The sequence below is a fragment of the Carex rostrata genome, chromosome 16 (assembly GCF_964058835.1).
Source record: "Carex rostrata chromosome 16, lpCarRost1.2, whole genome shotgun sequence".
Lineage (NCBI taxonomy): Eukaryota > Viridiplantae > Streptophyta > Magnoliopsida > Poales > Cyperaceae > Carex > Carex rostrata.
The window spans coordinates 7,703,144-7,830,810 of record NC_135933.1 but is presented as its reverse complement, the minus strand read 5'-3'; the positions used below and the strand labels follow the sequence as shown (position 1 = coordinate 7,830,810).

The 127,667-nt window shown below is 34.1% G+C and overlaps 9 protein-coding genes, 2 long non-coding RNA genes and 2 pseudogenes across 16 annotated transcripts; 10 read left to right on the top strand and 3 right to left on the bottom strand.

The window, feature by feature from the left end:
* The first annotated feature begins 17,680 nt into the window (after positions 1-17,680).
* LOC144567056 (transducin family protein / WD-40 repeat family protein) lies at positions 17,681-24,025 on the top strand. 2 transcript variants are annotated; one of them, XM_078317094.1, is made up of 12 exons: positions 17,681-18,034; positions 18,543-18,758; positions 19,135-20,220; positions 20,631-20,756; positions 21,351-21,532; positions 21,926-22,157; positions 22,717-22,923; positions 23,044-23,172; positions 23,263-23,331; positions 23,440-23,559; positions 23,652-23,702; positions 23,787-24,025. In XM_078317094.1, exons 1-12 carry the CDS (start codon positions 17,795-17,797, stop codon positions 23,922-23,924), a joined length of 2,796 nt encoding a protein of 931 aa, XP_078173220.1. In that variant the 5' UTR covers positions 17,681-17,794; the 3' UTR covers positions 23,925-24,025. The 2 variants fall into 2 exon arrangements, with proteins under 2 accessions (XP_078173220.1, XP_078173221.1); XM_078317095.1 differs by having other exon boundaries at positions 21,926-22,161; positions 22,721-22,923.
* A 1,073-nt stretch (positions 24,026-25,098) lies between these two features.
* Positions 25,099-25,995, top strand: LOC144567670 (GCN5-related N-acetyltransferase 8-like). The gene has a single exon (XM_078317836.1). It carries the CDS (start codon positions 25,207-25,209, stop codon positions 25,849-25,851), a length of 645 nt encoding a protein of 214 aa, XP_078173962.1. The 5' UTR covers positions 25,099-25,206; the 3' UTR covers positions 25,852-25,995.
* Positions 25,996-29,741: 3,746 nt separating this feature from the next.
* LOC144566979 (uncharacterized) lies at positions 29,742-31,256 on the top strand. The gene is made up of 2 exons (XR_013515329.1): positions 29,742-30,335; positions 30,869-31,256. It is a non-coding gene; the product is annotated as an uncharacterized LOC144566979 (long non-coding RNA).
* Positions 31,257-31,456: 200 nt separating this feature from the next.
* On the bottom strand, positions 31,457-33,490 carry LOC144566977 (protein FAR1-RELATED SEQUENCE 5-like; annotated as a pseudogene). Its single transcript, XR_013515328.1, has 3 exons — positions 33,412-33,490; positions 32,403-33,322; positions 31,457-32,310 (listed from the first exon to the last, which is right to left on the bottom strand). The product of XR_013515328.1 is annotated as a protein FAR1-RELATED SEQUENCE 5-like (transcript).
* A 1,968-nt stretch (positions 33,491-35,458) lies between these two features.
* On the bottom strand, positions 35,459-40,962 carry ELF6 (Zinc finger (C2H2 type) family protein / transcription factor jumonji (jmj) family protein). Of its 2 annotated transcripts, none has more exons than XM_078317203.1 (8): positions 40,158-40,962; positions 39,568-39,820; positions 39,255-39,333; positions 39,084-39,151; positions 38,807-38,957; positions 37,990-38,471; positions 36,943-37,269; positions 35,459-36,730 (listed from the first exon to the last, which is right to left on the bottom strand). In XM_078317203.1, exons 1-8 carry the CDS (start codon positions 40,728-40,730, stop codon positions 35,805-35,807), a joined length of 2,859 nt encoding a protein of 952 aa, XP_078173329.1. In that variant the 5' UTR covers positions 40,731-40,962; the 3' UTR covers positions 35,459-35,804. The 2 variants fall into 2 exon arrangements, with proteins under 2 accessions (XP_078173329.1, XP_078173331.1); XM_078317205.1 differs by having other exon boundaries at positions 36,943-37,263; positions 40,158-40,961.
* Positions 40,963-46,668: 5,706 nt separating this feature from the next.
* LOC144566976 (appr-1-p processing enzyme family protein) lies at positions 46,669-52,951 on the top strand. The gene is made up of 14 exons (XM_078316985.1): positions 46,669-47,032; positions 47,618-47,695; positions 47,798-47,853; positions 47,941-48,060; positions 48,164-48,234; positions 48,345-48,438; positions 48,576-48,791; positions 49,439-49,690; positions 50,562-50,670; positions 51,002-51,069; positions 51,359-51,428; positions 51,513-51,587; positions 52,355-52,446; positions 52,537-52,951. Exons 1-14 carry the CDS (start codon positions 46,772-46,774, stop codon positions 52,616-52,618), a joined length of 1,644 nt encoding a protein of 547 aa, XP_078173111.1. The 5' UTR covers positions 46,669-46,771; the 3' UTR covers positions 52,619-52,951.
* Positions 52,952-54,760: 1,809 nt separating this feature from the next.
* On the top strand, positions 54,761-55,724 carry LOC144567669 (uncharacterized). The gene is made up of 2 exons (XR_013515479.1): positions 54,761-54,852; positions 55,290-55,724. It is a non-coding gene; the product is annotated as an uncharacterized LOC144567669 (long non-coding RNA).
* Positions 55,725-60,893: 5,169 nt separating this feature from the next.
* LOC144567839 (putative inorganic phosphate transporter 1-3) lies at positions 60,894-62,902 on the bottom strand. Its single transcript, XM_078318019.1, is given in 3 exon segments — positions 60,894-61,650; positions 61,652-61,968; positions 62,328-62,902. Coding segments are annotated over 3 exon segments (1,587 nt in total). The 5' UTR covers positions 62,844-62,902; the 3' UTR covers positions 60,894-60,896.
* Positions 62,903-72,061: 9,159 nt separating this feature from the next.
* LOC144567627 (inorganic phosphate transporter 1-2-like) lies at positions 72,062-74,147 on the top strand. The gene is made up of 2 exons (XM_078317805.1): positions 72,062-72,638; positions 73,004-74,147. Exons 1-2 carry the CDS (start codon positions 72,123-72,125, stop codon positions 74,066-74,068), a joined length of 1,581 nt encoding a protein of 526 aa, XP_078173931.1. The 5' UTR covers positions 72,062-72,122; the 3' UTR covers positions 74,069-74,147.
* A 19,405-nt stretch (positions 74,148-93,552) lies between these two features.
* Positions 93,553-95,846, top strand: LOC144567504 (uncharacterized). Of its 2 annotated transcripts, none has more exons than XM_078317650.1 (2): positions 93,553-95,196; positions 95,556-95,846. In XM_078317650.1, the coding sequence occupies exons 1-2, from the start codon at positions 94,710-94,712 to the stop codon at positions 95,591-95,593; spliced, it is 525 nt and encodes a 174-aa protein (XP_078173776.1). In that variant the 5' UTR covers positions 93,553-94,709; the 3' UTR covers positions 95,594-95,846. The 2 variants fall into 2 exon arrangements, 1 of the variants encoding a protein (XP_078173776.1); XR_013515428.1 differs by having other exon boundaries at positions 95,127-95,232.
* Positions 94,035-94,709, top strand: LOC144567101 (uncharacterized). The gene has a single exon (XM_078317155.1). It carries the CDS (start codon positions 94,035-94,037, stop codon positions 94,707-94,709), a length of 675 nt encoding a protein of 224 aa, XP_078173281.1.
* Positions 95,847-102,488: 6,642 nt separating the features above from the next.
* On the top strand, positions 102,489-105,513 carry LOC144567441 (inorganic phosphate transporter 1-2-like). The gene is made up of 3 exons (XM_078317577.1): positions 102,489-102,566; positions 103,315-103,871; positions 104,237-105,513. Exons 2-3 carry the CDS (start codon positions 103,356-103,358, stop codon positions 105,299-105,301), a joined length of 1,581 nt encoding a protein of 526 aa, XP_078173703.1. The 5' UTR covers positions 102,489-102,566; positions 103,315-103,355; the 3' UTR covers positions 105,302-105,513.
* On the top strand, positions 102,503-121,216 carry LOC144567442 (inorganic phosphate transporter 1-2-like; annotated as a pseudogene). The gene is made up of 4 exons (XR_013515411.1): positions 102,503-102,559; positions 118,216-118,485; positions 119,659-120,004; positions 120,104-121,216. The product of XR_013515411.1 is annotated as an inorganic phosphate transporter 1-2-like (transcript).
* The last annotated feature ends 6,451 nt before the right edge of the window (positions 121,217-127,667 follow it).

Below are 127,667 nucleotides of genomic sequence, written 5' to 3'. Positions count from 1 at the left end.
CGCGCGCTGTCTCTCTGTTTTTTTTTTTTTTTCTGCTCTTTGGTACAATTTTTTAAAATATGAAAAATTTGGTCTGTCCAAGGTGGCAAGGTGCCCAAGTTATCTATATTGTTTCTCTAATCCACCGGAGAAATGTTGTTTTGGACTTCTAAAAAGAAACAAAATGCTCAGAAAGGATACCATAATATCATTTATCATCATAAGATTATGAATCCATTGTTAATGTACTTTCTGTGTTTACAGAGATGATATTTCTCCATGAGCAATAGACATGGCTATTTTAATAGTGTATAAGAATAATATTTTTGTCTGTTTCTCGGAACACGGTGTTAAAATTTCTAATTATTTATGTTTTGGTTGCAATACAGAGCATAGTTTCTCCAGAGGGCAACATGCTACAGACTGGTATGCAGGAGAGCTTAGTCCAGTGGTGGGGCCCAGAAGTTAGTGAGCCAAGCATAGCTGAGAGCAACTATGTTGAGACTCAAAAGTTGCTTTAAAAGAACTTCCACTTTTCGGCTTTGATGACAAGAATTAGAAAAAAAAATGAAAACAGTGTTTGATTATAGCTTTGGCAGCGTACTGTATGGAATTGGGTTTTTATTTTTCTAGTATTAACAGTGCATGTGGGCTTTTGTGAAAAGGATGCACAAGTACAGTATGGAATTAGGTTTCTTTTAGTATGGATTAACAGTGCATGTGGGCTTTTGTGAAAAAGATGCACAAGTGTTTGTAAAGATATGACTGTGTTGAAACATTGTTACAGGTTTTGTAGTGTTCCGGACCGGGATACAGGATACAAGTTCCGCTTTATAATTGTCTACTGGGCCACACTTGGTGGTCTCTGTGACAGTCTGATTATGTGATGTATACTAAAGAGCAGAGAAATTGAACAGCTGCTGGCATCGTCAGAGATTGGTTGCAAAGAAACGACTTCTAACATTACTAGTGATTCACTGATTCGTATATATATACAACTAATAACTAGAATTACTGGCGTAGGCAGGATAATCAGCAGTGTGGAATCAAAATGTTGATTCTTGTAATTCGCATCCTTAATCAAAATTTTGCGGGTCCAATCTGGTTAAAAATTCGCATCTCTTCTTTTTATTTCAAAGTTGAAATTGCATCCTTTCGTACCTACGTCAAAAAAAAAAGTGATGGGCCGCAGGTTAGGGTATTAATACAAGGGTGGGTACGGGTACCCCGGGTATATTCGGGACGGGTACGTCTCGGGTACGGGTAGGACGGGTACAAGGGTATACGGGTACGGGTATGACGGGTATATTTTTCAAAAACCATACCCTACCAGTTCTATACCCGTACCCGTGTACCCTTGACGGGTAAGGCGGGTACGGGTATTTTTTTTTTTTCTGGTTTTTTTGTTGGTTTTTTTTTTTGCTGTTTATTTTTTCTGGTTTTTTTTTGGTTTTTTTTGTTGGTTTTTTTTTTTTTTTGTTGGTTTTTTTTTTTCTGATTTTTTTGTTTTTGTTTTTTTGTTGGTTTTTTTTTTGCTTTTTTTTTTTAACAGTGTCGTATAAATGTTATTACGTGTTTATAATTCGACTTTTAAAATATGAATAATTCAATATCAAATAGTGTGTATATATATACATAAAATTATCAAGTCACATCTTTATAATTCCTAAATAATTAAAATTTGTAACTTATATATATTAATTATTCTTGCCAAAATTTGTTTGTTTAGTCGCCTAAGTACAAATGTATTTATTTATTTCTTTACACGAGTCATTTTATTTTATTTTTAAATTCTCGTTCTAATTATATAGTTTCATAATTTATTTATATCTCGAAATTTTTAAAACAATAGAAGTTACCCTCCTCCTTTATTCCGGGCTTGGGACCGGCTATGTAAAATAACATAGGCGGAGTTCTAACTTTTTTTTTGTTAGTAATTCTTCTTTAAAATAAATAATTTAAAAACTAATTGAAATATTTAGAAATTTATAATTTAAAAAATAACGATAAAGACTAAAAGAGGTTAGAAATTTATACCGACACTACCTATCTAGAAGTTCTCATTCCTATACCATTCTTCGCTCTCTTCCGCACCATCTGAATTCGAATTAGCCTGGTGCCGCGCCTCGGTACCGCTTTCTTCAGTGTCGACTTCGGATGATGATACTTCAGGCACATGTTGCCTGCGCTCTTCAGCTTGAATCCAATCTTTCAAGCACACAAGTCTTTCAAAGACATGTGGACCCAACTTACTGCGTTTATCGGAGAGGATCCTATTCGCCGAACTGAAACAACTTTCGAAAGGGACGGTTGACACGGGCACGGCAAATACATCGCGGGCCATCATCGCCAGTGTTGGAAAGGCCCTTTGATGCCTCCTCCACCATGCCATGACGTCAAGTCCATGTTCATTTTCGTTCATCATCGATACATAGGTCACTAGCTCGCTTGTTGTTTGTGGTTCGATCTCCGACTGAAAATCTGCTAACAAACCACCACTGCTAGTGCTCCTGGAAGTGAAACTATTAAAAAATTTAAAAAAGTTAGTGGACAAATAATGTATATATTATAAATAATAAATATTAAAAAATACATGTATATTTATATTCATACCTAGGGATGGCACGGGACGAAGACGGGTTTTGGTTGGTACTCATTCTTGAGTTGTATATGTTAAACATCTCTTCGAATTTCAAATCCACGTATGTCTCCACCCTGGTACTGTCTAAACGTAGATTATCTTTGTACCTTTGAACTACTTTGATCGTGTAAAACTTCTTGTATGCCGGGTTGAGGCAGTTCGCGATAATCGCGACGAGCGGTACATCTTCCCAATATTTGAGAAACTTTTGTTTCATGGCATCTACGATTGGTGTGAGAGATTTATCGTGGATTTCAGCTTGTTCCAATTGACAATACACCTTGGAGATGTCATAGAGATGTCTGAGCAACTGAAATGACATCGGTGAGTATGAGCATGATAGTTGTACGGTTGTTGTAAAAAAGATTTGAAGGAAATTGCATAGCCTTTGTAGTTGCTCTCATTCTCCATCGGTGAGTTCCAATTGTAGTGCCTCGGGGGTGGAGCTTCTCAAAAACTCCCCTATGACAGCTTTGTAAGGAATGCATCGGTTCAACAACCTATAGGTAGAGTTCCAACGGGTATCTATATCCCAAGGTACTTTCAACTTGTCCAATCCATATTTGACACACAGACCCCCAAACTTTTGTTTTCTTTCTTGGTTTGAAACAACGTGGTCGAGAGCATTTTTAAATTTAATTATCAATAGTTTTACGGCTTCTGTTTTAAGACCCGCCTTCACGACGAGGTTAAGTATGTGGCACGCACACTTTTGGTGAAACATTTCACCATTCATGATCGGGTTTAGTGACCGTTTAAAAATCTCAATGGAAGCTATGTTGTTGCTCGCATTATCGAATGAGATAGAAAAAACCTTGTTAGCCATATCCCTCTTAAGGTTATATTTTTCTAAAACGGAAATAATGTATTTGAAAATTACATTTGTAGTGTGCGGGAAATCTAGCACTCCAAAACTTAATATCCTTTTTTGTAATAACCAATGATCATCGATCCAATGCCCGGTAACACAAGAGTACCCAAGTCCATGTTTACCGGCAGTCCATATATCAGATGTAATCGAGACCTTATTATTTTGGTATGCAAATAGAGCTTTAAGGTCATCTTTTTTAGAGAGAAACTATTTTTTTATGTCACCAACCATCTTTTTATGATGCATCCTCTTGTACATTGGTTGGCTTAACCCCCGAATGCATAACCGGGAAAAACTCATGCAACTACCCATACTTATTGGTTGTTCTTTGTGGGTAATGTACCGAGCCAATTCACTAAGCATTTTTGATTCATCGAATTTTGGGTTGGTTCTGGTACCATGATAAGCCTCAATTATATATACTTTTGGTTAGGGTTTTACCTCTAAAACTGCACCAAATCCCTTGTATTTTAGCTTAATTTAATATAGAATACACCAAAGAACCAAGTTACTGCCTTTGCCTTGTTTAAATTGTAGAAATCGAGCAAAAGGAGCAATTCTGTGGGTGTTTGTGTGGCCTGTAGGAATTCTGTGCGGGCCACACAAAATAAATTCAAGCCGAAAATAAAATTCAGAATTTATCAAGTTTTCTCCTTTCAAAACAGAGATTTGTGTGGGCCTTTGTGTGACCTTAAGGAATTTTGTGTGGGCCACACAAAATCCAGCATGATCTCCAGCCAATTCTCCATTCTATGCTGGCCGCAGGAAATTCGTGTGGGCCGCAGAGAATTTGTGAAGGCCGCACAAGAGACCGCACGAATGCCAGTCTGGCCTGATTTCACCATATCTCTTCAGATTTCCTTCCAGATTTCGGGGGATTGTTTCCCAAGGCACAAAAATAGCTATATATTGGCAGGGAGACACCAGGGGAAGAGATCTTTTCAACTTAGCTTTTATTCTACACATCTTTCCACATCTTTTCTATCTTCCCCAAGTGATTGAAGGCGATTGAAGAGAAGGATTGAAGGTTTTCTCGAGCGAGCAAAGGTGAAGACAAGGGGCAGCGAGCGAAGAGATTGGTGTTTTCTATTCTCTTTCTTGTTTTTCTTAGTTTTAATCATGTTTACTCTTGTATTTCTCTTGGATGTTAACACACCCATGAGAGGCTAGATTTCCTCTCTAGGGGCTTAGGCTTAAAACATGAACTTGTGTTAAAATCTACCTTAGTTGGATATTTTTCTCTATGATGATTGTTTGCTTGCATGTTTGTTCTTGTTGATTTTATAATTCATGTGCTTGTATGATTTGTGTGCTCGTTAATTAGCGTCCCGTTTAGGTCTAACAAACTTAAAGTGCTCGGATCAAAGAATTGATGGTACCAAATTGTATACATGAATAACCTTAGGATTAAGATTAGAAATGACCAAATCTATTTCTTAGTCCGGAACCACAAGAAACAAAGGTTGAATTGAGGTGAAGGACTTAACCGTGAAGCCTCATATTTGATTGGGACCCCTAGAATTGAACCAAATATTGGTATGAAGAACTTAATCGTGAAGTATTGATATTTAGGGATAAACTAGGCTAACCTGTGCTTATGGTCTAGATAGCTAGGGTGAAGGACTTAATCGTGAAATCCGAATTATCTAGGCACGTCATTAATTCACGAAAGTGACCCTTTTTGATATTTAAGGCTTAGAAACCCCATAATTGCAAACATGAATTTAGAAACCAACTAAGTGTTGATTTGACCAAGTGATTGTATGCCGAAAGCCCCTAGACTTCCATCTCATTAAATCACAGAACTCCTTTTATTTGTTTGTTTAAATTGCTTTGTTTACTTTTAGACTCTCAATCGGGTATTGAACCCACAAAACCAATTTTCAAACAAACCCCCAATTTACTTTTATTGCACTGTTTTAGAATTAATTAATTTAGTAAAAAGTAATATTTTCCGTTGTCTTTGGATCGATACCTAAACTACTACAAGAATAGGTTGTATGCTTGCAACTGACCTATTATTGTGTACTAAGGTTTTATAAATTTAAAAGTGAAAAAATGTATTAAATTGACCCATTATTCGATACCTAAATACACAACATACCATCCGCGTTAATAAGGGTTTGGATTATTTTCGGTGCAGCATCTTCACTTGGTTCCTCATGCTTTTTTTCATGCATTTCGGCATGTCTTTTAAAGCTGCTCATACCACTACCTAGTTTATACTCAAAATGTCTATTGCAATTTTTTACCTTACAATCTAGAAATTGCATAATACCTCTGTTATTTTTGGTAATCTCATAAAATCTCGCCCACGGTTGATTGTAATCGGGAGGAGCTCTTTCTCTTTTAGTCTTCTTTTCTGTTGGTGCTTCTGGGGGTCTACTTGTCGAAGGAGCGACAATTTCTTCTTGAATTTCAGGTTCAGCTGTCGAAGGGGCACAGTGTCAGTAAATTGACTCGATGCTACAGAAGAGCCCATGCCTCCATATGTATACGATGGTGTTACATTCCGAAATTTTAAAACTTGATTAAATTGATAAATCGATCAATTGGCTTAAATAAAAAGTTTAATTAACTTAACGATCGTTCAGAAATTTTCTGACCGACTAAAACGAAACTAAAATTTCGTAATATAAATAATGTATGAAATTATGTATAATAAAATTTAGAGATTTAGAAATAAAATAAAATATACCACTAGGAATAAAATTATAATTATTTGGTAAATCAGAAACTTAGAAAATCCGTTAAAATTCCTTTTAATTGTTAGGAAAGAAGAAATTGATTTAATTAGATTCGTGTGAATAAATAAGTAATTGAATTTCAAATAAGAGTATAATTATAAGAAATTATTCGTACGAGATAAATTATATAAAAGTTACCGATTTCGTTTATTTGAGAATTTTAAGAATTTGATTTGAGATGTATATATATAGACATAGATACTATCCGATATCGATTTATTCGAATTCTAAAATTGAATATATAATTATATAAAAAGAGATCGAATTATTCGAATCTTAAATTGAGAGATAAATACACAATTTATATGTACAAATATAGTTACAAAGATATTATGAACTTTCGATTTGAATTTATGAAAGAAACGTAATTTAAACCAATTAAAATGAGACCATAATGAAATACTGAATTATTGGGACCATCCGATTAAATCTAACACGGATCTTAAACAAATTGATTGAGGCAAATTATATCTCTGAATTAATTGAACCATTGATTTTCCCTTCTACACGAATCTTAAAGCAATGAATTTAATTACCCCTCCCCACTCTCCTTTCTCTCTTTCCCTCTCTGTTGGCGAACCCCCCCCCCCAACAGAACCCCCATCCCGCCCCCCTTTTCCTCTCTGTTGCGCCAAAGAAAGAAAAGGGACAGGGGCTCCGCCCCCTCCCGTCGCCGGCGAGCCGCGCCGCGCCCCAGCCCCATCTCCCTCTCCTCCTCTTCTCGGTCCGACCCACCTGACCCGCCATAATTTCTACGCCCAAAAACAGAGGCTCCGCCTCTCCCCTTGCGTCGCTGCCACGACCACCACCCCACCCTCTCCTCTCTCTCTCTGACCCGGGGCACTAATCTCTTGGATTCTTCGCAATTGCCGCTGATTTTTGCGAGCTTTCGAGAAACCCTAGAAATTAGGGTTATGGTGCTGAGCCGTGCTGGTGTTGATTGGTGCTGCCTCGGTTCGATTGGTGCTGTCCCGGTACTTGGAAGTGCCCATTGCATGAGGTGCTCGCTGATTTTAGACGACCGCAAGGCGAGGCGAAACCCTCGGAACCGATCACTTTCTTCCGATATTTTCTCTTTCGGTTAATTTCTAAAATTCGTGATTTGTGTGTCATGATGAATCGATTAATGTCGTAGAACTTGAATTGGCTAATTATCGAGTTTGGTTGTTGATTTTCCCGACTCGATCGAATTGCTTGAATTATTTTCTTTGAGACCCCTCTGTCGTAGGTTGTGTAATGCTATGTTGACTTGTAATGCTTTAGTACTTCTCTGTTTTGATACTAGTAAATGCAAAATTGAAGATAGAGGGGTTGTGGCAAATTTTAATAAATTTAGGGGGTGTTGATTAAAGTAAGTAAATGTGACTAGGATCGAATTGCAAATGTTTAAAGAAAAATGGTATAATTGCAAAAGTAAGAAATTGTTAAGGTATGGAATTAGGCCTAACTCAATGAATCTGAATAGGTGAATTATTATTATTGAGCCCTTTGTGTGGGGCTCGGCTGTGAATTTGAATAAATGGATATGGGACTTGGGTCAAATGAAATGATAATTAGAACATGCCAAAACTCTTGACTATAGAAACGAGATATAATAATTTATTTAAAGTGAATATTAACCTTTTATTTCTGAGCTGATAATTTGTAAAAATAGAGATTTAGTTTAAAAATCTGATTTGAGTTTTAGTTGTAATACTAATTTTAATTAAACGAAGGTTGTAAATAGAATGTGCCTGTTCTGATCTGACCTGGTGCTGATTTTGTGTGTGTACCAGCCCTTGACTTGACAGGGACCAAAAATGTAAATAAATTAAATTGAGTGTTGTTTTGTGCAAAATACAAGCCTTGGGAATTTTTATAAAAATAAGGGGTACGAATTGTAAAATATAAGGCCTGATGTGGAATAGTATAAATTAATAGCCTAAATGTGAAAATGTGAGGTTTTGAATTAACGACCGGCCTATGCATTAGAAATGTTATAAATGGACTTGGAGTAACTTGTGAATTGTTAATTAGAGGCTTAAACCTTTACTAAATTATGGGTCTTTAATTAAATTAAAGTGGAATAAAATAATTGATACGTCCAATAGACCAAAGTGTAATAAGGTGAAAGTTTATATAAGGGGACCATATATATATAATTTTGGAATTTGACTTGAATTAAAATGATTATAAATGAGCCGAAAGGTATAAAAGAATTGACGAATTGAAAGACGGCTTTTGGAATTTAAGTTTTGAGAATGTAACCGAACTAAACCAAGTCATCGTATAATATAGGTGTAGGCTCAGTCGAGAAAGAATTAGCGAGGCAATTCGAGACGCCTGATCCGTAACTAAGCGGTACGCTCGTCATAATAAGGTGCGGGATTCTTGGACTTGTTTGATACTTTATTTTCAGGAATTAAACTGTGTATTCGTTTGTCATGTTGAATATCATTGATTGCATCATTGAATTGTGTATAGCATTTGCATAGCCCAATCAAATTAAACTCGAATTGATGTGACTTGAGTGATTTGCATGCTGGTATGGTTGTAGGTTGTGTCGATCTATTATGATCTGATTTGATTGAAAGTCACCACGATTTGATTTGATTTGATTTGATATGTATGTGAATGGATTTACGAAGTTGAGCACTTAGATCCAATGAATTTGCCAAGTCGGGCTGTATGCTGACTTGGATTCCCAGGATCCTAAATGGCCTTAGGTGAATGGCCCTCGATATTCCCAGTATCGGTTGGGACGAGGGAGGGTGATTATGTTATGAGATGTGATTGGAAATCGTGGGTGACATGTGTAACGTCTATGGCTCTGTGGCATTCTCCTACGTGTTAATGCATTTGAAAGGTCAATTGAATATTACGACTATTGGAATGATTCCAGAGAGGATTTTCTTTATATGATTCAAACCAGACCTTAATAAACTGTTAAGCCAAGCGATTGCAGATGGGTGTCAGATAAAGGATCCAGCGGTTGGCCATCTGTAGGTGTCAGTAACCCTACAGATGTGGGTTTGATAATGGTTCAACTCGAAAGAACATCTGTAATTGCTACAAGCCCTATTGAATTGAGTTAAGCCAAAATATATGTTGTGTTTGAAATTCATCTTGGAAATTCCGTAAACTGTGTTTCAGGTTGATTAAATTGTTGTCGAGCATTGGCATTCTGTTATTTATGATTATATATATATCTGTTTGAACTGTTATTGTTTGGGTTTCATTTTTGAATATAGAGTTTGATTGCAAGTCCAATAATCTAAACTGTGGCAAATTTCGCACTGAGAATTTATTCTCACCCCCTCTCCCCGATTATTTTCAGGTTCATTACACGGACACAGCAAGTGAGGATATTGGTAATGCATATAAAAGATCCACTGCCTTGCGTGTATATGTGACGCTTGATTTATACACGCGGCAGGCTGTCAGACCCGCGGGATTTGGGGTGTGAAAGATGGTGTCGGTTGAAGTGATTCTTGTGGAATGAATATGTTTGGATCGTTTGAAGTATAATACGATGGCAGTGCACTCATTTGTGGGGGTTGTTGATAATTTAAATCTAGCATTTGGTCCCTTCTTTGATAATTTTGTGGATAATTTAGTGGATAATTAGGTGGTGGCATTTGGGAGGAAGAACTATCAAGATAATTAGGCGGATAATTTTGTGGATAATGAGATCGTGGCATATCGGGGCCAAAAAGTGAGGCCGACAATCTCGAGGCAAAATCTTCATTCCCGTCGCGAGGAGGAGTTGTCATATTTTAAACCTATTCAAAAACCAGAAATTAAAAAACAGAAACAAAAAAACAGAAATTAAAAAACAGAAATTAAAAAACAGAAATAAAAAAAACAGAAATAGAAAAACAGAAATAAAAAAACAGAAACAAAAAAACAGAAATTAAATCTAACCTATTCAAAATAAATCTAACATTTTCAAAAATAAATCTAACCTATTCAAAATAAATCTAACATTTACAAAAATAAATCTAAAAAGCAGAAATAAAAAAACAGAAATAAAAAAACAGAAACAAAAAAACAGAAATTAAATCTAACCTATTCTAAATAAATCTAACATTTTAAAAAATAAATCTAACCTACTCAAAATAATTCTAACATTTTTAAAAATAAATCTAACCTATTCAAAATAATTCTAACATGTTTAAAAATAAATCTAACCTATTCAAAATAAATCTAACATTTACAAAAATGAATCTAAAAAACAGAAATTAAATCTAACCTATTCAAAATAAATCTAACATTTTCAAAAATAATTCTAACCTATTCAAAATAAATCTAACATTTACAAAAATAAATCTAAAAAACAGAAATAAAAAAACAGAAACAAAAAAACAGAAATTAAATCTAACCTATTCAAAATAAATCTAACATTTTCAAAAAAAAATCTAACCTATTCAAAATAAATCTAACATTTACAAAAATAAATCTAAAAAACAGAAATAAAAAAACAGAAACAAAAAAACAGAAATTAAAAAATAGAAATTAAAAAACAGAAACAAAAAAACAGAAATTAAAAAACAGAAATTAAATCTAACCTATTCAAAATAAATCTAACATTTTCAAAAAAAAATCTAACCTATTAAAAAAAAAATCTAACATTTACAAAAATAAATCTAAAAAGCAGAAATAAAAAAACAGAAACAAAAAAACAGAAATTAAAAAACAGAAATTAAAAAACAGAAATTAAAAAAACAGAAACAAAAAAACAGAAATTAAATCTAACCTATTCAAAATAAATCTAATTACTTCACATATTTTCAAAAATAAATATAACCTATTTTTTAAACCTATGAAAAATAAATCCGAATTTCAAAAATAAAATCTAGCATCAAAACAAATTTAATTACTTTACATCTAACAAATCTAACATAAACTAAATAAATCTAACATATTCAATAAATCTAATAAATCTAATTACTTAACAAATTTAACATAAAATAAATTTAACAAATCTAAATATCTAATTACTTAACATCCAATAAATCTACATAAACTAAATTTACTCTACAAAAATAAATTAATCTAACATGAAATAAATATAACCTTTAAATCTCGTGGAAAAATCTTGCGGAAGGTCCCGAACTTCGTAATTCCGTTTGCGTATTTGTAGAAGGAATTAAATGTACAACTATATATTTTTTTAACAATAAATTTAAAATTTGAGAATAATAGAAATTTAGATTAAGAGAATAAGAGAATGAGAATTGAGATGGAGATGTGAAAATGAAGGGAGGAAGAGGGGTATTTAAAGAAATTTTGGTTGGAGGGATAAAATTTAAATTTTTAATTTTTAATTTTTAAAGAATAACAGCAGAAAAAAAAAAAAAACCGTCCCACCCGGTCGGTCCGGTCCGGTCCGGATGGGTCCGGCCGGTCGGGTCCGGATGGGATGGCACCGGGTGGGGGGGGGGGGAAAACACAAATTTTGAATTTTGAAGGGGCAATGTACAGTGGTCGGGTATACGGGTACGGGTACTCGGGTACGGGTATAGTCGGGTACGGGTTTAGTCGGGTAGGGTATGGTCGGGTATTGGTCCAAAAAAACGGGTCCGGTCCGGTTTTTGCACGTACCCGAGTACCCGATCCATACCCGGGCGGCGGGCACGGGCAGGTATGGTCGGGTATACCCGACCCGGGTTTTATTAAACCTCTACCGCAGGTGCAGATTTCAATTTGAGACTGTATCAGTATAATGCGGACCTCAACATTTGAATCAGCATTGGTATTCTGTGTCTATGGTAAATTTTGAATTTCTTCCTGCGAGAATTTTTTAGTTTATTCTTTTTAGAAAAATGTTAAAAATAAAAATTTTGAGGTCTGCCACTAACTAGAATCATTTTCCTTATTCATTAGCCCTTAGTCGCCTCTGTTCTGTTCCTCAAAAGAAAAAGAAAAAAAACCTAAATCAAGCAGTTCCTCCAATAGAGGTGTGAACGAAACCCTTTTAAACGTTTCATACCTAAGATGCGTAAGAAACTTTTTTCGTTAACTTAACAGTATGAGTATAGACATGAATATAGGTAAGAAAAAAAAAATCGTAACCAATTGGATAAGAGCTATTTGTACATATTACTCTAAATAAGGGTATGTTTGGTGGCACTCATTTTTATGGGTTTTAAGGGGAAAAAAATAAAGGTAATAGTGTTTTGCAGCCCGTTAAGAAATCCATTATCGTACTAATTTTGGAATCCGTTATGCTCTCTACACTATCTTTTGTTGGAAAAAATAAAATTCACTCGGACTTCCGTTTTTTTCCTAAAAGTTGAACGTGGAATAATGAAAGATATTACTCTCCTCCTATTTCACTTTCATTGATTTTCTTAGACTTGAATTAATAGTACCGAACTCATAGAGCAGGTTATCATTCTTTTCTTTATGTTTTTATTTTATTTTATTTTCTTTCCAGTGTTCTCAAATATAATAGGTTATCATATTCTTTATGTGAGTTCTCAACAGCACCGAACTCATATATCATTTTCTTTCTATTTCTCCTTTTTTGTCTCTTTTATTAGTATGAAATATTTTAATTTTAGTGTATTCATGACCGGAGGAGGTGATCAAGATTCTCAATGTCTTGATACATGTCTTTGACTATTTATTTAGTTATTGTACAAAATTGGTGAACTGTACACTTCGTTTGTGGATATTTCGTTGTATTATATTTAGAGCACACAAGGTGTTTGATGAAATGTCTGATAGTGATTTTCTGATTTCTTTGAGCTCTTGATGCCATAAGAAGTCATAAGTGGTCCAAAACAAAATTGAGCTCGTATTATACTTCCTTCGGTTATTGACATGTCTGATGCCATAAGAGGTCCAAAAAAATTGAGTGAATCTTCATTTGTTTATCTGACATCTGATACTTCCTTTATTATTATGTACGGTCCAAAAAAATTGAGTGAATCTTCCTTTGTTTATCTGACATCTGATACTTCCTTTATTATTATGTACTGCTGAAAGCTATGAACTTGTTGCTTTTTCTCTTGTATTAGGACTATGTATATTAGGGTTAATTGTAGTAAGTTGTCTTGTATAAGAGCCCGATTTTTTTATTTTTATTCAAAAATATTATTATTTTAATTAAAATACCCAGCTTTTCGCCGGAATTTTAAAAATACCCAACCCGTGGAATTTTTCCACGGGTTGAAATTTGAATTCCCACCGTGGAAAAATTCCACGGGCCAGACCCATTTTTTTTTTTTTTTTTTTTTTTTAAAGAAATTTGTATTTATTTTTTATTTTTTGTATTGAAATATTAGAAATATTGGATATATTTCTTTGAAAATAGATGGAATACAATATAATTTGATTTATTAGAAAGACTGCAACAAATAACCCGGATCAATATTTTTCAGATCAGATTTTTCGCGGCTGTAAGAAAAATTAATATATTTCTTTATGTGTTATTGGAAAAAAATAAAAATGCTTAGATTCCGAGTTATTGATCCCGGTTCAAAAGTCACTTCTATGTAATTTAGAAAATATTATGATCTTTCTAGTACATTTAATTTATTAAAAGTTTTATCTATTTTGAGAATTATTTTTGATTAATAATCATTAAATAAATTAAAGTTTTTGTTTTTTTTTCAAAATAGATATAACTTTTAATAAATTAAATGTACTAGAAAGATCATAATATTTTCTAGATTACATAGAAGTGACTTTTGAACCGAGATCAATAACTCGGAATCTAAGCATTTTTATTTTTTTCCAATAACACATAAAGAAATATATTAATTTTTCTTACAGCCGCGAAAAATCCGATCTGAAAAATATTGATCCGGGTTATTTGTTGCAGTCTTTCTAATAAATCAAATTATATTGTATTCCATCTATTTTCAAAGAAATATATCCAATATTTCTAATATTTCAATACAAAAAATAAAAAATAAATACAAATTTCTGTTTTAAAAAAAAAAAAAAATGGATCTGGCCCGTGGATATAACTTTTGAATAATAATAATTAAATAAATTAAAGTTTTTTTTTTTTTCAAAATAGATATAACTTTTAATAAATTAAATGTACTAGAAAGATCATAATATTTTCTAGATTACATAGAAGTGACTTTTGAACCGGGATCAATAACTCGGAATCTAAGCATTTTTATTTTTTTCCAATAACACATAAAGAAATATATTAATTTTTCTTACAGCCGCGAAAAATCCGATCTGAAAAATATTGATCCGGGTTATTTGTTGCAGTCATTCTAATAAATCAAATTATATTGTATTCCATCTATTTTCAAAGAAATATATCCAATATTTCTAATATTTCAATACAAAAAAAAAAAAAATACAAATTTCTGTTTTAAAAAAAAAAAAAAAAAAAAAAAAAATGGGTCTGGCCCGTGGAATTTTTCCACGGTGGGAATTCAAATTTCAACCCGTGGAAAAATTCCACGGGTTGGGTATTTTTAAAATTCCGGCGAAAAGCTGGGTTTTTTAATTAAAATAATAATATTTTTGGGTAAAAATAAAAAAATCGGTATAAGAGCTAAGTGAATTGGGGTTAATAAGTTGTATTCTATTTTGAAATTTTTTTTTGAATAACAATTATTAAATAACTTAAATTTTTTTTTTTTTCAAAAATATATAAAACTTTTTAGAAATTAAATGTACTAAAAGGATGACGATATTTTCTGTATTTACTTAGAAGTGACTTTTGAACCGGAATCAATAACTCAGAATCCAAGCATTTTTTTTCCAATAACACATAAAGAAATCAATTAATTTTTCTTTCAGTCGCGAAAAATATGGTATGAAAAATATTGATCCGAGTTACTTGTCATAGTCTTTCTAATAAATCAAATTATATTATATTCCATATATTTTCAAAAATAATATATTAAACATTTCTAGTATTTCAATACAAAAAATAAATAAATTATAAAATTTTATGTTTTGTAAAAAAAAAAAAGAACAACAATAACCGGTGAGGTTTTATCTGGGTGTAAAGGTAATGAAGCGGTGCATTTTTAACCGGAAAGATAATTCAATACTGGCAATATTTTGACCGATTTGGTCATTTCTGAAAATCCTACCAAACAGTGGGTATAATTTGAAATTAATTAAATATTTTGGATATTAATAAAAATTTCGGCTGATTTATACTCATTATTAGGAGTCTCGAGTTAAGAATGTCTATGTAAATTATTTTAAGTTAAACCAGTTTAAATTCTTTTATTTAGTTGGACCTATAATATAGGTTATGATTTAAATGATTCCTGTTTGATTAAAACTTGTTACTTAAGTAACAATTTTTGTTAATTTAATTTAATACGAATATTCTCTCAAGAAAATTTAGTACTAGTGAATAGTAATATGATTTCTTATCAACACACACGAGCTTTCCTATTAATATAAAGTCATCCGATTTACTCAGTTAAAAACTATAAAAATAATAATATAGGAAAAGGATTAGAAAAATAATATATATATATATATATATATATAATAAAGATGAGGGTTCAAATGCCTTCATTTTTTGTGCCTCTACCATGTTTCTATTTTTTAAAACATTAATAACTCAAAATTTAAAACTCAAAAGTTAAAATAAAGCCATTAGATGTGATCTATGTTATTTTCTCTATGTGCTCATAAAAAATTATGACATTTCAATTTTGTTTTTATGTGAATCAATAAGTTCAAAAATCAACGTCTAGAAATGATCCACATTAGTAAGTTTTTAACAAGCTCTTGATGACAACCCAAATAAAATTGAAATGTCATAATTTTTTACACGTGCATAGATAAAATGATGTAGATCATATCCAACGGTTTTATTTTGACTTTTAAGTTTTAAATTTTGAATTATTAAAGTTTTAAAAAATGGAGGCATGGTGGAGGCACATAAAATGGAGGCATTCGAACCCTCCTCATATATAAATGTGCTAAGCTCAAAATGTTATTTCCTAGCTTCCGGATCAAACAACTCGGTTTTTCAATTTTCAAAGTCCAATAGTCGATCCAAACCGTTAAATTCTCCATTGAAAAACAACGATTTTCAAACCATCTCAATAAATAGTAAAAAAAATTCAAAAAAATGTAAAAGTTGGTCGCCAAGCACAATTTAAAATAAATTGAACATCTAACGGTTTGGATCGACTGTTTGAACTTTTAAAATCGAAAAACTGAATCATTTGTTTTGAGAGCTAGGAAAAAATGTTTTGAGCTTAGCCATTCTCTCTCTTTCTCTCTCTATATATATATCTATATATATCTATATATATTTATATATATCTATATATATCTATATATATATGAGGAGGGATCAAGTTACAGTAATTTTTGAGTTACAATAAGTTACCATAACTATTTTCTACATTTTCAAAGTCCAAATCGTCGATCCAAACTGTTAGATGTGATCTCTACAATAAAATGTGCTTGGAGACCAAATTTTACATTTTTTTGAATTTTTTTTTACTATTTATTAAGATGGATACAAAAACTAGTCAAATTCAGACCATTGAATTTTGTACCCATCTTAATAAATAGTAAAAATTTGGTCTCCAAGCACATTTTATTGTAGAGATCACATCTAACGGTTTGGATCAATAATTTGGACTTTAAAAATGTAAAAAATAGTTGCAGTAATTTGTTGTAACTCAAAAATTATTGTAACTTGATTCCTCCTCTATATATATATATATCTATATCTATATATATATATAGGAGGGGATCGGATGACACTGTTTTTTGGTGACATCGGATGACAATGTCCATTTTCGAAGTTTCAAAGTCCAAATAGTTGATCCAAACCATTCAATATGATGGATATATTAAAATCTACTTGCATATCAAATTTTACATTTTTTTTATTTTTTTTACTATTTATTAAGTATTTAACAAAATTGCTATATTAGGACCATTGAATTTTTGTACTCATCTGAATAAATCCAAAAAAAATTCAGAAAAATGTAAAATTTAATCTGCAAGCACATTTTAACATATCCATCAAGTTGAACGGTTTGGATCGACTGTTTGGACTTTGCAAATGGACGGTGTCATCTGATGTCACCAAAAAACGGTGTCATCCGATCCCTCCTCATATATATATATATATTTCTTAACCTTACACTTAGATTGATTTCTAGACTACCTACCCTGGTAATTTCATTAATTCTCTCTCCTAGAATCAGGAACAACATGACACCAGAACCATTTTTAAGCTCAAATTTTGATCCTCTCTCTCAAATTTTGCATCAAAGCAAAGAAAATCAAAACAAATTTGAAAGTTACCAAATTTAATTTGCGATGTCAACAAAAATAAATAACAGGGTTGCGCCCCCGTAGTAAAATTTTGTCGAGATAAAATGGATGTGCAAAAATTTCTTAATGGGCCTGTCGTCCGTCCAGAACTCCAGATGAGTCGAATAAACTCGTCGTAATCTGTACCCGCCAAAACCTTTTTAGCTGGGTCCCAGTTGTCAGATACCAAACGGGCCGAGTAAACCCTAAACCCCAAGTATCAACAGCACCGTCCCCTCTCCGCCTCCTCCCCACAAAAGGAGAAACAAAAAAACGTAGAAAACTTCGTCGGAGAAAATGGTGAAGGCATACCTCCGATACGAACCGGCGGTTGCTTTCGGTGTTATCGCATCGCCGGACGGTAACATCACGTACGACCCAACGGGGCGCCACCTCCTTGCACCGGCGTTGGAGAAGATCTCTCTTTGGGACCTAAAGAAGGGCCTCTCTATTAAGACCTTCGCCCCTTCCGCGGCGCGCGCGTCGCACACGCTAGGTGTTACCTCAGTCGCCTCCTCTTCCTCTCCTTCCACTTCGGTAACCTTTTTGTTCTTTTACTAAAATTTAAAGCTGCCAGAGTTTGAAGCACAGTAGGACAAGAAATTTTTTTTTTTTTTACTGGTACAATATATTTAGCTAATATGTACTTAAAGAATGCACTGGCTCTTTGAAGAAAATCTGTGTTACTGGCATTCCAGTACTAACATCCTCTGCACCAAGGGTTGCAATCTTGCTAGATCCAGAGTTGTTATTTATCTTTGCCAGCAATTATAGAATCCGATCAAGCTGAAATGACGGTTGAAATTCAAAGTTTCCATTTTCCTCTTTTGCTTGTTGGTTCTGGTGCTTATTTGCTATTTGGTTATCTCCTTGGGGATTAAATGAGTCTTAACAGTGTGATCAAATAGAAGAATAGTTAATACAATTAAATGGCATATGACAATTATAAGTTGCTTGCTATTAAACATTTTGTGGGATTTTGTTGAGCAGTCATCATCATGTTTTTTATATTATTCCTTTTGTAAATTAATTTCTGTGCTGGCAGATAGCGAGTGGGCATGCCGATGGGAGCATCAGGCTATGGGATTGTGAGAGGGGCACATGCGAAGCAACATTGAATGGTCACAAATCAGCCGTGACAGTGCTTCGGTACAACTCATCAGGATCTCTCCTTGCTTCTGGGAGCAAAGATTGTGACATCATTCTCTGGGATGTCATTGGTGAAGCTGGGGTGTTTCGCCTCCGCGGCCACCGTGACCAGGTATCTCTCTCTTTCTTTCACCAACAAAATGTAAATAAGAAAAATAGAGAATAGTTTTTGTTATCACGCTAAAATCAAACTTGAAGGATCTTTTACTAAAGTAAAATCATGACCAGCATCTTACCTGATTTGATGCACCAAAGGGTTAAATTTTTTTGAACCCGAAATTTCATTTATAACTGATTGTCTCCAAGGTCTCAGTTGACCTGGTACTTGTCAGTCAATTTGTGCATAATCAGACCAAGCAAATAGAAACAAGTTAATTCTAGTTACCCATGGGAAAATATTAATAATATTAAAGAAAATCAATATCAGACACAGGAATATGAAAATTTTGTTCTCTGTTTGTAGTTATTATAATTTTTTATTTCTGCAGGTGACAGATCTTACCTTCATTGATTCGGGGAAGAAGCTCGTGACCTGCTCAAAAGACAAATTCTTGCGTGTCTGGGACCTTGAAACACAGCATTGCCTTCAAATAGTTGGTGGTCACCGAAGCGAGATCTGGTCCCTAGATGTTGATCCGAATGAGCGGTTTCTTGTCTCCGGTTCTGCCGACACAGAGTTGCGGTTCTACCGTATAAGGCATGAAGCCGGTGAAGAGGCGGAGAATTGGAGAAAGTGGGATGTGTTGAAGCCTTTTGGTGAAATTCAACAGCAGGGAAAGGATCGTGTTGCGACTGTGCGGTTCAACAGCTCAGGCAGTCTCTTGGCATGCCAGGTGGCAGGACGAACGGTTGAGATCTACAGGGTTCTGGATGAGACTGAAGCTCTGCGCAAAGCCAAAAGGAGGGTTAATAGAAAGAAGAAGGATAAGAGTTCGGCCAAAGAGTCGACTGAAGGAGACCCAAATGGTACCAGTGTTGACCCGGTTCCCAGGATAGAGGTTACGGTTTCTGATGTGTTCAAGGTCCTTCACGTGCTACGGGCTACTAAGAAGATCGTTTCTATTGCATTCTCTCCATTACCTCCTCCTAGAGGCTCCTTCGCATCTCTATCCTTGTCTCTAAGCAACAACATGCTTGAGACCTATTCAATCGATGCTGACAAGGCTTCTAAGCTCTACTCCATTGAGCTACCAGGTCACCGTTCAGTGATTCGCAGTGTAACCCTAAATCCTGAGGGGAACCTCTTACTGTCGACCAGCCATAATGCGGTGAAAATATGGAACCCTAGCACGGGAGCGTGCCTTCGAACTATTGAATCAGGGTATGGGTTATGTAGTGCATTTGTGCCAGGAAACCGGTACGCAGTGATTGGTACGAGGACTGGCAGTTTAGAGATTCTTGATGTCGGGAGTGGGACTACAATTGAAGTTGTGGAGGCACACTCAGGGCAGATTAAATCCATCGTGCCGATTCCAGATGAGGATGGGAGTTTTTCGGGAAATGGGTTTGTCACCGGTGCCGATGATAATGATGTAAAGTTTTGGGAATACCAACTGTCTCAGAGATCTAGTAATGTAAGTTTCTTTTTGACATGATATCATTTCCTTTCTAATGTTTTGTTTCTGATGTCTGAATAAAAGATACAAGGCAGGGTTACAAGCACGAGTTTTTCCTCGTTTTTTTACTTAAGACCTGCTTTTCACACTTAAAAAATTGCTTGTGCATGTTTATTATCTCACACTTGCATCCATACTAATTTCACTTTCCATTAATTTTAATGGCAATTAGGTCTATTTTATCATTATTATGCTTTAACCTTACTTTATTATCAGTTATACCATTAATTACCAAACAGGCCAACAGGAACAAAAAGATGGGTAAATTGTTCTTTGTTGATCTTTGCTAAATTTTCATATGAATTCATTCTTGTAATATACTTGAAAGAAATAATACCATGATGTAAACTTGCACTCTCTCTCTGCAGGACCCTAAGCAGCTAAGTGTAACAAATGTGAGAACATTGAAGATGGATGATTCTGTCATTTCTGTATGTGTTAGTCCTGATGGCAAGTATGTTGCTGTTGCTCTTCTAGGGGACAACAAAGTCAAGGTTTATTCATAAATCTACTGTTATGCTCTTCTTCTATTCTTCACACTGCATTGAATTTCTTTTCATGAAATCATGAATTAGAGGGCCATATGAGGATTACAATTCAGGACTGTAAGGTCCTCAAGCCCCCATTTTTAAGCCCTTCCAAATTAGCTACACTTGTGCAAATGTCCCACCTGTGCGCACTGACAGGCATACTGATAGACAGAGAGACAAAATATCTCTATACCACTTATTTTTACTTTATTTCCTTCTGTGCAACACAGGGCATAGAGTAGCCAAATTATTAGTGGTCACACCAGAAACAACCATGACAAAGCACTTGGATTTTGTGAGGAAGAATTAATCCAGAAGTACCTAATGATGAACCTCAGCATACCTTTTTTTTTTTTTTTTTGATAAAATGACCAAGTATACTTAAAAAACATTGTTTAAATTCTCTCCTCTATCCAAGCTGCATGACGTGCAATGCTACAGAGGATCTGGACTTGTATGCTTTGGATTACTCCTGTGTTAATGTCCAGCAAGGTCTTTTGTTAGGAAGAACATTTATGCAGACTTATTAACTTATCATAGACTTGATAAAACTTTCAGGTTTTCTACCAGGATACCTTGAAATTATTTCTTTCCCTCCATGGGCACAGCCTCCCTGTGTTTTGCATGGATATATCATCTGATGGGGATCTAATTGTCACTGGCTCAGCTGACAAAACTTTGAAGATTTGGGGCTTGGATTTTGGTGACATCCACAAAACTATTTTTGCCCACGCTGACAGGTTCCCTTTTGTTCCCTATTTTAATTAGCTCTGAATTTTTAAGTGTGTTTGGAGATTAGTTTAGCCTGAGCCTCTTTCATTCTTAATATGTTGCTGCATTTAATTTGAAAGTTTGAGTTACAATTCTGTACAGTGCTGCTGGGACTTGTGGTAGGCTGGTAGCATTAAACTGTTATTTATGGGGTTTTTAGCTGGATCTTGATGTTTAAATTTTTTATAAATTCTGTAATACTTATATAAGAAACAGAAATCAGGATTTAATTTGAGCTCAAATAAGTACCTGACTGGTGGTCTGCTGTCATACATTTCATACTGATAGGAATTAATTACTTGTATAGTTATATGTCTATCTATTTTTTTTTTCTTTTGAAATTTCCTTTTGTTGCTGTGCAGTGTGATGGATGTAAAATTTGTGAAGAACACACACTACATGTTTAGTGTTGGAAAAGATCGGCTCATAAAATACTGGGATGCAGATAAATTTGAGCTCTTGCTAACTTTAGAGGGGCATCATGCTGAGATATGGTGCCTTTCCGTCAGTAGCCGTGGTGATTTCATTGTTACTGGTTCTCATGACCGTTCTATCCGCCGCTGGGATCGCACTGAGGAGCCCTTTTTCCTCGAGGCAAGTACAACATACCTTTCATGTGTTATTAATATTTTTTATGGAGTGAGGCTATAATACTATGCATAGTGCATAATGGTCCGTACTATGGATCAATATCTCCATTTTCAAAGTCCAAACAACCCAGCTGAACTGTTCAACATGATTTCCATATAAAAATGTACTTGTTGATCAAAATCTTACATTTTTCAGAATATTTTTACTATTTTCTTAGATAGGTAGAAAATCACTTGATCTAGAATTCTAGACCATTCAAAAGTAGTGTTTTTCTACCTATCTAAGAAAATAGTAAAAAAATTCTAAAAATTATAAAATTTAGTCTGCAAGTACATTTTCATATTGAGATCATGTTGAAAACCGACTATTTGGACTTTACAAACGAAAATGTTGTCCGTATTATGGACCAATCTGTGCTATGCATAGTACCATAGCCCCATTCTTGTTTATGTGCTTGGTTTCAGCTTGGTATTACTGTATTAGTACCATATTGGTCTTGATCTGTGATAGTACCCTCTTATATCGAGGCACTGTTGACAAGTTGCTTTATGTTGTGGATCAGGAAGAGAAAGAGAAGAGGTTGGAGGAGATGTTTGACTCAGATCTTGATAATGCTGATAATAGATATGCGCCCCCAGAAAGTGTACCAGAGGAAGGCTCTGTTGGTGTCCCTGGTAAGAAGACCAAAGAGACCATCACTGCAACTGATGCGATTATTGATGCACTTGACACTGCTGAGGAGGAAACAAAGCGAATTGAGCAACAAAAGGTTCAATATGAAGAACCCCTTTATTTGTATATAAAAATAAGTACAAAAAGGGAAAAATGAACTGCAGAATTGGTGAAATGGGTACATTGGCACCTTATGATTTGCTTTTTTAACTAACAGGAGGAAGAGAGAAATGGGAAAGGAGGTGTTTTCCAGCCAAATGTGCTGATGAGAGGGATGTCGCCGTCTGATTATGTTTTACATTCAATGTCAAGTGTCCCGACCAATGATTTGGAGCAGACACTTTTGGTACTTATTATCACCATCTGTACATTTTGTTACCGTGCCGGCCACATCATTTACATTTATATAATTTTTTATAATATTTGTTTTGTACAGGCATTGCCATTCTCAGATGCATTGAAGCTTATGTCTTACCTGAAGGAGTGGGCTTGGATTCCCAACCAGGCATGCTATTTTTTTATACACGTGTATTGGTAGTGTGAATTGTCTTTTTATCTGTACTCAATCTGTTTTATTTTACCTTAATGTAAACCATACCATATCATATCATAGGTTGAGCTTGTCACTAGGGTGTTCACTTTGCTCCTTCAGATACACCTTAACCAGTTAAGTGCAACACCATCGACACGATCCCTTTTGAGTAATCTAAAAGACATACCTCAAAGTGTGAAGGTATGCATGTTTCAATCTCAATTCACATTAAGGGATTCTTTACCACTAAGCTCATCTTAGAACTCCAATCGTTTTTTATTTTTTATTTTCAGGAGTTCAAAGACACGCTCGGTTTCAACATTGCTGGACTGGACCATATTAAGGTTAACAAAAGAACACTATAATTTCTTCTCTTTATAATTTTTCTTGAATTTTTTATTTTAAAATTATTAAGTTTTTACTTGTAGGAATTGATTTCGATGACATCGGATGCACCTTTCAGAGAAGCAAAAGCGAAGGTAATGGAGATACGCATGCAACACTCAAAGCGAGCCAATCCGACACAAGTTAGTGAGGGGAAGAAAAAGAAACGGCGAAAAGCTTAGGCCGATACAAATTAGATTACAGTTTATATATAATTTTGTTCTACCATACATGTTACACTGTTTGCTTTAAAATTCAAGCAAGGAAAATTTTGACATGACTGTATACTTTTTTTTTGAGATGAGACATGACTGTATACTAGTTTGTAGTGTATGTAGGCTTTCTATTCTTTTTCATATTTATCTGCTTTGGATTATTATTTCACGTTTGATAAACATGGGAGTAAGGATGCTTCAGGCCATAATTTTGAGGACTTTAACGGCTATTGGTGTGTTTGTATCTTATGATATCTTGTTATAAAACCTGGACATCTACTTCCGAAAGTTGGCAGTCCTCGTTGCACAGATTATGATGGTAAAAACGCTGTTTTATGTATGTTTTTTTTCCCCGCTCTTTTATTTTTCGAAAATGATTTCCTCTTCCCAAATTGGATGATTAAATGTGACCGAGGGCAATAAGTTCAAATGCAATTTTGACTTGGTATGTTATAGACCATTTAATATACTTGATGAGTTGATGGCTTTAATTTTTCCTGTATAAGTAGAAAATTATGGCATTAATTTTTTTTATTAGAAGTTTGTAAATGATGACCATGTTAATACTTTCTGAATGTTGTTTTTTTAACATATTAATTTATATGAAAACAGAACAAATTATTTTGTTAATTTATGTCCGTACAGGAAAAATAAAAACGCGATAGAAAACAAATTATTTTTAATAGTTATATTTTATTATCTGAATTTTTAAACTTTTGATATTAAGAATTTTAAAATAAAAACGCGAAAGAAAACTGAAAGGATCCGATCATCCGAACTGTGGTTTTGTTTCAGTTTTCGTAAAAGTAGGTTTATCCACAAAATTGCCCCGTTAATCAATCAAATGCTACATTGTTTGCTTAAGGCTGCAATACCATGCTCAGCAAAGAAGATCCTCAATTTAGTTTGGACTTGGGACTTGTTCAAATATCTCTGAGCAAATTTTTATCCCAAATCAGCTCTAAACCTTCAGATCTGTATTAAGATCGGTGTCAATAAATTTAGAATTCAATTAATTAAATCTAATCTTTCTGTAAATCTAAACTGTTTGATTGAAATTTAGCACTAATCGGATGGGTTAGGTTCGCCTTTAGACAAGACTTGTCCAAAACCATCTGGCCGATAAGCTTCGCCAATTGCCATTGCCTCAAATCTCAATCAGCACTCAGCTGAGAAATCCTTTCCACTATTCCGCTAATCCGCTTCTCCCCTAAACCCTCTCTCCAATTTTTTTCTCAATACCCTACCAATGTCGACGCTCTCCGCCGCCGCTGAATCCACCACCGTTTGGGCGGAGCTCCGCCACGCCGAGCCATCCGATGTACCCTTCCTCCGCCGCATGATTTACCAAATGGCCGAGTTCGAGAAACTCACGCACCTCTTCTCCACCACCGACTCCTCCCTCCTATCCACTCTCTTCCCATCCCCTCCACTCCCCCCTTTCTTCTCCTTCACTCCTCTAGTTCTCTACCTCTCCTTCACGTCCCCTCCCGTTCCTTCCCCTCAAACCCTCTCAATCACCCAGTTCTCACTCCCCTCTCCCATCACCGACCCCGATGAAGCCGACTTCGCGTCACCTCTAGGCGATGGCCGTGTCGTCGCTGGTTTCGTGATCTGTTTTCCCAACTACTCGACCTTTCTGGCAAAACCAGGGCTGTACATAGAAGATATATTTGTCAGAGAGCCATGGAGAAGGAAGAATTTGGGGAAGTTTATGCTATCAGCTGTGGCAAAGAAGGCGGCCGAGCTGGGGATGGGAAGGGTTGAGTGGTGTGTGCTGGATTGGAATGTGAATGCGATTGAATTTTACAAAGGGATGGGAGCTGAAGTGTTCCAAGAGTGGCGCATCTGTCGGCTCGCTGGACCGAGTCTAGAGAAGTATAAGAATGACTAGGGGATGTGTGTTGTTGTAGGTGGGGTTTCGGTGAAGAATTAAGTTTTTCAATGAATAATTGTTGGACAGATTAGTTTGTTCTCTTAATTTTATTGTTTTGTGTTCGGACAATTGGATTCATGGAACTTTTGTTGTGCTTTGCTATGCTGTTGCTATTGTGGGAGAGATATGCTGATTTCATTTCATACATTTCATATGGTTTTGAGTAGGATGTGTTATTGTACTAGATTCTATGTACCTGCTCAGTCTAGTCTACTTCTAAGCCATTACTTTGCAGGTACTCTTTCTCATAGCCTCACCACCTTCAACTGTAATTAACTGGTTGTTTTTAAACATTGCTTAGTTTGTGATAGTTCTAACTATATCACCGCTATATCATTTGTTGAAATAGAAGAAACATCTTGGAAATGGATCTTTATAACTATGTTGTTCTTCTAAACTGATTTATAGTGCATTCGTAATGAGAAACAGAAAGGCTGAGGGATCAAATTTGATTATATAAAAATTGGGATATTTGCAAGTGGTGTTTCCTCTTATTTGAGCTGGATAACAGATGGCTCCATTTAACTCATCTCAAATCTGAAATTGGTTTTAATTTCACACCAGATGGCTCCATTTAACTGAATAATATAACAAGTCAAACAATTATATTTTTTCTCATTTAACTTAATTGCAAGTTTTATATGTCCCTTTAACTGAATAATATAACAAGTCAAACAATTATATTTTTTTCTCATTCCCTCTAGATCCCATTCAAGAACCTGATCACGAATCTTCTGCATCTCTTCCTGAAGAGATCAAATCATCATCGGTTTGTGATCCTCTCGACCTTTAACAACAAAAGGTTGTAGATTGATAATACGAGAATTTTGTTGAGGTGGGAGGTTTTGGTGAGATTCATGGTCTCAGCCATTGCCTATTGCCAAGAAGGAAGCTGATATGACGACTCAGGTGTTGCAACAGTGGACATCTGTCAGTTCACTGAGAGGCTTGAGAAGTATAAGATTGACTACGGATTGAGTGCTTGATCATTCACGTGGGAGGTTTTTTTTTTTGAAGAAATAACAATTTGTCTGTTCAGTTTGATTGATTTTCTGTTGTTGCAATCTATGATAGTCTACTTTTATCAGACCAATTACACCAAGTACAAGAACCACGCCAGAAGTAATTATACCTGAATATTACATATGCTTCGCCATCAATTTAGAATAATACCTTAATTATGATAGTCTTACTAATATAGCACAATATATAATGAGTTGATAGTGTTTTATTATTTGGTTGCACAAATTAATCAGTTATTTGTTTCCTAATAATTTACCAGCAGCCATGATTTCAGGGACACCGAAGGAGCTATTGGAGATGGCAACAGCAGCAAGGGCTTTCATCGGTTGAACCGGCATGGGTACTCTGTAAAGGAGACCACTAGACCAGTGACTATGTTGTAAATGCCAGTGAAAATAAGAGTTGTCCCTAGATCCAAATTCCTATATCAGAGCATAAAAAATATGAACACATTGTGAAGAAATTAAAATACTAAAAATAAACACCATCTTTTGTTTTATTGAAAACTTAAAAATAATTAGATAATTTAGCACGAGTCAGTCTATGCATGGTACTATGTATAGCGCGGATTGATTCGTGCTATGGATTAATATCTTTGTTTTAAAAGTTCAAATAATCGATTTAAACCATTCAACATGATCTCATTACGAAAATGTACTTGCAAACTAAATTTTATATTTTTTAGAATTTTGTTACTATATTTTTTTAGATTAGTAGAAAATCACTACTTTTGAATATGTAGAATTTCTAGATCAAGTGATTTTCTATCTATCTAAAAATATAGTACAAAAATTGTGGAAATGTTAAATTTGATCTATATTTTGAAATGGAGTTCATGTTGAATGGTTAAGATTCACTGTACGAGCTTTGAAATTAAAGAGAGATATTGATCCATAGTATGGACCAATCCGCACTATGTATAGTACCGTGGCCTCACTCAATTTAGCACACAATATAACAACTTGGCAGGGGAGAGCTAGTATGATGGGGATGTAAGTGCCAAGATCACCCATGGCACCATTCACCTCTGCCCATTTCGAGCGAAACACAATGTTGTCACCCACCTTAGCTAGAATTTTTTTGTTTTAATTTGAGGCTGATTCCAGGTCGTCAGCACCTATCTTGTTGTTTGCCATGCCTGCAGTGCTTACAACAAAAAAAAAAAAAAAAAAATACAAGCTGCTAGTTCTCTATTGAAGAAAGCTTAGTTTGTTATTTTGGAGCTCAATTATGGCCTACTTGAAACAGGGCAGCTTCTTTACATATACAAAGAAATTTTGACTTCTTTGCTTTTATTCCTTTTCTTTCTTTTTTTCCAGCGGGCAAATCCTTAATGAGGTCTAACTGGTCCAGTCTCTATCTCTGGATGCTGACTACTGAAGAGATAATAGTGACAGCTACTTTCTGATTTTGTTTTTATACATAGCTAAAATTATAAAGTTTGCTACAGTATTTCCAGAATATTTATTTATAGAAATTAATATAAAATAATATAGAGTATTAGAATGAGTACAATAGATTTTAGATGACTGCATAGACGGACCGTAAAAAAGATTCGGCTACTCTGATTTGGATCCACTAAATCCACTACACCCCACGACGTTGCTTGACTTGGCCACATAGAATTCGAACAATTCAAACAGTGGACCCGAAAAAAAAAACTTCAGATCCATTGTTTGAAGCTGAGCTATTTTTACAGTTCCATCTTTGCCTCAAGATCTTGAGAGAATCATTCTAATACCTTATGTTATTTTATATTAATTTCTACAAATAAAAAAGTATGCTGTATTTTCCTCCGTTGCAGTACAACAATAAATAGCAATTGCCGTCTCTTCTATTGACTTGTACGTTTGTACTATGTACTACATGAAAAAAATTATTAATTTTCATATATATAATAGCTGGCACATTGTTTAAAAATATTATCTTTCTAGTATATGCCTTATCTTCATTCTTTTTCTATTTTCCTGTAGCATGGATATAATAATTAATTTTTAGAATAGAGAAACTGTCTAATTGAGTGGCAGAGCTACATTGAACCATGGGTAGGCAGATTTGAAAAATCTAGTATAGGTCTATGTAAAATTTGAGTTGTTGTCTAGGAGAAAATTTTGCTTACCTTGAACAACTTACAGTTTGAATTGGTTAATTCCCTACTTTGTAGCTTCTACTAAGTTTTTCCAAAAAAAAAAATAAAAAGAATTGGTTAATTCCCAATAGTCTGCAACTTGTTACCCCTGATCTCTAGTTTCATTTATTAGCTCTTGAAGTCATAAGAAGCCAATGAAGCAACTAAGGGGCATACATATCATGTAAGCATCGCCATTTGGGGGTCAACAATGATGCAAAATGGGTGGGACTGTCCCGACAGAGATTGAAACTGTTAGCTTCTAAGTTCTAACTGCTGTGCCATTTTCTGATACAGTTTTTTTTTTTCTTAAGGTTCATTTTCTGATACAGTTGTAACAGCTTGTTAACTGTTCTCTCAATGACGTATAAGTAGTGTTGAGATCAATACTGCCTGTGGGTTTTTCCTAGACGGGGGAAAATACTAAGAATAGAATTTAGGATACAGTAACTTACTGGTAAATCGTAATATACTGGGCAATTGAATTAAGTTATGGTTATTTGGCTATCATATATTGAATATTTTCTCAGCTTGTTGAAACCTGGACCTGACAGTTAGTATGACTGCTATCTCCTCATAAACCGTGCCAAATGAATTAGCCATTCCTAGGTTTAGGGTTTGAAACCTAGAATGGAATTGGTCTAGGTGCGCCCCACTTTGGGCTTGGTCCTATGAAGGGGAATCAGTGTAGGTCCGATGCCCATCGGACCTAGTTTGGATCCGATGGGCAGATCTACCGTAGATTTCAATCGCGAAAATTGATGGTCTTTTTACTCAAATTTCATTTTTTCTCAATCGGACCCGATAAATCAAAGAAACCCATTTGCTCTATACGCCAGTTCTATTTCGCTCTTTCTCCCAGTGTGTAGCTCGTCGCCTTCTTCCTCTCATGCGCGCAACTGTGCTCCGCCGACTCTCTCATGCGTGCGCGCTCAACTCCGCCGGCTCTCTCGTGCTCGCCTGCAACTCTGCCCCGCTTCTCTCTCTCGCACCGCGCGACTCAGGGTCATGTTATCGCTTGCAAAGATACATGTCTCCCGACCTAGAAATCGACCTATTTTTTATGCTCATCTCTCATTTTTCTCTTCAATTTTCTGATATTTCTTATGAACTACAAGCCTGATTGGCTGGTACAAATATTATTTTCAATTTGTGTTTTTGGTATTTAGACAATCGGAAAAGAAGCTAAGGTCCAACAAGGTAAATCCTAGCTGATTAAAAAAGGCCAGATAAAATCAGTGATAGTTCAAAGAACCTTACAGCTAATGATACCCGATCTATGCTTCTTCAGGTATCTCTGTCACAGCTTGACTATTTCTGTTTAGGATCTTGATATTAGCACAAAAGTTAGTGCAAAAATTCTATTTCTGTTTAGGACCTTGACTATTTCTGCAAGAACCATTTCTATTTTTTTTTATCTTTGTCGTGACTATTTTTTATTTTGTCAGTACCATCTCTATTTCTATCAGTTCCATTATTTCTGTCAGTACCAAATTACCTTGATTGTGGCTAATTCAATTACTGCAAAATCATCAGGCATTGCTAATTTAAGTTCTAGCTTTGGATTTTAAGTACTTTGGTTCTGGGTTACATGAGGCATTTTAAATTACTTTGGTTCTACTATGGATTTTGAGTACTTACTACCCAAGTACTTTTGAGTTCCACCAAACCATCAGGCATTAATACGTTAGTACTTTGGTTATGGGTTACATCCATAATTATAAGTCATTTTAAATTAAATGAAGCAGTACTAGTAGAAACACATGAACAGAAATTATCTATTTTTCTAAGTCATTTTCTTATGTTATTTAATTATTTAACCAGGTAACATGAGTCTCGAGAATGCAGGCTTCCAATTCCAAATTTGGAGGAAGACGAGGTTGGAGGTAATGAGAAAGAGAAAGAGGATGTAGGTTATGAGTTTGAGGAAGAGGATGTTGGAGGTGATAAGAATGTCAAATCTTTGTCGGTATGGAGTTCGATGTGCTCAAAGACAGGGTTCTCAACTCGGTAGAAGCAAGTGGAGATGAAGTCAGAATTTGATGACAAGGATAGTTGGATTGGACACCTCAGAAAAAAATGACTTAGTATTGTGCACAAGTTAGTGGGATAGGCAGGATTTGGGGTTTTGAACATGTGATGAAATGGATTTTTCTTTTTTGATTTGCAACTCCATGTGATGAAACTGAGTTTACTTAGCATTACTACAACATATTAAGAGAATTGTGAATATATATATAACTACTAACATATCTTTTTTTTCTTCTTATTTGTTTCAAGAGAGCTTTTATATCGGTGACGTCCTCGCTCTCTGTCTCTTTTTCTTATACCGGTTGGCTTTTTTGATGTTGCTTCTAAAGTGCTCTTCGATGCCTCATTTCTTGGTTTCATTCGATTGTCATCTCTTTGATCACTTCGAGTTTCTTTGAAAACGATCTCCTCCACCTTATACATTACTTCTCTCGCCATTCCAAGAGCATATTTATATGCTTTTCAGGAAGTCGCTTGATGTTTATAAAGTCCAAAGCCTTTATGACATGACAGCATTGGATCCCCACGAACTCAAACTTGAGGCAAGTGCAAGTCATGTCATCAGTTGAAAGGTCATGCTGTACAATGCGCTCCCGATGCCTAATTGTCACAATGTACTCGTGTACATTCTCTCTTTGGCCATTGTCTTTTATTGAGCAATCAAGAAAGCATCCATATTCCTCTTCAAACAATTGGTAGATAGTTGGAGTGTAAATAATCGAGGCTTGTTTGAGCATTTCGGAAAATGAAACTTTAGGGTTGTCTTCACTTGCTCTAGCATCTGCCACTAACTCCTTATGGCGTCGGTCATCTAAAAGTCTCTCTCAATGATTAAAAAATTCTAACAGTTTTGTCTGACTATCCAAATATCTATTAATAACACTATTAATGCTCTCACTTCTTTGAGTTGACTTCATATCAGCACAAAAGACTTGTCGACCATACACAAGTGCCCACTTCTCTCGAATTTTGAATAAATCAGCCAACCATTTGTTATTGGACAAATCATATTTGCTAAGCATCTCTTTCCATGCACGCACAAAGTCTTCCTCATCTTCGCAATCGTACACACAATGGCTGAAATCATGCTTGAAAGATTTAGAACCACTGAATACGTGACTCAAGTTCTTGGCGGCATTTTGGTACATGTGCCAAACACACAAACGATGAGTAGTGTTAGGCAGAACATTCTTTATTGCTTTGCTCATAGCAAAGTCTTGATCAGTCAAAATTACCTAAAAAATTGTCAAACAAATTAGATAGAAGAAATATATAAAGTAATCAAATAAACATAACTAAATTATGTAAAAGTAATTCATAACATCACCTTGGGAGCTTTTCCACCTATAGCTTTCAATAAAACACAAAACAACCACTCAAACGAAGGAGCAGTCTCATCATAGAGCAAAGCGACACCAAATATGACAGTTTGTTTGTGGTGGTTAACGCCTACGAAAATAGCAAATGGCCTACCATAGTCATTTGTTTTATAAGTACTATCAAAACAAATGACATCACCAAAATATTCATAGTCCAATAACGATCTTCCATTAGCCCAAAAAATGTTAGTAATTTGATCATCTTTATCAAGTTGAATCGCATGATAGAAAGATGGATCTTCTTTTTGACGATCTTAAAGATATTGCATTAGTGCCCCAGCATCTCCTAATGCAATAGCACTCTCTCTTTTTGTTCTCAAGTAGTTTTTGTAGTCGTCTGGAATGAAAGTCAGATTGCGCCGCCCTCCAGCTTGTTTGGCTAAAAGATCGTATGTTGCTTTTGGTTTAATACCAGCAGCATCAGCCAAGTCTGCCATTGCATTTTGTGCATTGCTTATGCTTCTATGAGACTTCAACATTTTCGCTTTGGTTGGAGTTGAGGTGGCATGATTGTGGTTTGAAACAAAAGAAGTTATCGTGTAAACTCCCTTACTGCAAATATTAATTTTCATATGTGCAGCACATCCAATTCTTAACTCCTTAGTAAATTTTGGTAGAGGTTTGGTTGGCGATCTTACTCTAGAGTTGCCTTCTCTGTTACATGTAAAACATTTCATAGTAATAACATTGGACTTGTTCTTCCTATCAAGATTTTTCCGCACACTAAATCCAACTTGTAAAGCGTATGCATTATAGAAATGATATGCCTCTTCTACTGATGCAAATTCCATTCTAATTGTAGGTATCAAAGATTCTGGCAATTGATTGTCATCAAAATTACCATCTTCAATATTGCTTGACACATTTTCTAGCAAGAAGAACATTATAAGTACTATGTTAATTAAATCTAAGCAAAATGAAAGGTCACAAATTATTTAAATATCAATGAATACTAACCATGAGAAGAGATTGTCAGTTGATTGAGTTGTACGTTTTGTGGTGATTGAGAATATGGCTCCATGGTTGTGAATCCTTCAGATCTAAGTTATCCAAAAATATTAAAAATATTATCCTAATATGAATTCGAAGAAGCTTGTGCACCTGTAACAGATTTGGGGAACATTTAGTTTCTGTAACAGACAAACAATCACCAAATTTGCAGGTACAAACTTGTGCATAAAGAAAATGAATAGTGAACAAATGAGTTTAATTTACCAGTTGACCAGAAATTTCACGCAAAGTCTCAGCCAAGTGAGAGGGGGAGTCACGTAATGCCTAACCCATGTAACAAATTCGAAGAAGCTGCGACCGGGCGCGATGGAGAGATGGAGCGAGAGAGAGGATCTGTCAGAGGGCGCGCTGAGAAAGAGACTCCGGTGAGGAGAGCGTCGGCGGAGAGTTTGAGCGCGGGAAAGAAGAGAGGGGGCGACGAGACTGGGAGAAAGAGCGAAATAGAACTGGCGTATAGAGCAAATGGGTTTCTTTGATTTATCGGGTCCGATTGGGAAAAAATGAAATTTGAGTAAAAAGACCATCAATTTTCGCGATTGAAATCTACGGTAGATCTGCCCATCGGAACCAAAATAGGTCCGATGGGCATCGGACCTACACTGATTCCGAACCCCCCCCCCATAGTTCAGGTCACATAGCAAAAGCAATGTTTTGCCGGTGTTGTCGCGGCTCACAGTGAACGCGCGCTCAAATCGTTTGCGCGGTTCACAAAACGAAAACGTTTCTCTGACACGCTCAAATCGTGCGGTGTACGTGCGGTTCACAGTGACGCAACATTTTTTTTTTTGAGATCCCGATAGTGACGCGACATTTTTATGCAGGATCGGTCAACTGTTAAGGCAGTGTACCGGACCAAATTCTGACCGAAAAGGTTCCTGGCTAGACATAGTCCACATACGATTTCACGGTCAAAATTAATGGTGAACCGACTCAAAACTTTCTTTTTCGCTGTACAGAACTGAAAATCGTCACTGTTTGAATTTTCGAATAAGATTTATAGTATATATAAATTCATCAGCAATACTAGAACTGTACTCACTAACTATATCGATCGGGTACGATTTGATCAATCCTAATTTTTTTAATTTTGAATTTAACGATTTTGATATCACTTGTTGGAACCGACATTGTCAATTGTGAAGTTGTGTTGAGTTTAAAATTCATACGAAAGCGTAGCTGAATTCAAGTCACACTTGAACGTAAAAGTGTCACCAAATCTAATCTTTCAAAGTAATAACTATTTTAGAGAATTTTTTTTATTCTTTAGTCTCTAAGGCCTCTCACCAGATTAGAGATAATTGAAAAAGGGTTCAATATGTCTTGTAATTTAGAGACCAGATTATTAAATAAACAAAAAAAAAATCTTAATTGCCTTATTTGATAATTATTCAGTTTAGTCTATCATGAATATCATCCATAACTATTTTGTCAGATGTTTGATATTGGGCACAATGTATTCAAAGCATCAATCATTGAATTTTTTTTTTTTTTTATAAATTTTTAATTCTATATCAATAAAAATATTCTAGCTATTTGATATCGTTGATGGATTTGTCGGAGATAAAGGAGGCGGTGGCTCAAGCTAAATTGTTACCAGGGAAGTTGAGCATGAAATCTCGCCAATTTATAAGACACCTTTCTGTTTACCTTTTTTCAGAGAAAAAATTCAATTTACTTCTTGCTAATTAGATCTTACTAGACATTTTTTCTTTGATCAAGCTATATATTCCCTTGAATCTAAACATATCCAGGCTTGGATCAGGAGGTGAGATGATATTTTAAAAGAGAGAAATTCATTCTTCCTCTAGTAACTCAGAGACTCAAATATAAAACTTACCAATTTAATAAAATCTTTGGGCCTTTACAAGTACTTCATGGTATGAACTGCCTGAGTATAGTAACCACCTAAATTACAGGGAAAACTTATACCAATCAAGGCCCGCTAATTCAGAGATTAAACAAATTTATTCATATTTTTAAAATGAAGTCTTACTGTCGTTATAATTCAAAATATGCGAATATGCACAATAAAGTAACAGGAGAAAAATCCATAAACCATACAGCTAAGCATTGAGCTAGGTTATTGTTACAACACATCAAACAGCTAAAAGAATGATAGGTTATAAAAACTAATAAGCGGCATTATCAGTCTATACAAACAAACTACCAGAAAATCACTACAGCACTATCCAAAGTTAGGAAAAATATACCAAACCTAACAACCTACTAACCTAAACCCCTAATTATTTGGGGGACCCTTTTTTGTCCCTCAAAAATACAACCAACAAATGATTATTGCTAAACATCCCTAAATCATGGCCTGGTTATCTCCTCCTCTGTTATCTCATTTCAGATTCACCAGTATCCAACTGCTTCATGCACCGATATCGCTTGTGTATATCCATCTCGTTTCTTGATCGAAACCGTCTCTTGCAACCTTCATTGTCACAATTGAATACATACGGTCTCTTTTTAACCGTCTGAGGCATGACAACTTCCAATGGGTCTAACAACGTGGGTCCCGCTTTTCGGGGCCTCAGACCTTCACAGGGACTGCGAGCAAACGAATCTCTCTTTTCTTCTTCACTCTCCTGCTTTTTAGCACGCCTAACATAACATTGTACAGCATGTGGCGGAGTTGACTGATCTGGGACCTCATCGTCAATTTGCATTGAATTGGAGGCTTCTGGTTCTACCTCAGCACTCGATACATTAATGGTAGTTTCAATATCCATTCTTGCTGAGCTCATACTGGCATCTGACTCATTTGATTCCACACAAACATTCAAGCCTCCTTTAATTTGGTCTATTTGAGGAGACTCTGCAGTAAAAATGGCAATATTTACCCAATTCTCTGAAATAGCACCTTCCACAATAGTACCTACAACCTTGTATGGAGTGCGTGGTTTCCGAGAAAGCCATCTTTTAACCATATCACTTGAAGCTAGACTGACTGGGACCTTGGTTGGGGCCCTGGTTGGGGCCCGCATTGGTTGATCAGCAAATAACCCGCCCAACCCTAATGCAAGATTAAAATTTTGATTCTTAGGCTGTTCTTTCCTTACTTTCACCCCGTATTTCAAGTTAAGCCCTAGTTTTGCAGTCCAGTCAGTACCATCCTCCTCGTGCATCTCGTCATCAATTGAGAGGTTGATAAGGTACACATCAGATGGCGATGCTTTCTCCAGGTTTATATCAGTGCAGTTGAAATCAATATTGGTTTCTTCAGCTATAGATATTGCGAGTGCCTTTATCTTCAGGTAATCTACAAGAAAACAATTACAATGTAGTACCAGTAAAATACCGCAGGATTTTGCAGCATACTTGCCAGCTTTTTACAGAACAGCAACAACATATGCCGATTGGTACAGAACCAATGCTGGCCTATTACTAATTCAGGTCAAGGATCTAAAGCTAAGTTTTGCCAGACCTTTGTGTACCCAAATAGAATAATGATAAGTAATAAAAAAACTATACCGGCATGGCAAATGGCAAGAACACGTGCCCCACCTTCGTTCTGAAGCAACTCTTCCGTTTGAAGTGCATGCTCAAGGCAGAACAGACGAGGCCTACCAACCTTTTCTGATTGCTCATGTGACAATTTGGTGGGTCCAGACTCTGACGGTACCGTGCATGAAGAATGCCTCTCTATAGAATCTGATTCAGTTTCTCTTTCCTTCGTAGAATGACATGAGCTTTTTGTATCATCTGTTGAAACAGTTGGTTCGTCAGTTTGGAGCACATCACGTGTTTCCATTTCACTACAGGAAGCATGTACAGATTCCAGACCGGCATCATCTGAAACTACAACAATCGATGTATATCACCAATTATGTTTATTAATAATCAACGGCCTATACCAGTAATGGTAATTTGAACCAGGACAATATTATAATTCCCCTCGCTCCCAACATGATGCCTGGTGAACAACAGGATCCTGGGAACCCTTGTTTAACCAGAAAGTTGAGTCTTTTATCATGATGTATATTCCAGCAATTTTCTTTACAACTTTCTTAACCTCAGCACCCTTATCACATATTCATAGTATATATAAATATATAACATAAATTGCTCTGATGTTTACTCCTTACACTAGGATTTCCTTGTTTGTAGACCTCACTTCAAATTTACAGATTCCAAATCTTTACTTCCACAAATAATATGTTGGCTCAAAGCAAAGTTCTTTTTAGTTGATTCAAACAACAATATATTATATACATTACTGTCCACTTTAGTCCCCTTAGAAATTTCATGCACCAATACGATCAACACGTTGGAACAACGTATAGGGAAAATTATACAGACCCAACTCCTAATGGATATCAGACCCGACTGCTAATGGATATCGTATTATTGATACCCATACTCAACCAATAGGATCAAACAACATCTGAGCTTGTAACCCATACTCAACCCCACCTATCAAATTATGTAATCGCTTTGGTTTGAGATAATTACAAGTGATGAAAGACACAAAAAGTACTTCGATATACTAAAAACACAGCCTTAGAAAGAGGTACAAACCTGAATTTAAATTATCAGTACTGATCAGATCATTATGGATCAGAGTGCAGCACTGGGGTTCAACCGATTCTTTATTCAATTGTTCACCACTCATTGATAAGATCTTGTTCAAGGTTTCTTCAGAGGGCTGCAAAACAGCCATGAAAGGGTACCCGAGAATACCACATGCAACACAAGTCAACGATCCTGAGTCAACTCGAAGCCCAAAAGGAAGGCCATCCTCCTCATCAGAACTGGAGTTCTCCATTTGACCATTGTCGGTTACAACAGTAAAGGTGGCAGTGCTACTACCAGGGAGCATTGCAGGCTCCCACAGAACCACAGACTTAAAAGTTGATTTGCGTGAAAGTAGAGTGCACAGCAGTTGGTTTTCATTTACCATGTCCTGCAAGAATGCCTTCTTTATGAGAAGTTCACGATCTTCCTTCTTTCGGTCTCTCAGGCGTGAAGTGCGCATTCCCAATAATAACTCACTGGGGTTTCTGACACATTGCAATAATCCAAATTTCAAACTCATATCAATTTAAGGGTGTGTACTGGTAATACCTGATAAACACTACTCTCCCACAACAAACTGAAGAATCATTATCTGCAGCTTCCAGCACAAGGTGTCTTAAAAAATATACTACATCCAAAACTCCTATATTGTATAAATGCTAAAATGTATATGGAAAGTTGGTACTGGTATACAGAACTGATATGATTAATTTACAAATTTATGTGATCAACCAAAATCAATATTACATGTGAGCACGTCTGATTAAGAAAAATGTGGATTTGAGAGAAAAATACAAAAGGGATGACAAAGAGAGCAAACCTAGAGATGAAAGAAATAGCAAGCAAGTATAAGAGCTGTTGATGGGAAAGCATGGGAAGGAAATTCATGGCAGCTCTACGCACAGCAGCTTCCTTCGCAAACTTTAGCCATTGTGGAGTAGCGAAATTGGCTGCTTCACCGCAATTAAATCCTGCGACATTCAAGAGGTCATTATTGAGTTGGAGAATTGGGTGATATACTGCAATAAAATCCTGCGACATTCGAAAGGTCGATAAATAAGCCAATAGGGTATATAAAATGAGCTAAAGGAAATTACCGTGGCTGAACCCCACATGGTAGGCTCTTGGAAAGGTCACCACAAACTCGCCTGGATTCTGCACAAGTCTGTTGAATCAAAAATCCAATTGATAAAAGAAAAGAAAATCATTAACTACTATGTGGACTGTAATCAAATTAAACAGTTAATTATAATTTTCTTCTCAACTACCTACAGCAAGGCACGCCCGAAGCAACAATAATCTCAGGAGAGAGTAATGTTGTCTTTTCCCCTAACTTTCCAAGGGACGCTACAGAGGAAAAATAAAAATCATATCAACCATCATTAAAAGGAACAAATGTGCAAAATGATCTTTTGAGCCAGATAAGTATTAATAATGAGTTTTCTAGCTGACTTATAGTTTAACTAGGTGTATCTTTAATTCCTCAGTGAATATACAAATATGTAGTACAAGGGCTCATACATGTGGCAGGCCAAAAATATAACACTTTCGGTGATAGTATCATATATGAATATTTCATACCAAGTTGGTCAAAGGTCCCGCCATAACCTTTCAGCCTGATGATCCCCTCGAGCTGTGCAGCATAGTCACTTGGTACAGCATACCAGGACTTGGGTGCACCAGTGTGGAGAAAATTGAGGCTGTGAAGCTCATGGTCTTCTATGTGCCAAGCAAACCAGCTGTACAACATGCCTATATACACCATTGGTGATGTAACGCCCGGCACATCATCTGGCATGAACTTTGTCAGAGAACCATGAGCACGTGCTATCACCTATAACAAATAAAAGCACAAAAAAAACGGAGTCAGCATTAAATTCCCAAAAATTGTCTTGTATATTCCCGACAATAATTCGAGCAGAAAACTCCCTTCCAAAAGTAACATCTTGGTTTCTTTATTAGCAAAATAAATGCTCACTGGGAGATCTTGGTTTGTAGAAGTGCGAGAATTGGGAATGATCTAATGTTCTCTCCAAGAAATAAAATCTAATTTTAGGGAATGGAGGTAAATCAATTACTATTCCTAGTCAAATTCACATTCCTAGTATAAGCAATTCAACTTTCTTATTCTAGAAAAAGGAAGTTGATCGATAATTGGCAACAATAATTACCTGCAAATTCCAGGGGCTCTCAGAAAGCCTCCAACCGGGTTCACGGGTCTTCATCTCGCCTTTTCTGCTGGGAAAACCAGACCCAGGAACATCATTTGCATACTCAATATATACTGGCTTATCCTGAGCAGCCTTCCAGAACAAACTCTCCACCAACAGTGGCCTCACTTCCTTCACCCCAGACAAGTGAGCACGGTAGAAAACCCGTGCCTTTGATTCGAACTGTTCGAGTGTGTATGACTCACCGCTCTGCCACACCTGCTGGTGACCCACCCCGTTCTTGCGTGTGCCAAGTTCCTGGTGCCTGGTGGTGAATACGGCCGGTTTAGACAGGTCAATTGGCAGATTGCTGGACTGAGAAAGTGAAGAATTGAGGTTGGACAAGACGAATTTCTTGGAAGGTCGGGAGAACGGCGGGATTATCTTGCAAATGCCGAAGGAAGAGGCTTCACGCTCGATCCGAGAGATGAAAGAGATCGGGTCGGCGAACTCTGTCTCAGTCGGACGGTACTCCGGCGCACGAGGGAGGGACTGAAGCCACGAAGGTATGGCTAGGGTTTCGGGAGAGGCCATGGCGGAGGTGCGAGTTGAGGATCAGGGTTTAGGGTTTCGAATTAGGGTTTCCGACATTGGCGAGGGAGAATCAGGGAAAGGCGTGTACTGGGTAAGTAGTTCGGATGGGATACGAGTGGTGGTTTACGTCGGGTAAGTACTGTACTGGTTTCTAGTGTTCTAGGGGCGCTTTATTGCTTGGAGATTCACGGCCGGGAAATAAGAAAGGGGAAATAACGGAGGAGGTGGTTTTAATTGAACACCCAAACAAATGGAACACTATTTTTTTGTAATCTCAAGTGGCGCAAACTCGTGAAAAAAATAATGTAAATCTAAGACCGCAGATGTTTAGTTAGTTATTACTGTTTACTGATTACAATACCTCCATTCAAAATTTCAAATGATGTGAGGAAATTAGGAGAACGACTCCATCATTTAAATGATCCAGCTGCTGTAGCATGTTACTGTTTGGAAGTTGGTGCATTTCATAAATTTTTCAAGAAAAATATGTAAAGCGTGTATTTGACATTTTATTTAGATCGTGTTTCAAAATGTTTTTATTTTAAAAAAAAAAAAGGGAAGAGAAGAAAAGAAAGAAGAGTTTGGCTGTAGCTAATCGACGCAAGCTACCTACAGACCTACTTCGAAACGCTATCCTCTGCGGAGGTTTTACCTGCGGAGCTGTGCGGTAGTTTTGATCTGGTCCGTTCATTTCGGATCGGACGGTCTGAATTAAGGGTTCACCAAATTTTGAGTTTTTTTAAAATTCGGACAAGATCTGATCTGATCCGTCCGATTCGAAACGAACGGACCAGATCAAAACCACCGCACAGCTCCGCAGGTAAAACCTCCGCAGAGGATAAGCTTTCAACCTACTTCATACTCGGAAAGTTTCAGAGAGAGCGAGAGAAAGCGGAAGAGAGTGGGGGTGAGTAATGCATATAATTTTGACGAATTGATTCACTTCTAAATCAGTCTAGAAGGGAGTAAACTGTTGCATGTGTATTAATATCCAAAAATAATAATAAATTTCTGATTTTATTCATTTTGTAAAGGATTTCAAAAATTACCTAAACCGATCAAAATCTCACCAGTTTTCTAACTTCTTTCTGGTTATTTTCTCACCGGTTCACGAATTGGAACCGGTGAGATTTTGACCAGTTTTAAAAAAAAGAAACCAGTCAGATTCTCACCAGTTTTGTGTTTTTTCTTTAACAAAATATAAATTTATTTATTTATTGTATTGAAATATTAGAAATGTTTAATATTTTTTTTTGAAAAATAGATAGAATATAATATAATTTGATTTATTAGAAAGATTGAGACAAATAACCTGGATTAACGTTTTCCAGGTTAGAATTTTCGCCACCGTAAGAAAAATTAATATATTTATTTATGTGTTATTGGAAAAAAAAATAAAAATACTTGAATTATGATTTATTGATCCCGGTTCAGAAGTAACTTCCAAGTAAATGAAAAAAATATTGTGATCCTTCTACTACATTTAATTTCTAAAAAGTTGTATCTATTTTTGAAAAAAAACAATTTTTTTTAATTATTTAATAATTGTTATTCAGAAAAAATTTTCAAAATAGATATAACTTTTTAGAAATTAAATGTACTAGAAGGATCATAATATTTTATGTATTATCTCAAAGTGACTTTTAAATCGCGATCAATAACTCAAATTCAAAAAAAAAATTTCAATAACACATAAAAAAAATATATTAAATTTTTTACAGCCGTAAAAAATCCGACCTAAAAATGTTGATCCGAATTATTTGTCGCAGTCTTTCTAATAAATCAAATTATATTGTATTTCATCTATTTTCAAAGAAATATACTGAATATTTCTAATATTTCAATATAGAAAATAAATAACAACAGTCTCATAATTGATTGTTAGGTACAAAAGGTTTAAAAAAAATTCTTTTTTAAAAAAAAAAGTGATAATCTCATGGCTTTTTTTATTGAAACCGATTAAAATATCACTGGTCCCAAATCTCACCGGTTTCTTTCCTTGAAACCGGTTAAAATCTCACCGGTCCCAATTTGGAAACCTGGTGAAATTTTAATTGATTTGGACAGTTTTCAAAATCCTATACAAAAGTGTGTAGAATTTGAAATTTTTTAATTTTTTATATTAATAAAAATTTCAGAATTTTAAAGCACTCTTAGCAACGATTTAATATTTTGAGGTATTAAAAGGAGAAACATTTAATGCACTTTAAAATGAGAAAAGTTAAAATAAGTTTCTCAATTTGTGTGATGATATTATGAGAACGACTCCATAATTCAAATAATTAAGCTACTATAGCCTATTACTGTTTGGAAGTTAGAGCATTTCATAATTTCAGAAGGGATTCACTTACATTTTTTTTAACACCAAATTACACTCTACATTTTTAGAGTTTTCAAAGTCCAAACAGTCAATTTAAACCGTTCAACATGATGGATGTACTAAAATGTGCTTGTAGATCAAATTTTATATTGTTTTGAATTTTTTTTACTATTTATTAAGTATTTTACAAAATCGTTATTTTCAGACCATCGAATTTTCGTACTCATTTTAATAAATAGTAAAAAATTCAAATAAGTAGAAAATTTGATCTGCAAGCACATTTTAATATATTCATTATGTTGAATGGTTTGTATCGACTGTTTGGACTCTTTTGTTTACATTAGGTTCATTTTATAAAAAGATACAAAAATTATAATATAATTATAAAATAGTTAAAATTAGTATTTTAATAAAAATATCATATATGGAACATATCCAGCAGCTTGAATAATTTGTATCATTTATATTTCAGCCGAAATACAAACATTTTGTACAATCGTCTAACTTCATTAAACTTGAAAATAAATTTATCTTTAAATTTATTATCGCACTATCTATTTACATCATTACTATTAAATACCAACATTTTAAAATGACTTAGTATATATTTTGTGTTTATTTTAATTCACTTGTAAAACTTAAAGAAAACAGTTAACCAAGTATTGCGAACCACCGAATAACTAAAGACAGTTGTTACTATTTGTTCAACAGAATAATTTTTTTACTTGGGTAGAAATAATGTTGTCATGATGCATCGGCTATTATTGCTATATACTCTTTATTATTATCTAATTGCTTATAATTCGATTGGAATAATTCTATTCAAGTTTTTAAATAGTGATTATGATGTCTTTGTTTTTAAAGTCCGAAAAAGCTACAGTGCAATTATAATTAGCTTATTTAGAATCCTATAAAAGAAAAATGTCTGATAGCGTTATATAGCTTTTGAGGTCCGGAAAAACTATAGCTTAACTATTATGCAGCTATAGTTAGCTATTTAGAACTCTAATTCTATTAGATCCCGTTACTTTTATTTTTTTTGACAAATGATCACTCAATTTTTTATCTGTGACAATCATCTTTCAATATTATTCAATCTGTAACGATTAACCTCTAACTTTTAACTTAATTGAAATTATTAATTTGGGCAAAAATAACTATACTGCTCTCAATAATTTGTTCCTTCTTCAATTTCTTTACGAATTGTACTACTAATCTACTATATATTTTTCAAAAACAATTTTATAAAATGCCATTCTTTTTAAATGTTAAGATAAAGTATCCTCCTTATTATGAGTATTTGTGTGCGTATAGGAGTTTATTATGATATAAATCTGGTTAAGTGATGGATTTATTATTTTTTATATTTTTACGATATATGGTCTTCTATGTGCTTGAGAAATATAAATAACGTGAAAAATGTACTGATGCATCTAGTAGTTTTAAAATTATTATATCCAAATAAGAACAACTGAATGCGAATTGTATAGATTTCAAATAGCATAATCTAGAGAAACTGCTTTGTCAATAATAAAGAGCAAGCAAATCATAGTTAAATTGAAGGGGGAATTTCATGCACATCCCTCAAAAACTTCAAAATTACGTATTCCTCTCTCTAAAATTCATAATATCATATTTACCCTTCTAATTTTAAAAAATATACAAATTTATCTATTTTATTGTTTTTTTTTATTAGAACTAAGTTTATAAAATACCTATTTATCCTTTATTAAAAAAGACAAAACATGCAACATGTTTTAAAAAATGCCAGTCTTCTAATAATTGATATGTTTCCGAGGTCAAATGAGTAATTGCTCAACTTTTGATGCTTACACAAGCATATACCGAAATGTCACTGTATAAGCGTTAGAAGTAGAGATATTACCCGTTTGTTCTCAGAAACCGACCAATTAGAAGACTGATATTATTTTAAAACATGATATGTACTTTTTTTTTAATAAAGAGTAAAATGGGTATTTTATGATTTAAAATGAGTTTAAATAGAAAAACTATAAAATTAGTAAATTTGTGAGTGTTTGGAATTTAAAGGGTAAATATGATATTATGAACTTTAGAGGGGAGCACGTAATTTCAAAGTTTTTGAGAGATACACATGAAATTCCTTCTAAATTAAATATTAGTTGAATATAACAGAAACAAATAATATAGATCACACCTAATTATTTTATTTTGATATTTAACAACAATATTATTAAGACATTATGAAAAAAATAAAACATTCAATCCCTTCTCTATAAATAATATTATTACAAGAGCAAAATTAGAGTGTGATGTGCTCATCATAAGGGGTTGATGAGCACACCTCCGAAAAACTCGGTTTGAATTCAAACTACAAATCTAAATTGTTAAAATCCAAATTCTTCGTGAATAATGCATATACATGCAAATCTGTTTTCACATTCATACTCTTTTTTTTTTCTCTAAGTTGCCAGATTAAAACAAAACCTTATAATTTGGGCACATGAGCCCCGGTCAACGCAATTTCTTACAATAGCAAGTTACAACAACCCACGTGGCGTGGTCCGGGTAAGATACGCATCAATTTAACTTGTACAAGGGATACAATCCATTGGTACAAAAAAATGAAAAACATGCAAGCAGATGTGACCAATCGGATAACAAAACCAGAAATAATAAAATTACATACTGAACCTGGTGTTCCTCACCAATGCAATGTCGATCACATGCTGTAGGTCCTACCGCCTGAAAAGTACTTGCTTTTGATAGAACTGGTTTACCTGAATATTTTCGAGGACAACGAGCTGTGTTTTTTTCTCTGCATTTGTATCCCAAACGGCTGAACTCGGTCTCATTATTGCATCGGATATTCGCATACCATGCCCGGGTCCCCGGTAAAACCCAGCTCTCTCCAAATCCAATAGATTCATTGAAATATTTCCCTTGAACCCTCGAAAACAGGAAATATTTATATTACCAAGTTTTTTTTCTTCCAAAACCATAGGAGCCCCAGTATAACTATGTCCATAAAAGATATAAATTAAAAAATTAAGGATAATGGAAAATAGTTTGAACATTATTATTTTTATTTTTATTAGTAAAAATGTTCTCAAAATGTCCTCAATATGTTTCATTAGTTTTGTGTTCCATCATATTCACATTATTATTTTTATTTTTAAAGTTTAAACATTTGATCCGCTCAATATGATATTCATATTAAAATGTGCTTGGATACAATATTTTATATTTTTTTGCAATTGTTTAAGATATGTACAAAATCATATTTTTAGAAGATTCCGGACTATTCAAAAATAGTGATTTTGTACTCTCTAAAAAATTAGTAAAATAATTCTAAAAATTCTAAAATTTGTTATTCAAGCACATTTTAGTATGAAAATTATGTTGAACGACTTTAAAAATAAAAATAATTATGTTGGAACATGATGAGATAACCAATGGTACATTTTAACCCTACTCAATTTTTGAAAGTATTTCTCAAACTTGCAAGTGTATTGAAAATTTGAAATTAATTCATCATTATTCTCTACGGAACTGTATCACAATTTTGTGATTTTGGAAGGGTGAAAAGGAAACTTTGATCTCATAATAATTGTCTTCTATTAAAAATAACAGAAAAAAAAAGGAATTTGGTGTTGTTGGTCTCTTATCGCTTCCATTCCTCAGTTCAATCAATCATCCACCGCAATACATCACCGATTAGCTCCTCTCCATCGTGGCGGGGATGTACGGGCGCCTCGTGGCAGCGGGGCCCAGCGGGGGAGTAGACCCGGTAGTGACGCTCGATCAAGTGCCCCGGTGGAGCGACGTCGATCCGACCGTTCCTTACATTTCCGATCCTCTCACAGCTGGATCCGACGGTGGACTCGGCGCCTCCGCAGCCTCGAGGTTCCCAGTCGATCCAGAGATCAATTCCAAGATATACCTTTGGAGAGGTAATCCTTGGAATCTCGAGGTCGATGCAGTGGTCAATTCTACAAATGAGGTACGCTTATTGCAAGATCTAAATGCATAATCCTCTCTTTTATGCACAAAAGGAAGGTATCTTCTTTTGCACGATAAAATGTAGCTAGCTAGGCATCGCTAAATTATTTGAGAAATTTAACCAAATTGATCTTAATTAAGCTTAGTTAAAGGTATTGATCCACATTTATATAAAGGAAAAAAAAACAATTAGCACAAGAAGGGACCAATGGACCATGGGTCATTTCTTTATGGTACATGTGGGTGATACCAATGAGTGATTTGTTCCATAATAATTGAATGGATTACGTGATAAAACTGTTTTTTTTTTTCCTGTTTATTTGGTATGACATCTGGAGATGTCCCTTGGACATTTTTGATGTGGTGCCTTGTGAGCATAAAGGTCCTTGGTAAAATTGATTTCTTTTCCTGTTCAACAAATCAATGGATATTTGATTTAGAATTTAAAGTGGACAGTTTGATCAGTTTTAGTCTGGGTTTCTACCAGTGCCAGACCAGACATCTGTCACTACTGATATTTTGTATGATAGATTTGATAGTGCTAGTACATGTTGTGTTGAAAGATCTAGCTGATTCTACTTGGCAGAGCTTGGATGAAGCACATAGCAGCCCAGGACTGCATGCGGCAGCAGGAATCGGTCTGGCAGAGGAGTGCGCCACTCTGGTATCTTATCAATTCAGCCCTATTCTGTATATAAGTTTTAAATCCAATTTTCATTATTAAATTATTGTCCTCTTGTTGGTAATTGTTTGTATACATTTGCAGGGAGGCTGTCGAACTGGCATGGCTAAGATAACCAACGCTTACGACCTCCCTGCAAGGTTTTTGTCTGATAAATTCTTTAATATATTGACTTCTTTTCAGTTTTCATATCACTGATCCATGGATTGTGTGCTACGAAATACTAGGAAGGTAATTCACACAGTGGGCCCCAAATATGCAGTGAAGTATCACACAGCTGCTGAAAATGCCCTCAGCCATTGCTACCGTGCTTGCCTTGAGCTTCTTATAGAGAATGGGCTCCAGAGGTATTATATCTATCTATGATACTAAACAAATACAGATTTCTGAATTCTGAAGAATAATATTGTGCCCCCCCTTTTTTTTTTTTTTTTTTTTTTTCTGTTTTAGTATCGCAACAGGTTGTATATACACTGAAGCAAAGAATTACCCCCGGGAACCGGCTGCTCATGTGGCAATAAGTGAGCAGTTTATTATTCTCCCTTTATCTGGCCTTCCCTTTTAATTTTATTTTTAATTTTTTTTAACATTTCGTTCAGTTAATTTATCTTGCTAATTTCATGTTCATCAGGGACTGTTCGGCGTTTTCTGGAGAAACAAAAAGACAAGATAACTGCTGTGGTCTTCTGTACCACCACAGCCACTGATACAGAGATATATAAGAGGTATGCACGTTCTTGTATTTGTCTATATGTATACAATTTTCTATCTTTCTCTTGGTCATGTATGCACACATGTGAGTATGTTTGTGTTTTCTGTTTGAGCTTGCGTGTATATGTGTTTACATCTTGATTATGGGCAGATTGCTTCCACTATACTTCCCTCGGGATAAATTTGAAGAGGAGGTTGCAGTTTCTAAGCTGCCAGCTGATGTAGGAGATGAGAATGGTGAGACAGTGATAGATGAGAGAAAAATCAGAATAAAACCTCTCCCAGTGCTCTCCCCAAATAATGCACCACCAGAGGAGACTCCCACCACTGAGTCTTCTTTTGTTGACATTGGATTGACACGTAGACGGTACACACACAATCATGGCACTTTTTTTTTTGTTTTACATTAGATTTTTATTAAGCAATTGCCGTTTTTGATGTGTTTTACTCACGCATAACATGTTGGAAATAGTGGAAAGATGGAACAAGAAGATTTACATTTTACAGTACAAGTCATTCTGATTTATAGCAATATCAAACTGCCTGAATTTGAATATAATAATGGACTAGAAAGGGTCTAGAAAGAATCAAAGTTGACACAGAAGCTTGACTGTGCTGTAGATGAGTATGGATAATTTCCTAGTAGCAGTGCAATTCGTTTTGCTAACGATTACATGAATTATGTATTTTAAGTTTTTAACAATATCAGTATTGTTTACTTCTATTCAAGAATATGCAGGCTGTGAAAATGGGATAGGATAGGTATGTTTACCATTAGCTTATTTGAAGGTAAATGCCCGTGACCTAATTCTCTGCTGCCTAATCTATTGCATTGGATTGGGTTGACCCATCGGGGCCGATTAACTGAATTGTCAAAATTTCTTGGCAAGGAGGAATTGAAATTTGCCCTTTTTGTCATAATATAATATTGCAGATAGTGTTGGTAACTAGGTATTGTGTTCTCAACCTGTAAGAGCAACATGATATATTGTTAGATTTTTTTTTGTTTACCAGAAATTCGTTCACGGTGGATTCATACCTTGATCCCTCGTTCATGTCTATAATAAAAGACCCTGACCAGAGGCGATTGGAGCAGTGGCAGAGAGCAGCACAGGCTCAGAAGGGGTTCAACTGTGCAAGGTTACTTGGGTATGGTGATTTAGGTGGGCCCCCTTTGTCAGCTGCAGAAGAGTACTCCCTTCACTCAAGATACTTGGCAAAGGCGAACTCCCTTAATCTCTCTGAGATTGCCGAAATGAAGATAGTGTATGCATGTCTCTGTTTTGTATTTTATATTTAAAAACATCATACAATAAACTGAAGTCATAAAATAAACCGAAATCTTGACCGCCTGCATGACTTCCAGCTCATAAATAAACTGAGTGTATTTATACAACTTAAAAACCAGCTATCGCTGTTTTTTTTTTTTTTTGAAATCTTGGCAGAGGCTGCCAAGGTAAAATATATATATATATATATAGAGATTGGTTACTCTTCTTACATAAGCATATGAGGGTATATGCTTATAAGTCATTTTTTCGTTTTCAAAATCCAAAAAGTCGATCTAAACCATTAGATTTGATCTCTATATTGAAATGTGCTTGGAGACCAAATTTTACATTTTTCTGATTTTTTTTACTATATATTAAGCCACTTTGAAAATCGCTGATCCAACGGTGGCTTAACAAAACAATAAAATCAGAAGCCACCGTTGGATCAGCGATTTTCAAAGTGGCTTAATAAATAGTAAAAAAATTCAGAAAAATGTAAAATTTGGTCTCCAATCACATTTCAATATAGAGATCACATCTAACGATTCAAATCAACTTTTTGGATTTTGAAAACAAAAAAATGACTGATAAGCATATACCCTCATATGCTTATGCAAGTAGAGTAGCCAACCTCTATATATATATATATATATATATATATATATATATATATATATATATCCTTTGTCACCTCATGCGGTTGCAAGTACATACCACAGTGCTTACAGAATATCCAATCATTTGGCATTGTCATTTGTCTTTTCGTGTTAGTTTTGTGAAACTCTGTCCTATTGTATTTCAAGGGACTTTGTTTAATGAGTTTTCTTTTATACATAAACTGAAGTTTTTCTTGTACTTTGTTTCAGTTATCGAGGTGGTATTGACAGTGAAGGCCGACCTGTTATGGTGGTTGTAGGGGCTCACTTTCTTCTTCGGTGTCTTGATCTTGAACGCTTTATTCTCTATGTAGTAAAGGTACCAGTCTTATGAAAAGGAAGAGCCTTCAAAATTTCAAAAATTGCAAGAGGTATCTCATACAGTCCTGCGAATATGCAAATATCAACCATGTCCTGTTGTTTTTCTCTTGTTAACACTGCTCAAATACTCTTGTTTTTTTCATCATCGTGCTGACATAAATCGTGGGAAATATGTTTAGCCTTGGGCGTCTTTCAAAGAAAATGGGGAGGGAGGGTTGTAGATAATATTCAATGGGCATCTATGGGTATACATGATAGGCTTTATGTATTGAGTATGCATGAATTACCTGTCTTGATCTGAGTGTACTGAAACTGAGCTTCTATTTCAGGAGTTTGAGCCATTGATTCAGAAGCCTTATACAATTGTGTACTTCCACTCTGCTGCATCGCTACAGCCGTATGTTCTGAATTATCTAATCTATCAATATAGAGTATTTACTTGAATTGGCAATCACATGGTACACCACTGATTTGAAATATTGGAGAAATAGAAAATCTAGATAGCAGAGATAACATTTGCGATATAACCTATCTTACTATTCCAGAATCCAGTATGAAACGGTAACTTACTGGTATTATACTAATTATAGTCTAGGAATATGAGACAGATTTAAAGTTCTTGGGTAGCAGTTAATTTTTTTGAACTAAATGATAGCAGTTATTATTTCATCTTTTTTGTTAAATAGGCAGCCGGATCTGGGATGGATGAAGAGGGTGCAACAGATACTTGGCCGAAAGCACCAGAGAAATCTCCATGTCAGTATGCTTATCTAAGTTGTGCCACAGAAAATAAATCAAATATAACCCTAACAATTTTGTATCCTTGTATTGTTTATTTAGGCAATATATGTTCTTCATCCAACGGTTGGGCTCCGTGCTGCTATCTTTGCATTGCAACTTCTCGTTGATGGAGAGGTATGCATTTTTCCTTTTACAAAAAGTGCCACGAGTCCTTGACAATGCTTGACAGCACTCTCTCAAATATGCTATTTTTTTAAATTAGAAAAAAAAATTATAGATGCTATTTTCTTACAAATTGATTATGTATTAATTTTCATACAATTTTAAAATCAATGATGGTCCATCAAATGCCACTAAATATGGTATGTTACAAATTTCATGTTATTTGATTTACGGTAAAACTTGCATCAAATTTCATCATTTTTCATGTGTGTGATGTATGTAATGTACATATTATATTTTACTTTCAGGATATTTAAATTGTAAGTTATTTTAATGGTTGTTAAGATTGTCAAACTAATTCGTTGTCAATGAATTTATACTCTTAAAAGAAAATTAATTAGAAAGTTCTCATCGTCTCCTTCAAGAACATCAAAATAATGTGCACAATCCTGTGTATTGAGGATTATCTTATGTTATTCTCAGATTCTCAACAACATATAAACTATCATATATGCCTACTCTCTAATTTCTTAAGAAAGTATGAAGCTGCATGGAAAGTTTGTTTTTTCAGATACCTTTTTAGAGAAAATGTACAATTAAGGGACATAGGTTTATAGTCTTTGCATGATATTTTTGGCTTTTCAGGGTAGACAGGAAACTCCATTGATAAGTACTTATTTTGTGTACCGGCATGACATGACAATCTTTTTTTTTTTTTTTTTTTTTCTATTGAGACATTTTCTAACATACCTTTTCATATAATTTGTTTCTTATATTAGGCATGGAAGAAGGTGGTTTATGTTGACAAACTGGTGCATCTGTTCAAATATGTACCTCGTGAACAACTAACCATTCCTGATTTTGTATTCCAGTAAGTCTCGAAGAGCCCCATTTGTAGAGAATTAATTTAAAAAAAAAAAAAAAACACTTGTGATAACTTGGATCAAATTTGCGTAAACAGGCATGATCTAGAGGTGAATGGAGGAAAAGGTCTAATTGTTGATCCAAGAACAAAGTACATCTATCAGAGAGCTGCTAATTGATCAGATATGGATGCCTTTAGTTCCGGGTTTGACAAGAATAGCTTAGTGTATTTTATGTATAAAGTTTATTTATTCTCCTGTGTACACTTTTTGATTCATGTCTCTCCTCTATCTCTCACTCTCTTCCAATACATTCCTCTAGTTGTGTTCAGTATCATTTTGCTGTTCATATAATAATCATGTCTATTTCTTTGTTTCTTAATTTTGTATGTAGAGAATAAAAGTTCCATTTTATTTATTTGTTATTGAAGTAATTGTCGGAACCGTCCTTACAGTTCTATTTTCGCTTGATTATAAGCAAACAAGCACAATTTGATATGCATACTGTCTCATTATAGCTTGTTGTTTTTCCATAACAGAATGAATGAATAGCCAATCATTCTGAACTTGGGACCACTTTCAAAGAGAGTGAATCTGAAGTTTTTACTTTATTCAAATTCTCAGTTTTTTATTTTATACTATCAATTTCTGGAGTAGCAGGGTAGCATATATGTGATTGCAGTTATTTGGATTTTGGAATTGATATGCGAAGCGCTCTAATTAGAGCACGTGCACTCAAATTGCAAATAGATGTAAACGCTGATGTAATAATTACAATATCTATTATAGAATTAAGTCAATAATTAATATAGTAATCTTATTTAAGTTGCCACAGACGCTATTGTAACTGAGTGCAAAGATCTATTGCAAGGATTAATAATGAAAACATATGTAAGAGCATTGAATGAGTTTACAAATTGAGATTTAATAATAGTTTATAGGGAAATAATTGTTTAAGCTGCAGATGCCACAAAGAAGGTTATTTCCACAAGTTATCATCATTATTATTACAGGGTTGCACAACAATTTTGATAGAATAAATTAAACGATATTACTTGGAGAGTATACAACCGGACAAGAAAATCAAATTGATGAATTTAAAATTTAGCATTTGGGTGAATCCACATAGGTTAAGTGGGAAGTTACCAGTCACTATAATTGGAAACCTTTTCGTATTATATTATATCCAGAAAAAAAAAAGCATGACGGTGTCAACCATTAAAGTAAAATGTTACATTGCCACCAGGATCAACTTTCATTCTCTAGCAAATTTTCAATGTAGTAAAAATAAATTGGCAGAAGCAGCACCATCAATTTCTCTTGTCGATATAACTATTTGATTACTTCAATGGAAACTTTTTTCAAACTAAACGAAGCAGTGTCTTCAGGCCAGGGGGGTAATTATTATTATTTTTTTCTATACAAGTACCACCTTGTAGCATAAGAAAGCATTTTGATGTGCAGATCAGAAATCCAGCAAAAAGCATGATTTGAGAAAGCAAACTCAATGTCAATGATAACTAATGAAATGTCAACAGGTTGCGTTACTTCAGTTGATTTTTGACTATTTCCATTTTTAGAGGTTAGTACTAAATACTAATACTACCCACGCTTTGCAACACGTACGGATCCTACTTAGCATAACGCTAATTGTACGTACCAAACTTGATGTCACTATAAAACTCATTTTTGGATTAATGATGCTGAATCATAACGCTAATTCACTAAGTGGTCAGAATTAATATTTGATTTAGTGTTAAATACAATGTCCTTTGTGTTGAATGTCACATATTTGAAACCGAATGAGAATTTTTTTGTAAATATTAAATAGTTGAGTGACTTAACCTCTAATTTTTACTTAAAAAAATTAGTAAGTGGCTCAAAATTGTTGTACCATCTTATTAGTCTTTTTTCAACGAGCAGGGTTCAAACAAAAATACACAATTCGACCACATTACCCATAATTTCGGACATGTCGATGTCCATAAAAATTGAATATGAAATGTATGTAGAGTTCCATTTTCCCTTTTAACTAATTTTTCCATTGAGATGCAATTGATTGAACTTTGAACTAATCAAGTGACACTGACTGCCAAACTTAAAACCATTTTTCACAAAAACTTTATGCTTGGAATTCGGTCCAAAAAATTTATATATATAAAAAAAAACCTATGCCTAGAGCCTAAGCTCGTTTTTTTTTAATCCTTTTGCATCAGAAGGCACAATAAAAATGTAAATTTTAATTTAAAGTATACTAATTTGAGGTCCCTTGAGGCCATGCCACTAATTTTGTCACTTAATGGTGGACACCACAAAAGGATAAATATCTTTTATTTACTTTCCTTCTCTATAAGTACATGGCATTCATATAGACACTTAAACAAAATCAACCTGTCTCACAAGTTACTTTCTAGGTAGGTGCCTTGTTTTCTAAATGAATCTTTTTAGTCATGATTTAAAAACAAGGATTCTTCTAGTATGACAAGTTGATCTTTTATTGTTCTTTTCTGTTCTAATTTACATTTACTCATTTTTAAGTTCATAATAGTTTCCTAAGCACAATTACATTGATATTTCTTTCAAATTTTATATACACTTATATACAAATTAAATGTATGTATAATTTAGTTGGACACTTTTTTTTAGATTAATAGTATGGTTTACTTTAACTAATTAATCTTAATTAATTTCAATCTCACGGATTCAGATTTGACTATATATATATATATATATATATATATAAAATCAAGGAAGTACTTGTCTGCTTGAGAAACTCTATAATCATGTTGACTATACAAAAGTACGCAATTAAATCTGTTGCACTTTTATTTTATTATTGACACTATTATAGGTACCAGAGAAGCAGAGGATGAAGTTCAAAATCTTAGTCCTTGTTATACTTGTGATAACAGTTGAGGTCAATTGTTTGAGTAAAGGTAAAATGACCATGGAAGAAGAAGGACATGAAATGATAAAGAGCACAAAATTGGGATACTTTGGAGGAAATACCATCGACAACCATCATAGCATACCAAGAGATCAATTTGGTTATACCGGCAACAGCCAGCCGTCATCAGGCGGGGATGAAGGAAGCAATCATGGAAGTGGAGGTGGTGAGATAAATGGCTGAGAGTATTGGCATAGGGGGTATGATACACTGTATATGCATTAACTTCTTAATTATGAGGATGCATATGTATGTTGCCATGGCTGTTGTTTGTTGTGAGGAGGCAGGCTAAGGGTTGAAATAATATTTTATAATTAAGTATGGATATTAACTTATCAATGCCGTCCTTGTGTGTATATATAATATCGTCGAGGGACCATTAATATCATGCATGTTCTATGTTGTTGTTTTTTTGTCACATTAAAAGGAATAATATCGGATTGCTATATATGTACGTACTTGTGCAAGAAATTAATATGATTATTTGGCAGCAAAATAAAAAAAAGAAATTAATATGATTTTGAGCAAGTTGAGTAAGTTTGCAGTAAATTTATTCTTGTAAATAAATTTATTAGATTATTTTCGGATTGCTATTCTTGTAAATTTATTAGATTTACATATTAAAATTTTGTAGAAATCAAAATTTAACATTTTTCAAATTATTTTAATGTTTTTTTACAGGAAAATTTTAAAATTGTAGTACATTCAATACAATTTTTTTTTCAACATAAAAGAAATTTCATTCTCTATAAAACTTCAATAAATAAATCATATATATATTTAGTGGCTTAAATCTAAAAAAGAAAAATTGGAGTGATACTACTAATAATTGCGGATTAACTCGTGTATTTTGTGCATATTTGAAGCTATATTAATTGTCAGTGTTGTGATATAAAAGTCAATCTATGAATGATCGTATTCTATGTTTTTCATGAATTGAATGCTTTATATTATGTTTCTTGAGTTTTTATTATTTTAATTTATACATTCATGCTGAGGACTTGAATTGTAAAACTCTGTGATGTTTTTTTTTTTTTTTTTTTTTTTTTTTTGATAATAGTGGTAGAAACCACTTATTTCATTAGAAACGGAATGTTCTTACTAGTGGTGACTTAAAGTCACTATACAAAATATGAACTAATCTATATAAACAAAAGATCCCTCAAGTTGTGAAGCAACAAAGGGGATATCTAAACCACTAAACCATAAAAGCTAATAAGCAAGTTTGCTAGGTATAATATCATACAAGCCAGTAATGATAAGACAAAAGTAAGTATTAAAAAACTAAGATGTTGTAGAAAAACTGGCATAGGAAGAACTGGTATGCATGGGCAGTAGTAGGATCAGAAGAGGGTAGTAATTAGGTTGCATCCAAAGCATCACATTCTGCACAATCCTTAAGATAATCATAGAGGTCTGAACCCTCTAACTCACGACATGGTTCTTCCTCAGAGTCCCAGCTGTTGTTTCCCTCTTCCAGGGTATCTATATCCGATAAATGATAACACTGTCTGTTTGGAACAAATTTGTAACATCCATAGGTAAAACTAAAGTTAATTTAAAAAATAAGAATCATCTGAATTAGATTTGCACCAATAAGAAGTTACATAAATAATTTGAGAGCCTAAAGAAGCTAAAGAAGGAATCTCAACATCATTATCGCGAGACTAATTCCTCTCAGAAAACTATTCGCGAGGATAGCTCCTTGCAAAAAGTATCATCTTAAAAATAGCCGTCGCTAATGGTACGTATCCTCGCGAATAGTTTTAGCGAGGTTAAGGGGAAAAGTATCTGCGAGGTTAGTTTCTCGGAAAAAATATGCTTGCCACGTGGCGATGTTTGCAATCTGGGATTGTGTTATACTTTTACCATTGATTAGTCCACGACAATAATCTGTATTGCCGTGCATTGTGCTGTACTGATACCATTGAATAGTCCACAATAATAGTCTGATTAATATCATGGTTAGTTGTACTGATACCATTGAATAGTCCACAGTAATAATCTGATTATTCTCGTTGTTATTCAGTCCACAGTAATAGTCTGATTATTCTCGTTGTTATTCAGTCCACAGTAATAGTCTGATTATTATCGTGGTTATTCAGTCCACAGTAATAGTCTGATTATTCTCGTCGTTATTCAGTCCACAGTAATAGTCTATCTGTATTGCCATGCATTGTGCTGTACTGATATCATTGAATAGTCCACAGTAATAGTCTGATTATTCTTGTTGTTATTCAGTCCACAGTAATAGTCTGATTATTCTCGTTGTTATTCAGTCCACTGATTATTCTCGTTGTTATTCAGTCCACAGTAATAGTCTATTATTATCGTGAATATTCAGTCCACAGTAATAGTCTGATTATTATCGTGGTTACTCAGTTGGACTACCATTAAGACATATTTAAATAGTTCAACATGTGTGATTCAACAACAAATTAAAGGCAATAGTTCAACAGCAAATTGAAGGCAATAGTTCAACAGCAAATTGAAGGCAATAGTTCAACAGCAAATTGAAGGCAATAGTTCAACAGCAAATTGAAGACAATAGTTCAACAACAAATTAAAGGCAATAGTTCAACAACAAAAGTAGTATCCAACTGTAGCCCCATCAGTACCAATTATTTTGGTTGTTACCATAACACAAACTGTTGTTATTAAAGAACTCATTGTTGGCATTATTGCCATTCTCGGCTGGATCAGCATGATCGGCCGGATGAGACGTGGTTGCATCCTCCTAAAATATGTAGAAATAAATAAGCGTGGTTTAGGGGTGTTGTCATCTATCTAAATATTTGTTACTAATGAACGACTGAGTCATAACATTTAGCATGTACATTGTCATTAATAAACACATTGTAATTAGCGAAAATATAGTACATACCGATAAAGAATTCCGTGGAATGCCCGCTGTCTTACAGAATTGATTGATCTCGGTTGCTACTCTATCCATGATCTCTTTATTCATGCTAGCCAACTTCTTTTCGATGTTCATGTTAGAAGTCAAAGTAGCAGCTCTAACAATTTCATCAACCTCTTCGCTGCTGAACATTTTTTCCGTATCTCTAGTATTGCTAGAACTATCTGGCCCAACATATATGGTTGATTTACTACGAAGTGTTGACTTTCTTTGCTTCGTAGATGTGTTGCCTAATCCATAAGGTTTATAATGAGAGGTTGGTCCGCTGACTTGTTGAAATAGAAGGTCATCGGGTACACTAACATATTTCAGATTATTTCGTAGCTCGAGATAGTTTTTATGTATTTAAAGTTGGAAAAGGATAATTACGACATAATAGTTATCAAACCCTATGCAATCTTTACTTGCTTTGATAGTTTCAAATGAATCTTAAATTTAAAAGAAATTACCAAAACATTGGAGGATTTCTCATCACGAAACTCTATTTCGAGCCAGCCAAACAACCAAAATAGTAGCTACTCTAATCAATTTTATTAAAAGACTATTCTTAAGTGGAATCCAAGTATCTAATAACCATAAGTCAGATACTCGTTCACAGTTTAAAACAAAATTATTATGGTTTGCAATCCAATAAGACCAAAGAGTTGAAATAACATGACAAGTGACAAGAAAATGCTCAATTGTTTCTACAAAATTGCAAAAATGACAAGTTTGGTCTCCTGTCCAACCCCTCTTAGCTAAATTATCCTTAGTTAAACATTTTACTCTCCTTAACTAGCCACATAAAAAATTTAATCTTAAGGGAAATTTTAGTTTTCTAAAGAGTAGTATAAGTGGAATCCTTGATACCCCAAATTCTAACCACTGGTACAAAGAGTGAACAGTAAACTGGCCTGGAGTGTGCCATCTCCAATAATCTTTTAGGGCATGACGGGTCAGTAAAAACATAAGAAAAAGAATAAGAAGACTAAAGTTGATGCCACTCATCTAATATAATGTCAGTAAGTTGTCTAGTGAATTGAATTAAACTAGTAGATGAAGCAACAACACTAGACATTGAGATAAGTGGATCAGTAGTTGTACGAAACAGATTAGGGTACAGACAATATAAGACACATTCACTGGACCAACTATCTAACAAAACATAAATGTCCTGTCTATTACCAACAATTCTATTAATACCTACGTCTACAATTAATGTATCTAATTGATTACTCTAAATGATCCATAACTTTGGTAATTAGCATGAAACTAATTACTAATTGACCATTATAAAGTTAGTATAAGAATTAAATGAAAATTATGTTTTACAAACCATATATAAAAAGTTAATAATTTAATCTTATAAATGCGTATTGGAGAACACGACATTGAACATAAGCCTAAATAAATAATTATATGGATTACATTTTGTATATAATGAAATGTTAAAAAAAGACAGTAAGAGTACCACAAAGAGCTTTTCAATTTTATTTGCAGATTGTACTTCAAATCAACTTAGAATGAAGTTATGCAAAACCAAGCAAATTAATCTTATTTTTTGATGAGAAGTTAAATGAGATGAATCTTTACACAATTTTCATCAGAAGGCGATAAACCAGCTATTCTTGTCGCAACTAAAAATAAATCCGAAGTGGGAGCATGTGTGGTTTCTCAGGAGGCTCAGGGGATGAAGAAAGACAATCGTTTCCTTGCTTTGTCTAGCATAGAGAAGGAAGAAAAGAAATAAAAGTTAAAATTTTCTTTTTTGCCTAATGCATATGGAAAAGTTAAAACGTCTATTAGCATTAATTAAGACAATCTTTATAAGATCAGATCTTGTGGCGTAGAAACACTTTGGAGATAAGTCATGTCCCAAGACCATCAAACAGGTTTAATTTAAACCCCCTCAATATTTGAAAGCTTATATTGGTCGAATTCTTAAATATTTACATATTAGAAATTAATCTTATTTGATTAAGAATGCAGGTTTTGTAAAATTTGAGAGTTGAGATTGTTAGATTATCATATTCGATCAATAATGTAAATTCTAAAAAAACTAAGTGAAGTTATAGGAAAATTGTTGCTTGGATGCATGCAACTTTAAAAACAAATTAATAGGAAAATTTAGAATTATTTTAATCATTATTGACAACAAAAGAATGAATTTAATTTATTGTATGTGTAGCTTTATTAGTTCAATAATTTTATACTTTTATTTTAAATGAACCAAAACACTCTTTTGTAAAATTTACTGTATGTTTAACTTTTATGTCAAATTTAATTGTATGCTTAAGTTACACCTAGTTTTATCAGAACAACCAGAATTAATTATAATATCCAAAGGAGTCCTTAACTGTTACCGTGTTCCCATTTTTTGGGTTTCCAAAACTTTGAGCAAGAATCTTTTTGTAATAAAAAAAATAATAAATATATATTACAAGTAATATTTCAATTTACACAACATGTATAAAAAAGGCAAAAAGAAAATAAGTAATGGCACGCACCACACTGGCATTACAAAGACATTTAAGTTTTTGCAAATTAAGAATAAGTGAAAACGAAAATTCGAACAAAATGTGGAAACGACAGGTGTACATATATATATCTATCTAGACATGCGTTTTCTCTTCACCTTCCTCCAAATTCTCCTTGGACACCTCCTCAAGCGACTTACCCATTGCCTCAGGCACAAACAAGGACATCACCGTACCCACCAAGTTGGTTGCGGCAAGCACAAAAAGTGAGTTACGCAGTCCAATACCCTTCGGGTAGCCACGATCCCTGGTTTCAGGGGTTTTCCCCTGAGATGAGTATAAGAAACCAAATGCACCAATTATGGCTCCAGCCTTTCCAGCAGCAGCTGAGATACCGTGGCAGGTTGACCTGAGCCTAGCCGGGAAGACCTCTGCCGGCACAATGAAGGTGGTTGAGTTGGGGCCGAAATTTGCAAAAAAGAAGGTCAACCCGTACATGACCACAAAACCAGTATGGTTGCCCGGTTGGATCCAGTGGTTGTATGGTATGGCAAGAGCAAGCATGAACACTGTCATCATAATAAATCCCATGAGCTGAATCCAGAACTGACCAATAATATCGATGAAGGCCACAGTGAACCAGTAGCCCGGTACGGTGCCGCAGAGAGCAATGTAGGTTTGTGCACGGGCGATACGAAACACCTCCTCAATGGCATTCATGGTACCTGCTTTCGGAATCCACCCAACCTTGCTAAAGATGTCCTTTTGAAAGAGATTCTGACTGTAGAAGGCAACATCCAAGAAGAACCAAGTAGTTGTAGTGGCTAGCAAGTGAACCCCATGGCGCTTTGCGAATTGGGGGGAGAAAAGTCCCCATTGATCTGCACGTACCCACAACGTCATTCTGTGCTTTATCATGATCCTCTACAATCTCCTCTTGTAGGACCTTGGACATGTCACTAGCTGCCTGCTTGGTGTTACGAGCAATGAGGGCTGTGTAACGTGCAGTTTCGGGCATTTGCATTCTCCAGTAGTAAGTCAACGCTGCCGGCACAGAACCGAACATAAGGACAATTCGCCATAGATAATCACTCTGAGACTGAGTAGATCGGACATGATCCTCATTGTAGGATGGGGCAGGGAACCTACTTTTGAACCCAGCTGACACAATAAGGGAGACGAGGGCCGCAAATAAGATGCCAAAACCCTGCATTGTGTTATCTAGTTCTTCAGTACCGACTTCATTTCAATACGTTAATTTAGAGATAAAAATTTGAAATTCATTTTAACATATTTGGTATAAAAGAATCGGTGGATTGAATAATTTGTAAGTACTGATAGTTATTTTCTAGATTGATTTTATTTATAATGTTGTTAATTGTCCGTAAGGACCGATCATTTGGTCAAGTAGAACTAGCATATTGGATATTTTTAATTATATTGCTACAAGTTAGAGGGATTTGATGGAAGAGGCCACTATACACAAGAAATTTAATTGAATATCTAAAACCAATCAAAGCCAAACCGGTCCGGTTGTTCAAAATGAATGATAAGAATTTTGGTTACCTACATGGCAAAGACAGCAGCAATGAAGGAGCCACGAGTTTTCTTGTTGGCATACTCAGACATAATGGTAGCCGAGAGAGGATAATTGCCGCCAACACCAAATGCTAACCAGAAGCGGAAGAAGCATAGTGTTGTAATGACACCTTTTGGCTGGTGGCCGAAAGAGAGTCCTGACGCAATGGAGCAAATGACCATCAGAATCAGTGTGAAACCATACACGCTTTTCCTGCCCAACTTATCACCAAACCACCCAAAGAATAGCTGGCCTGCGAGGGTCCCACAAAGGGCAACACCAGTTACTGCAGCAGAAACATTTGGTGGGAGGGTTCCCGGATTTTTGTAGGTTGGATCCGTATAATAGAGACGGCCAATAAGCTTCGCCACAATTGAGATAACAAAAAGATCATATGCGTCGGTGAAAAATCCCATGCCAGCAATCACAATTGCTAGAAAATGGTATCCTTGTGTCTTAGCCTTATCAAGCTTATCCAAAACTGCTAGCTGTTCGCGCGGCATTTTTGCTTATTATTGTGATCTTACTTCCTCCTCTTCTTGTTTTCTATTATCTTACTGTAATGAAATAAAACGAAAGGTATACACTTTTTTATTTTTCATTATATTTGAATTAACTGCAAAATAAATTATGTCGTTCCTGCCCCAAAATCCAGGAACATATGTATATATGTACATGCTAACATGCAACTTCTGCAGTAACTATTATAAATGATCGATCTAACCTTTCTTTAAAGTATGCATGTATAACTATAAAAAAGATTCCAACATATATTGCTATTAGTTGTGATTGGCTATATAGCATAAACTTTATTTATATTTCTGTAACTAAATATTGCTCTTTTACTTAATTCCCACAGATACTTTTAAGTTCCTCTAATGTTTGGAACACGGCAACTTTTAATATTCCTAACTTTCTATATCTTTGGCTAATTATTATTTTCTATGTAATTAATATATACAATCTGTATTTTACAATATGAAAACAATAATTAATGTAGTTGGCTAAACAGATATATGTAGTATTTAATCGTGCACTGTCAGGAACATAATAAACATCTGAAAACGTTGCACTGACATTTTTTAAAAGCACAAACACAGAAGTTATAGAAAGCACAATATCCTTTTTTTTTCATAACATTCTTATGATAAATTAAGGTTCTACAAAATTTGTTTGTTTCAGCAAGCTAGGTATTAACATCGGGTTGATTAGTCAATTTTACAGAACTAAAATTTCCAGTACGTGCACATTCCCAACTAATTTTATAATTTTGGTTTTAAAATAAAACTTAGGAACAGGGGTTGTAGACAACTTATGCTTACCGAACTGGTACTGCCATTAGTCATTACAAAACTTCAAACCTTAATTGTATACTGTATAGTAATATAATTAAAAGAGCGAGCTATAAAATCAGGACGAACCACATACCTTGAAAAGCGTGCTATTTATAGAAAGTATTTCAGTCCGATAGAGGCGCCGGGTTCTGTCTGATAATGTTATTTTATTCAGGGTCAACACTCAACACTGCCTCTATTATTCCATTATTCGCTTCCTTCACGGACTTCTCTCTCCTAATTTCAATGTGTCACAACGTGAATAAATTAACTATCATTTTGTTAGTGGCGGCACTAGTGGAGAACTTGGAATTAGTGTCGGATGTTTATGGGTATTAGTGTCGGACATTAGGCGACACTAATCGGGCTGATACTAATACTTTGTAAATAGCCGACACTAAAAGTAAGCCATTAGTGTCGGCTATTTATTAAATGGCCGACACTAATACTAACTTTTAGTGTCGGCTATTAATTAAATAACCGACACTAATACTTATTAGTGTCGGCTTTTTAATAAATAGCCGACACTAATGTTTTTTTTTTAAAAAAAAAAAATTTCAAAAATTCACTATAAATCATAGGAAATTCTAAAAATGAAAATTTTTGTTCTGGAATGCTCATATATTTTTGCTGAACTATATATAAAACAAAGATATCAAATAATTCATCATAATTTACAAATAACACTCACTAAATAAAATATCATCCAAATTGCTCACTAAATAATTCTTATAAATGGTTTGTGCAAACCCTAAAACAGAAAATACATAAAATATGTTTAAATACAAACCCTAAAACAGAAAATACATAAAAAATACATAAAAGACCCTAAAAACTCTAAAATTATAAAGACTATAAGTTAGATCGGACTGAAATTGTAAAGAAAATTCGAAAAATCGCTGATCCGACGGTCGGATCGGGCTGGAAAGGAAGTTAGCTTGGATTTGGGGCTGCGGAGCTCCTGTCAAAATTTCAGCCCGATCCGACGGACGGATCAAAAGTTACGCCCCTTGGACTGAAGCATGCTCGGTTTGAGAAGATCTGGTATTCGCCTAGAAGCGGCTCGGTTTGAGAAGATCAGATCGGAGAGAAGCGTGAAGCGAAGTGAAGGAGATGTTTTAAACCCTAGGCGTGCGTTTGAAAGAGGTGCGCGGGACTTAAAATGAAATTTTTTTAGCTTTAATGTCGGCTGTTTATAAATAGCCGACACTAATAACTGAGAATTAGTGTCGGCTGTTTATAAAAAGGCGACACTAATGTATTAGTGTCGGCTGTTTATAAAGAGCCGACACTAATTGTTAAGTATTAGTGTCGGTTGTTTATAAATAGCCGACACTAATACATTAGTGTCGGCTGTTTATAAACAGCCGACACTAATTCTCAGTTATTAGCCGATTTAGCCGACACTAATATTATTAGTGTCGGTTTTTTGTAAATAGCCGATACTAAAGTATTAGTGTCGGTTTTTTAAGGCGACACTAATTGTATGTTCTCCACTAGTGCGGGAAAGCAATTCGTTCCTTGAATGTTCACAACTATTGAATATATCCAACGTATATATGTATATTTTAATACAAATATCGCACTTTTAAACAAATAATTAGTTTCATTTAACATTTCTACATATACAATTATTTAGGTGTGTATTGTGATCATAAAAATTTACAATGATAATCAGTCATGTAACTTAATTCCGTATTATAACTAGGAGAACGAAGTAGGTTCAATGGACATCGAACTTACTTTTTGGTTTGATGGGATTCAAGACCGTCTGATTTACTTTAAGATCTATACACTCGAAATTAACATGAGTGCACACAAATATTAAAGCAGAGTGCACAAATCTTGAAGTGGATCGAACGGTCTTAGAGTCAATCAAACCTAAAGTTGGTCCAATGAACATCAGACCTACTCCGCAGTCTATAACTAGATGACCACCAACCAGTAATAAATGTTCCAAACTTTCGATGATACTATGATAATTGATTAGGCTTACTATTCTGATATGATTTATATCCAGTTAGATACCTAATATAGTAGAATGAAATCCAAATCGTTTGAGATGAATTGGTAGCACAGTAGTCTATGAGAAAAAGTCCTACCATTCTCGACTTCGCAGCTCTTATGAAGCTTACAAAAAATAAAAAAAAATCCATATCGTTTATTTTACTCTGACATAAATCTCAAAGATCCTCTGTATATTAAAAGCAGGTCAATTCACTCGGCTTAAATTAACTTGGAAACGGTAACTAAGGGAATATTCATCGTGATCACAGGCTATGATACATGGAGATTGGAGAAGAAGCAAAATTAAAAAAAATATAGTAAATAACAAAATAAAAAAAACTTAGTCATAAATAAATAAAACTTGGTCCGCACCAGTCTTCGCTCCAAGGGGCCTACTAAGAGTAACCCATTCACACAGCTTTTGCTTGACCGACGAAACAGGCCTACATTTTTAGATGTCAGATTTAAGAGCATATCATACGGCTGTGGCTAATTTGCTGCCGGCAGTGCTGCCGCTGTTTTATTTTTATTTTGTGATATTCAAATAATAAATCCAAACCGTTAGATGTTTAATCTATATTATAATCTATTTGGAGACCAAATTTTACATTTTTTTGAATTTTTTTACTATATATTAAGCTGGTTTGAAAACCGCTGATTTCAATGCTGCAGAAATTTACTGAAATCAGCGGTTTTCAAACCAGCTTAATATATAGTAAAAAAATTCCAAACAATGTAAAATTTGGTCTCCAAGTAGATTATAATATATATTAAACATCTAACGGTTTGGATTTGTTGTTTGGACATCACAAGACTAAATATAGCCCCGGCAGCACCTCTGCTGAAATGCTGCCAGCAGCAATTTAGACAGACCCCATATCATACCAGCAAAATGTTATGTTATTATTATTATTCTTTTCTTTATGGAAGTTATAAATCAAACCGTCATTCATTTTTTTTTTTTTTGAAAACTTAGTAGTAGCTACCAAGATTCGTGAGGGGGAATCAAACTCTCGACCTTTGGGTATAACAACTCTAAGACATTTTCCTAGCCAATTGTGCTACCTCCTTTTTCTCCAAACCGTCATTTTTGAGATAAAGATTCCTGTGATCACTTACACAGAGAAAATTGGGTTTAGTTAATAAATCAAAGTTTGATTCACACAAAATATCGAGTTAATTGCAACGAAACATTGTGCATTATTTAATTCATTCTCAGAAATCCCTTGCCTTTTCTGATAGAACGTTGTAAATAAGAGCATCTATGGAAATTAATATTTTTCATTGACAGCTTATGATTTTGAATATTGCTCACTTTAGATATATATATCAAGTCAGAATTATCTGTAACCATCCTGTCGGTTGGTTCATTGTGAAATAATAAATATTATTCTACTTGTGTCAGGCGAATGGATATGTATTATGTTATCTGATACTCAATCCCAAATTCATTTATCAATGTATTTTTTTATATATTTTTTATATTTTATAATGCCAAATGTCCCTGACAACTGTCAACGTCGAATGGTTTATTCCTTGGATATTCCACGTTCCAATTAATTGCAATTAATATACATAATAACTTCATTTTCAAACTTCAGAATGGGCTGTTAGATGTATGTATATGGAAATAAATCTGCTGTGATTCTAAAAGGATCGCAGGACCTGTGATTCCAAATTCATCTATTTATCTGTTTAGAGATTCGTGTATAAAAATTAGTGTTGAAATTTGTGCATTTCAAAAAGTGAAAAATTAGATTTGAAATCACAGGATAAACACAAATGGCATGTCATGCAAACATGGCACGTATCACACTCGATCTGACACAAATACAAATACGTATTACCATATGTATATATATGAGAGGGGTTAATATCAAAATCGATTATTTCTGGGGTTCTGTACACTTAAGTTGTTTTTTAATTTTTAGTTCAAAAGTAGATTCAAACCATTAGATGTTCTCTCTGTATTAAAAAGTATTTGGAGATCAAATTTTATAATTTTTTGATGTTTTTTTTTAATATTTATTAAGCAAATTTAAAAATCGCTAATCTAATGGTAGCTTAACCAAACAATAAAATAAGACTGGACAATTGGATCAGCAATTTTCAAAGAGACTTAATAAATAGTAAAAAAAAAAAATGTAAAATTTGGTCTCCAAGAACATTTTATATAGAGCACATCTAACGGTTTGGATCGATTTTTTGAACTTTGAAAATTTGAAAATGATTTAGTTGCACGGAACCTCAGAAACAATTGATTTGATATATATTAGCCCCTTTCTTTATCTATCTATCTATCTACTGAAATTTTTAAATATACCATTTCCCCAAAAAAAGTAAACCAAAAAATCATTATTTATGAGAAATTCCAAATCTACTATGACCTCAACTAGGAGATGCGGCCCCAGTTGGAAGGCCTCATCTAGGGGATGCGGCCTCTTTTTTCAAATGAGGTTTATTTATTTATTTATTTGGGTTTTTATTATTTAATGAGGTATTTTGACGAGGTATTTAACAAATTACTTTTTTAGTTGTATTAGATTTTTTTCACGAGTTATTTTCAAGAATATTGTTTATTTTATGTTTGTTAGACGTACTATTATTATAATCATAATAACATTAGCATGATATTGTTCTATTTATGTCTTCTTCATTTTTTTTCCCAACAAAATGACATTTAAAACAAAAATAAATTCCACTTTGTTGTTATTTGCAGAAACCAAAACAAATGAAACATAATAAAAATCAAAACAATTAAAACATAACAAATAACAAAAATCCAAACAAATAAAATCTCATCTAAAAAAGAAAGGGGGGGTCGCATCCTCTAGTTGAGGCTATGATAGATTTGGAATTTTCCAGAAATGATAGTTGTTTTATTTTTTATTTTTTCGAAAATGGTATTTTTAAAAATTTCGGATCTATCTATTTATCTATATATATTATATGTTCCACTAATTAAGCCGTAAAAAACATATTGATTAAGTAATTTTACCTTTTTATTTTTCATAATCGTATGTTAGTTGTTACAGTTATAAAACAAGTTTGTTGTTAACATAACCTATTTCATTATATAACAAAAATTTAACTCTACAAAAAATTCTTAATTGAGTATCTAAATCTATAAACTATTTCTGCATTGCTATCTGTGATTAGCTAATCGTGGTGCCCTACAAATTATTCTGGCATACAGTAACATATATCGATCTATTTAAATATATTCAAATGTTTTTCTCCATATATATATATGCGCTCAACTCTTCAAGTCTCCTTCCTATTTTAGACTGGCAATGGTATATTCGTTGGATTATTCCATCGTTGCGCGTACACGTATATTTATATACATATATATATATGTTTCAGAGCTGCGATGGAAATTTGGTTTTTGCTAGCTACTATACGTACTGGAACTTGTAGCATTTTGAAGTATACTAAATTACATTTTGAGTAAAAGTAAGGCCTCCACCTTTATTTTACACAAATAAATATTCGATACAATTAAAAAAAAATTCTTGCTTTGGTCTTCTTTGCCCAGAAAAAAAAAAAGCATTGAATTTTTTTTTTCAGAGAAGCGATAATTAAACTGGCGCCTTAACTAATCATTTTGTTAACTTTTAAATGTCTACTCTCCGTCCAGCCATTCATGAATGTATTCATTAACTATTTTTTTTAACAAATATATTATAAATTTTAGCCTATGGTTCAAATGCCTCCATTTTTTGTGTCTCCATCATGTCTTCGTAAAACTTTAATAATTCAAAATTTAAAACTTAAAAGTTTAAATAAAACCAGTTAGATATGATCTACATCAATTTTTCTATGCATATGTAAAAGATTATGACATTTCAATTTTATTTTGATTGTTATCAAGAGTGTGCAAATTTTTGGACTTCAATTTTTCAACTAATTGATTCACATAAAAACAAAGCCGAATAGTGATAATTTTATTTTCATATAAAGAAAATAACATAGATCACATCAAATGTTACTATTTTGATATATAATTTTTATCATTATTTTTATTAGAAAATTAAAAATAGAAGTATGATAGAGACAAATAATGAAGGCATTTGTATCCTCCTCTTAATTTTGATACTGGCTAATTATTTTTAACATTAAATAATGAAGGCATTTGTATCAAATTAAAGCGACCTCATGCTTTTAACATTAAATTAGTTACCATTTGATAAAAATATTATTTATGTAAACACTTAACTAGTGTTTTAGTATTTAATAGTTTTTTTAGTACTTGTATTGTTATAATTTTCAAGACATGTCTAATTAATATTATTGTACTAAATTTACATGACCGGTGTCATGATTACACTTTTTAACCATCACCATACACACCATAAGAATTGTATCTGTATAAATGTTAAAAATCTTTATATATGTGTTAAAAGAAACTAATTAAGTGTTTAGAAGTGCAATATTTTTATTAAAACTAATTTAACATTGGGAACATGTAGTCATATATGAGTGGGGTTAAAATGCACCATTGGTTTTGTGCCTCAACTATACCCCATATCTCTATCTCTGTTTATAGAGCTCAAACAGTCGATCCGAATCGCTAGTACTTAGTTTTATGCATATTTTGATGTTTTTTTGTACTTTCTTATGTTGTTGCCTTGCTTAGTTCTGTGCATGTTATGAGGTTTTGTATTTCTTTTGTTTTTGTTTCTGTTTTAAACAGCTGTATAAGACTTGTCATATTTGATTTTGGTACCAATTAGGTACTATGTCAGATATGTTATGATTTCAATTTTCAAATGAAATCGGTGATATATTCCACTATTTTTCAAAAAAAAAAAACATGATATACATATTAAAATGTGCTTAGAGACCAAATTATATATTTTTTGAAATTTTTTTACTATTTTTTTAGATAGGTACAAAATCACGGCATCTGGACCATCCAAAAATAGTGATTTTGTACCTATCTAAAAAAATAGTAAAAAAATTTCAAAAAATATAAAATTTGGTCTCTAAGCACATTTTAATATGTATATCATGTTGAGCGGTTCGGATCGACTGTTTGAACTTTATAAACGAAGATAGAGACGTGGAGTATAGTTGGGGCACAAAATTAATGGTGCATTTTAACTCTACTCGTCATATATATAGTTTCTTTAATTTGTTACTTATATATATGATATATAACTAGTTCTGTATTAATGATAATTAGTGAAACGTTTAAAATAGAATATATATGTATTGGATATATTCAATAGTTGTGAATATGTAAGGAATGAATTGCTCTCCCGCCTCTAACTAAAATCATTTAGTTTTTATTCATGTTCTGAGTTCTGACTCAGTGAAAGGAGAGAAAAGTCAGATAGGAACCGAATAATGAAATAACAGAGGGAGTTGACCCTGAGTAAAATAACAATATGAGGCACAGAATCCGGCTCCTCTATGGAACTAATATTTTGTATAAATAGCATACGGTGGATAGGCAGTAAGGCCAAGCGCACTATCCTTTTCTCCTCTTCAAACGCATTTCAAGGTATGTAGTTCCTCCTGATTTAATTAATGGTCCTTGCTCTTTCAATTTTACAATGGCAGTAACTGTTTGGTAAGGATATATGTCTACCTTCCCTGTTAATTACTTTTATTTTAAAACTATAGTTACAATATTAGTTGGGAAATATGGGTGATCAATGTTCGATGAGGTGACAATTGATTTAAGACATTAATTAAAATCGGTAGCCAATCACAACAAATTAATAGCAATATGTATTTTTTTCGAGCTATACAAACATACATCAAAGAAAGGTTAAGATCATTTATAATAGTTATTCTAGCTGTTGCATGCACATGCATTTGTTCCTGCAATTTACGGCAACGGCATATATATATATATATAGAGACTAATGTGCATTCGAATGTATTTGAGCCGAAATACATATGATTTAAATTCGACTTTTCAAAATTCAAACGGTCGATCCGAACCGTTCATCTTGTTCTTCATATTAATATGTGCTTAGAGAAAAAATTGTACATTTTTCTGAATTTTTTTACTATTTATTAAGTATTTTACAAAATTGTTGATCCAACGGTAGCTGCTGATTTTACTGTTTTGTTAAGCTACCGTTGGATCAACAATTTTGTAAAATACTTAATAAATAGTAAAAATATTCAGAAAAATATAAAATTTGGTCTCCAAGCGCATATTAATATGGAGAACAAGATGAATGGTTCAGATCGACCGTTTAAATTTTGAAAAGTTGAATTTGAACCGTATGTATTTTGGCCCATATACATTCGAATGCACATTAGTCTCTCTCTCTATATATATATATTTATATATAAAATTTATTTTGCAGTTTATCTAAGTATATTGATAACTAGAAAAATGCATAACTTACGTTTTTTTCATTACAGTAAGATAATTAAAAACAAGAAGAGGAGGAAGGCAGTTCAAAACAATCAGCAAAAATGGCGCGCCAACAGCTAGCAGTTTTGGACAAGCTTGACAAGGCCAAGACACAAGGATACCATTTTCTGGCAATTGTTATTGCTGGCATGGGATTTTTCACTGACGCATATGATCTTTTTGTTATTTCAATTGTCGCCAAGCTTATTGGCCGTCTCTATTATACGGATCCCAGCTACAAAAATCCGGGAACCCTCCCACCAAATGTGTCTGCTGCTGTAACTGGTGTGGCCCTTTGTGGGACCCTTTCAGGCCAGTTATTCTTCGGGTGGCTTGGTGATAAGCTGGGCAGGAAAAGTGTGTACGGTTTCACACTGATTATGATGGTCATTTGCTCCATTGCGTCAGGCCTCTCTTTCAGCCACCAGCCGAAAGGTGTCATTACAACACTATGCTTCTTCCGCTTCTGGTTAGGATTTGGTGTTGGTGGCGATTATCCTCTCTCGGCTACCATTATGTCTGAGTATGCCAACAAGAAAACTCGTGGCTCCTTCATTGCTGCTGTCTTTGCCATGCAGGTAATAAAAATTCTTATCATTCATTTTGAACAACCCGTCAGGTTTGTCTTTGATTGGTTTTAGATATTCACTTTAATTTCTTGTGTATAATCAGCGGCCTCTTTGATCAAATCCCTCTAATCGGTAGCAATATAATTAAAAATATCCAATATGCTGGTTCTACTTGACCAGATGATTGGTCCTTGCGAACAATTAACAACATTATAAATTAAATCAATCTAGAAAATAACTATGATCAGTACTATTATACTTATAAATTATTCAATGCAACGATTCTTTTATACCAAATAAGTTAGAATTTGTTTCATTTTTTAATCTAAACGTATTGAAATGAAGTCACTGAATAACTAGATAACACAATGCAGGGTTTTGGCATCTTATTTGCGGCCCTCGTGTCACTTGCTGTGTCAGCTGGGTTCAAAAGTAAGTTCCCCGCCCCATCCTACAATGAGGACCCTGTCCGATCTACTCAGTCTCAGGGTGATTATGTATGGCGAATCATCCTTATGTTCGGATCTGTACCAGCAGCGTTGACTTACTACTGGAGAATGCGAATGCCCGAAACGGCACGTTACACGGCCCTTATTGCCCGTAACACCAAGCAGGCAGCTAGCGACATGTCCAAGGTCCTACAGGAAGATATTGAAGAGGATGTCAATAGAGAACAGAATGATGTTGGAGATCAATGGGGACTTTTCTCCCCACAATTCGCAAAGCGCCATGGAGTTCATTTGCTAGCCACCACAACTACTTGGTTCTTCTTGGACATTGCCTTCTACAGTCAGAATCTCTTTCAAAAGGACATCTTTAGCAAGGTTGGGTGGATTCCGAAAGCAGGTACCATGAACGCCATGGAGGAGCTCTTTCGTATCGCCCGTGGACAAACCTACATTGCTCTCTGCGGCACTGTACCCGGCTACTGGTTCACTGTGGCCTTCATCGATATTATTGGTCGGTTCTGGATTCAGCTCATGGGATTCATTATGATGACAATATTCATGCTTGCTCTTGCCATACCATACAACCACTGGATCCAACCGGGCAACCATACTGGTTTCGTGGTGATGTACGGATTGACCTTCTTTTTTGCAAATTTCGGTCCCAACTCAACCACCTTCATTGTCCCAGCAGAGGTTTTCCCGGCTAGGCTCAGGTCAACCTGCCACGGTATCTCAGCTGCTTCTGGAAAGGCTGGAGCCATAATTGGTGCATTTGGTTTCTTGTATGCATCTCAGGGGAAAACCCCTGAAACCAGGGATCGTGGCTACCCGAAGGGTATTGGACTGCGTAACTCACTTTTTGTGCTTGCCTCAACCAACTTGATAGGTACAGTGATGTCCTTGTTTGTACCTGAGGCCATGGGTAAGTCGCTCGAGGAGGTTTCCAAGGAGAATTTGGAGGAAGGTGAAGAGAATAAAACACATGTCTAGATAGACACCTCGTTGATTTCACAGTGTTTTAAATTTTGTGGTTTGATTTGCATTTATTCTTAATTTGAAAAAACTTTGATTTTTTATTTGTGATAGTGTGGTGTGTACATTTTTTGTATTTGTTTTTATACCTTATGTGTACATTCAAAATTATCTTGTAATATTTGTTGAATAAAAAAAAAAAAGTCGTGCATGAAGTTTTCCAAAAAAAAAAAAATGGTAACAATAAGGCTTACGGACTTCTATGGATGGTTTGTACTTATTTTTTTATCTGCCCATAAATAACTTCACTAATTTCTTTTAATTTATATGGTTCAATATGATACATCAAGTTACAGAAAAGCGAATGCTAATTTACCCACCACTAATTATATCAACAAATTTCTATATCAATGGGGTAGGATCAGGGGCGGACGCGTGCCGGACGGGGACAGGGGGGGGGGGGGGGGGGTGCAAACTAATAACTTTGGGTGGGTGAGAAGCACGTACATGCTTTCCTTGGATACAGGATTCACAAACTAATTTTGAAATAGACTGAAATTCATGACGTATCTTCTTCAAAACCTGAAGAGATGGATGCCCCAATTCATGATGAACCTCCTTAGCACTTCTAGTACTCAAGTATTCCACTCGCTGAGGTGAGCTCTCTATGCAGTACAAATCATTGTCCTTATATGCAATACCAATCAATCTGTTCGTCCTCAGTTCCTGAAAGGTGCATTTAATTGGAGTGAAGGTAACTAAGCAATATAGCTATTCTGCAGACATAAGATTTTCAGGAAAGGAAGGGACATATAAGATAGATGATAAGGACATATTTTGTGAAATATGGGTGGATCCAATTCCTTAAATATTACAGGTAGAACCATTAGCTATTTGGACATGTGGTTATGAGGTAGTGGCAAGTCCTGATAGTATACTTTTGTTACTAGTCATATGGTAAGTAGAACCTGAATCAACAATCCATGATGATTTTGACGCTACAAAACAGTTAGAAATCATATCTGAGTGGGCTACAGTAGCCCTCGGAATCTGTGTTTGAGAGGTCATGTCGGCACGAGTAAAGTCCAACTGCTCAAGTCGCTGAACAATTGTAGCAACTTCATCTAAATTGGAGCGTTTCCAGGGTGATTGATCGACAGGGGCCACCTGAGCACGAGGGAGTGGAGAACCTTCGAGCAGTCCCACTTCATGTGACCCCACTCTTTGCAATAATGACATTGCACATTCTTCGAGCATCTAAAATCTGAATCAATTTTCATTTGAATCTAGAGTCAGAGAGTGGTGTGAGAGTCAGATTGAAAACATCAGGTACAACAGACTGGAGCTACAGTGCGGCAGAACAGTACTTCGGATGAACAGTGCTACAGTGCGGCGGATGACCAACACAGAATGAGATCTGCTGCTATTCAAAACCGCTGCTATCCGTGCTCTTCTCTCTATCTCTCTCTTCTTTCTCTCTTCTATTTCTCTTTCCTCCTTTTTACAAGAGAGAGATAGACACAAATGGAGAGCACCACGCTAACAGCGAATTTGAATCCTGACCAACACAAGTGAACTTGATTTAAAAAAAAGAGCCTACTGTCAAGAATTGATAAAAAAAAGTAAAAAGTGTAAATACTATGAAAACAGGGACCAATTTGATAAACTTTGTTCATAGGTGCTGACAAATATGTAGCAGCTTGCATATAGGCATTAGGTGTTGTGCATTGTCCTTGTACCAACTCTCTTGTACCTGCATCAGTCATTCATGTGTATATAACAAAGGGAGGGCCAACAATACCCATACTGGTACAGTACCAACCATAAAAACAATCCCAAAAAGATCAAATCAGTAGGCAAATCTACAGATATTGAAATGATCCCAAATCATGCACACTACTAGAGTATAACACACTGAATATATCTGCACTTGATTTTCCATTTATGGGCATTTTTAAGTAATTATAAACAGTTGATGAATCTAAGTCAGTGAAAAGTTAGAACTGCACAGTTATAGTGTACTGGCACAAGAACTGATCTACAGAAAATCCATAAATTTTATACAGTTCTAGGTCTCTACAAATCATGATATTTTTTTATCTTATAGTTCATGATCCAACCATCATTTTCATATAAAGAACTAAAAATTCTACGAAGCTAATTGATCACAATAATTTGTCAAAGTTCAGTGATTCAGAATATGTAAAAAGGACAAAATAATCAAACACCATATCAAATTGATAGAATTAGGGACTCACAAATCATGAAAATGTGCAAATATAGACAAGGAGATCCCCTCAACATGACTACATACCCCAAGCAATAGTAATTGATGTGAAAACCTCATGGTTACAACGACATTGTTTTCAATCATCTCAAACTTCATTTATTTTGTTGCTTTCAATATTTTCTAAATATATATTTTTTATTTTTTTGTGAAATTTTTTTATAGTGAAAAAATATTTCCAAAACTTTTGTATTCCAAAAAATGTTTCTTAAGCTCATCACCAAGTCTTTTGTGAATTTAACTTCAAAATCTATCGAAGCAACTTCAAACAATGAATTCAAACTATTGAAACCGATCTACTTTACAAGTAGTGCATTTACATGTCAAATTCATATAATTTCGAATTAATTTAGTACAAAATCAAGTGGTAAAAAAAAATAATGAAAAATGAAGGTATTAAAATTAACTTATAAATTTTTTTTTTTTTTAACACTTGACTTTGTACTAAAATATTGACAGTCTTTGTCAATATAAAAAAAAAAAAACTTTGCACTAATATAAGTAAAATAATATTATAAATTTTGTATGTAAATGCATCACTTGCGAAATATATCAATTTAACGATTTGAATTTGTCGTTTGAAATCAATTTGAAGTTAAGGTCACCAAAAGAATTGGTGAGCTTAAGAACATAGTTCTACTCAACTAGTTGTATTTTTATTTCCTAAATATATGTATTTTATACATTTATTTCTTGATTATTTCAACGATTTAAATTTTTCGTTTGAAACTCATTTGATTAATTTGAATTTAAGCTCATCAAAGATGTTTGGCAAGTTGGGTAGGTTTAAATTTTAGGCTCCAATAAAGAAGAGGTGTTTGATAAAAGAAATTTAAGAAAGTGAGTCTCTAGTTTTCTTAAAGAGACTAAATTGCTTAAGCCATATAGAATAGTGACTTAAAAATTGAGGCAAACTTAAGAAAGTGAGCAAAAGGAGGGTTAAGAAAGTGATTTTAAGCTTTACAAATGAGTAAGTGTTTGACAAATTTAAAGCTCTTTAATATCTTAAGGAGCTCTAAGGAGTTTTAAAGAGAGTGTATCAAACACTACCAATCAAAAGTAGATAAGTAGTTATGCTGAATTTATATTTCTACATTAAGATATTACATTATAAAAATAATGAAAATTCTCACTAATTGAACTGGACATTAATTATTATTATGCGGGCCCGAAATAACTTTAACATCTATTTTTTTTTTTTGTTATTTTCTTTCTGGACCCATCTCTCTTCCGGCCCATGTCTCTCTCTCTCTCTCTGTTTTTTTTTTCCGCCCGCACCAGTACCCTGTTAAGATATTTTTTTTTTTCCAAACCAATTCAAAGTGTTATTTTTAGATGTATCACTCATTTGTGTTAAAAGAGCATCATCAGTAATCAAGTCGATCTCACCATTTTTGTTTCTAATTTTTTTTTCTACCATGCTAATTGATTCATAATCCCGAATCTGGATCTCTAAGATCCTTAAACCGAATTTTCTAGTAGTAAAGTCGGGCTAATAATGGAATTCCTCGATTCCACAAACATCAAGTCTACGGCATCAGGGGCGAATGCAGGATTATTGTCGAGGGAGACAGAAATTGTATTCAAATAGCGTATCGGATTTAAACCTATTAACTAATTAAATACCAATACCAATAATAATACCCTAAATTGAATACCATTGTACCAACTACAAATACCCTAAATTGAATACCAATATCAATACTAATATCAAATCAGAATTTAATTGGAGTAGGGTTAAAATGACCTATTGGTTTTGTGTCCAATCATGCCACAACATCATTATCTTTTATTTTCAAAGCTTAAACAGTCGATTCGAACTTATCAATATGATCTTCATATTAAAATGTGCTTGGATATAGAATTTTATATTTTTTGAATTTTTTTTTGCTATTTCTTAAGATAGGTACAAAACATTATTTTTAGAAGATTCTAGATCATTCAAAAATACTAACTCTGTACCTCTCTAAATAATTAGTAAAAAAAATTAAAAATTTGTTATCCAAGCACATTTTAGTATAAATATTATGTTGAACGGTACGGATCAATTATTTAGACTTTGAAAATAGAAATAATGATGTTGGAATATGATGGGACACAAAAACAATAGAGCATTTTAACCCTACTCATTTAATTGATACACCATTAGGGATGGCAACGAATCAATAGTTTGAGTTTGAATAAGATTTGAACTGCACTGGGTTTGATTTGTTTTGAATCGAATTAATTTTGAATCAAATTAATTGCGAACTACACATTTTTCGAATCGCAGTCAATCGAATTACAAACTACAATTTTTTTTGAAAGCCCTAGTTATACCGATAGTTTATGCATTAGCTTTCTTCTTGCGAGACAAAATTTACACGATTTCCTTTTACCTTTCACGAATTCACACTAATGGATTATGGGCTAGTTCAAGATTTCTTTATCTTCAACGCTGCTGGATTGATTAAAATTACGCCATGGACTTAGTGAAATGGAACTTATTCCATTGCTAATTTGTTATGCTGCTGAAACATTTTCCTATTATAATTTACCATTATATTAACAATTTTGAGCTGTGATATAAGTTTGGTTTCTGCATTATTAAAATTAATGGTTGAATTCATTAATTGTATTATTTGAGATTTGAATCTAAATAGTTCGCGAATTAATTTTGAATGAATTATACCCAGTTTGATTTTGATCTGAATAAGATTCAAACCGAATTGAGTTTGATTTGTTTCAAAATGAACTAATTTTGAATCAAACTCAAATCAAACTAAGAACTACGAATTTTTTTGCCACTCATATACACCATTATCCTAAATTGAATAAAAATCATTTTTTTTTTGCTCTCTATCACTACTACAAAAAACCTTTTGCTATCGGTTGGAATCACATTCTGCCATCTAGTTCCGAGCCAATGCTTATCACCCCGATAGGAAATGTGTACCCATACGCCATCGGTATGAGCCGATGGCGTTAAGCCCCAATGCGATTGGTTAGAAATTAGGGACCGACGAGAATATTAGTTTTTGGGCCGTTAAATGTGCTGTTAAAATAGAAACACCATCGTCTCTGGTTTATTAGCCATTAGCAAAAGTTTATTACACCATCGGATGTGTTTGAGTTAGTGTTTGCATGTCGTAGTTTGACATCTGTTATTACTTTGGACCGTTGATGATTTTTTTTATATATTTAATTATATATGCCTATATTAGAGGCTAGCCTCCATTTTTATATAGAAATATATATATATATATATAGAAATATATATATATATATATATATATATATATATATATATATATATATAGAAATATATATATATATATATATATATATATATATATATATATATATATATATATATATATATAGAGAGAGAGAGAGAGAGAGAGATAGAAGGGATCCAATTACACTCTTTTTTGGTAACACCGAATTACACTCTCCATTTTCAAAGTTTACAAAGTCCAAACAATCGATCCAAACCGTTCAACTTGTTGGATATGTTAAAATATGCTTGCAGATCAAATTTTATATTTTTTGGAAATTTTTACTATTTATTAAGTATTTAACAAAATCGCTATATTCAGACCGTTGAATTTTTGTACCCATCTTAATAAATAGTACAAAAATTCAGAAAAATGTAAAATTTGATCTACAAACACATTTTAACATATCCAACAAGTTGAACGGTTTGGATCGACTGTTTGGACTTTGTAAACATAAGGTGTAATCCGATGTCACCAAAAAAGGGTGTAATCGGATCCCTCCTCATATATATATATATATATATATATATAGAGAGAGAGAGAGAGAGAGAGTAAGGCTTGGGTGCTATGGATAGCATAAGGCTATCCGTGTTACGGTCTCAAAAACTTATCATATAAACTTCAAACTTTAATTTAAGTAGCTCAATAAATTGGTTGTATAATAAGCTTGTAGAATACTAATTTTTACTATTTTTGAAATTTTTTAGTATTTTTATGATTTATGAAAGATGGCAAAAAATAGTCTAAAATATTGACAATTTTATTTTATTTTTAGACCATCTTTCATAAATCATAAAAAATAGTAAAAAAATTTCAAAAATAGTAAAAATTAGTAACTTACAAGCTTATTATATAATCAATTTATTGAACTAATTAAATCAAAGTTTGAAGTTTATATGACAGGTTTTTGAGGCCGTAGCACGAAAGACCCTTATGCTGTCCATAGCACCCAAGCCTAACTCTATATGTATATGTATATATATATATATATATATATAACCCCCCCTCTAGATCTCTATATATAGCACCAAATCAAATACAAATAACATGCAGCAAATTAAGCAAGATAATATAGAAGACCAACACACGCATATATATAGAACAATGCATGCAACACTAAATTAACCAATAATTAATCTGTAGCACTAAATTAATCCAAGTACTATCATTAATTAACCTATATGTTATGTTACAACAAATTAGAACCACCCCCAAGACATACTAGATCAATCACACATCGGTCCCCTCCACCCGTATGACTAAATTAAAGCCAGCAATGGATCTTTAAAAAATGACACCCCCACTGGTTGTACTTACACCAAAAAACCACCAGCATTGAACTTATATCAGTTAATAGAAAAACACAACTATTAATTGTTAGCTTAGACAATGTACATCACAATTACCTAAAGTTTTTAATTTTCCTCCTCAGAAGGTGGTAGTGGTAGATACCATTTCAACAAGTACTAGCACCATTGCTCACGAATCTGGCCAGTTCTACGAGAGGACATGGATTATGTGGTATGGGAGACTGCATATTTAAATGAAAATATATTAATAACAGTGCATGTATGATTATTTAAGAACTTAAAAATAAGTGCATGATAGAAACAAATTGACATACCTGATGTGAAAATCGTCTTACGTAATGACGGATGATGAAATCTATATTTTTCATCACATATATCTGCACTCACAGTTGGATCCGCTCGCTCCTTCTCATCTTCACAAAGTAGGGAAGGCGAGTGGGTGTAAACCAAGGGTTAGTCGAATAACTAGCTCGCTTGACTGCTAGATCAGTGCTCCAGTCACAATCAATATCACGCACGGCTTGATCAATATCCAACAGCAGGTTTGGATAGATGAACAACATCAATTCCCCAATCAAACACACCCTATGGATTTGATTCTCAATCCCCTCACAAGATCAATCAATCAAGCAAGAAAGAAGGGGAAAACGAGGAGAGATCAAAAATTCCAAATCAAGATCGACAAATCGAATCAAGAAGAAGCACAAACCTCAATGGATCGATCTAGATCTCATCAAGAGATCTAGATCAAGATCAAAACGAAGTGACTCGATCAGATCACAAGGTCGATCGGCCTAGAGAGAGGTGGCTGGCCCTAGGTGGAGCACGACGGAGTAGAGGTGGCGACGGCCTAGACTCGTAGCCGGTCGGATAGGTCGAGAGGAGAGGCGGAGCACGGCACAAGACACAGATCGGCTCAAGGCTGATCGGCCTTAGGTGCGGCGACGGAAGTAAGCCGAGGTGGCTCGGCTAGGTGGTCTCTGGAACCCGAGACCGGGCTCGGGGTGGTGGACCGGTGGCGGGCCGGCGAGTGATGGCGGGTTTGGCTAGGGAGAGAGGAGGGGTGGTAGTTCCACTTTGATCACACCCTTGCTCGTTTACTCCTTAACTCGATTTGATCAATGAAAGAGGAAGAGAAGAAGAGAGAAGTTTCTAGATTGATCTTGACAAATGAATTGATTGGATTAGAATGAAGGGATACCTCTTCTTAAATAGAGTTTAACAATTACTCAAATGCCCTTCAAAATATCTAAGTTGAATCATGAAGGCTCATTTGGTAATTTCTATAATTAATGGTCCATTGGATCATTGGTCTATTTAAGAATATATCCATCCATTGCTTCCTTTACAAGCAATCTCATTCCTCTCATATGTTTGACTAGTCAAACATATGACACATCACTTCTGATCAAAAACGTGTTTGACCCATCTTTGACTTTGGTCAACTTTCTTACCTCTTCACTTAAATGATCATAACTTTTGAACCGTAAGTCCAAATCGCGCATACCACATATCCACGCGCTCGTCTCTCAATTATCTATCTCATAGTACAACTTAATTACACTAAATAGTAGAATTGGTAATCCCCATTATATGTTTACTCCAGTTAAATATATATCCTCATTTGGTCGAATCGGACCTTTGTACCAGTAGGTGTACATACATGATTCGACTAATTCCTTATATGATTAAATTATCTAGTGTACAAACACTTGCACAGTTAGATTTAATCAAGCCTCTCATTACTTCTTAATGTGTGTAATGTTATTCAATACTTATTCAACAGCCGCTATGATAAGTATCAGGCCCGGCCCTGGCCCAGGGCAGCCAGGGCGATGGCCCCAGGCCCCAAAATCCAAGGGGCCCAAAAAATGTATATAAAGGTCCAAAATAGTGTAACATCTCAAAATCCAACGAGGCCCAAAAAAATATTAGTTGTATATAAGGGCCCAAAATAGTGTAACATGGCATATTAATTATCTGATAGCTAGTAGCCTACACAGCCATAATTGTCCTGGACTGCGTCAGGCGCGTGAATGACCTTGCTCTCTCTCAACACATACAAACAAATATAAGGGCAAAATACTGCACATGCAAACAAAAGATGTAGTCATGTGGCCATATGAGACAAATCAGAAAAATGGAAATCAACTTGGAGCCTCCGCACACAAAAGACTACACATACACATGCACGGAATAATCCGTGATAAGAATAATGAACTTTTTTATTCTTGCTTGATGAAAATCACCAAGTTTTTTTTGCTAAAAAAATCTTCATAAATAAGCTTGTGAAGATATTTTATTCCCACAACGAAATAGATTCAAAGAATTGAAATCAGTACAATATATACATAAGAAACTTTGGTTATCGTTCTCCTCAAAAAAAAAAAAAACTTTGGTTATCGTTCATGATGTTGATTTGTATACTTGTCATTTATCGTTCATGATATTGATTTGCTCTCACTTGCCAAATAATTTGCAATAATTATTATTTAATTTTTTATGTCATATTAAGAATGTTATGTAAAATTTTAGTATATCCTGCATATAATCTATTTTGAACAACAGAAGCAATAAAGTTTGTTTGACTTGATTTACTAGAAATAAGTAGTTATGTAGCCATAGCCTCTATGATAGATTATATGCAACCCCCTCATTAAATAATTTCTATATATAAAAAAGTTGTATCTGAATTATGAAGAAATATATGTTGCAACTTGCAACGTTTTAGTATGATGGCGCAATATTATTGAAAAAAGTGCTTTTATTTTTCATATTCTGTATGTTAACTTTCTATTAATTAATTTAGAACTTAACCATTAGTTTACAAATTTAATAATTTATTGGTATATTAATAAAAAAATTGTCTATATAAGGGCCCAAATTTTTTTTCCGCCCTGGGCCTCAAAATCTTCAGGACCGGCCCTGATAAGTATTCTTGTGATATGATGTGCAACAAGTAGTTGTGCATCAATGGCATCATAAAATCGTATGATGAAACGACTAGAGCCCTTGGAGGTGTGACCCACTTGGATCTGTATCTTGTTGGCAATGAGCTTCCAGTCTTATTGATCAAGGTTAGCATCTAGCAACACGCATTGACTACCCAAATGTACAGACGATATGTTATCGAACAATATCGTTGATCCATTATAGACAATGCATAAACACTGTCTGTGTCATATCCAATATCAGATGATATCCTTAGATAAGTTCAGGATATAATTATGTCATTCTTGCATACTCATCCATTCTGTTTCTTGATCTGTGAATCATTATATACTTGTGATCAGCTAGTATCACAATGCATGCTGTATAATCTGATCCTATCAAGAGGCCCAATAGATATCATCACTCATACACATTCTTCCTGATGTGTATGAGGGATATTTCTTTCTTGATTTCACGTGCTTCATTCCACGAGTCTATACCTGCCGAGAAGACACTATTATGGCCCCCTTTTACAGAGAGAGTTAGGTGCCAACCACAAGCCTGTATTTCTCGAGTATGAAGTCACTGAATATCTCAGGCTTAAGATCCGACACCATGCAAACCATCAATGACATGAAACACATAATCCATCTGATATATGCATATGGTCACATTTAATGCCATATAAACTGTTATATGCATCCACAGGATATTATAGTTGAAAAATCATCCATTGTATTAATTCCCATGCTATTCTCTTGCAACTAGTGTTCCTTGCTAATTACTTGGATTAGGGATGTTTAGAGGATACCACTTTAGTTCCAGCAGGTGAATTAACTGGTGTCACACTCTAGGAACAAGTTGAATTGCTTCAGCCATCATATGAACCCAAACCATAGAGTCAAACCCATTTGCTCTAGGACACTAACTTTATCATAATTATTTCTGGGTTTTAAGATTGGTGTTTGGACTTTGAGATTGAGATATTGGGCTTTAAGATATGCGTTGGACATTGGATTCATTTATTGGGCTTTGGGATTTGGATATTTGGCTTTATGATGTATGCTGGGCTTTGATCTTTAATCTCTAGGCTTTGAGATTCGAACAGAGGGGATTTAATTAAATAGATTTGCTGATAGGCGGGCCCCTCTGGTCAGGGGACCATTGGGCTATATGTTTGAATATGTGCTGTTGGATTAGCTTATTGCTTTGAGATATGTAATTTCATTTGAACTTTGTTTCAACGCCAAGATCGGACGCTTCATATTGCTTTAATCTTTGTGCTACTTGAATGAGGGCTAGGGTTCATCCCCGGTGCCTTAGGGTTTGGAACTCCGATGGGTTACTTTGCGCCTATTATGGGCGACTAGTGAAGCTCCGGTACGGTGGTTCACGACTGAGCTTGGGTTTGGATCCCGGCTTGAGGTTTGACTCAATTTCTTCATGATTTCCTTCGATTGACTGGTCTTCAATTGAGATTTGAGCATGATTTGATTTTGGTTTCTCAGGTAGGTACCAAGTTAATACCGATTGATGGTACAATGACTTTAGGACTTGATCAATATCTGGGAAGGGTTAGCTTGAGCATATTTAAGGGTTTTGAGCATGGCAGAGGCATAGCTTTACCTTGAATTGAGTTTTGGCAAGTCATGGGATAGAGTTCATGTATTCTCTCTCTGATTTGATCCAATTTCTTGTTAATTTGGTTAACAAGTATATGATTTCTTTTCACCAAATCAAAGACAAAGGTCTAAAGTGCTTGCATGCCAAATTTCAGATTTTTTAGGAATTTATTTCCATTTTTAATGATTTTATTTGTGCCACTTTACATTTTTAATTAAGTATTTTTCATTTTTAAAGATTGAACTTTAGAAATTCATAATTAATTGTATAAAAATCCAAATAAATTGAAATTTATGTCTATTTCATGTGTTTTTGAATGCTCTGGATGCTAGTGAGGTTCTTTTTGCAATTTGGTCCCGATAGCAGTTCAAACTTGCTGATTTACCAGTAGAGGTCAAATTTGATATTTTTAGTGCATTACATTATACAAGTGGTGCTTGCTTGGTACCTTGCTATTGAGTTTGGACTTGGTTGTGTACCAGAGATCAGTTGGAAGTGTTTTACACACTGTAAAGGGTCTGGTTTCAGATTTGGACATATTTTAGTAGCTTTACGTTACTGTTTTGATACCAGAAAAGAAAATAAAAGCATCAAAACTCCATAATTTTCACAAATTCATCAAATTGGACCATCAAAGGTCTGTCAAAGTATGGCTTTATGTAGGGAGAGGCACGACAAGATCTGAAGAGGCCTCTTCCTTCCTTTTTACAAGTAGGCCCACTAGAAACGTAATGCATTTTCTTAAAAGAACTTGTTGGTATTAATATTTTGTTCATTTAATATTAATATCCTACTAGTTAATTGGCGATGTTTCTTTTACGGTCTTCATAAAATAGCAAACGGTTGCACCAAATTACAAATGAATGCATTTTTGTTGTTGATGTAAAAAACACATATATTGGCAGGTATCTATGTATATATAGTTTCTTCATTCAGCATTAACAGCTGTGGTTAGTAGGTTCTATTGATTCTTTATATTTCGAAGGATTTCATAAAAATGCAAAAAACGCATTTTTTTTGGTCTATAAATTAAATCACTTGCTCCATCATTAGGATTAACTGGTCGTTCTTAGGTGCTGTTTCTTCTTTTATTTTCTTTTGGGAGGATTTTATCATATTACAAAAGAATGCAAACAAATATTATTCTTTTTTGAGGATTTTAATTTAGTTGTTTATCTTTTCCGGAGGGTGTCCATTAAATTGTAAAAATGAAATGCAAAAATAAAAGCACTTGTATATGTCTGTATGTTTTTGTTTTGAGATAGAAAGATGAAAATATAGTCTTCCAATTTTCATTTAATGATTATAAAGGATTCTTCATGTCCAAGTTTCGAACCCACAACATTTCACATGGAGGGTGTTACTCTTTGTCCCGGAAATTTTATTAATATCCAAAAAATAAGAAATTTTGGAATCTACACCCCTCTGAACAAAATTTCAGAATCTGCTCAAACCACAAAATAATTTTATGGTTGCAGACCAAATTTCTGGTTCCAGGAGATCCCTTTGTGCATAGGAAGCGTCTAATTGTCCACAGCCTTTTGTCCACCATTTGTCCACAGCTTTGACTTGCGCGAATACTGTAAAATTACTTCTACATGCTGTATAATTATACAATATATCACATAAAATATATCAGTTAACTACAAAACATCCAACAATTATTTGAAGTGGTCACATGATAGTTAGAAAAAGATTGCAACTTGCACAACATGACAAAATAAATGTACTTTCAAACTGTACTTTCGGAAATTGCAGTTATAGGAAGTTATTGGCAGTTAGAGTTAGTTATTAGTGGTTATTAGCGGTTATTGGCACTGGGTTGAATCTTGTATACTGTAAAATTGAATCTTGTATACGGTAAAATTGAATCTTGTATACTGTAAAATTGAATCTTGTATACTGTAAAATTGAATCTTGTATACTGTAAAATTGAATATTGTATACAGTAAAATTTTCAATTGAATCTTGTATACTGTAAAATTGAATCTTCTACATAGTAAAATTGAATCTTGTATATTGTAAATGTACAATTGAATCGTCTATATTGTAAAATTTTCACATAATACTGTAAATTTTTAATTGAATCTTGTATATTGTAAAATTTCTAAAACTAAACCATAAAATATTGTAAAATGTAACAAATGCTACATTTCAGTTTAAACTACAACCTACAAAGAATCATGTATACTGTAAAATTGCAAAATATAAACCATAAAATAATACCATGTATACTCTAAAATTGCTAAATATATACATACATCCATCATCACACAAAAAATCTGTTCACCACAAAACAACATATGTTCACCACAAACAACATCTGTTCAACACAAGATAAACATATTCACCGCAACATTCAGAATAGCATAATAGCAACAAAAAAACTATAGACAAATAACTTTTACATTAGAAACCTCTTGTGTTCATTGTTCGGATGAGTAAGAAGCCTCTCTATCATCTCTTTCCTCCAGATTTTCACAAGATGAATATTGTAAAATTACAAGATGAATACTGTAAAATTACAAGATAAATACTGTAAAATTAACAAATCATCTATTTCTTTCAGATTTCCACAAGATGAATACTGTAAAATGACAAGATGAATACTGTAAAATTAACAAGGCAATACTATAAAATTAATAGATTAATACTCCATATCGCCTCTCTATCATCTATTTCCTTCAGATTTCCACAAGATGAATACTGTAAAATGACAAGATGAATACTGTAAAATTAACAGATCAATACTCCATATCGCCTCTCTATCATCTCTTTCCTCCAGATTTCATTTGAAATGCTAGATTTGTTACTGCATACAACGAAAACAACAAATTCAACAGAAATAACTTACTAGATTTGAATTTTCCTCCAGATTTCATTATGTGACCCTGATCAGAGAGATCGGAGAGAGTAGATAGAAGGAACAGTAAGAGAAGAGAGAACGATGACACAGAGACAAACAAATTTGTTTTGTTGAACCATCGAGGAGTAAGCGCACAGCCTGACTGGGGCGGAGGTGGTCTCGCCTTCCAACGGGAGGCGGTTGATCTCAACGTAGATGTGAGATCTGACGATGACGATCTGACTGGACAGTGTAGGGAGCGGGCCGGAAGAACAGTGGCGGAGGAGTCTGGTGCGAGGAGGCGACGGGGGGCGGGCGGGAAGAACAGTGGCGGAGGGAGCAGCGGAGATGAGAGACTCGATCTCATCGATTCAAAAAATGAAAATAAACGATCGGGGAAGAAGAGAGGTTTAAATAGGCATGAGAGCCGTGGTTTAACGGTGGGGAGCAAATTTAGTTAAACTGGGAGTGGATAATGCTTGTGGACAAATGGTGGACAAAACATGATGGACAAGAACCTTTTCTCTTGTGCATAATTATTTTCAGGTTTCGGAGTTCTATGGTTTTTTTTTTCCTTAAATGTTTTTTTTTAGATATTTTTTAATACAATTACTTATTTTTTTGGATTTTTTATTTGTTTTCTTAAATGTTTTATTTTAATTGTTTGTTTTTTAATGTTTTATTTTAATTGTTTGTTTTTAGATGTTTTAGTTGTTTGTTTTTTAGATAGTTTAATCGTTTGATTAATTATGTGAAGTTACATAATAAAATATGATGTAGAATTTTTAATAAAATGAAGTTACATGCTAGACTAACATATATAAGAAAATATTCAAAATAAAATATAGCAAAATATACAAAATACACGCTTGCACCTGCGGTTCCTCGGTCACCTGAAATATATACATATTTCATTTAGTAAGCTGAAATTCATAAACAAAATTACTTTAATAAACGTAGTAGATATCTGTTCAGAGTCTGCGGCTGGATCCCAATAATTTCACCATCCGCTCTATTTTGAAATTTTCTAAATAAATCAGACAATATTTTAAACTATTTTGGAATATCTAAATTATTTGAACATTATTCTAAATCATTTTCAAATGTCCTAAACTAATTTCTAAACCAATTTATTTAATAAAATATTAAATTAAAAAAATAAAAATACCTAAACTAAAGTGCCAATCGATCAGACAGTGGGATAGAGAGAGAGAAAAACATAGAAAGGGAGGGAGAGGTGTGAGAGGAGGGGGCCGCGAAAAGAGTTTATATAGCCGAAATCCCCAAACTTGCAGAATAATTTTACTGTTGTAGGTTTTCGGAGAATTATTCTGCGGTAATGAGAGACTGCAAAATTATTATGCAATTTGAGCATATTTTCAAATTTTATTCAGAGGGATGTAGATTTGAAAATTTCTTATTTTTTTTGGATATCATAAAAGTTTCGGTCTTTGTCATGAGATCAAACATCTGTTCTTTTTGTACACGTATGTATTAATTAGTAGCTTTTTTGTTTACTAGTTGTACTTTTGGAACATATTTTTTTGGAGGATCTCCATGAATTGTAAAAGAAAATACAAAGTAATGCATTTTTTTGCCCTTAAAAGCACTATATATGTAGGTATACATAGTGCTTCTTTATTTTGTATTAATACCTTTAGTGTAAGGCATATTTCTTCTCAGCTCGAGTCATATATATGTATTGTTGGAGTATTAATATTAATATTTTTGGTACATTCTCTAATTAATTAGTTGCTTCACAAAATATAAAAACTTTTAGTCCAAAACAACTGAATCAATCATTAATTGTCAGGGATTAGTGTTAATTTGGGAGACGATTATCAGACCCTAATATAAGTTATCTCATTATTATATATGAAGACTATATTCAACTTCTATGAATTATTTCTTCGTTATTGCTATGAATTAGCTAATCGTGGTGCCCACAAATTATTCTAATATACACTTACATCTTGATCTATTAAACTATTATAAGTCATAAGTCTTCTCCCTAATTTTATGACTGGCAAAAGGTTTATTCCTCGGATGATTCCATTGTTGCGTGGAAAGGTACAATTTGTACATTTGAAATTTTGAATTTTGGAGCTGTCATGAAAAGTTTGTTTTCGCTAGCTACTATTGGAATAAGATAACTATTGTAATAACTTAATTTTGGAAAAAAAAATTGAACATGTCTTATATAATAAAATATTTTGTACGTATTAAATGACATAAATTAACAAAGGCATTCAAGCTAAATAATAACTCATCTAATTTGAATTTAAGGCATCTGAAATGATTAAAATATTATTTTAATAGGTCTTTTAACCTCTACACTAATTGATCTATTAAAATGAAATTTGAAGAAATTACGAGTAAATTTTGATTTAAAACATTTATTAACTATCAAAGCTATGGTCTAATATATAATAATGCCATAGCCTTTTACAGTTAAGATATATAAGATCAAATATCATGTAATCTTAAAAAAAAAAAAATTAGTTTGTGTGTGTATGCGTGTGCGTGTGTGTGTTTGAGAGAGAGAGAGAGAGAGAGAGAGAGAGAGAGAGAGAGAGAGAGAGCGAGACTCCGTGTGATAACGTCAGACTTGTAGTAGGAAACAAACTATAAATTGTTATATATTTTCAAAGCAAATTATGTCCTTGTAATAAATTGTGAGTTAATGGATTTGAATAGAAGTCGTACAAGAGACGCAAACTAAAAATTAATAACTCAGTTAAATTATTGAATTCTCATAAAACAAAAACATGGGCGACAGTCGAATCATTATGGCGATACTGCATCTTCGCGCCCCTTTATTCTAACAATAATTTATTTTAAGAAAGTAAACGACAACCTTGCGTCAAGGGTATTTTGAATATCTCGCCTACAAATACAATGTATTTACGATATTTTTTTCTTTTTCTTTTTGAGAAGCATCTTTATTTGCAACCTCTCATATACGCAGTGTTTTAAAATGCGGCTGCATGGGCCGCATATCCGTATGCAGTCGGCAGCCGTGCTCAGAATGTTCATGCGGTTTTGACCATGCGGCCGCATCTGCGGTCCGAATATGCGGTCATGCGGATTAAAAATGCGGCCATGCGGTCCGAATATGCAGCAATGCGGTCTGAATATGCGGCCATGCGGACTGAAATATGCAGCCATGCAGTTTTTTCATGCGGTTTTGATAATTTGATTGTATTTTAATTAAAATTTATATTAAAAAAGTCAAAAAATTATTGTTAATTATGTAATTATGTGAAAATAAATTCAAATATATGAATATGAATATATATATATATATTCATATAGAGGTGGGCTACGGTGAGTTGCGAAGTAAAACGCGTTTCTACTTCACGCCGTATTTTTATTTTGAAAGTCCAAACGACCGATCCGAACCGTTAGATGTTTAATCCATATTGAAATGTGCTTGGAGACCAAATTTTACATTTTTTTGGAATTTTTTTACTATTTATTAAGCATTTTTGAAAACTGCTGTTTTGCTGTGAACAGTAAAAAACAGTAAAATTTTCTGGACCATCAGATCAGCGGCATTCAAAATTGCTTAATAAATAGTAAAAAAAAAAAAATCCAAAAAATGTAAAATTTGGTCTCCAAGCACATTTCAATATGGAGAACAAGATGAACGGTTCGGATCGACGTTTTGAACTTTAAAATCGCAAAACATGAGCGTGAAGTAAAATAGTCGCTTTACTTCGCAACTCACCGTAGCCCACCTCTATATATATATATATATATATACGTGAATTTTTATTTTAAAATCCGCATGAAAATCCGCATATGCGTCCGCATACCACATATGCGGTATGCAGTGGCCTTCCGCATGCATGAACAAAACCGCATTTTAAAACACTGCATATGTGTGTGTGTGTGTGTGTGTGTGTGTGTGTGTGTGTGTGTATACATGTACATGTATGTATATACACATGTATGTATATAGATGTATGTATATACATGTGTAGATATATATATACGAGTAAAGCTAGGGTGTAATATGCTCACCAAAAGAGTTTGGTGAGTACAACTCTAAAAGTATATCGGATCGATGTTAAATGTCGAATCCAAATCGTTGAAATCCATTAACTTCATAAGTGATGCATATACATGCAAAATTTTCAAAATTTCGAGTTTATTTGCTACAAGGTCAAGCGGTCAAAGAATTAACATTTTATAAGTTAATTTATAAATTGTTTTATATATTCAATTTTTATTATTTCTTTGACCGCTTGACCTTGTAGCAAATAAACTCGAAATTTTGAAAATTTTGCATGTATATGCATCACTCATGAAGTTAATGGATTGCAACGGTTTGGATTCGGCATTTAACATCTATCCGATATACTTTTGGAGTTGTGCTCACCAAACTCTCTTGGTGAGCACATCACACCCTAGCTTTGCTCTATATATACATGTATGTATATATATATATATAGAGAGAGAGATAGGCTAATATACAATCGATTGCACCACGCCTCCCGTGCAACCAAGTTATTTTTCGATTTTTAAAGCCTAAATAATCGATCCAAACCGTTAGATGTCATCTCCATATTAAAATGTGCTTGGAGACCAAATTTTATATTTTTTTGGAATGTTTTTACTATTTTTTAAGCCACTTTGAAAATCGCTGATCCAACAGTGGCTTACCAAACAATAAAATCAGAACCAAACCATTGGATTAGCGATTTTCAAAGTGGCTTAAAAAAATAGTAAAAAAATTCAGAAAAATGTAAAATTTGGTCTCCAAGCACATATTAATATGGAAAACAAGATGAACGGTTCAGATCGACTTTTTGGATTTTAGAGGTTGGCTACTCTACTTAGATAAGCATATGAGGGTATATGCTTATAAGTCATTTTTTCGTTTTCAAAATCCAAAACGTCGATCCGAACTCTTCATCTTGTTCTCCATATTAATATGTGCTTGGAGGCCAAAATTTATATTTTTCTGAATTTTTTTACTATTTATTAAGCCACTTTGAAAATTATTGATCAAACAGTAGCTTCTGATTTTACTATTTTGTTAAGCCACCGTTGGATCAACGATTTTTAAAGTGACTTAATAAATAGTAAAAAAATTCAGAAAAATGTAAAATTTGGTTTCCTAGCACATTTCAATATGGAGATCACATCTAATGGTTCAGATCAACTTTTTGGATTTTGAAAAAGAAAAAAATGATTTATAAACATATATCCTCATATGCTTATGTAAGTAGAGTAGCCAACCTGTGGAAGAAGCAAGCTGTCACTCGGGTGCAATTTAGGAAACAAAGCTGCTGAATCAAATCTGGGACAGATTAGGAAAAACAGAGGAATAAAGGAAGAATGCATAGACAGATTGAATAATTATAATTAGATTGCTGTAATTGTCTAAGTTTGGTATTACTCTCAAATGTAATATTTAGTTTCTAATTTATAGGATCATGTAAGAATGATAAATAGAGATATAGGTGACAGAATGTACTAAGAGGAAAAAAAAAAACTCTGTAAATTTCTTTTATCCATGAAATAAAATAGGGAGGGAAGGGTGATTCTTGGGAGTTTGGTGTTCTTGTTTTTCTGACATGGTATCAGAGCCCGAGTATCGATCTCGGGTATAGAATCCTTTCAATCCTTCCCTCACTAATAATCTGTCCTTACCAGCAACACAGAAACCAGAAAACAGGAGGTTCGAGACAAGAATCTTCTAAGTTATTTCCAAAGTACCACCATGGCAAGCAGTTCTGAGATAAACTCTGACACATCCAACCTAATTGACAAATTGTCACAACTGATCACCCTACAACAAAACCAGTTAATAGCAATACAACAAAATTCCATTACCTCACCATCACCTCAAATTCCATCTGATACAAATTTACATCCAAATCTCATCCCTATAAAATTAAATGGGAAGAACTATTCCTTGTGGTCTCAATCGGTACGCATGTGTCTCAAGGCTCGCGAAAAACTCAAACATATAACCGAAACCCCTCCAGCCGAGACTAGCCCACTGTTTCAACGGTGGGACATTGAAGACACGATAGTAAAAGGGTGGATCTGCAATTCTCTGGACTCAAACCTCTACGGCAAGTTTCTGCGCTACCCAACAGCCAAGGAGGTGTGGGACGCAATAGCCACGACTTTCTATGATGGAAGTGATGCAGCTCAGGTATTCGATTTAAATAAACGGGTGAATAGAATTAAACAATCGGGTAGATCAGTGGAAGAATATTACAATGAACTGCAAGACATTTGGTTAGAAATTGATTTCCGTCGCCCAAATCCTATGAGTTGTACTACTGACATTGAAAAATTTGACAAGTTTGTTCAAGAGTCCAGAGTTTACTCTTTCTTAGATGGCCTTGATGAGAAACTAGATAATGAGCGAGCAAATGTCTTGTAAATGACTCAATTCCCGACACTCGAACAAGCGTTTGCTAGAGTAAGAAAGGAAGCGACAAGGCAAGATATCATGAAGAAGGGAGATGAAGGGGAGTCTCACATACCAGCAGCCATGATCTCAAGGGGTCAGAGAAATTTTGAGGTAAATTACACCCCTAACCGAAACTCTGGTGCAACTGACAAGGCTACTCTAAAATGCACTCATTGTGGCCAAACAAGGCACACAAAAGAACAGTGTTTCCAATTGGTGGGCTATCCCGAATGGTTTAAAGACCGGCGCAAAGGAAAAAATAATTGGCATGGCAAAGGGAGAGCAGCTATTGCACATGGCAATTCTGCAGGAGCAAATTTCTGTGAGAATGGAAACAGAGCAGTGGCAAGACCACAACAGGGAAGTGGCTTTGGTGAGACTGGAAACCGAACCCAAGGAGAGTCAACCAATTCGCTAGAACACTCAAGCTATCAAGGTAGGGAACTCCATGCAGCAGGTACCAGTACTCCATTTTCGATCCAGGAAGGTTCAGGTAATGTAACTGGCTCAGCTTATTTTAATTTGAACTATCCACCAGAAGAAGATTGGGTATTAGATACAGGGGCAACTGATCATATGACCCATACCGAAACAGACCTTATAAATTCTAAACAACCAAGGAAAAATGGTATAATTAATGCCAATGGTGTTTGTTACCCGGTTAGTGGGGCTGGAGATGTGGTCGTATGTCCAAATTTAACCCTCCAAAATACATTGCTGGTTCCATCCTTGGCTTCAAAATTAATATCCATTGGGCAACTGACAAAAGAACTAAACTGCGTGGTTCATATATTCCCTGATTATTGCTTATTCCAGGACATCAAAACCAAGAGAATTTTGGGCCGTGGTATTAGGAGAGATGGGTTGTATTATCTCGACAATAAGAAGACTGGAGATGTACTACTAAGCATGGCCTCTTCAGATGAGATGAATGAGATATTATTATGGCATAAACGATTGGGGCATCCATCCCTAGGTTATATGCAGAAACTCTTTCCAAAATTGTTTACTAATTTTAAACATGAAAATTTTGTATGTGAAACATGTATTAGAGCAAAAAATCATCGGTCCACATATTTACCAAGTGATAATAAGAAACTTGCTCCATTTGATTTAATTCATACTGACGTATGGGGGCCATCTCCTATAATTTCTAAATCTGGTTATAGGTGGTATGTAATTTTTGTTGATGATTTTTCACGTATGACATGGCTATACTTGTTAAAAACCAAAGATGAAGTAAAGGAGATTTTTAAAATTTTTATAACTATGATTAAGACACAATTTGATAAAAACATTAAAGTAATTCGAAGTGATAACGGGACAGAATATATAAACCATGAATTACAAACACTTTTACAAAGCAAAGGGATAATACACGAGAGATCATGTGTTGGAACCCCACAACAGAATGGCGTCGCAGAACGAAAAAATAAGCACATTCTCGAGATCACTAGGGCTCTATTAATTGAAAGTGGCATACCAAATATTTTTTGGGATAATGCGATAACATTTTCAATATATCTCATGAATCGAACTCCAACCCGGGTAAATGATTTTAAAACACCTTTACAAGTATTTTCTACACACCTTAAAATAAATTCTGTACTTAACTTGGCACCTAAAGTCTTCGGATGCACCGTATATGTTCACCTCCAAAAACACTTAAGATCAAAACTAGAACCGAGGGCAGAAAAATGCGTTTTTTTAGGAATAGGACAAAATCAAAAAGGGTACAAGTGTTATAGTCCAAATACAAGGAAATTTTTTACTACACTAGATATAACGTTTGTAGAGCATGAATTGTTTTATAAAAACTTCCAAAATCCAATTCAGGAGGAGAGCACTAACACAACAACGGAATTGGATTTTAACTTTCTAACCTATGAATTAATTATACAAAATGGGGCAACTAATCCTGAGCCAAACACACATACATCGGTGCCAACTAATCTTGAGCCAAACACACATACATCGGTGCCACAATTGGAGTCAAACCACACAGAACTCGAACCAGAAACAGAACCAGAAACAGAACTAGAAACAGAACCACATACAGAACCCGAAATAGAGTCAGAAGAACTGCACCTTGAAGACGAGATAATACGATCTGACAATCCAATACCACCACGGCCTGAGTCTCTTGAGGAAATTTTTGAGGTTAGTTCTCCTGAACATTCATTTAAATTACCACCAAGGAAAAATAGGGGAAAACCACCAAAACGGTACGTACCAGAAGATGGTACAAGTAAAGAAAAATATCCAATTGCAAAATACACCTCTACAAATCACTTAAGTGAACCATTAAAAGGTTTTGTAAATCAAATATCATCCATAATTGTTCCTGAAAAATTGGAAGAAGCCGTAAAAGATCCAAAATGGGTAAAAGCAATGGATATAGAAATGGATGCATTAGAAAAAAATAATACCTGGGAAATAACTGATCTACCTACTGGAAAAAAGGCGGTGGGGTGCAAATGGGTATACACTATAAAATATGATGCACAAGGAAAAATCGAAAGGTACAAAGCAAGGCTCGTAGCGAAAGGATATACTCAGACCTATGGGATTGATTTTCAAGAAACATTCTCTCCCGTTGCTAAAATTAGTTCTGTTAGAGTTATACTATCTATTGCAGCAAACTTAGAATGGCCCCTGCATCAATTCGACGTAAAAAATGCATTTCTCCACGGAGAACTAGAGGAAGAGATATACATGGAGTTACCACCTGGATACCCGGTATCGAATACAACAAAGAAGGTGTGCAAATTAAAGAGGACTTTATATGGCTTAAAGCAATCACCAAGAGCTTGGTTCGGAAAATTCAGTCAAGCCATGAAAAGGTATGGGTATACTCAGAGTGACTCAGATCACACGATGTTTTATAAGAGGGGTCAAAATAAAATTGCTATCCTAATAATTTACGTTGATGATATGATCATAACTGGGAATGACACAGAGGAAATAAAAGAATTAGAAGTGAGATTGTCCAGGGAATTTGAAATGAAAAATTTGGGAGGTTTAAAATATTTCCTTGGAATAGAGGTAACCCGAAATAAAGAGGGAATTTTCTTATCACAAAGAAAATATATACTTGATCTCTTATCTGAAATTGGAATGTTAGATTGCAAACCGGTTGATACACCAATGATTCCAAATGTAAAATTAGAAGCCTACACTGATCACACCCCTACAAGTGTAGAGAGATACCAGAAATTGGTAGGAAAACTTATTTATTTGTCTCACACAAGGCCCGACATAGCATATGCTGTAAGTGTGGTTAGTCAGTTTATGCACTCTCCTAAGGAAGAACATTTAGAAGCTGTAATGAGAATCATCAGGTATTTGAAGGGTACACCAGGGAGAGGCATAGTGTTCAGAAAAAATTCGCATCTACAGGTAGTAGCATATAGTGATGCAGATTGGGCAGGATGTGTGATAGATCGGCGGTCAACAGCAGGTTATTTTACCTTTGTGGGAGGGAATTTGGTTACATGGAAATCAAAAAAACAGAATGTAGTAACTCTTTCAAGTGCAGAATCAGAATTTCGGGGCATGGTCAAGGCGATTTGTGAATTATTATGGCTAAAGAAATTCTTAAAAGAACTAGGATTCGAACCACAATCAGAAATGCAGTTATTTTGTGATAACAAAGCCGCAATAAATATTTCTCACAACCCAGTTCAACACGATAGAACCAAACATATAGAAGTTGACCGGCATTTTATCAAAGAAAAATTAGAAGCAAAAATTATATCAATGCCGTTTGTGCGATCCAGTGAACAACTGGCGGATGTGTTAACAAAACCTGTGTCAAGTAAGAACTTCAGTGAGTCTATTGATAGGCTAGGAATGAAAGACATATACGTATAAGCTTGAGGAGGAGTGTGGAAGAAGCAAGCTGTCACTCGGGTGCAATTTAGGAAACAAAGCTGCTGAATCAAATCTGGGACAGATTAGGAAAAACAGAGGAATAAAGGAAGAATGCATAGACAGATTGAATAATTATAATTAGATTGCTGTAATTGTCTAAGTTTGGTATTACTCTCAAATGTAATATTTAGTTTCTAATTTATAGGATCATGTAAGAATGATAAATAGAGATATAGGTGACAGAATGTACTAAGAGGAAAAAAAAAAACTCTGTAAATTTCTTTTATCCATGAAATAAAATAGGGAGGGAAGGGTGATTCTTGGGAGTTTGCTGTTCTTGTTTTTCTGACACAACCTCTATATATTTATATATATTTATAGTTTTCAGAAAAAATGTTTAAACTCTATAATGATAAAATTATTTATATTATTTGTTATTAATAGCAAGAACTCTCAAAATTATATTTTATTTATTTAATAAAGTCTTTGTCTTTAAAGTTATTATGATCATTCAGAAGATAATAATAATACTTTGCATATATATTATGTATTCATAAATGTGTATTTAAATATGAATAAATTGTATATCAAAATATTTTTATATGTAAATGAGAAGAGGAGAATTCCAATACCTCATCATGTCTTTTATAACTCATCGTATGTCATATTTTATATTTTCGTTTTCAATGTGTCGATCCAAACTGTTCAACATGATATCCATACTAAAATATGTTTGGGGATGAAATTTTATAATTTTTGAAATTTTTTTACTATTTTTTTTAGATAGGTAGAGAATCACTGTTTTCGAACAGTAAAAAAAATAGTGATTTTGTACCAATCTTAAAAAAGTAAACAAAATTCAAAAATTGTAAAATTTTATCTCCAAGCATATTTTAATTTGAATATCATGTTGAGGAGTTCGGATCGACAAATTAGACTTTAAAAATGAAAATATAAAATATAAGGTAGAATGAGGTATGAAAGACATGAGGCTTCAACTAAGAAATGCAAAATGTGAGATACATATATATATAAAAGTAATTTTTCTATCCTGGGAGAGATTTTATCGATTGGTCAACATATGGGACACATGCACACCACACACGCGCACACAAACACACATATATTTATAGTCCCGTAATACTAATAAAGAACATGTCTGGAAATCTTAGGTCTGAAAATAGACTTCATTTTTCTATAGAATTAAAAACGTTCGATTTTCAAAAGAAGTATCTAAATTTTTTACTTTACATTTGTAATGAGGTCAATGGTTTAGGAGTAGAACTAGGGTGTTTTTTAGTTCACAAGTTTTTTAGTGAGCTTATCTTTAATATCTACTTAATTAGCTTCAAATTACGAATTAAAAATATTAAATCTGATCTAATCCAGGAGTGTATTTACATGTTAAATTTTAAAATTTTGAATTAATTTAGTATAAAATTAGCAGTCAAAATTAGAAGATTTATAAGTTAATTCTAATGTATTTATTTTTTGAATATTTTTTGACCTTTGAACTTCAAAATAAATTAATTAAAAAAAATAAAAACTTTACATATAGACACATCACTCGTGAAATAAATTGGTTTCACCATTTGAATTTGTGGTTTGAAGTCAATCAATAAATTTTTAAGTTAAGCTCACCAAGAAACTTGGTAAGCTTAATTAGGAAAACCTTAGTTACTCATGGTTTACTACCTCGATCTATTGTTCTGAACACGTAACGTGCCCTAATTAATGTAATAAACACATTGTGGCTTAGACATTTGATATGAAAAAATGATGTAAAGAAAACACTTCACACCTATGGCATGTTACATATTTAGCCATGATAGTAATGTTTAACTTTTTTCTGTCAGATTTTATATTGTTCATTGGAAAAAGTATTAGGAAAAATATAAAAAAATAGTGTACAATGAAGAAAAACTGCTAGGATTTTTTTTATTTATAGTAAACCGGTTCTGAAAAGACGATTTTTTTTTTGTCAAAAAAAGTTGAAATCTGTTGGATCATGATCAATCTAAATAGTACTATCACAAGTTTATTTGTGTTATTATGTTCTATTACATTCCATGGCGTTATTGCATGCCTATACGTGTTCACGTGTTGTTCCAAGTTGTATCAGGACCGCTTCGTATGGTGTATTGTGTTGTGTTATTTTAATTTTGTCAAAAAGAAAATATGTCACGTGAAACAGTTCTTCGCAAAACACCTGAGTGAGAATACGTGTCGTGCTAATCTATGATGAAATTCGGCACATTATGCTAGAGGCAAAGACATACTTTCAAATTATGAGTATCAAATAAAAATGAAGGTCAAGCATATAACATATATTCATATTGTGAATGAGAAACAATTTCTTAGTATCTGTGATATATTACTCTAAATATATATTTAAAAAATCTTTGTATAGATAGATTTTTTTTTTTTTAAACATGGGGTTCATGAAGGGTACTGGATCGGCCCCCGCGTCATGCTATGTTTAGTTCAAACCTGAAGTTTCTTGGCGCGCGTTTCATCGGATAATTATATGATACTCCGATTCGTTCATTAAAAGCTGCAACTTATTTTTAATATTACTGAATTAATTAAACTTTGCATAACATTTTTTTAATAGCTTCAAGTTGTACTATGACTTTTAGCGGGTAGCTAGAGATAAGATCAGAAGTGACAGGAAGCAACGTGGATTGTTGACTTGCTATTTATTATACAAGTCGACGGGTGTGTAAATTGTGATATCAATTATAAGAGTAAGGCTAAGAGCTACGCCTCAAAAATCTATCATATAAACTTTCAATTTTTAATAAATACCTCAGTAAATTAATTATATAATAAATTTGTAGAATACCATTTTTTATTATTTTTGAAACATTTTTGCTATTTTTAATGATTTATGAAAGATAACAAAAAATAACTTAAAAATAAAAAATTATCAATATTTTAGATTATTTTTGTCATCTTTTATAAATCTTATAAAATAATAAAAAAAATTCAAAAATAATAAAAATTGATATTCTTCAAGTTCATTATATAAACAATTTATTGGACTATTTAAATCAAAGTTTAAAATTTATGCGATAGATTTTTGAGATAGTAACACGTACAAAACGCCTTATACTATCCATAACACCTAATTAGCCTTACTCCAATTATAATATATATTTTTCTGAGCCCGAAATAGAGAACCACCACAAGATTGTCAACATCTACGTGGGTCACAGTCTGTCCTTCTCATGATATAAGATATTTTTAGTTTCACTGGACAGAATAAATTAAATTTACAATTTTTTTTTTATTCATGTTATAGTTATGGTCATTAATCACCCGTTCACATTTCTAGTAAATTAAAGTCGTCTCATCGCACAATGTTAATTTGAAAATACTGTTTTCAGAAATTGGAACTAGCTCAGACCAATCAATGGATTGCCATAACATAATATCGTTTGGTAGCGGATACCGTGACTTATGACTTAGAAAGGGATTATCATAATAAGGTGTTGCCGTATTAGAGAGGGATGTTTGACTACGTTTACATCGATCTGATAAGGGTCTCCAATATTGTGTTGTACCGTAACTTAATTATTTCTTGCTTGTTTGGTGGATTAATAATTTTTTACTCTATCATGTAATTGCTGTGAAGATTTTTGTCGGTTATGAGGAATAGGTCGGGAAGACCTTCAATTGGAGGCCAATATCATATCATGCGGCTTCCCTAATAGAATATTAGAAAAATCCTCTATCCATATGAGTGACATTGAAAGGAAAGAAAAGTCCGAATGGAAGCGAATTAATTAGATATCGGGGGAGTTGACCTGGAGTAAAATAACATTATAAGGCACCAAATACGGCGCATATTTGGGACTGTAACAGTTTATATAAATAGCATACGGTGGATAGGGAGCAAGGTCAGGCACCATTCTGTTCTCTTCTTCAAAAGCTTTTCAGGCTAGGTATGTAGTTCCTCCTCCGGATTTAATAATCCTTTCTCTTACAATTACTTCTCATTCAAGGTTTGAAGTTTTCTAATGGCAGTACCATTTATTAGTTTGATTTCTCTTAAATTTAGTTGGGATTAATGTGTAATGAAAAATATTAGTTTGAATTGAGTAATAAAATAAATGTTATTTTTCAAGCTTGCTGAAATAAACCAAATTTGTAGAATCTTAATTTATCTTAAAAATGTTTCGAAAATTGGATATTGTGCAAAATTTTTTAGTTTGTGCTTGTAACATATATATGTCATGCCCAACGTTACCAAGTTGAGAAGATTATGTGCCTGAGTTCCTAAGTGCGAACGGTTAGTTAAAGAAATATATATAAAGTCATGTTAGATAACCTAACAATTGACGTAAGACCTAAACTAAAATCACTAGCCAACCACAATAGCAATATGTAAGATGATTAGATCATTAATAATAGTTAATAGTTATTCTAATTGTTGCATGCACATGCATATATAGAACCCCGGAAAACACGGTATATACCTTTAAAGGCAATATATATACATATACATGTATACATATGCATGTGTATATACATGTATACATACATAAATACATACATATATATATATATAGATATAGAAATTGGCTATTCTACTTCCATAAGCACATAAGAGCATATGCTTATATGTCATTTTTGAGTTTTCAATATCTAAATGGTTGATCCAACGGTTTTTTTGAACTTTTTTACTATTTATTAATAGAACAAAAAGAGGAGGAAGGCAGTTCAAAACAATCAGCGAAAATGGCGCGCCAACAGCTAGCAGTTTTGGACAAGCTTGACAAGGCCAAGACACAAGGATACCATTTTCTGGCAATTGTTATTGCTGGCATGGGATTTTTCACTGACGCATATGATCTTTTTGTTATTTCAATTGTCGCCAAGCTTATTGGCCGTCTCTATTATACGGATCCCAGCTACAAAAATCCGGGAACCCTCCCACCAAATGTGTCTGCTGCTGTAACTGGTGTGGCCCTTTGTGGGACCCTTTCAGGCCAGTTATTCTTCGGGTGGCTTGGTGATAAGCTGGGCAGGAAAAGTGTGTACGGTTTCACACTGATTATGATGGTCATTTGCTCCATTGCGTCAGGCCTCTCTTTCAGCCACCAGCCGAAAGGTGTCATTACAACACTATGCTTCTTCCGCTTCTGGTTAGGATTTGGTGTTGGTGGCGATTATCCTCTCTCGGCTACCATTATGTCTGAGTATGCCAACAAGAAAACTCGTGGCTCCTTCATTGCTGCTGTCTTTGCCATGCAGGTAATAAAAATTCTTATCATTCATTTTGAACAACCCGTCAGGTTTGTCTTTGATTGGTTTTAGATATTCACTTTAATTTCTTGTGTATAATCAGCGGCCTCTTTGATCAAATCCCTCTAATCGGTAGCAATATAATTAAAAATATCCAATATGCTGGTTCTACTTGACCAGATGATTGGTCCTTGCGAACAATTAACAACATTATAAATTAAATCAATCTAGAAAATAACTATGATCAGTACTATTATACTTATAAATTATTCAATGCAACGATTCTTTTATACCAAATAAGTTAGAATTTGTTTCATTTTTTAATCTAAACGTATTGAAATGAAGTCACTGAATAACTAGATAACACAATGCAGGGTTTTGGCATCTTATTTGCGGCCCTCGTGTCACTTGCTGTGTCAGCTGGGTTCAAAAGTAAGTTCCCCGCCCCATCCTACAATGAGGACCCTGTCCGATCTACTCAGTCTCAGGGTGATTATGTATGGCGAATCATCCTTATGTTCGGATCTGTACCAGCAGCGTTGACTTACTACTGGAGAATGCGAATGCCCGAAACGGCACGTTACACGGCCCTTATTGCCCGTAACACCAAGCAGGCAGCTAGCGACATGTCCAAGGTCCTACAGGAAGATATTGAAGAGGATGTCAATAGAGAACAGAATGATGTTGGAGATCAATGGGGACTTTTCTCCCCACAATTCGCAAAGCGCCATGGAGTTCATTTGCTAGCCACCACAACTACTTGGTTCTTCTTGGACATTGCCTTCTACAGTCAGAATCTCTTTCAAAAGGACATCTTTAGCAAGGTTGGGTGGATTCCGAAAGCAGGTACCATGAACGCCATGGAGGAGCTCTTTCGTATCGCCCGTGGACAAACCTACATTGCTCTCTGCGGCACTGTACCCGGCTACTGGTTCACTGTGGCCTTCATCGATATTATTGGTCGGTTCTGGATTCAGCTCATGGGATTCATTATGATGACAATATTCATGCTTGCTCTTGCCATACCATACAACCACTGGATCCAACCGGGCAACCATACTGGTTTCGTGGTGATGTACGGATTGACCTTCTTTTTTGCAAATTTCGGTCCCAACTCAACCACCTTCATTGTCCCAGCAGAGGTTTTCCCGGCTAGGCTCAGGTCAACCTGCCACGGTATCTCAGCTGCTTCTGGAAAGGCTGGAGCCATAATTGGTGCATTTGGTTTCTTGTATGCATCTCAGGGGAAAACCCCTGAAACCAGGGATCGTGGCTACCCGAAGGGTATTGGACTGCGTAACTCACTTTTTGTGCTTGCCTCAACCAACTTGATAGGTACAGTGATGTCCTTGTTTGTACCTGAGGCCATGGGTAAGTCGCTCGAGGAGGTTTCCAAGGAGAATTTGGAGGAAGGTGAAGAGAATAAAACACATGTCTAGATAGACACCTCGTTGATTTCACAGTGTTTTAAATTTTGTTGTTTAAATGGCATTTATCCTTAATTTGCAAAGACTTCAATGTTTTCGGAAATGATAGTGTGATATGTACATTCTATTATTTGCTTTTTTCTTATACTTGGTGTGTACATTCAATTGTAACTTCTATTATTCATTGAATAAAAAGAATAGAGCCTTGCTCAAAGTTTCATAAACTAGCTTCATTCATATCTTCGTTTTAAATTTAATTAGACGTGCACCATTGTTGAGTTGTTTGAACCAACAATTTATCACTCGAGACCAACAATATGTTATCAACGTACATTGTTACAATTTATAAACTACCCTCGTACTTCTTTGTGTTACATCAATGGATAGATGAGTCTCACAGCAACAGAGATACAAAATGTCTGCTTGCGTTCATTAACAACATGTCATCAACAACAATTAATGTCTACTTGTGTTCACTTAAAGAAAGTCAAAATATTTTTATCTTGTAAAGAGAGATGCAACCGAATTTTCATAAATGAGGCTAGAACAAATTCTATTCCAGAATTATGACAAGATACTTAATTTTTTATTTTTTTTTAGTTTATAATAGAATCAAGTGGAAAGGCTTTTCTGGAAGTTATAACTTCATTGACTAACTTTGCTCTCTGTCTTGTCTCTCTTTTCCTCTCTGTTCATGGGATTTTACAAATTTATTAGCACGCCCTTAAGAGTACTCTTTCTTGGATCAAGAATGAGCACCTTTTCAATGTAATGTTTTTTTTGTTTTACTGAGTGTAATTCTACAATCACAAATTAACTTGTAGACATTGATTCTGCATATTTATTTCAGCTCTTTGAATAATGTTTCTTGCACAACGACCAATTCTTTCTTTGTTATTTCTTTTCCCTCTCTGTTCCTCTCTGTTCCTTTGTTTCTTTTTCCTTGATGGCAGCAATGAGTTCCACCACATACCGAAGAAAGTTAAACTTACCCATATGCATGCTATATGAACACAATGTGCCTCTTGCTGGGAATTGACAAGAACTTAAAAAAAAAAAAAAGTTGTCACAGCCCCTTGCATTACAGAAGATAACTAATTACACCGAATTTTTTATTAATATCCAAATTTTATATTAAATTTAAAAAAAATATCCGAATCGTTTGTTTTTTTCGAAAACTACCCATTCCGGAAATGGCCCCTAAAACCGGAATTTTTTTTTCCGGAAATAAAGGGAATTTCCGGAAATTTTTTTCCGAAATTGTAGTGAATTCGTTTATAAAAACCGCGGAGTGTTGTCGCTTTCACGCAGTGCGTTTTCTCTCTCATAGTAAGTTATTTAATTTATAAATATTTAAATTTATAATTTATAATTTAAATATATCATTATTTTATTTTAATTTATTTAAATTATGTTAAATTTAATTATTTTAAATGTAGTTAAAGTTAATTATTTAATTTAAATTATTTAAATTATTTTAAATTATTTAAATTTAATTAATTTATAATTTATAATGTAATTAATTTATAATTTAAATTTAATTTATTTATAATTTATAATTTAAATTTAATTTATTTATAATTTATAATTTAAATTTAATTTATTTATAATTTAAATTTAATTTATTTATAATTTATAATTTAATTTATTTATAATTTAAATTTAAGTTATTTATAATTTAAATTTAATTTATTTATATTTTAAATTTAATTTATTTATAATTTTAATTTCAATTATTTATAATTTTAATTTCATTAAATTTATAATTTAAATTTAATTTATTTATAATTTAAATTTAGAAGTATTTAATTTGTAATTATTTAAATATGTAACTATTTAATTTTAAATTATTTAAATTCTGAATATTGTCATATTAATTGAAAAAAATTAAAAATGGTGCAGAATAATTTTAAAAGTTTTATTAATTCTAAAATAATTTGATTAATTCTGAAATAATTTTGATTAATTCTAAAATGATTTAGAATTGTTTTAGGAACTTTTTGCTTTTCGGATTCCTTACGGAGCTCTGACTGTCTGATCCATCGGTTTTCGATTGAGGTAATTTTATTTTCTTTATGTTATTTTTAATTTAATTTATAATTAATTACTTCATTCCAAAATATTTTTTTATTTTTTATAATATTGTCCAGAAAATTTAGAATTGTTTACAACCTTCCAAAATGGTTTAGAATAATTTAAAAAATTCCAATATAGTTTAGAATGTTCCCTATTAATTTATGAAATTCCAAAATAGTGTAGAATAATTATATAATATTGAAAATTGTCTAGAATATTTTTATTAATGGCAACACAATTTTTAATTACTTATATGCTATTATTTTTGAAATTGCCAGACCAATCGAAATTAAAAATGACAACTATTTGTGTGAAAATTTATATTGGAGGGGAAATCTAATACAATGATGATGAGGTCTATTACAGTACCTGAGCTAAATACTCATTATTACTAACTGTGAACCACAGTTTTGATTATCTTGTGAATGAGATTTATAAATTAATTGGGTACAATTCTAGCCATGCAAAGCTAGAAATCCAGGCCAGGTTTAACATGTCCACCGATGGCCAACGTGACTATCAATTAGTACCGGTAATGAACCAACAATCATTCGAAATGATTTTAGGAATTGTGTCGTCTTTTCCACAAATGTTACCGGTTCTGGAGTTATATGTAGAATTGAAACCGAACTATACCAGTCATATACCTGAACCTCGATCCCGACCCAGTACCAGTCGGAATGCTGTGGATCCCGACCTAACACCGGTCGGTACTCTATGGATGGAACAATGAGACCCCGGCCCAGTACCAGTAGCAACTCTGTGGATCAACCAGTTATAGCCCGACCCAGTACCAGTCAGAATCCTGTGGATCAAGACCTAATACCAGTTAGATCCCGACCTAGTACCGGTCGGCACTCTGTGGATATACCAATGAGATCTCGACCCAGTTCCAGTGTGGTCCGCAGACATGTACTTGATTATTCGCATGTACCTGTGGATGCAATTGATTCTGATAGTTTGGCGAGTGGAGATGATATGCTCTCCGGTGAGTCGTCGGGTTCGGATGATGATATCGGACAGCCCAACCAGTCACAACCACAGTCCCGTCAAATGCAATCCCGTCAATCACAGTACCCGATAACTGGTCGGGAAAATATGACACATCCAGTTGACAGTTTTAATGAAATATCCGGTTTTCGGCCTGCAGATGTTGATTTTTTCGCCAAGTCAAAAAAAACATTCGATAATCCATTGGCTAAGGGTGTAGTTTATGAGTTAAAAACGGCTCTAAGGATAGCAATCAATGAGTTTCATCTTGAAAAGAATTGTGAGTGCAAGGTTCTTAGAAGCGAACCTAGACGTTACGAGGTGGTGTGCAGAGATGCTTTTGTAAATTTAAGGTGTGCGCGAAGCAGAACGGTCTTTCAGAATCTTGGATTATTACCAAACAAGCACTTCCCCATACGTGCACAGTATCGGCAACACATACTGATCATTGTCAGCTTACAACAGAGATAGTTGCCTTTGCGATTGATAAGACCATTAGAAGGGATGTATGCTCTTCTATAAATCATATTCGAGATATCGTCATGATGAAATATGATAAGGTAACCCCCAAGTACAAAAAATTATGGAGAGGCCGTGAGCTTGCTATTGCAAATCTATTTGGGAGTTGGGAGTTGGGAGTGTTAGTTTGTAATAATCTAGAAGTCAATAATACGATAAATTATCATAAAGCTTTGTTCATGAATTGAATGTTTATGTCATTTTGTTGCCTTGAGTATTATTGCATTTATGGATCATTTCTAGTTCATGACTGAAATTGTGAAACTCCATAATATAGATGATATATACTCTCAATCTTAAAAGGTCACTAACCAAGGTAATTAGCAGGAACACTAATTACCGCTATAAGGTTAGTATGTGGATTAAAAGATGGTTAAGTTTTACAAACCACCTGACACGAGATGTCATTTTAATCACATAGATACATGTTCTAGGAACATGGTATTTGACAGACCCCGAATGAAACATTAAATAGAATTGTGTTCGTGTCATTAATGTTTTCATTCAGTGTCAAAGTTCTACAGTATGAGGTATTTATCGTTCCCACTAAGAAATAATATGAGTAAGTGTTATCTAACGCTGTCCGTAAAAAGCAGCCATAACGGTAGCATTTCCATATGTATAGCTTAGCCGAGGAAGTGATAGTCTGCCAAGAATACTATTTATCCCTCGTATCTCTATACGAGCTATAGCATCATTGGGCCCCTTGATAGAGTTAGATTATCTGCATGCGGTATAATTACAAGAGTAATTATATTTGATAATCTACTCAAGATCAAGAAAATATACAGTTAACAAGGATGACACACATCTACCTTGAAACTGATCTGATAGTTATGAGACTGAAGAACAGACACAAGTAAATAGTTTACTGGATCGTGATATTGTACAGTACAGCATCATCTGTGTAATTGGATGGTCATGATGTGTTGCCAGACACCACCCATGATTATTGAAGTTAAAACAGTTTTAACTCTGTTTACCAACATAACACAGATCCTATTGGGTCACACAATATAGGAGTTACTCGGAGAATCTTACTGATTGATTATAAATTGATTATAGTTAATATTAAGATGGTTATAATTAATTATACGTGATATAATTAAATTATAAATGTCATTTAGAATGACAAGCAGAAACAACGGTTAATTTATAAACGTACACGTTACGTTGTATAAAAGTTACCGAACAACAACCGAAAAGAAATATAATTGTATATGACAATTATATATATTTGATTTGGATTTTAATTTGTTAATTATGGATTTGAATTATGGATTTAAAAGCCCAAAATAATCAAAGCCTTAATTAAAATTAAAAGCCCAAAGTCAAAGCCCAAAATCAAAGCCTTTTACTATTCATCCTTAATGGGCCAAGGGCAAAATGGTATTTTTTACCTTGGTGCCGACTTCCCATGTGTTGACATGTGTTATGTGAGGTGGCAAGGGTATTTTGGTCATTTCACATGATAAAAGGATGAGGTGTCAAGGGCTTTTGGTAAATAGATTTGTTTTGAGGGGTATTTCGGTCTTTTGTGAACCTCCTCAAAACTCTATAAATAGAGGGGTAGGGGTAGAGAGAAAGACTCACTAATTCACGTGTTAATCTGATTACTTCGTTAATCGGTATTTCTCTCTTTCTCGATTACGGTTTCGGTGAATAGTGTTTTTGCAGAATTCCGCGATTTACGGTATTTCTGGCAAAAGAAATAAATCGCTCTCCGGTTAGTCCTGGTGGATAACCAATAGAGGTATAACACGTGTGATACTGCGAGTCGATTCCATCCCTGGTGAGGCTCTACTCGCTCGGTCTGCATTCCAACTGAGATTTGGAATCAAGGTATAAATTGTTATATTAATCTATTTAATTTGTAAATAGATTTAATGCTTTAGAAAATCAATTATGGAGTAGATCTATAAATGAATTAAATGAGGTTTTGATGCCGAAGGAATACTGAAGGTGGACCGCCTTGGAAGGTTTCCTGACATACCTCGTTTAATTTTTAGCTTAACTTAACCGTAAAATTTTTGTTTTACACACTTTCGCTGTTAAGCTAAACTAATGGGTTTGAACCGTTCCAAAACCCAACAGGGAGAACTCGTACAACTTGCTTATTCCATTATTGGAAGCCATCAAGAGAAACAATCCAGGAACTAAGTATTGTGTGATGTCGACCCCGATTGAGAAAGAAACTGATAGGTACTTCCACATAGCGGCATGGGCATTTGGAGCGTGTATTGCAGCGATACCGTTCCTCAGACCAGTGATTAGTATAGATGCATGTTTCATGTCGGGACGGTACCAAGGTAGGCTGCTAATGGCATGTATGTACGGTGCTGAAAACCAATTGCTTCCAGTAGCTTTTGCAATTGTGGAGAAAGAAAGCGCTGATAACTGGGATTTTTTTATGAGATGGTTAAGGTTGGAAGTAATTGGAGATAATAGATTCTTTTGTGTCATTATCTTTCATGCCTAGCAACTCATATAGTCGGCCTTGAAAACTCGCCGAATCTGTCATTCCCGTTACCGGATCCCCCGTAATAGGTAAACCCCATAGACAACTCACATCCTCCAGAGTAACTGTAATTTATTTAACTTGTCAGTAAGAAATTCAAATAAAAAAAATTTCAATTAATTAAATACTTGTCATCTCTCCGAAAGGAAGATGAAAAGTGTGCGTCTCCGGACGCCACCGCTCGACAAGTTCGTGAATGAAGGCCGCATCGAGGGCGATATCAGGCAATGTCGCAATCTGATATAAGCCCATTCGAATTAAATAGGGTGCGTACCTCTCATCATACTCGCATTTGTGCCGATAATGTCTCACTGTTAAAATATCCTTACTCTAAAGTAAGAAAAAAAATCAATTACAATATAATTTGATTACTTACAGAGTTATGAAAAACGAAATAAATAAATGCTTACCTCCTTAGATGCCTCAGATACCCTATGATTGCCGTGAATTATCCACAACAAAGGGCTAAATCTATGCTTATTTACTTGGTCTGCCATAATACAAAATTCGAACAATATTGTAAATCACCTTAAATTTTTCTAAATTATTCTACACCATTTTCTTATTAATAAAATATTTTTTAAATTAATAGGGTAATTTCTGGTCAACTTTGGTATTTTCAAAATTATTCTACACCATTTTTTTATTTCCTAAATTATTGTATACTATTTTTGAATTAAAATAAAATTATTCCACCCTTTTGCTATTTTCTAAATTATTCTACACCCTTTTACTATTTTTCTAAACTATTCTAGACCATTTTGGTATTTTCTAAATTATTCTACACTATTTTGGTATTTTCTAAATATCCGAGACTATTTTGGTATTTTCTAAATTATTCTAAACCATTTTGGTATTTTCTAAATTATTCTACACCATTTTGGTATTTTCTAAACCATTTAAAATGAACTAATTAATTATATTTTAAATTAAAATTAAAACAATATAAATATAAAAACCTGAATCGCAGATCTGATCGATCAAACAGTCAGAGCTCTGAAAGAGATTCCTAAAAAAATTCTAAATTAATCTAAATATCCAAGACTATTTTGGTATTTTCTAAATTATTCTAAACCATTTTGGTATTTTCTAAATTATTCTAAACCATTTTGGTATTTTCTAAATTATTCTACACCATTTTGGTATTTTCTAAACCATTTAAAATGAACTAATTAATTAATATTTTAAATTAAAATTAAAACAATATAAATATAAAAACCTGAATCGCAGATCTGATCGATCAGACAGTCAGAGCTCTGAAAGGGATTCCTAAAAAAAAAGAAATTCCTAAAAAAATTCTAAATTAATATAATAATCTACTACATTAATAGGATAATTTTCTACACTATTTGGTATTTTATAAATTATTCCTCACCATTATCGTGTTTTCTAAATTATTCTAGACTATTTTGGTATTCTCTAAATTATTCTAGACTCTTTTGGTATTCTCTAAATTATTCTAGATCATTTGGTATTTTCTAAACTATGTTGGTATTTTCTAAATATTCGAGACTATTTTGGTATTTTTCAAATTATTCTACACCATTTTGGTATTTTCTAAATTATTCTAAAGCATTGTGGTATTTCCTAAATTATTCTACACAATTTTCTAAATTTCTAATTTTTTTGGACATTATTCTAAACCATTTAAATTCTTTTGGACATTATTCTACACCATTTTGGAATTTTCTAAATCATTCTAGACCATTTGCTATTTCCTAAATTTCTAATTTTTTTGGACATTATTCTAAACCATTTAAATTTAAATATTTAAATAAATAAATAAAAAAAATTACCTTTAACTCTATGATAGTGATTGAAGAGGAGAGGGATGAATGAACAATCAACAGAACCGAATATATAGGATCACCCTGAGTCCAGAAATTTTTTTTCCGGATTTGGGAGCTAATTCCGGAAAAAAAATTTCTGGACTCTAAAACCGGAAATTTTTTTTCCGGATTTAGCAGAGTTTCCGGAAATTTTTTTTCCGGAATGGGTAGTTTTCGAAAAAATCAAATGATTCAGATAATTTTAAAATTTAATATAAAATTTGGATATTAATAAAAAATTCGGTAATTACACCATCTAAATTATTCAGCTGTGTATAAGCTATTCCACAGCTAACAAAAACCCTAAAATACCCCTCTTTTTGCCTCTGTCACTCACATCGGCAAGGCAATTTAAAAAATAACAGACATATCCCTATCCCAAAGCAGAAAACTTTTTCTCCTGTTGACACCAGTATACTGGTACCACATGAATATTGCAATTTAACAGCACCTACTTAGCTGGTACCAGCACACTGGTACTCAACTGCAAAACCTTTCAAGCCTTCTTACAATGTCAGTAAGTACACATCATTAGCACAAAGTTAATTAAATACTTAAATCTTAGATTTGGGTATTTCCTATCTATGCTCAGCTTCCAGGAGTGGTACCAGTGCGACCGCTTCATTGCCATGGGTTCCTCAGTTAGGTTCATTGTCTAATTCAGTTGTTAACCATCTATATATAGACCTGTGACTTGAATTCCTCCTTCATATTTCCTACCCAATATTGTGCCAAAGCATAAATCATCAAAATTATTTGTCTAATGGATTTGAGAGGTGTATGAGAGACGCAACTTTCCTTTCTCATTTTCCATATACTCCAACAAACAACACTAGCACTGAGTACAATAAGAAAAGCCTGCAGTTGATTTATTTTTTTTTTGAAAAACTGATAGTGGCTATCAGCTATTACATTATCCTAACAGCAAATTACATCATTGCACAAAAGTAAAATTACATCCTTCTCTTCCCTGCACTAATAGTAATACTTCAACAATGCCGCATCCACAATTGTGCCTCCTGTACCGCTGTATCAGCAGCTCTTCTTGGGTCATTTAGCCTTCCATCAAAGATGCTTCTGTTTCTTTCTTTCCACAGGATCCAGCACGCTGCCAAGAAAGAAATTCTCCACTCCTGCTTGGATACCCTTCCCTTAGTGTTTTGCCATGATCTATCAAAGGTCCTTGGTATTGTGTCACCTTCATATAAAATCCTGTATCCCCATAGCCTTGCTATCCTGTTCCAATACTCCCTTGCATATGGGCATTGAACGAATAGATGCATAGCCATTTCATATGTACATTGTGTGCATGTTGCACATTTGAAGTCATAGACTAAACCTCTGTAATGCATGACATCGTGCGTTAGCAATTTTCCTTTTAGCATCAGATAGGAAAAGATTCGAACTGTTGGTGGCAATTTAAGCCTCCAAATGAAATGGTACCGCCAGCCTGTTTTTCCTCCAGTTATGATGACCTCATATAGCAACTTAGCCGAGTAACATCCGTTAGATGTCCACAGCCAAATCAGCTGATCTGTTTGCCCATCAGTGGTTATGTGACTTGTGAACTCTGCTGAAGATGAGATTGCATCTCTTAATGAAAGTGACCGATTTGTTATGCCGTTAGCTGTCTCCATTTGCATAGTTGGATACCTCCAAGTGTCGTACCAGTATGATATACTGGCACCAGTCCCAATCTTCCATCTTGTACTCCACAGAAAAATTTCTTTCAAAGTATTCAGTTGTATCCAAAAGAAAGACCCTTGAGCTATCCAGATTTTGGGCACCTGAATTGCAGGATTAACATAGTAGAGTGTGATGACTGTATTTGCCCAGAGAGAGTCATTCCCTTTGTAAATTCTCCACCACCATCTCATGAGTAGTGTTTGGTTTCTGAGGTGCAAATTGGCTGCTCCCATTCCACCGTATTGTTTTGGAGTGCAAAAGGTAGGCCAATTTATGAGTGATATTCCTCTTTGTGATTCTGTTTTTCCCCACAGAAAACCCCTTCGGATCTGATCCAGCCTCTTAATCACCCATTTCGGAAAGAGGAAAGATGCCATAAAATAGATTGGGATGGAGCTAATGACCGAGTTCATCAATTCAAGACGACCTCCTCTAGCTGCAGCTGATTTTTAGGTAATGCTTTTGAAAATTGAATTGCATCCATAAATAACTGCCAATTTATGTAAAATTGTTGATATTTCCTCATCCAAAACCATATATGTGAGATATAAGGTCATAATAGGAAAAGATGGTCAAAATACTAAGGAATATTATTTGGTGTGCAGAGGTGACAGTAAGGAGAGACTTGCCATCCTTTATTTTGTAACATTATTTTAGTCAAAATTCAAAATTTTTTTTTGGAGTAGCAACATAAAAACTTTTATTTTGCAGGAAATGGATAGTTTCCACCACATCATGACATTTTGTATTGTAACCCCTCTAGAAGTTAAGAACTGATATGGATTGAGTGATAAAACAACAATTTTTTCCAATTCCAGATGGTACAATCTGGAATTGTAGTCAATTGATGATGGTGTATTAAAGAAAGCATATCCTGCCATTCCAGCAACAAAATCCCCTTCAAGTCCCTTTTGAAATGAATATGATTTTGACAAGAATTGGGAGCCTCATTTTTTGGCTAGTTAAGTAGTTTATTTCAGCTGAATGATTTACTGAGATTGTAAATCAGTTGATAATGATTAATGAGTTTTGTCTCTCTTTGGGAAAATACAAGTTCAATTTTGAAGAAAAATGTTTAGAAAATTAATATCAAGAGATGCCTTTATATCTAAATAAAAAAAATGAAAGATCTCATAATTACTGTTTTATTTTGCTGTCTAGTGTGCATCTTGTTGGCGATGCTTATCTGCTTATTAGCACTGGCTTCTAACGAATGGGCTCTTTCCTTCTTAGGGAAATTAATTATTGAATTCCCCGCTGTTTATACTTATATAATAATGTATTTGACATTCTAAAAGGATATTTTGAGGATCATACACATTCAATAGGGACTATTGGTCCTTTGATTTTCAAAATTTCTTCATATTTTTTGAACCATTGGAATATTCCAAGGATCCCATCAGAGCACTCTCTCTATATATACGATTTACAATTTTCTTTTGAGTAATTCACTGCTCTCCTCTGTGCATTCTTCTCACAAGCCTTGTCAGGTAACAACTCTTTCTAGCGTTTTGCCATTCTCAGATTTCAACGCTATTGTTCTTTTGAAATATGCATCTAGTAAGCACATGCTACATGCATAACTCTCTCATCGCATATCTCACTTATACCAGTGGTGTGCAAAACTAAACACGCAATTTGTGGTTCAAATATAATTCTCGTGTGATAGAAAGCCCTTTGTATTACTAAAGTAAGACCTATACCAGCATGGTTTTTCTTTTTTCCTTGTTGTTTTGAGGAAAAACATACTTAATATTGGTATCTACAATTAATTTTTTTTAAAAAAAAATCTTGACAGCGGCTGTCAAGTTTGTGCAATTTAAAAGCTATCAGTGCATTTTTTTCATACAAAAAAATGTTAACAATAATCGATGTTGGTATTCAATTTTATGTGCTCTTAGAGCATATGTCATTATCTACCTTCAGAGTCCATGCAGAGTATTGTTCTTCTGAATTATTTTCTTTCGTTTTATTAGAGGTGAATCTTCATATGCACTTTTCGTTATTTCCAAAGAAGATATTTTGTGACCATATCTTCAGAGTTCAACAGTCTAAAATCTAGATTATATAAAATTAGAAAAGTCTAATAAAATGCCTGTCGTTCTTTAAGATTTATGACTTTTTGCAGAAGAAAAGATCCTTCTTGCTCACAAAAAGAAGGCAAAAGAAAATAAAGCTGTGTTAGCTAGGTACTCATTTATATGCATGTACCCCAAAAGGAGTCTAACATGACTTCCTTGAGTGGACCATATATATACAATTGAATACATCATATACATGGCCACATAGACCTCTGCTTTCCTCACACAAAAAAAAAAAATAATAATAAAAATACATGGCCACATAGTTGGTCACAACGTTGTTCATCTGAAAAGAGTACCGAGTTAGTATTTTCAGCGTTGTATAAATTTGAAACGGTCATTCGGAATTACCTTGAGTCAATGCGTAGCATTGTGGTGAATTTTAAGCAGAAGGAATCGCAATGAAATAGAAAGGTCATTCAAGCCGATGGACAAGTTAATTTAGAATTGAAGGTACTTTTCAAAATGAAAAATTATGCTTGCACTTGATTTCTGCCCTCTCTTTTTACATGTCAAAATGTTTATACTTATATCAAAACTATTTATATCCAAATTCACAAATATTTATATTTAGTATGTAAAGCATACACCACTTTTATTTTCTAAATAATAATAATAATGAAGTTCGTATGGAAATTTTGTCAAATAAGTAACAATTACAAATTAACTTTAGTTTCTTTTTTTGTATTAATGTAGATAAGAAACGATTTTATCATTAATTATATATACTATTCAAAATAAGTAAAAGCATCTAACGAGTGCTGATGAGAAAATGCAATTATTACTTCTCTTTCAGAATATAGTACGACTTCTGCGTAGTTTGTAATTTGTAATGTTGAGCAATAAAAATGACCAAAAAAAAAAAAGTAGTGATGGAATCTTATGCCTTTTATTTGAATGACTTTCAGCTAATTCTTTGTCCAATAGTTGACCCCGGATCTGCTTCGAATCAAATCTTAGATATTACATTATTGCACTATATATATTGAATCTATTTAAGTATCTGAATAAGGTTCTTAGGATCTTTTAAATTCCCAACGACTTTCTAGACGAAAATAGCACCACCTGTTCTGACATATTCGTTCCTGTATAATTATGTGTGTCGAGTTGGAATTCCACTTATTATTTGCTCAGCGCGAAAAAAATTGACATAGATAGGTCCATTAAAAAAAATAAAAAAATAAAAATTCCTTGCGTTTACTCTATTCTTGCTATTTCTATATGCAGGTACTGAGAGGGCAAGTACAAGAACAAAAGGAGGGAGGAGAGAACCAATAGGCGCAGAACCTTTACTTGATTGATATCTAGTGATCAACAATGCCGCGTCAGGGGCTCAATGTTTTGGAAACACTTGATGCCGCAAAGACACAAGGGTACCACTTTTTGGCAATTGTTGTCGCAGGCATGGGCTTCTTTAGTGATGCCTATGACCTCTTTTGCATCTCCATTGTGTCAAAGTGCCTCGGTCGTCTATACCATAGTAGGCAATATCGGCCGATACCGATCCGGATCGGCCGATACGTATCGGTATCGGCCGAGTCCGATCCGATACCGAGCCGATATTGATGGATTTTCTGTTTTTGGTCCGATTTATGCTATTTTGGTCCGATACCCAACTATCACGTAGCAGTAAAAGGTTTATATATGCTAAGTACCCGTGATTAAATAGAACTCCATATAAAAAGGTTCAGAAATGGAGAAGGGATGTGAAATTGAGTAATATGCCTCTACCACGTGCATGTTGCCAACTAAATAGTAAATAGAAGGTGTTTTGGCTGTAACTGAGTTCGTTTCTTTATTCTTTCAATAAGGAATATGATGCTATTTGCCTGATTTCAAAGTTCAACAAAATCTCAAATTCAATCCTCAATGATCGGTCAGGTACTTGATGAAATACCAAATAAGCACAATTACAAGCCATATTTAAAAATTAAATAAAATAAAAGATCTGGTGATTGTTCAAATACATAACAAATGCTGTATAGTTTATATAACCTTTGAAAATTATATTTTGTCAGGGACAAAATGACAATTTCTTAAATAACCATCTGTTACAATGCATCAGGCCAGCAGCCGTACGTATACCCTTTCTCCCTCATGAAATTGCTTATTGTACTCAATTACACTCATAAATTATTTCAATCTAGATATATAAAACAATATAGAACAGAAGTTTCAAACATAACAGTAACAACCTAATTAATGAATGTTATTATCTAAAAGGTTGAGATCTGAGTCTGATCATAGAACTGTCCAGTGATCCCTCCTTCAGCCAAAGCAACCATCACGACATAGTTTTTTTTTTATCAAGGTTCACTGCCAACTAAAAAGGTTCAGAAATGGAGAAGGGATGTGAACTGTCCAGTGATCCCTCCAGCCAGCACGATATAGTTTTTGGCAATGAAAGAATGTGTTTATAGTTGTAATGCTTGTATTATATTGTATTAGTGGATTATTTGATTGTAATCATTTATCTAAACATAAATTATTGAAAAATTAATTTTTTATCAATTTTTTCCTATTTTTGAGTGTAAAACAAGCTTCTGACAAAAAAGTCCGATTTTCCGATCCGAATCGGCCGATACCGGCCGATACGCCAATCCCGGATCGGTATTGGCCGGGACCGATCCCGATCCCGATACCGATATTTCCTACTATGGTCTATACTACACTGACCTTGACTACCCAACACCTGGCACCCTTCCTCCTAATGTATATGCTGCTGTCACTAGTGTGGCACCCTTTCTGGCCAACTATTCTTTGGCTGGCTTGGTGATAGGCTTGGAAGGAAGAGCGTGTATGGTTTCACGCTAATTCTTATGATCATCTGCTCTCTTGCTTCGGGTTTCTCCTTCGGCCATGAGCCGAAAGGCGTTATGGCCAGCCTCTGTTTCTTCCGTTTCTGGTTAGGATTTGGTATTGGTGGCGACTATCCTCTCTCAGCTACCATTATGTCTGTGAGTATGCCAACAAGCGCACTCGTGGCTCCTTCATTGCAGCTGTGTTCGCCATGCAGGCAAGAATTTGAAAACTTTAGTTGAATACTTATAATTATTTTTGAATACATTTAATATGTGTGAAGTGAATTGTGATATAATGACATGACAATTAACAGGGTTTTGGCATCTTATTTGCTGCCATTGTATCACTCATTGTTTCTGCTGCATTCAAGAACCGTTTCGACGCGCCTTCCTATGAGAAAGACCGTTTAAAATCTACACAATCTCAGGCAGACTATGTCTGGAGAATTATCCTCATGTTTGGTTCCATTCCAGCAACACTGACATACTACTGGAGAATGAAGATGCCTGAGACAGCTCGTTACACTGCACTTATTGCCCGCAACACCAAAAAAGCTGCAGCCGATATGTCTACAGTCCTCAATCAGGAGATTGTAGAGGAAGTCGAAGTGGTAGAGTCCAATGTTGTCGGTGGTGATAACTGGGGCCTTTTCTCCCCGCAATTTCTGAAGCGCCATGGTATTCATCTGCTAGCCACCACCTCAACTTGGTTCTTCCTTGATATTGCCTTCTACAGCCAGAACCTCTTCCAGAAAGATATCTTCAGTAAGGTTGGGTGGATCCCAAAGGCTAAGACCATGAATACCATTGAGGAGGTCTACCGTATTGCTCGGGCTCAGGCTATCATTGCCATGTGTGGTACCGTGCCTGGCTACTGGTTCACCGTTGCTTTCATTGACATCATTGGCCGTTACTTTATCCAGCTTATGGGCTTCTTCTTTATGACTGTATTCATGCTAGGGCTGGCCATCCCCTACAACCACTGGATCAAACCTGGCAACCACACCGGCTTTGTTGTGTTATATGCATTAACCTTCTTTTTTGCCAATTTTGGCCCTAACTCGACGACTTTCATTGTTCCTGCCGAGATCTTCCCAGCCAGGCTCCGTTCAACCTGCCACGGTATCTCTGCTGCAGCTGGCAAGGCCGGAGCTATAATTGGGACATTTGGTTTCTTGTACTCTTCTCAAGGAAAGACTGCTGCCTCTAGGGACAAAGGGAATTCAAAGGGTATCGGTATGAAGAACTCTCTCCTCATTCTTGCCGCTTCAAACTTTTTTGGTTTTGTTTTGTCTTTCTTGGTACCGGAGGCCAAGGGCAAGTCGCTTGAGGAGATGTCCATGGAGAACGTCGATGAAGGTGAAGAAGCCCATGCATCCACTTCTCGTGTCTGAGCTTAGGAACATACCATGGATTCCCATCATATACTCATCCTTTTAATTTCTTTGTTATTGTGACTTGGCATTGCTTTGGTTTTTTCTTTTTATTATTCATTGTCATTGTTTAATTTAAGTGTGCATATGTAATAAATGTGCTGAATTGAATGATATCATTTTATTGATAATTTTTTTTATGAAAATACAATATATAATGTGTGGCGTCTATATAATTTAAAACCGTTAGAAATGATGTCGATCAGAAATAACTTCAGAGCTGATGGAGGCAGAAAGCGCTATAACAAGAATAAAACACTTTTTGCGAGAATAAAAAAGTGACTTTTTGCAACAGAGTACTGTCATTTTTTGTTTTTTCTATTCACAACAGTACTTTTTGTGACAGAGTACTGTCACAAATGTGTTTTTTCCCTCGCAAAAAGTGTTTACTATGTTATTGTACACTGAGTTTTGCTAAATGCATTCAGTGTTTGTCATCAAGTTCATATAATATAAATCAATCGAATCCAACTTGTATATTATGTTTTGAAAGCTTAGATGTGTCCAATGACTTTGTGAATATATCAATAAATTGTTCTTTGCTCACACAAGGTGTCCCTGTGTTAAATTTAAGAAATAGTAAAGGAAATAACGAGGAGAGAGAATATATTGAAAAGTTGTGTTTTTTTCATTACAAGATATTCTATTTATAATTCGAAGGCTTAAAACTAGCTAGCCGGTACTATTTTCTACTAGTCTATTTTCTACTAGTTATGATGGTATTACCATTATCTATCTATATAAAAGTAAATAACTAAATTCCTATTTATATATTAACTAAATAATGAGGTCTATATTTTAACACTCTCCCTCAAGTTAGGAATGTATATATCATACAATCCTATATTGTTAGTAATTTCCTCAAATTGATTCAAGTCCAAGCCTTTGGTGAAGATATCTGCAAGTTGATTTTTAATTTTAACATATGGTGTTTCTATATTTTTTGCTTGAACTTTCTCTCTAATAAAGTGACAATCTACTTCTATGTATTTCATTCGCTCATGAAACACGGGATTTGATACTATGTGTCGTGCCGAGTTGTTATCGCAAAATATTTTCATCAATCCTTGAGTTTTAAACCCTATGTCCGATAAAAGTTGCTTAATCCATTAATTCACTTGTGGTAGATGCCATGGCACGATATTTCACTTCGGTACTTGAATGAGCCACAATATTTTATTTCTTGCTTTTCCATGTGACTAAATATTCACCTACAAATGTACAAAAGTCGGTTGTCGATTTTCTATCAAAGCTTCTGGTCCAATCTGCATCAGAATAGCCACATATGTTGTTAGCTTTATTGTTTTTCATCAAAATGCCATTTTCGAAATTCCCTTTTAAATATCTAAAAATTATTTTTATAGCCTCTAAATGTGATGTTTTAGGTGAGTACCTGAACTTGCTAATTTGACTTACGTAAAAAGATATATTCGAACGGGTAACTGTTAGGTAGATCAATTTTTTTACAAGTCTTTGAAATTGATTTATGTCTTTTATATATTCACCATCTTCACTATTTAGTTTACACTTATTATCAATTGGGCTTGAGGCCGGTTTGCATCCTAATTTGTCAGTTTCTTTATTTATTAAGTGTATATTTTCTTTGTGAGATAAAAAGTCATTTATTTGAAAAAAAAACTTCTATCCCTAAAAAATACTTAAGGTATCCTAAATCTTTTATATCAAAATTTTCTTTTAGTTGTCTTTTATTTTTTGGATATGTTCTAAATTATTTTCGGATATTATAATGTCATCTACATATACTAGAATTAGAGTTGTATTGGTTCCATCATAATGGCTAAATAGGGAATGGTCGACACTACTAACTTTGAAATTGCAAAAAATTAAATTAAAACTAAGTTTGTCATACCATGTCCTTGGAGATTGCTTCAATCCATAGATTGATTTATTTAGCCTACAAACCAAGTTAGAATTGTTTTTCAATTTATGACCGGGGGTAATGTCATATACACCTCCTCTTCAAGTGTTCCTTGAAGGAAATCATTTTTAACATCTATTTGGTAAAGGTCCCAACCATTGTTTACCGCAATAGAGAATAAAATTCTAACGGTATTTATTTTTGCCACCGATGCAAAGATTTTGTTATAATTTATTCCATATGTTTTAGTAAACCCTTTAGCAACTAATCTAACCTTATACCGTTCTATGGTACCATCACTATTATATTTGATTTTATATACCAATTTACATCCAATCGGTTTTTTTATTTTTTTGTAAGAGGATAATTTTTTAAGTTTCATTTTGTTCGAAGGCATTAAGTTCCTCTTTCATGGCTTTGAACCAAATTGAATTTTCAATGACATCTTAATAATTGTTTGGTTCTAATTTATTTTCAACACAAGTGAGAAATACATGATATTCGGGTGAAATTTTGTCATAGGAAATAAAATTTTCTATTGAGTATTGAACCGTATAGGTCTCATAATCTCTAAGTCTAGTTGATGGTATTGGTACCCTAGGTGACCTTCTAACTTCTAAGTTATTTTGCACTATATCTTCACTAGTGTTATTATTAATTTCACTCACTTCATTTTCATGAATATTGGTTGGTGTAAGATTTAGGTCATCTATGTAAGGCATTACAGTGTGGTGAACTTGGTTGTTTGTATTTGTTTGGTCAAATACTATTTCTTTGAAGTATAGTTCATCTTCAAAAAAATGAGACATTTCTAGAAAGATACAATTTTTTATTAGTTGGATCATAGCACTTATAACACTTTGTAATATGAGTATCATAGAAAAATAGTTTTCTTGTAACACAAAGTCAAGTTTATCTTCTTTTTTTATGTGCACAAAACTTGTGCAACCAAATATTCTTAAATGGTCATATTTAATTTTTTGTTGGTATATGATTTCTAATGAACTTTTATTATACAAACTGACATTTGGCAATCTATTAATTAAATGTGTGGCACAAAGTAGGGCATCCGACCAATAAATTTTAGGACGTTATTTTGAAATAATAAAGTTCGTGTCATTTATAATAAATATCTATTTTTTCTTTCCGATACTCCATTTTGTTCGGGAGTATTTATGCAAGTTGTTTGATGTATATTGCATTTTTCTTTACAAATGCTTGAAAATTTGTTATTTAGATATTCGATTCTATTATCTGATCTAAAATTTTTGAATATGACATTAAATTGAGTTTCTATAAGACATGAATTAAAAAAAAACATCCAAACACTTTATCTTTAGATTTTAATAAATACAACCAAGTAGCTTTTGAGAAATCATCAATAAAAATAACAAATACTTAAATCTATTATATTAATCAATTGGGATTGATCTCCATACATCGGAGTGAACTAAATCAAATAAAACTTTACTTTTGCTGAAGGAAGGTACAAAAGGAAGCTTTGTTTGCTTAGCTAACTTACATGTTTCACACTTCATACAATTAGAATTTTTAAAATCTAAAATACTACTTAAAGCCTTGTTTGCTGGATGTCCAAGTCTCTTGTGCCAAAGATCAAAATTAATGGTCATTGCGGAAGGACAAATATTTAATTATTTGGAGTTCAACAAATAGTGTTTGTTTTGTAAAAATCCCTCACCAATATTGACCCCGATTTTCTGGTCATAAAATAGATGTTTTTACAAGAGAAAATTGCATTACAATTTAATTCTTGTGTTAATTTATTTATAGAAAGTAGATTTTCAGGAAATGTTTCTAAGTACAAAATATTTTTAATTAAATTATTACATAAATTAATTTCTCCTATGCAATTTACTTTTGCTTTCATGCCATTTGCAACCACGACATATTTATCATCTTTGGTTGGGTTTAGATTTGACAACAGTTGTTTATTACCAAACATATAGTCTGTTGCACCACTATCTATAATAATTTGGTTAAAAATATTTTTTTTGCATTAGAAACAATACCACATATGTTGGGGGTGTTTTGATTACCAAGCAGTGCAGAAAGCTGCTCCAGAAGATGTTGCATTTGATCCCTAGAGCCATATGCACCTCCTGACTCTTTTACTGACCTTCTAGAGCTAAAGGGATGGGTTGACTTGCCAGAACTCGACCCCCCAGGAATGAAACCGGGTCTGCTAATGTAAGGAGATGCGTTAATGGGTCCGCTTACACTGTTGGATCCGATGGAAAATAAGTTGGGGGTTTTTATAGCTAGACCACGAGCCTCGTGTTCCTCAAATTTTGTGATTTGTGGACAACCCATGACAGATCTCCTACTTTTCTCTTGTTGAATTAACTTTTGAATTTGAGAGTGAGAGGAAAGAGGTGCCGTAGTGATAATTTGAGACCTTACCACTTCATAGCTCGGATTTAGTCCGGCGAGGTATTGAAAGATGTCATCCTCTTCATCTCTTTTCTGAAGTATGGTCAGATATGTGGTTAGAGATCGGTAAGTCTGAAGTTCGGCATTTTTCTTCTTAAAATCACCAAGGTACTCGGTATTACTTCTTGATCCTTGTTTTTCTTGTTGAATTTCTTGCATGAGTTGATAAATATGAGAAAAATGTTTTGTTGTACATGGATTTTACGACTTTCCATAACTCATGAGTCATGTCGGTTGTCTCGAAGAGGTTGGCTACGGTTGGCTCCATTGACAATAAGTTATTCTTGGTCTTTTTATCTAGCGGGGGGGGGGGGGGGGGGGGTGACTAGAGCCTTTTTAAGTTTTTATTCTAAGTTAAATTATCTAAAGTGTCTGTAAGTTATTCTTTGTGGAAACTAGAATAACTTGAATCTAAACTAATAAATAATAAAGTAAAGAGTATAGTTTAGAGACATTTGACAAAAGAGTTGTTTACAGGGTTCGGAACTAACGCCTACATCTTCGGGGCTTGCGACTTTCGAGATGGAGCGACCCAATGAGAAAGGAGTACAAGGTAGAAACGTTGAACCCTTACAATCTTCTGGGAATTCACACGTCCCGAGCATGCAAATGGCTCACGAGCACTAAAGGCTCAAGATAACAAGGCAAGCAACAAAGGCTCAAAGGAATAAGTGTAAATGGTTGATCTCGTAGGATCACTCTAAGGGTACATTTGGATCATGTAAGAAATAGTGCAAGAATAACATTTTTTGGGTTAGTGGTTGAGAATAGTGCTAACTGATAGGGGTCGAATTTGTCATGATTTTCCCTATCACTTAATTTTAGAGAATCAAATTGCTTATTTTGGCCCCTATACTGATAGAGGTCATATATTTTGACCATTTATCGAGTTACAATAGCTTATTTTTTAGAGAATCAAATTTTTTTTTGTTATTTCACTTGATTTTAGAGAAATGCATATTTTCAATGATTTTGGAGCAAAAATAGGCTTAAAACACGCAATTCTGACACCTCAGCCTCAAGCGCACGGATGCCGTCATCCGCATGCTGTGTGTTTAAAGTGACCTCGTATGCGTGGAGTGTACAATCCATCCATACCTAATTGGGGTTAACCAATATCTGAAGAACATAAGTTATTCTAGATACAAGTAGAATAGACTAACCCGTTGACTGCTTGTATCGGAACCACAATCAAATAAACCTATTGGGAAGTGGTTTAGCAAACGAATATCACATTTCATCACTAATAGTGGGGTAATCTTGATTATTGTTATTACCAAAGGATAGAGGGAAGAACCGACCAAGTGAACTTGACACTTTAGTAATATTAGTAATTAGGACTTATCATTGATCTTAAATGCTGCTGAGCCTTACAAAGTACTCGATGGGTACTTGCTCAGTTAGGGTGTTGTGAGTCCGACCCAGAGATCAGCACTAGAATAGGATTAGCAACTCTCATATCGCAGAGATACCAGTATAGGACGTGTATGGTTCTGACCAAACCGTGTGCGATTTCGACTAGAGTGGAAACCAGACTTTGTACGGTTTACCCAAAACGTGTGCGGATGGTGACAGAACCGCATGCTATTGAGTAACTTTGCAACTGACAGGTATTAGCAATAGCATGCAGATTGTGACATAACCGTGCGCCAAGAATATTTACTTTATTAATCTTAAACAACTCTCGTGTCAAGTGTCTCTAAACTCTATTATTTACTTTATTTACTTTACATTTAGTTTAGGACAAAGTTATTCTAGTTTTCGCCAAGAATAACTTATAGACACGCTAGATTATTATTACTTAGACCAAAAATATAGAAAAGCCACCCCCCCCCCCCTCTAGGTGCCTTTGGGACCAACAAGTGGTATAAGAGCAGGAAAATCGAATTAAGACACACTTAATTTGATTATTGTATTAGATCCTAGATATGGCACTATGTACACCAAAATTTGTTAGAGAACCTCCCATGTTAACTTATGCTACCAAAAACTTTAGTTACCGGAAAAGAGTTATGACCAACTATATGAAATTGATTGAAGTATGGAAAGCCGTAGAAAATACTTTCACACCGGTCTATAACTCAACTACCAATATAATTACCACCAAATCCAAAC

Coding starts and splice junctions, on each gene's coding strand:
- LOC144567101 (XM_078317155.1), top strand. CDS start 94,035: ATGGCAAGCAGTTCTGAGATAAACTCTGACACATCCAACCTAATTGAC.
- LOC144567627 (XM_078317805.1), top strand. CDS start 72,123: ATGGCGCGCCAACAGCTAGCAGTTTTGGACAAGCTTGACAAGGCCAAG. Junction 72,639..73,003: donor CTGCTGTCTTTGCCATGCAG/GTAATAAAAATT, acceptor AACACAATGCAG/GGTTTTGGCATCTTATTTGC.
- ELF6 (XM_078317203.1), bottom strand. CDS start 40,730: ATGGCCTCTCCCGAAACCCTAGCCATACCTTCGTGGCTTCAGTCCCTC. Junction 39,334..39,567: donor CGGGACCTTTGACCAACTTG/GTATGAAATATT, acceptor TTTCCTCTGTAG/CGTCCCTTGGAAAGTTAGGG. Junction 36,731..36,942: donor TCTTGCCATTTGCCATGCCG/GTATAGTTTTTT, acceptor GTTTTCTTGTAG/ATTACCTGAAGATAAAGGCA.
- LOC144567056 (XM_078317094.1), top strand. CDS start 17,795: ATGGTGAAGGCATACCTCCGATACGAACCGGCGGTTGCTTTCGGTGTT. Junction 20,757..21,350: donor TAGGGGACAACAAAGTCAAG/GTTTATTCATAA, acceptor TAAAACTTTCAG/GTTTTCTACCAGGATACCTT. Junction 23,560..23,651: donor ACATACCTCAAAGTGTGAAG/GTATGCATGTTT, acceptor TTTTATTTTCAG/GAGTTCAAAGACACGCTCGG.
- LOC144567441 (XM_078317577.1), top strand. CDS start 103,356: ATGGCGCGCCAACAGCTAGCAGTTTTGGACAAGCTTGACAAGGCCAAG. Junction 103,872..104,236: donor CTGCTGTCTTTGCCATGCAG/GTAATAAAAATT, acceptor AACACAATGCAG/GGTTTTGGCATCTTATTTGC.
- LOC144567504 (XM_078317650.1), top strand. CDS start 94,710: ATGACTCAATTCCCGACACTCGAACAAGCGTTTGCTAGAGTAAGAAAG. Junction 95,197..95,555: donor TAGGGAACTCCATGCAGCAG/GTACCAGTACTC, acceptor TGCTTATTCCAG/GACATCAAAACCAAGAGAAT.
- LOC144566976 (XM_078316985.1), top strand. CDS start 46,772: ATGTACGGGCGCCTCGTGGCAGCGGGGCCCAGCGGGGGAGTAGACCCG. Junction 47,696..47,797: donor CAGAGGAGTGCGCCACTCTG/GTATCTTATCAA, acceptor ATACATTTGCAG/GGAGGCTGTCGAACTGGCAT. Junction 51,588..52,354: donor AACTTCTCGTTGATGGAGAG/GTATGCATTTTT, acceptor TTCTTATATTAG/GCATGGAAGAAGGTGGTTTA.
- LOC144567670 (XM_078317836.1), top strand. CDS start 25,207: ATGTCGACGCTCTCCGCCGCCGCTGAATCCACCACCGTTTGGGCGGAG.